General features: G+C 40.6%; 1 long non-coding RNA gene across 1 annotated transcript; it reads right to left on the minus strand.

The window, feature by feature from the left end:
- Positions 1 to 27876: 27876 nt before the first annotated feature.
- Positions 27877 to 94442, minus strand: LOC147917547 (uncharacterized). Its single transcript, XR_015550487.1, has 3 exons — positions 94238 to 94442; positions 50462 to 50741; positions 27877 to 30185 (listed from the first exon to the last, which is right to left on the minus strand). It is a non-coding gene; the product is annotated as an uncharacterized LOC147917547 (long non-coding RNA).
- Between the last annotated feature and the right edge of the window lie 49737 nt (positions 94443 to 144179).

Here is a 144179-nt window from a genome sequence, read left to right on the forward strand (position 1 = left end):
CCTTGTGGCCAGGGCCTCCTATTCAATGACTGCCTGAAATTTAGATCTCTGACATTATCTCCAAATAAAGTTATTTATATACGAAATTACAGAGATGAACCAACAGGGTTGGAAGAAGATGACGTTCATCAAATAATTTTAAACTTTTGTCCCATTATCAGATTACAATGTTTATAGGTGACAATAATTTAAATTTTAAAATAAATCCTCTAATTATGTTTGGAACAGCACAATTTTATTAAATTCTATCTTCTATGTTGAAAGTTAAGAAATTTAATATCTTAAATGCAAATGTTTAAACTGCATCAGCTTTTTAAAATTTTCTTAAGGCATTTGTTTTTATTTTATAATACACCAAGAGCCCCCCTCCCCCCAAACATAGAAGTGACCTGGACCTCTCTCAACGTCTGTGGAGGAGGCATCTTAGGAAAGCAGAAAATAAAAGATAAACTTTCAAACATGTTGCTTGGTAGGATTTTAAATATGCACCACTAGTCTAGAGTCATTTATTTTGTCTCCGAGTCCCAGGCTTAGCATGGCTGAATTCCTTCCCAATTGTACCATAGTACAATAGGAATTTATCTGCATTAAGATGAGAAAAATAACTTTTCACTCCCAAAAACTGAACCAGAAGAAAGGCCTTTCTCTAGTGATCACTAAGCTGAGCCATCCCTGGACAGATTGCAATAAAACATTCATTCACAGTTAGAAGCTCCAGAACATTTACTGACTCTTACTGGATGTTTACCATCTATTTATGTTCTCTCTCTCTCTCTCTCTCTCTCGATCACACACATGTGTGCATGCACATACACAAACAAACACACACACACACACCCCTACACCCTGTCATGACAGCTAGTCCTTCAATTGATATAACTGGTGCATCAGTGGTTTCAGCCATTTCCTGCTTCTTATTTCATGACTTATGGAGTTCTGGTGGGGAACTCATTTCGCTCTCTGTTTCCTTACCAAATTCTACAGAGGGATGCCCACGGTGGATATTTAGCAGAGCTGTACAGTCAATGGTCTGCTGGGCAATTTTGTCAAACTAGTTGTTTTCTGGTGACTTATCTGCAGTACTGAGGGAGCTACACAATGCTATCTGTTTGTAAATAATTGGAAATCCTTCTTGAGCTGCAGGGGGAAATGCTTTATGGCTAAATGGAGTTGATTCCCCTGGTAATTTTGCTTTCTTACATAAATCTCCCTACTGACCTCAAACCAATATCTACCTTTTCTCACCTTTTTTCTCCCTGGAGAAGGAAAAACAAATAAACAAAACCAGACTTGGTAGAATACAATAGTTTGTTAAGAGTGAGCTAGATTAGTTGGTGATTAGAGTTGTTTTAATTAAATAGGATACAAAGATGGAGCCCATGGGAGGTTATTTACCTTCGGAGGAAATAAATTTCGAGAGAGAGATTAGTCCTGGGCTCCTACAAGGGGAGGGTGTTGTGTTTTGTAGTTTGAGGATCGCTACTTTTCAGAATTTCACTCAATCTGGAGACCAAGGACATTTAGACAATTTTTAAACATTTAATTCCTCTGTGTCAATTAAAATAATACTTTACACTTGTGCTGTGTTTTACAATTTAGAAAATGCCCTGAGATAGTTAAATTTCTCTTTCTCAATACCCTATCTTAAAGCATCAAACTGGGTGGCCTTTATCCTGTCCATAGCAAATACATCAAATAATAGTCTCTCATTGAAATCTTAAAGTTCCTTTAAATCAGTTTCAATAGAGAATGGTAATCTTGAAAAATATTTTAAATTTTTAATTAAAATTCTCTCTTTATGTTGGTGTATGTTTTCCATTGTGCGATTAAAAAAATATCTGCCACCTGAAAACTATATCTGCCTATGTTCTGGGCACAACCCGGTGGAGATAGAAATTTAAGACAACCTTTTCAGAAGCACTCTGCTTCCTAATGGCTCTGAGGAGCAGGCAGTTGGAAACCGGGGGACACTGGTAATTTTCAATCAGGAAGAAGGGGTTGATATTAGAACATGCATCTATTACCCATCAAATGGACTTGACTCACAGTGTCAGATAACAGCAAAAGGGGCCTCTTGCAATGGCCCCAGACTTCGAAGGACTGACCTGTGTGTGTCTGTGTGTCACAGCTGTCTTCCCCATGGAGGCCATCCGAGGATTCCACCATCCTATGCTGTTGGGGAGAGGAGGGAAGCAAAGCAGTGGCTCACTGGCTTCTCTTGCCTTGAAGGAAGGCTGGGACCCCAATCAGCAGCTTGTTTTCCATAAAAGAGAGTATTTTAGAGAAAAATGAGAATTAATGAAAGGCTTTTTAAAAACTCAAAATAGGCCAGAAGAAGCAAATGAGCTAGACTGGGTTCACAGAAGGAGAAACTAGGCCTAGAAATAAGTGTATTTTACTGAGGTCATCCAGGTAGTAAATGTTCTCTCTTCAGAGAAAATTAACTTTAAAATCACAATATCAAGAACTCATCAAAATCCATTTCCCAGCACCCTCCCATGTTTCTCTGCCTCGTTCTGGTACCAGAGGTTGGCAGTCAACCCAAGGCCGACAGTCATGGTGGCAGACACATTCCAGATGGAAAGATCATTTTGTTTCTAGATATAGTAACGAAAGACTTGGCAGTTGGTGCGTAACTCTCCTGCTGGGAGCAGGTGTCTCCCCTTTGACAAGACTGCAGTTTACACAGAAGAGCTTGAAATGTACTGTAACTGGTAGCAAGTTGTACAAGTTGGGGTTTTTGAAAAAGGTTGGCTAACTAGCTTCAGGTGAGGAGCTACATGGGAAATGGGAAATGGGAAATGAATTATCTGTTTACCAATGTCACAATAATTCAGCCATTCATTTTGACTGGAATATTCAGCGTTAGGCTCCCTACTGCCCACCTGTGGTTCTAGCCCACTGAAAGGCTCAATGAAAACTGCTGGTTAGGAGGACAGTAAGTTAAAACACACACACACACTCACAAAAAACATATACTAGATTTTGGAAAATAATTCCACAGTGTGAGCTAGTATTTTCCTTCAGTGGAATATACGACACTTCTAAAAAGTGTTTATTACCTTTGAGTTAATGTTTTGTGCACATAATTTAACACAATAGAAAATCTTCAGGATAACTACCCAAACACCCCAAAAGAGTAAAACGGTTAAACAAATTGTGATATGGTTGCACGATGGATGAACAATTACAAATACATGGAACAATATGGATGATTCTCACAAGCACAAGATTGAGAAAAAGATGTCAGGCCGCAAAAAGGACATACCGCATCATTCCATTTATAAGTACAAAACAGGAGATACTAGTGTATGTGGGTAGAAGGCAGGAGTGTTGTTACTCTGGGGGGGTTGTTAGTGACTGAAAGGGGGCTGCGGAGGATGCTGGTAACGTGCTGTTTCTTGATCTAGGTGTTGTTTAGATGAATGTGTTCAGTTCGTGACGATTCATCAAACCAAACACTTATATGTACTTGCCTGTAGATTTTACCTTAATTCAAAGCTAAAACATTAAATTCCTCTATTACATAAGATGTTCTGATAAATAAGATCTGATTTATACATTTTTTAAAAAATTGGGATAACAATTTACTGAACTGCTGTAGAAAAATAAATTAGGCTTCAGATTTTATTCTTGACAAGTGATGGGTGTGTCCATGGCTGAGAGAATCCTGAATCATGAACAGACTTGAGACACCAGGCATCTGAAACAAGCAATGAGTGTCTCATGGGCAACTTCAAACACATGTTTTCTATTCCCTTCCCAATAAGATTCTAATCATGACCTACCTTGGGTAAACCGTAAATTGGAAATGCACTCTACTTCTCTCTCATGTTGAATGTCAAATTGTGCCTGGTATATAAAAATAAATTATTTGAAAAAACTATATATGTGAGCTTGGGGGACAAAGTTTAATTGAACCTTTTTTCCCCTAGATTATTCTACTTCCTCTTACATGGATATTCATCTACCAAAACTATTTCCCACTCAGTGGATTGAAAGTTGCTACTATAACGTGATTTTTGTTAAGTGGTGAGTTGTATCACAGGGCATGGGGTGATAATGAACTCAAATAAGTATTAGGAATGTTGAAGTCTAATCCCAGCTTTTCCACTCTCTCACACTGGAATCTTAGGTAAATCACTTCCTCTCTCAGAGGCCTCAGTTTCTTCATCTGTAGAATGAGCCAGCTGAGCTGGACAATCTCTTAAAGATTTATAAATCAACACAAATAAATAGACAAAGGTCTGACAAAAATGGATATAATACAGTGCAAATATCCCACCAGAAGGGCTTCTGAGATTCTTCTACTGAGTGATTTTTTAGAGGGTGAGGGGAAGAAAACCCCTAAGATTGATTGGATTATGGCAAAGAGTTTTCTCACCTATCCTAGAATAGAAATTATTTTAAATTGCATTGGGATGGCAGTGGAAGGGTCAGAAGCTATACAAGATTTTTCCTGGACCTTAATTCTACCTTTATCCCTGGTTATAACTCATTGTTGTTCTCACTTAAAACACTGCAGTTCTAATAAAGAGAGAGGAAAATGGCCCCCCAGAATGGAATATGTCAAACCAGAGTGATCTTTGTCCTTCAAAGTCAAGGAAGTAAGTCTTAACCTGAAGCTCGGGAACCCTGTAATTATAGTAAATCCACCCCATCAGCTTGTAACTGGGATTATAGTATCAGGTTGGGTCATAGTCCCATCCCCTAGAGGAGATGTGGTTTATGAAGGACTGCCATATTTGAGGTTAAGGGAATGCTCTCAACCTGAGTAGGTATTGAACTGAGCAATACTATTGTCACAAAGGGGCCATTTCCATCACTGTAAATTTTCCTTATTTCTTCTAAAACTTAGAGTTGGTGTAAGGTACAAGACTATCACAGGAGAAGACTTAAGTCCTTCTGGGCATATAATTCAGGCTCAACATGAAAGATGTCAAGGCTCAGGATGTGAGAAGAGCTGCCATGTCAAATTGGTTCAGTCTTATTTCCACCTGGCAACTTTGACAATTGGCTGTTGCTTGTCATCTATTCATGGAGAACTGGAAACAAACAAACAAAAACAGACTTTCTGGATTAAATGTCTCAAGCTTGGGACCATTTTAATGAGAAAAGCTACCTTTCATCATGCTGGAGTTTCATCCTCCGAGGCAATTTCAGGGTATTCCATTCAGCCTGTTTACTACAGTTAAAAAGAAAAAAGTGAGGGTGACTGGCTCTGATGTTTCTCAAAGTGATAGCACATCCATGAGATTTTGCCTTTTCATTTGCTTAAAGTTGTCCTCTCAGAATTAGAATTATCTCCAGAAGAATTTCCCATGAGACCCTTGGAATTGACCCAGAATCCTGTCTGCTGCAGGACCTCACAGAATCTCCTTAATGCATCTTTCTTGATAGGTGAAGGGGAAACAACTGAAAATATGTTTTGACTGCCCTGGGGTGTTGTGGCTGTTTTTTTTTTTTTTTTTTTTTTTAACTATTGTCAGATTAGGACCATGAAGTGCCTGCTAATGAAATTTACAAGGCATGAAAAGGAGAAGGTGTTTTACCTTGGCCAAGTTACAATAACTCACTCAGAGTTTGGCTGTTATTGGTTTATATCAGGCAAGTAAGTCAATTCCCCCACTCCACTGTTATAATATGGACCTTGTGTGCAAAAGATGGTTGCAACATTGGACTTGAGATTGGAATTTGTTTTCAATGGGTGTTACTCCTAAAGTACTTAGTTTCCCCCTAAGAGTGGGTAATGTGCACTCAGTGACATATTTAAGTCAGTACAAGTGTTTAAAGTGTTGGGTGGTAATTTCAGCTTTACATCTGTACATGGCTTATTCATTCTTTTAAAGATTGCTAATCTCATTAAATGAACTCCTTTTGTAAATGATGTCTATATTTGACTTTTACATGATTTCACTTGGGCTCTGCTTCGATTATAGCTAGACTCTCTTGCATTGTTCAACAGACTTGTACATTTTAAATGCAAAAGGAGATGCTGTCTGGCCCTCAGAACATATTCTTCCCTTATAATAATAATCTTCAAAGTGAGTTATGCATGTGAACTTTGCTATCTGAACTAATCTCATCTCATCTAACATCTGAACTAATTCAGTTATAGAGTCCAATGTTACCCTTGTAGATATGGTTTGATTCTAAAATAAAGAGTATAAACGGTACATTACTGAAAAGATAGAATGTATGTGAGAGAAGAGGTGGTATAACCAGGGCCTTTATTTTTGGTTAGAGGAAAAAACACTTTCATTTAAGGAAAACTAAACAGTATAGGAGTCCTGTAAGTATGCATACATATTCAGAGGGCTGTATGTGCCACTGGGGACTACCCATTATTAAAATACTGAAATATTTCCTCCTTACCAACTAAAAAACAGCCTCTCCCTACAGCCCTGAAGTGGCTGTCCCAGCTCTTCCCTATGGATCCCAGAACTTCCCCATGATCCAGCAGTTAAGAGGATTTAACCAGCACAGCAACAGGCCTCCAGGAGATAGTGGAGCATTATCACCTTAATCAGCCTACCTGGTTGAATTTGGGATCACTGATCAGCAAGGGCCAGCATGAATGTATAAATGTGCTATCAATTAATAGCACGGGCCTTGAGCCATCATTCTGGCTCCTCCAATTACTAGCTGGATAACCTTGGGCAAGTAACTTAAACTTTCTGTGCCCAGTTTCCTTATCTGTAAAATGAGTATAATAATAGTATCTACCTCATGGGGTTGTTGATACAATTAAATTGAGTTTGTGTATGTAAAATGCTTAGGACAGGCTCTGTATAAATGTTGGGGATGATGATGATGATAAAGTTGATGAAAATGATGACTAGGCTAGACATGAGCAAGGCCACCTGATCATGAAGTGAATCTCTGATTAAGTGGGGTGTTTGATACTGAATGGTGAAAACTAACCTGATCATATCCTCTCTCTTGGGAATTATGATTACTGATTTGCATAGAGTCAATGCATTCTGAGTTTGAGCAATACTCCAAACAATGGGGAGCTACCATTCTTACTCTCCATGAGGCAGGTGAATATGCCACAGGGATTGTGATAAACCCCCATTATCAAAGTTATTCTGGGTTTGTGTCCTCCATGCTGCCTAAAAGACCATAAATGATACAACTAATCAAAGGAAAGTTCTGATCAGTGAATCACATATCTATGCAAAATGCTAGATATATGGAACCTTTCGAGATAACATAAACCTAGAGCAGTGGTTCTCACCCTTTAGAATAACGTCTGCTGGTCTCCTAGAGTTCTCCAGACTGCCCGCAGACCAGTATAGTGTGGCATTTTTGGGTCTGGGTGAAGTCCATGGCCAGTCTAAGGTTTGAAAAAGAAGAGAGAAAAAAAAAGAAAAGAAAAGAAAGAGATTATGTACCTTGTGTGTCTAGAGCAACTTCTTCCCAATAGCGCATGAGTGCTCTGGATAGATTCAAAGTGATGTTGTTGCTATTATTACTGGTTTAAATGGAAAGTGCACCATAAGGTCTTTTGAGATTAAGGCAAGGAATACTGTCCACAGGTTAGAGTAAGGAGAATGCAAAAGTGTAGATGAAAGAAAGTACATCTGACAGGCTAGCCTAGGCCCACCCTATACTTCCTTCCCATTCTCTAGTGCTCCCCTCCCCCGCATCCCAATTTCCTTCTCAGAGCACCACCAGGAGGCACAAGCCGAAATCGAAATCACAGGGCATGACCTCAATAACCATGATTGGAGCAGATCAGAGGACACTACCCTTGGGATTGGAGACTAATGAAATCACCTGCCCCATGACTGCTCCTGTGCTCCTGGTCCATTTCCTCTCCTGTAACAAGCTGGTTCACAAAAGAATGCAGGAACTTCATCTCAGAGAATTCCACATAGTCCAAAAACTGGAGAAAGACTATTCTAGAAAAATAAAAGTGCATTTTATGGCTCTGCACCATCATGGAGAGCCGGATAGGGAAAACCCCATAGGGAATAAAAGACAAGCGTGTGACATTCAGACATTTTACCTACACTGCTTTCCCTTCTCGAGTCATATTCTTCATACGCGGTAAAATTATATCTGAAAGATGGAAAACTGGAGTCTCAATGCACTTGGAATATTAATAGCATTTTTTCCTTTGCTCTGCACCTCTATCAGCACAAGAGTTCTTTGCCAGATTGTCGGGGAGCACGTGACTCGGCCACCTATCTTGCTTATGTCTTTAAGATTTCTTAACCCACAGCACTACAAAAAGAAAATAAGTTGACTTTTGGTGTGAACAAGAATTATATTTACTAAATAGTCTAAAAGTACAAGTTTAAATGCGAGAAAAATGCAGGTACACTAGAGGAACTCTGATCAAGAGAATCTTGTTGCAGCACACAGCTCTCCTCATTTATCAGAGCAGAGTAAGCAAGTTGATCTTTTTTATTTTCCTAAATGCCAAAACACGCAAGGGCAGAGAGCCCACCTTACCTCTGATTTGTGCAGAAAATGCTGACAGGAACAGGGCATCATGAGTGGGAAAGGAAATACAGTTAGCAAATTTTCTCCAATTCAATATGCAGACTTGAAAACTCCGAACAGGTTATTGAATGTTGGTCACCATGCTCAGAGCTCTGAAAAGCTGTAGAGCTGAGGGATCCTTACCCCTGAATGTTTTGTCCACAGCGGAACCTTTGCTTTAGCAAGGGGCTAGGGAATGAGGCGAAGTTGTCAAGAGGGCATAAAGATTACCCCCAATTGCTGACAGCAGATGGTGGCTAATCGCAAGTGTTTTTAACAAAGCTTTATTGTTCCAGGTTGAGGCATTAACATGTCTCTGCGGGGGTTTCCTGGCTTTATTTATTTTCTATTTTAAAAAGTTACTTTGTAAAAGGACAGTGTGACATGCATTGTGATTTTTGCCTACACAAATATGGCTCCCATGCCATATTTGTCATCTCATTTTCCTGATGAGGCGGTGGCATTTGGGATCCAACCAAAGGCAAGTTTGTATTATTTCAAGCCTTGACAATTAATAAGGAAAGCATACATTTTTCCACATCAGAGCAAGGAATTGTTCCCCATTTTGTGAGCCAGTGCACGAGCTTTGAAATCAAGGTAAACACGGCCTGTTTCCACATGCGAGGTGGGTTTTACATCACTCAATGCAAACAGCCCCAAACCTGTTTGTGCCAGCTACAACTGTTCGGTAGCCTTAGAAGAAAAAGCTCTTAACACTTTTTTTTTTTTCCTAACAAACCAGCTTCAGTCACTGCAGATTTAAATGTGATGTCTGGGTGATTATCTTTTTGTTTGATTTCTAAATCCCAAGTATTTTTTTGGACTCCAGCAAGTTGTGACTGAAGCACAGGGCAGTTGATGAATGCAGACATAAACCACAGCTGGAAACAGAGAAAGAGTCCAAGCCCCTTTTTTACACTTTCCTCTCCATCCGAGTCCATCCCAATGATCAATAGAGGAAAATCGTAACAGGTGAGACACTAGCCTTCCTCCCACCTCCTTTGCTCCAGTCCAGGGACCTCCGGAGTCTCTCAGACTCAGCAGCCCAGCTGAGATGTGAACAGCAGTGGAAAGTTAGGGGACAGTGGTGTGAGTAAGGGATAATCTGAAATATATTGCTAGAGTCTAGAATATTTCTTCCCCACTCCCTCCTTGCAAAAAAAATTAAGACATGTCTTCACGTCTTGGTAAAACTAGATAGAGTTGAGATAACAAGGTACATTGGGATCCAACTTGCAACCAGCCTTCTGTGGTTGTTATTAAACTGGTTGGAGAGGGGAGCAGGAAGGAAGGATGGGTCTCTGTTGCTCTTGGGGCATTTTTCTATTTTGGTACAAACATTCAGATCACGGCCTTCCTAGGAAGGAAATTCTGGAGCAAGTCCTTCAGTCTCATGTAGATATCTCCCCTGCTGTATTGGAATTCAGGCCAGCCCTGAAGACCTGCCTTAGTGTGTCCATGATAGCTCACAGCTGGAAGCCTGAGATCCTTGGCCACCAGCTGTTTCCAATTTTAAGAGAAAATAACAAACAAGCAAACAAAACAACAGATCAGATTCTTGGCGGTTATCAGCTGCTTAGAACTGTTGTATTTACTCAGGAAAAGTTGTAGAAAGTCTCTCGCCCTTTTTCAGTTGCAAAACAAGAAGCTCATCCTCTGAGACTCCAGTATTGCCAACGAGGGAAGGTGCCAAATAAACAGGTTTTCCACGTCCTTCCTTCCTCCCTGCAGTGTCAAGCATCTTGGACAGCGTACATCAGGAGAAAAGAAAAAAATAGAGAATTTTGTACTTTTGATGCAGGCAAAACAGCCTTTACTAATTAAACCACAGCAGCCTGAATATCGAATCATCAGCTAGTGGGTACCTCCAGCAGCCTTAGAAGGTTCTGTTGAAATGTGTCATGGAGTTTTTGTGCCTCAGATAGAATTCTAGAAATAGTCTTGATGTCACACCCTACAGCCTCCTCGTTTCACATCTATCATTCCTACCCCCACTAGGCTGTCTGGAAAGTTAGATCTCTCAAATCGTTTCTTCCCCCGGCCTCCAAATCTTACACGGTCCAGTTGAGTGGTGATTTTAAGGCAAGACTCTTCAAGATTGCTATTGGATCAATTAGAATGACCTGGGCTGTAAAAAGCAGAAAATCCTACCTCACCTGGCTTAAACAGTAAGGACAATTATGACTTATATAACAAGAAGTCCTAGCATAGGTGGGTCTAGGGTGGCTCAATAAGGCAACTCAAGGACATCAAGACCTTAGTTCATCTTTCTGCTACACCAGCCTCAGCATATTGGCCTTGGCCTTGACTAGCTCCCCTCAGACTTGCAAGATGACTTCTAAAACTGCGAACATCATCGGCAAACAACAATGTGCAACAAATGAGAGAGTTGTTTATCATTTTTCTTTTTTTAAGAAGGATATTTTGCTAGAAACCTCCTGCAAGATCTTCTCTTAATCCTCATTGGCTGGGTCATACACCCACCACCATACCCAATTACTGGTCAGGAAAATGGAACTGCGGTGGTTAAGATGAATCAGGATTTTCACCAGAGCCACATGGGGAAAAGGCAGAAACCTGAATGAAATCAAGAATTTGTAGGGCCGGCCCTGTGGCTTAGCGGTTAAGTGCTTGTGCTCCGCTGCTGGCGGCCTGGGTTCGGATCCCAGGCGCGCACCAACACACTGCTTCTCCAGCCATGCTGAGGCCGCGTCCCACATGCAGCAAGTAGAAGGATGTGCAGCTATGACATACAACTATCCACTGGGGCTTTGGGGAGAAAATAAACAAATAAAATCTAAAAATAAAAAGAATTTGTGAGCAAAGGAGAGTCAATGGCTGTTGGGTATGTAACCAACATACCTGGCCCAGCTTCAAAAGCCAAATAACCTCCTGAATGCCATTTATCCAGAATTCCATGATATCTTTTAGGAGTAAAATCCTCTCTGCCAAGGGTAGCGATAAAAGTAAGAAATGCTCACTTATTTGCATTATCTGGCTCCAGTGCTCAAAAATTCAAGACATAAGAATATGTAGGATGATCAAGACTGGAACAAAAATACATACATACTATTTATTTCTCAAGGTTTATTTTTTTTCACACTGAAAACTTTGGGGTTTCAGAGAAATTATTTTAGAGAGATTATCTTATTTTCAAGATATTTTTTCTCTTCTTCAAAATTTCTGGAAAAGCAATATGCTCCTTTTTCCACTGAATAACTCTAGTTCTTTTGTGAATGGGAGCTGCCAAGTTTTCCTAAACTAGGATGTGTTGGTCTTGCCCAGCAGAGGGACTTGTCTACACCACTAAGATTCACAGACTGTGCATCCACCTTTTTCTCTAGGGGTCACCTTTGCCTGAACCAGCGATTCAAGATGGGGCACAGTGTTGACACAGCCACAGGCCATTCTCATAGTGATGGGAAACAAAATAAACCTGAGCTGGAGAGCTGATCAATGTCAGTGTTTTTAATAAACAAATCCCATAGTTATACATCCCGTACCACACACACTATCTGGATGATTTTTCTTGACCCCAAGACCATAAGGAAGAATTTCTTGTGTCTGTTTCACTAGACAATAATTGTATTTTTTATTGCACAACATAGTTTTAGAAATAATTTATAGAAATAGTGAATCATGCTGTGATGGTTAATTTTGTATGTCAACTTGACTACGCTAAGTGATGCCCAGATGGCAGGTAAAACATTATTTCCGGGTGTGTCTGTGAGGGTATTTCCAAAAGAGAATAGCATTTGAATTGGTAGAATGAGTTAAAAAGATGGTCCTCACCATGTGGGTAGGCGGCATCCAATTTGTTGGGGTCCTGAATAGAAAAAAAAGGACAGGAGAAGGGTAAATTTGCTTCCTTTGCTTGAGCTGGGACATCCATCTTCTCCTTCCCTTGGACAAGCTCTTGGGCCTTTGGACTCTGACCAGGACTTACACCATTGGTCCCCCGATTCTCAGGCCTTCGGACTCGGACTGAATTATACCACCGGCTTTCTGGTTCTCCAGCTTACAGACAGCAGACTGTGGGGCTTTCTTGGCCTCCATAATTATGTGAGCCAATTCCTATAATAAATCTCTCATATATATCTATATATATCCTATTGGTTCTGTTTCTCTGGAGAACCCTCATTAATAGTCACAAATTATCCAGTGTCTGTTGTTTGGTAAACCCATGTGTTCCATCAAATTGACTCATTTAGAGCTTTCTGTATTTTGTGAACTTTATAGGCTATGTTGCTGCAGGACCAGGCAGGCTGGTAAAAACTTGTTGTGGGAGGAGTTCTGGTCTTAGCAAGATGGCAGATGAAGATATTATGACAATCCTCCAGCTATAAAGACTTAGAAAATGCTGCAAAAATATAATAAAATAAAATGTTTAAATGCATAATGAACTCACAAGTAAGAAGAGGAACACTCAAGTTGCCTAAAATAAAGGTGGAAATAGAATAAGAGTTAAAAGCACATGAGCTAATGGATCAAGAGTGCCAGAGTGAGGCTGGGGTGGGGGCATCCTAATACTCTCTGTGGGTATGGGAGACAGGGCCTTTGAACCAAATGAGAGGGGAATAGGAGACAAAATTCTGGAATAAAACCAGTAGCTTTCAAGGGTGGCAGCCTCATTGGAAGGATGGATGTGAAAATATTATTCTTGTCAGGGGCATGATATAGAAGCTTGCCTGTCTCTGCCTGAGATTTGGGGTGGGAAAAAAATTCTTCCCTGAGGGAAAAAAATTGAAAGTAGACCTGTACTTAGGGTGATCAATTGTCACAGTTTGCCTGAAACTGTCCTGGTTTAAAATCTGACAGTCTTGGATCCTGGGAACCCCCTGAGGCTTGGGCAAACCAGGACTGTCATCATTCCACCTGCACCTCGCATTGTCCGGGCATCCAAATTCACACTAGCCCATTTCCAGGAACTCCCACACCAAGAAATTAACATAATATGGTCTCAAATTTGGTGATAACCTCCGAGGTACTTGGCAGAAACGAATCCACATCCTCTCAGGTCTCAGGGCCCAAGCTACAGGGATTCCCGGGATGGAGTAGGAGGTGGGAAGAGAGTGTCTATCACAGATGAGCCTACAATGAAAATCATTATAAATACACAAGGAGTCAATCCACCATGTGCACGAGTCAGTGGATAAAGCAGGATTAAAGCCCCAGCACCCGGAATGACAGGACAAGATATGGAAGAGAATATGCAGTGAGAATGTTAGAAACCAATAAAGATGTACACGTATGTGCGCCTGCGTGTGCACGCATACCCTAAGAAAATCCCTAGGCACTAAGTAAAAGCACTGGCAGATTTGAAAAGGAACCAGTAAAGTTGTCTATTTGTCTTTTTCTCCTTGTAATTCTGTCCATTTTCTTTTGTATATTTTGATGTCACTTTGGGAATGCACATTAGTAATTGTTATCTATAATCCTGGTAAATATTTCCTTTTATCATTAAATTATGATCTAGTTAGTCTCAGTAATGCTATGAGCCTGGCAGCTTTTGGCTAACAGTAATATAGTTATAGCAGGTCTGGGTTTCTTGTTTGATTTTTTTTTTTATGTTTGCTTTTTCGGGGGAAGGAGAGTAGTGTGCAAGTTCAGGCCCTCCATGCCTGAAAATGGCATTACACATGCAAGAAATTTATTTTTTGGAGAGAAAATATTGGAGGAACTGGGAGAGGCTGAGAGAGCCACCGTGATGCCAGCCTGACCCTGAGTGAAGGAGAGAGGAAGGAAGGAAGGTTGGGTGGAAACACCTTAGATTGTGGTCCAGCCTAAAGCAAGTGCGACAAGGCCATTAGAGAGTCCTCAAGCCAGAGTCACCTGTCAGAGGAGTCCCGTGTCTCCCAGGAATCAGTCTGTTGAAGTATTCCTGCCACATGGAGCCAACGGCTGGGAGTAGCCCATGGGAAGCATGGATCCAGAATACAGCCACTGGGGCCCTTAATCAACTAAGCCCCCTACAGTTGGAGATCTGAGAGGTGCGTTCTCATGACTGCCACAGTTAGTGTTGGACTAGTATTCTTTAAATTGTTCCTCTACTTTTAATTTTTCATATTGTTTGAAATGTATCAGTTATAAACAGTTTATCACTGGACTTTTATGTTTCTAATCTGAGTCTCTTAACTTGTAACTGATGAGTTTAGTTCATTTACAATAATTATGATTACTGATATAATTGACTTTTATAATATTTGTTCTTCTAATTTACCATATTTTTTCTTTGCCTCTTTTTCCTCCTTCACTGCATTCTAATGATGAGTTGTAGGGTCTACAAAATAAAGGTGCTAGTATAGTAGTAAACACAATAACATGTACAAAGATAATATATGATTCTAAAGACATCAATTTACTAGATTGTATTTTCTTTATTTCCTTTTTTCTTTGAACTGGTTTGGAAGTCATATATTCAATTTCTATTTTTTTAGTGGTTACTCTTTGAACTTTAGATTGTATACTTATCGCAACAAAGTCTAAAGTTAATCAATTTTCTCCAAATTAATCTAAATTCAACACAATTACAATAAAAACAACAGTAGGCTTTTTCTGGAACTAAATAAGTGTGCATGAACAAGTGTGACTTGATTCTAAAATATATATGGAATAGCAAAAGACCATGACTAGCCTGGATAATTTTGAAGGCAAAGAAGAAAGCGGAAGGGAAAGAGGAAGAAATGCACCTTTTCCGATAATAAGACTTACTATAAAGCTAAAGTAAATGTGCTATTAGCACGGTGATAGGCAAACAGAGCAGAATAGACAGCCCAGAAATGATCTCTCCCTTCCCCTACTCCCCTTCCTTTCCCTCTCTCTCCCTCCTCCGCTACACACACACACACACACACACACACACACAATATTGGTGTACAACAAAAATGGCATTTCAAGGCAATGAGGAAAGAATAGTCTGTTTAATATACAATGCTGGGACAATTTAATCTAAATAGATAACTTTATAGAAAAAGGTGAAATTAGATATCTAAATAGATAACTTGATAGAAAAAAGTGAAATTAGATTTTTAACTCATTCCATGAAAACACACATACACACACAATTCCAGAGGAATTAAAGACTTAAATATGAAAAAAGCAAAACCTAGCATTTCAGAAGAACATACAGAAGACTAACAAGATTGTGATAGGAAAGAATTTTTAAACTAAGATACAAAATAAATAATTATAAAGGAAAATACAGGTTGTTATTAAAAATTAAAACCAATGTATGATAAAAAGCATTTTAAAAGTTGGGAAACATTTGCGACAACATCGATGGTCCTTGAGGGCATTACGCTAAGTGAAATATGTCAGACACAGAAAGACAAATACTGTATGATATCACTTATATGTGAAACCTAAAAAAGCTGAACTCATAGAAACAGAGATTAGAACAGAGATTGCCAGGGGCTGGGAGAGTTAGGGAAATGGTTAGGTGTTGTCCAAAGGGTACAAACTTCCAATTATAAGGCGATTCTAGTTAACAATGCTGTGTTATATACTTGAAAGTTGCTAAGAGAGTGGATCTTAGATGTTCTCACCACTCACACAAAAAATGGTAATTATGTGAGGTGATGAATGTATTAACTAATCCTATTGTGGCAAGTATTTTGCAACATATGAGTGTATCAAATCACCACGTTGTACACCTTCAACAGACACAATGTTGTATGTCAATTATATCTCAGCAAAGCTGGGAAAAATTTTTTTGAATTTTTAAAAGTTGGGAAAAATTCTTTAGACCAGGAGAAGATATTTGCAATCTTTTTTTTAACAGATATAAAATTGATGTCTAAAAGGGATCTTACAAATTAATAAGAGAAAAACTACAACCCAGTAGAAAACAGATAAAAACTATGCAAAAGAAATTTACTGCAGAGGAAATGAGAATGACCAATAAACATGAAAATGTCCTCAACATCACTAATAACCAGAGAAATGCATATTGAGGCAAACTAACGAAACATCCATTCATGCCCACCACATTGGCAAAAATAGTTGTCAGATAACACTGAGTTGTGGGAAAACATGAGGAAATAAGAATGTTTGTATCTTGCTGGTGAATGTGAACACGTTTGCAGCAATGTTGGTGAGCAGTTTCGCAATAACAAGAAAGACTCAAGATGTGCCCACCCTCCACCTGGGGAGGCATCCCTTGGGAACTCCCCATTTATGCACAAGGAGTCACACAAATGACATCACTGCAGCGCTGTGAGCAGAAGATGAAAAGAATAAACCACCAACTTGTCCACTGGCAGGAGAAGAGAGAAATCGAAAAATGAGGCTTATTAATACAATGCAGCATCATACAGCAGTTACAATAGATTAGATCTACATGTATCAAAAACCAATGCTGTATCCTGGGAATATACCCAACAAAAATGAAAACATCTCTTCACACAACATGTACGTGAATGTTTATAGCATTTATTGTTTGTAATAGCCAAAAGGTGGAAACAACCCATATGTCCATCAACTGATGAATGGATAAACAAACTGTTGGATGTCCGTTTAATAGAATATTACAACACGGACAAACCTTGAAAACATCATGCTAAGTGAAAGTAGCCAGTCACAAATGACCACAATATATGGTTCAGTTTATGTGAAATGCCCAGAATAGGCAAATCTATAGAGACAAGAAAGTAGATTAGTGGTTGCTTATGACTTGGAGGGGAGCAATTGATGGAAGAATAGGGGGTGGGTTTCTTTTTGAGGTGATTAAAATGTTATAAAATTGACTGTGGCGATGGTTGCAAATATCTGTGAATACACTAAAAGCCGTTAAATTGCAGACTTTAAATGGATGAATTATATGTTATGTGAATTATACCTCAATAAAGTTGTTTTAAAAAAGTAGAAAGCCAGCCCCGGTGGCCTACTGGTTAAGTTCGGCATGCTCTGCTTTGGCAGCCCGCGCTTCACAGGTTCGGTTCCTGGGTGTGGACCTACACCACTGGGACCTACGTGGACAGACACCACACCATGCTGTGGTGGCAACCCACATACCAAACAGAGGAAGACTGGCGACACATATTAGCTCAGGGCGAATCTTCCTCAGCAAAAAAAAAAAAAAAAAAAAAGAAGTAGACTAGTATAACATTTAGGTAAGAAAACAAAAGTAGATATTGTTTGGGGACATACATACATATTTAGTAAAGCTTTAAAATATACATTGCATTAATGCACATCAAATTTGGAAGAGAGGTTGTCTTTGTAGAGGGAAGGAGGGGGACAAATGAGAAGGGGCATGAGTGTACCTATAACACAGTATTTCTTTTTACAAAGCATATCAGAAGAAATATAGAAGAATGTTAATATAAGTTTACTCTTGATAATTCATAAATAGATATTATTGTATTATTATCTATGTTTGAAATCTTTCATAATTAATATTTTTAATTTAGGGCCGGCCCGGTGGCTTAGCGGTTAAGTGCGCGCGCTCCGCTGCTGGCGGCCCGGGTTCGGATCCCGGGCGCGCACCGATGCACCGCTTCTCCGGCCATGCTGGGGCCGCGTCCCACATACAGCAACTGGAGGGATGTGCAGCTATGACATACAACTATCTACTGGGGCTTTGGGGGAAAAATAAATAAATAAAATCTTCAAAAAAAAAAAATATTTTTAATTTAAAACAAAAAAAAATTCTTAGAGCCTGTTAAATTCATTGAAATGAAACTTTAACCTTCAAAGATGAAATAAAATATTTTATTCCCTTGCTCTGATCTTGTAGACAATAAATCCATCCTCTTTTTCTCCCTTCGACTATGTTTCATAATTGTAGAGGGTGGTCTCAGGTGATAGCTATTTGAGTCCATAAAATGAGTTTTGCATGAATCACACACCTTTCCAATGAATGTGGTATAATTCTAGCAACAGAGAACTACAAAATGGTGCTTTTTGTCATTTCAGAACAGATTTTTGTTATCCCTTCAGGAATGATATAAATTACATCTTTCTTCTGCCTTGATAACACGATAGCACATTTTAGCTTCAGCTTAGAAACGGATCACATAGGTTTGTTTTCCCAAAATGTCGATTATTAGATGGCAGTGGTGGTAAGAAGAAAGCCAGGCATTTGGACATTTTTGAAAATTGAAAAAGAGTTGGGAGTCTCTTTACATTCAATCTGTCAAAACGGGAACTTGTTGATTGTGAAAAATGTAAATATTTTGTCGCCCAACTTAATCCAACTTTGAGATGTGAAAGGCACATAAAAATCAGTATCGTGTTCCCGTCTCAGAAAGGACCTCTTTTATTACAAACTGTAAAACAGATTCAGCTACTCTAGTTCTTCTGAAATGGCATATTAAACTGACATCTACAATGTTCTGAGGATATCGTGAATACAGTAAAGTAAATGATATAAACCTGCATAATAAAAGGAAACTAATTGCAAAATGTACGCCATTCTGTGATTATTTTTGTCAAAAAGTAGTAGGAGTCACCGTGTACATCTTGCTTGGAGAAGTATTTACGGCCGCACTCCCTGGAGTGTCTGAAATCACTGATATAGGATGCTGGCAAAATCCACTCTGCTTACTGGCTTAGCTGACCATCACACCCAAGAGGAAAGATTTTTATGGAGAAAAGTCTTTTAAATATGTGGCTGACTGCTAATAGATGAAACCAATTGCCCAAGAAATTAAAATGAATAGATGGTTAGTCGTCACTGCTTGGATTACTGTAATAGCCTGTTTGTGACTAGAACTTCTTCCTGCATAGACAATGATATCCCCTCTGAGGATGAATACCCAAATTCTCAAGATTATTGATAACTCATAATTTCTTTCACTGGAAATTACCCTTGCTGGACCCTTCTGCACCTCTGTAATCCACCAAGATTGTGGTTTTTAATGAACTTTAGCATGTAATGAACTGGTTGAATCAACCAGTATGAACTCTATTCTTTTTTCCTGAACTATTTTCAAAAGAAGTTTTTGGGCAATCAGCTTGGCCATAAAATCAATCTGATGTGTTCTTAAAATAGCCTAAAACGTTGGATCAAGTATATTTGGAGCTAATGTTTACATTACATAAACATTCTCCTGACCAACTAATTAATAGAGCAGTCTCAAGAGCTTGAATAATTCATTTCAGATGCAGTATATGAAAGCAATGGATTCATTCCTGCTTTTATGATCAACATATTATGTCAATGAAAAAGCTGAGAGGAATGGAATTTTTTAATGCATGTGGGAAGTTTCTGAAAATGTACTCTAAGTTGGCAACTTGAAAAGTAGAATCCAGTATCCTTTTAAAATAACTATTAGTTAAAATTCAGATATTATTTAGACCATCGTTTTCCAAAATGTGTTCAATCTCATACAAGTCCCAGGAGATGCTACTAAAATGGAGAGAGGGCAAAGGAGAGGGGCTCTGTGATCAAATTTTTCAAGAAACAGTCTCTTTCTGGAGAGTCCCAGTGTATATTTGCATATTAAGGACTCTCAGGTGTCCTACAATAAAGAAAACTAATGCTAACTCAGCATTATCCATATTTACTTGACCAGTGAATCCTATTTTTGCCTAACATTTATTCCACACAATACACTTTGGAAAACACTAATAGAAACGAATCTCTCCCTTATAGATAAAGGCTTAGAAAGTTTAAACTGCTTACCCCAGATCACATGAGCACTTAATTGAAGTGTCAGGAGTCCTGGCTCCCAATCAGGGCTACTTCCTGGGATGAATCCAACCAAGGGTAAGGTTATCTAAATGACACGCCCAAAGTATACAAATTTCTTAAATAATAAGACAGAGTAATTTACAAATTATCAAGAAACTAAAAATATCCAGGCATTGTTCTCTCTGGTTTAGGAATAGCTTGATAATGGGTAGGACAAATCAGGTAGAGATTCTATACTATACAGCAGCTCACTCTGATTTAAAAGCAAAAGTCCGGGCCGGCCCCGTGGCTTAGCGGTTGCGTGCGTGCGCTCCGCTGCTGGCGGCCCGGGTTCGGATCCCGGGAGCGCACCGACGCACCGCTTCTCCGGCCATGCTGAGGCCGCGTCCCACATGCAGCAACTGGAAGGATGTGCATCTATGAAATACAACTATCTACTGGGGCTTTGGGGGAAAAAAATAAATAAATAAAATCTTTAAAAAAAAAAAAAAAAAAAAAAGCAAAAGTCCCTCTCTGCTTTCCTCTACTTTCTCATTATCTGTATTAATACTTCAGCTCCAAGCCCAGCTCTCAACTGAAAAAAAATTTTTTTAAATAAAAGAGTGGCTCAGATCACAGAAACAGTGACGGGACTGAGACCTTGATAACCCAGAGGACCAAGAATGGCTCTGGTTCTCTTCTTTACATCATGCTTCCAATTATACTTCAGCACTTGTGGAGACCCTCAGGAAAATCCCCGTCTGTGCCTGAGACCCTCTGACTTCACCATGTAACCATTTTTCCTTCCCGTCAGAAGCAGATGGAATTAACAGACTGTGACAATTGTCTATTGTTCTAAGTAAGTTATGCCATGATCTGGATGCCTTTTTCCCAGAAGATGGACGGCAGAGTGCAACGAGGAATGAGAATGTGTAATGTCTGCAGCTTTCTTGTTAAAAGTCCCTCTTTGTTTGGAAATTATGCTAGGCTGACTCTCTGTGTTCTATTAGATAATATAAGAATCTTGATCCTCAGTGTCCCTGATGAAATTAGACTTGTGATTGGGTGTCACCAAGGTCTCATGGTTTTCTGCCTTGAGGAAGAATTAAACAGGGGTCAGAATGTCTCCTCCCTTGGAAAGGAAGTTCTTCAGGCCTGCGGACACCCCACTACAGAGCCAGGCACCCCATTTGTCATCTGTTCAGCCATCACAGAGAGAACCAAGTTAGCCGGGGCTCAGAATCATTCAGATAATTGAAGAACTCGCTTCAGGCAGAGGGCTAGAAACTGTGTGGGTAATATCTGACTTTTCTTACCTCAGTCTTTGATTTCTTCATCTTTGATGGGGAATAAAGGTGGATGAGGTCCTCTGCCGTTGCGTTTCTCTGAAATCTTGATCTCATTTTAGACTGCCTGGACTCAAAAGGACGTCATCACCAATTCATGCGGTTTCTAAACCAATATGATTATACTTTTTCACAGTGACTGGTTGTATCGTTCATGCTTCTGTTTTAATAAATAATGCATTTTTTATGGGGAAAAATCTGATTTGTGGTTATCTGCTAATATCGGTTATTAATGCTTGCTTACCCCTTGCACTTAACAAAAATTGCCTGCCTAGAGCTCCAGAAGGAACCTAGGAAGGTGGAATAAAATAAACTGATATTTATTTAGCATCTACTGTGTGTCAGGCACTGTGCTAGGTCTTCTACATATTATTATTAAATGTAATTTTTAATCTGACCTTGGAAAAGTAGCCTCCATGCCATCACTACTATACATGATAAAACTAAGAGTCAGGAAGGATTATTTAGTCTATTCAATCAGCATATATTACCTACTAAGTTGAAGAGGGAGTAGGAAGAGAAGGAGAAATTAAGGTAGCAGAGAAGCTAAGATAATCTACACCCTTGCGCCTCAGAGTGTGGCGCACGTCATTACCTAGATGTCTGTTAGAAATGCAGATTCTTGGGCCACCCCTGATCTACTGTCAGAATCTGTTTTAACAAGATCCCAGGTGACTCAAGTGCACTTTAAAGTCTGAGATGCAGTGTGTACCCAATTAAAACCTGACCCAGAGGGGAGGGTGGGGAGAGGAAGAAGAAAGTCTCTATGGGCAAGACGGAGAGAGACAGAGTGGAGAGAAATGTGAGAAAGATCTTGAAGGCTGCTGTGTTGTGTCTTAGGGACTGAGAGGGTGGTTGGGAAAGTAGCATTTTAATATTTTTTCTGTGGCTTTTACATTAGATTCCCTTTTAATGTATTTCAGGAGGATACAGTATAATTTTGAATTTTATAGTCAATTATTCTTCATTTTTGGTCTGACTCTGGCGTTTCATGGAGCCACGAAGCCGCCCAACTTTCAAATAGGTTGCCACTTAACCGAGCTTGTCAAGCTTCATTGAATTGAGGACCAGATGAGATGCGCTGATTCTGCTAGAGGAGAACTGGCTTACTGTGACCATGCCTTCCCCTCACTTCTCTCAGTTTATTAGATGGAATATTTGGCCCTAACAGGCATTATTTTACCTAGAAAACCACACAGGAGTCCAATTTGGGGCAACAAATCGGGGTCCATGAATTGCTCAGTCTAGGGAGCCGTGTCACTTAGCCTGTCCTCCTGCTGCCACGGGTCCCAGAGCACCTTGCTACTTCAACGTGTGAGTCAAGGGATAGGCAGCACTGGCACCACCTCGGAACTTGTTAGAAACGCAGCATCTAAGCCTCTTTGTTAGACCTAATCAGAATATTCATTTTACCAAGATAGTCAGGTAATTTGTGTGCACTTCAAAGTCTGACAACACTGCCTTAGCAGTGTTCATATTATTTTTTATAATTTCTTCCCTCAAATTGATCTCCCCTGCTGTCTTAGTCTGTCCAAGTTGCTGTAACAAAATACCGTAGACTGGGTGGCTTATAAACAACCGAAATTTATTCCTCACAGTTCTAGAGGCTGGAAGTCTGAAATCAGGGTGCAACCCAGCCGGGAGTGGGGGGCGCCTCTTTTGGGTCTCAGACTTCTCATTGTGTCCTAACTTGGTGGGAGGGAGAGGGAGCTCTCTGGGGTCTCTTTTATAAGAGCACTAATCCCATTCATGAGAGCTCCACCCTCATGACCTAAGCACCCCCCCAAGGCTGCACCTCCTAATACTGTCACATTGGGGGTTACGTTTCAACATGTGAATGGAGAGGGGTACGTTTAGACCACAGCACCTCCCAAAACTCTCTGTCTCAAACCTGTCCTCGGCACACACACAAGGACACAGTTAATTTTTGGCATATTTTTCTACAAATATTTCCCAGGCCAGACCTCTCAAAGTGCCTCAGGAGGGAATATGATTCTGAGCAGATGCCATATGCAATTTTTGGCAGAGGTATAACGAAAATCCTGGATTATCTACTCTAACTATGCTGGAGGACAGAGGGATGTTACCTTTTCTGGGTTTTGTTTACTTAATTATAAATTCATTTATGCCATGGCTGTTCCAGCAAATCTGACTCCAAGTTTTGAATCTGGATATAAAATATTTCACAACTGTCTAATTTGGAGCCCTAGGGAGTTTCATATTTAATGTCTAGTTTGGTTTTAGTGATACTGACAGCAAGGTCTTCTTTTTGTAGGTATGCAGAAAAATGACTGGCTTCACCACACGACCCAGCAATTACACTCCTAGGTGTATACCCAAGAAAAACAATAACATATATCCACACAAAACTTTGTACCTGAATGTTCATAACAGCGTTATTCCCAACAGCCCCAAAATGGAAACAATCCAAATGTCCATCAACTGACAAATGGATAAATTAAATGTGGTATATCCATACAATGGAATGTTATTTAGCCACAAAAAGGAATGAAATTCTGATAAGTGCTAAGACGTGGATGAATCTTGAAAACATCATGCTGAGTAAAATAAGCCAGACGTGAAGGACAAATATTGCATGATTCCATTTCTATGAAATGTCCAGAATAGGCAAATCCACGGAGACAGAAGGCAGATTAGTGGTTGCCAGGGGCTGAAGCGGGGGAGGACTGGAGAATGACTGCTAATTGGTACAGGATTTCTTGCAGGGGTGTTGAAAAATTGACTACAGTGATGATTGCACAACTCTGAATATACTAAAAAAACCACTGAGTTGTACACTTTAAAAGGATGAATTTTATAGTATGTGAATTATCTCACGATAAAGCTGTTTTTAAAAATGGCAACGAAACAAGAGCAGCTCCACATTGGAGGTGGAAGTCTGCTGGAGGGTAGTGTGCAGCCCTGCCCAGGACAAGGGACCCAGACAGGTGCCACCCTCATGGCCGTCAGCTTTCGTCTTACAGGCCCGGCCTGGGCAGCTGAACATGGGAGATGCTTCCTAGCACCTAAGATCCCAGAAATGGAGGCATTCTTGGTGTAACTCCCTTCTCCCTGACTGAGGCAGATGTTTCTGACGCTGATCACTTTCTTTGTCCCTGAAATGAACCTCACTTAGTTTTTCACTAAGTCACTTTGCCAGGACATAGGTGTCTAATGTGGTAACAGTAAAGAAGATCATCATTACTGCAAATGTACCATTAATTCTCCTCAGTTCTAAGTTTAGCTTAAGCCCCCTGTGGGGAGTTACTAGACCCTGTGGAGAAGTTGCTCCCCAAGTGAATCAGCGCTACATTATGAGGCTGGGCCCGTTACAGACTAACGATAGGACCCTGAGGGTCCTAGCGCAAAATGAAAACGCAGGCTCCCTTGTTCATAAATTACTAAGAATTTCAAAACAGTGAAAGCACAGCAGGCACGGAGGCCTTCTAAGTGTGAGGCCCTGTGTGATCGCACAAGTCACACCCGTGAGGCTGGCCCTGATAGACAGAGAGATGAGACAGAGAGAACTTCCTAGTCTTATGTACTTGAAAATAGTTTATCACCTTTATTGGGCATGCTATTTCCTGTTAATAAAAGCTACTTTGAAATGGTATGTTTCTAGGGAGTGCCTAGAGGAAAGAGTACGAAATATAATCTGATTTTTAAGGAACTCTCCCAGCATTTCATTAAAATAGTCATTTCAAAGGCTTTAATTTGCAAATTATTTTATTTTACCTCCCAACATTATTGTGATATTGAGAGAGACAAAATTTTAGCATCCGTTTTACATATAGAGAAATTGTCACGTGAAGCATCTTAGGAGGATATGCAAAGGCAAGGGGCATGGTGAGAAAGGCAGCATTTTACATTTCTCACATCTCTTTTTATAGTAAGCTACCACATCTGTGATAGTAGTATGGAGAGATTGCATATTAATTCATAATACTGATACATGATGTGTTAATAAAAATAACTAACATGTTATCAAATGTTTACAATGCACCAGGCATTGTGATAATCTCTTTATATATCTTATAGTGTTTGATTGGCACTCCAAAACCCTTGCCCAAATTGATCATTTGTGCACTGAGAGGTAAGTACTTATCCGTGTCGGATTGTGTGTGTGTCTGCATGTATGCATGCTTGTTGACAGAGTACAGTTAGCAGTAATTCTGTTTTAACAGAAATATTTTATGTAAACAGTTCCAAAAATATCCCGAAAGTTGACCACTGATTATGTTGTGGCCTCCTGCTTCAGATAGGCAGCATAGCATGATGGTGAAAAATGTAGACTCAGGGGTCAGAACGTCTGGGTTTCGATCTCAGCTGTCTGTACACTAGCTGTGTGACCTTGAGCAAGTCAACTACTTTCTCTGTGACTTCGTTTCCCTAGTTATAAAATGGAGATCAGCATAGTACTCACCATAGGGTTATTGTGAGGACCAAATGAGTGTCTATCTTTCTAAAGTATTGTATTATACCAGTGCTAACTGTTGTTTTTGTTATTATTGTTATTATTCTTACATAGAAAATCAGATCTTAACATCACAGGTTATCAGTCGAGATTGTCCACCAGCATTGTTCCTATGTACACAGCATGGCTTGACATTTGATTAAATTGTATTTAAGTACAATCAATGCAGGATGGTTCTCCAAGAAGCAACATAACCAACTACCAGGGCAAAACGAGTGATGGGAAAATGATGGGGCTGCAGAGGTTGAACAGGTAAAGAGCAGTGCTGAGCTCTTCTAAGTAGTGTTCAAACCTGCATCAATCTCAGACATGATTCAAATGGCTTTCAACTGAGGCTCCCAATCAGGCCAACAAGGGACATTGACCCAAAATCCAGATAGCAGAGTGCTAGGGAGACAGATAATCATCCTACAAAGCTCTCTCTGGGAAGTAGTATCCCAGCCGCTGGGCTGGGGTCAGGGGTAAAAATTTGCCATCCCACAGAGGAGGAAAGATCATCAAGAGTAGGTCAGAGGGGCTGGCCTGGTGGCATAGCAGTTAAGTTCCTGCACTCTGCTTCGGTGACGCCAGAGTTCACAGATTCAGATCCCGGGCGTGGACCTACGCACCGCTTATCAAAGCCATGCTGTGGTGTGTCCCATATAAAGTAGAGGAAGATGGGCACGGATGTTAGCCCAGGGCCAATCTTCCGTAGCAAAAAAGAGGAGGATTGGCAACAGATGTTAGCTCAGGGCTAATCTTCCTCAAAAAAAAAAAAAAAGAAAGAAAGAAAGAAAGAAAAAAAGAGTAGATAAATCCCTGAGTCCAGGGACCTGGAAAAAGCAGGGCTCTAGTCCTAGAAGGGCAGGAGCTGGGCAGGAGGTAAGCTGTATCTTGGAGGGATCTGACTGCTGGCATTGCTCCAGGGGCACCAGTCAGTCTGGATCTGATCAGTGGATAAAGAACAATGTTGAGACCTGCAGGTGTGGCTGGGCCATTGACCCCAGGGCTGTAATGGTGATGTGACTGTAAATCAGTGTGCAAGGCCTGGTGGAGAAAGAAGGTATGGCTGTGGACATACTTTCAGTCTCCCTCAGGATTGGCAAAGAACACAACCAAGAGGGGAGACTACAAGTGGGGGGAAGTCAGTGGTCCAGCTGTGAGAAAATGGGAATCCAGAGGCAGAGGAAAGAAGATGGAGGCAGCACTGCCAGCCCATGTCTACCCGACCTCTAGTCTCCAGTCAGACACCTGTGACTCTGTGAGGCCTGTGTGTTGTGGTCCCCTGGACAAGAATGACCTCTCTATTCTTCTCCACTAAGAACCGCACTTGCTTTCAAGGCCAACCTGAGACTTCACACACATCATGCGCTGACCTTCCTTGCTTCTCCTCCTCTTTGAGGGAGCGCTACTGAGTACCTGGCAGTGACTTAGAAAGGATGCAGGTGAGGGAACAGCTGGTGGCTCCACAGCAGATGCCAAACACTCTTGAGTTTATTGATCATCCTGGAACCTCCCTTTCTTTATTCCGCCATAAAACCCAGAGCAACATGTTCAATAATGTGAGTCAGTCCTCCTCCATCTTCACATTCTTTGCAATCTGTAGGTTGTCTTTATGCTACTTTTTGTACATTTCAAGCTAGAAGTTAATTTTAGCCTAATAGTACCTGTGTAAAAATATTGGGGAGAGGAGGGTACAATTGGAAGAACACATAATGTCATTTGCCTTGGACTTGAATCTCGGAAACGGCCTTAGCTAGATCTTTGTACATCAGGCACATGGTAGGAACTCCAAAATCCTTGTTATTGAGTAGATGGATAAAAGAATTCTTGTTAATATTCTGAGTTTGTAGTGGGCTGTCTAATGTCTAAGGGCTCTGTTGAACATGAGAAGAATCAGTGTATTAGGATAATACATTTACATAATGAGATTTAAAAAATGCTTAGTACATCTTCAAGCAAAAATCATCTTTTTCTTGGATGCTGTGTCATTGTCCCCATGCTTCAACATAAAGGAAGAAGCAGAAGGGAAAAGATTCAAGGCTCTGACCTGGAATGGAATCAGGAGAATGGGAGCCCTTAGGTGAGGCACATTGGAAGCATCAAAATGTATATTTTTAATTTCCCAAATCCTTAGACAGTTTGCCACATGTATCATGCCAGCTTATGTAAAGCTCATGTCCCGTACCACAAAGGGCAGATGATGCTGAGCACATCCGCTAACTTCACAGTGACAAAAATGAAAAGTGACGGCAGCTTCCTGAGAGCTTTGTGAACTGACACATTAAAACCTGTCTATTGGCAACAACTGAAGTGGGGGTGGCGGTAAGCAATCTGAGTGTGATGTTTTGCGAGCAGCAGTTTTAGCAGCCTGCTTCTCAAAAGCAGAATGTGCTAAAAATGCCCATGCCTGAGGTTTACCTCAAAGAGTCAAACCTGAGGTCATGAAGACAAACTTTCAAAAAAGTTAGATAACTTCTGCAATATCAGCAATTTAACCTTCTAGCCTTAGAACTATCAATGAACACTTGGGGTTCAATAAAGTGATGACATAAAGAAAAACACATCTATTGTTTTTAATGAACTATGGTCAGCCTGGGGTGGATATCTGTCAGTCAACAGGTCAGAAATGATATTGGCTCCTGCTCTCCAAGGGAAAGATTTGAGAATTTTATGAGATACAGAGATGCTGTTTGATGCATAATGAATTCAGATGGGAATTAAACCAGGGTATGAGTTGAAATCTGTTGTTTAAGCCTAGCTGGACTCTCTTTTGCTGATTCTCATAATTATGGTCCTAATGGTTTCTGTTTTCTTTTCACCTCCTAAAGTACAGATTTATTGGCATGTTCCATTACTGTCAGAGGTGAGGGCTTTGAGTTAACCAATATCGTTGCCTTCCACACATGCTGCTGAGATTTGGGGAGTTACATAGAAATGAACTATTCATGATTTCCCCCTAAGTCTTTTTATGTATGTGCTCTAATTTAGTGTGGTTTTCCAGAAATAATAGTTTAGAATCATTTTTGTGTTCCAGAAGGGTAATGATGTACCCTAATGAAAGACTCCAATGTCTCCCATGAAATTACTAAATCATTGACAATGGAAATATTTGTGCCTGAGAATACATAATATGTTAATTAATCTAGTCAATAAATATCTAGTCATTAAGACAGGCATAATGAAATCTCCATGTTTTAAATCCCTAGGCACATCTGTGCAAAACCAGAATATATAAACATCATCTTAAATGCTCGTCAGCAAACACCAAACACCCACATATGTGAAGGCAAGGTGAATCAAGTTCCATTAGTGAGCAAAGACGTCAACAACAAAAAGTCTACAAAAAGTGTTTGTGGAAGTAGAGTAGTTAAGCCAAAGAATAGCCTAATTTCCCTGATCCAGGCAATTCCAGGTGGATTCATCTTGACCTTCGCTGAGAAAATTCCAGCTAATACCAGCAGTCACATTTTCATCATCTTTTTTTGCAGCAGCCATTGGTCATGCTTATTAATCAATGACATTGGGCTTGGCCAGAGCTGCTGGTGTGGAAATCCCTCTCTTATGTGAGACACAGTAAGCACTCACAAGACTTGCAACATGATTTGAAGAAGATCATTGGTCTTCCACTCTCTTGTTACCCTTCAATCTCACAGCTTCTTGCTTCTCTCTCGAAAATATTCCGAATGAATCAGGATAGTCCTATATGCAAGTGTACACTAAGGCATAGAGCATCACAATCTCCTGGTAGTGTTGTAAAAAAGAAACAGATCCAAGTAAATTTCCAGGCTAATAGTACTTTGACCCTTGTCTTCTGCAAGCAGTCCACATCTGGATCACTTGTAGCTGGACCTGGGCAGCCAGCTGTGAATGGAAGAGGCTTAGAAATTCACTCTAAATCTGCCTTCTTGAGGGGGTGTATTAATGTAATCTCTTATCTTAGCCATGGGATCCTTTCATTGCACAAAACAGAACTCCACTCAAAATAGGTTATGCCAAGCAGGCAATTTCATTGACAGCAGCCTCTCCCAGGGACTGAGAGGTGAAGGTCTAGAACTGAGGCTGCTTGTCTGTCTCTAAATGGATCCCATGGACTTTGACTTCTCCACTCTTCTCTTTGTAGACTGAGAAGCTTCTCTGCTTCTCCAAACCTTCAGCTTGCAGGAGATTTTGCTTGGCCCCAAGTCCACATGACTTCAGTCCATATTTCCTCCATTACATAACTCTGAGCTCCTCTAGTTGTGTCCACACACCAGTCTGTGAAAAGATTTTTACCACTCTGTAAAAGAAAAAGTACAGAAATTGAGAGTAAATGTTTAGAAACTTTCATAGCAATTTGATCTAGCCCCACCATCCAAGTGGGGCGTGATGAGTGGACCTGTCTTTTTGAATAGAATAGAGACCAGTGTGGTTGTTACTAAATTCAGGTGGTGAGTTGCATGAGACACATATCATATACAGCAAGGCTGTGGTACAATATGTGATAGTTTAAGGTTATTTTGTCAACTGTCACCCCAAAATGTATAAAATCCAGAATTTATTTCATTCACCAAAAGAAAATTTAAATTTCGTTGTAACTTTATAGGTTAAAGTTTTTGGAACCAGCTATTGAATCAAATTGATGATAAATTTTGGATATACATTACCACCTACTCCACTTTGGATAAAAGTTAATATCCTGAGCTCGTGGAAATTGCCTTAAAATATCTTCTTCCATTTCCATCAATCTACTTCTGTAAGGTTAGTTTCTCTACTGTAAGTGATTTTAAAAGAAAACACAGAAGCAGTTTAGACACTTGTTATCCTCCTTAAGTAGTCATCATCAGTACAACGTAGATTAGTCAACAAGCAAGAAGTAAGCTCTTTGCTGCATTAAAAACTTTAAATGTTGATATACATCATGTTCATTCAAAACAGGTATGCACTAGGGAAAATTACTATTACAACCGTAACTTTTTGTTTAGCTATGATTATGGAACAACTAGAAGTTACAAGTGTAATAGTGATTCTGTATATTAATTACCTATACATATACTTCCTTTTTTTTTTTTTTTTTTGAGGAAGATCAGCCCTGAGCTAACATTCATGGTAATCCTCCTCTTTTTGCTGAGGAAGACCGGCTCTGAGCTAACATCTATTGCCAATCCTCCTCCTTTTTTTCCCTCAAAGCCCCAGTAGATAGTTGTATGTCATAGTTGCACATCCTTCTAGTTGCTGTATGTGGGACGCGGCCTCAGCATGGCCGGACAAACGGTGCGTCTGTGCGCGCCCGGGATGCGAACCTGGGCCGCCAGTAGCGGAGCGCGCACACTTAACCGCTAAGCCACGGGGCCGGCCCTACATATACTTCCAATGAACAATATGCACAGTTTTTATGATTCTTTTCTTTTTTCCCATAGGTCCTGTCTGTTATGTTTAAATTTATTGAAAAGTAATTTTATGTCTGCTAAATCTAATAATACAGATTTAGATCTTATAGTTTGTATATCCTTTCATCAATTCAATTTTTTGAAAATTCATTTTTACTGTATTTTACAGCAATATTGGTCCATGGAGCTTTGGAAATTAAGGAAAATGATGTGATCCTTCCCCATAAACGGCCTGAAAGGCACTGCTCTAACTCAGTTTCTCAGGGCACCAATTCAAGATCCTTGGGAGTGGACCTTAATTCACCTTGGACAAAGTGTTCCCCATGAGCTCGAAATGCTGTGGTAAGGAGCGGGAGGCAGTGGCCATCGAGTTGACACAGGGCTACGCTTTCCAGAGGCTGGTGTCAACTTGGTGGGCAAGTCCATAGCTATATTCTTGATCTATTTTATTAACTTCACTCTCTCATTATTCTTATTTAACATGATGAAACAAAATTATCAATAGGCTGACCACCAATTTCAAAACCGTGGTCCCTGTAGCTTGGCTTCCCTTGGCCTGATTACTGGGAAGGATATCTTCAGCTCTACAGAAAAGTGCAAACGCAAGCACGTGTAGAATGGATGGAAGAAATGGTGTAAGTGATCTCTGAAGATGTCTAGAGAGCTTAAAAAGTGTATATATATTATCCCCCCTGCCATACATAAAGAATGTGAGGGTAGATCTCAATAAGAAGGGACAGTGCTCAAAAAGCAAGTTAATCACTTAGGAAACATGTATTTAATACCTATTATGTACCATGCTTGGTGCTATGTTCTGTGTGTTTTTAAAAAAAAAATTGAAAAAGAAAAAATAATGGTTTTGCTTTCTTGAAGGAGCTCAAAATCTACTTAGAGAGAAAATAACGTGGCATGATGAATGCCTAAGGTAGACACGCAGATGCATCACCTAGTTCCCCTTCAAGCAAAGACTTGTTGCCCGGCTGCAATAGGGTCAGCCTCAGCTGCAAAGACCTGCCTTGCCCAAAGTTACACCCTTCCAGAGGCACCCACATCTGGTGGTTGAGTCCGCCTTATAAAATCCCAGCCATTTGGGCCCAATACTGGACACTCTGATGGGCAATACCCTCTCCAGAGTTCCCCACTGAGTTGGCCAAGGCTTTATCAGATCTGTATCACACAGCTTGATTTCTTCCTCTACCCAATCCAACTTCCTCCATCTTCCAGTCACAAATGTTAACCCTGAATAAATATGTTGTGCCCCAAACTCTGCGTCAGCGTCTGCTTCCCGAGAATCGAACATGCACAGAACCATTTTAGCCTGACACATAGGGTGTGTAACCAAACGCAAACCAGGGCTTCTCAGAAAAGACTCTCCAGGAAGGAATGACATTTCAGTTGAATCTGGGAGAATGAAGACAAAATTGAGGGAGGGAGCAGAGTAAGGTGACCACATTCCTCCAGGTGCAGGAAATGGACTGTGCAAAACCAAGGAGACATATTCTCAGCATAGTGGGCTCTTGCCATTTGAGTCTAAGCTCAACCATCACCTCCACCAGAAGACTTCTCTGACCTTCTAATTTAGAGTAGCCATTGTTATCCCTTCTAATTTAGAGAGTCACTTTCACATCCTTTGGAAATGTTAAGTAGTGCATCTGGAATTGTAGACAGGGAGTAGACCAGAAAGGGCTGAGTAAGTCAGGACTTAATTCTGAGGACCACAGGAAAGCCTTTGGGAGATTGGAATTGCACTTCCTGTACCATCTGAGTTGTGCCTTAGAAATGCATTTGGCAGTTGCATGAAGACATAAATAAAGCGACATGAGGATCAGCTCAGACTCTTTTGCAATGATATAGATTTAAAACGTAGAGCCCAAAGGAAGGTGTGACAGACCATGTAAAGCAATGGTTCTCAAATATTAAAGTGCATTTGAATCACCTGGGGATCTTGTTAAAATGCACATTGTGATACAGGAGGTCTGGGGTGGGATTCAAGACTCTACATTTCCAATAAGGCTCCTAATGATGATAACGCTGCTGGTCTACAGGGACGTTAAGAATCTCTTTGGAAGCTATTAGCCAGTAGGTGATGTGTACTGACCTAACATGGAGAGGCCTACAGACGTTCATAATTTTGTAAGGCATAGCCACCCTCTCTGATACCAAGTGACCGGGATAGATACCCATAATTCTTTGATGCATAGGTAGTTGGAGACTTACCAGTCAAAGGGATGGATGTTTTATCGCAAATGACTGTAGACCTCTCCAAGTCTGGTATTTGGGTACGTGGTTCATTTAACTGTGGCTTTATGTTGCCTGCTATTGACCAGGAATTAGATTGTTTAACTACAAATAGATTGAGTCAGCTTTTGGCTTCTATTAGAGCCCTAGATTCATCACAATTTCAGCTGTTGTTAGTTCATGCAAAATGTAGTTTTCACAGGAAAAAACCACAGCTAGCCAAATTCTTCTCTTGGTTACTATTATGCAACATTATTATTAAAGCCAATTATCAAATAGACCTTCAACTGGCAATTTTGGATGGGTGCATCTGAGCACTTAATGATCCCATTGAAGTCAGCTATAAAACGCACTTTTATTACGGTCACACATGAGTACCTGGACACCAGCCTTATGCAGCATTGCCCAATCTTAGACTAGATGGTTGGTGTCTTTTCCTCTCCCCCTCCTTCACCTTGCCTCACCTCCCTCTGCCCCCATATCCATTAGATATTTGTCACGCAGCAGAGTATGGAATTCCTGGCACCTAACATTGAACCTCAATTATTTTGAAATTGAGTTTTTTTCTTCTGTGTTTTTAAATCTAGTTAGAGAAAACTTGGAAAGGCTTCAAATTGTTAATAAATTTTAATCTGGTATAATTTCCTCCTGCATATTTATATATTGCTGCCAAATAAAATGGACATTACCTTTCATACTGATCATCTATAAAATTGCATGGTGCTTTAAAAATTCTTCATTCTATACACACATGCGTGTGTTCACATGTACAGATATGGCTACAATAGAACTTTGATTCACACACAGCAAAATATTTTAACTTTAAAAATAAGATTTTTTAAACTGGGGATTTTTGGGGGAGGATCAATATATTTATATGCAATTATGCAGTTATCATTTAGATTTAATTTTTTGATTGTTTCTTTGGAAAAAATGAAAAGTACTGTCTTGCTGTTCTCAGTTCACATATGGTTACACACAATCTGTGAAGAATAAATACTTGCAAATACTGTGATGTGCCACTGGGACTGTCAATTTCACACAGGGAGCAGGAAGGACAAGAAATATTAATTATAAGGTTGTGATTCAATTTGGAAGACTCTAAGGGTATTGTCTAAATTTAGAATGAATGTGCCATAGAGGGTTAGTAATCTGCCCCTCACTGCTAGTCATTTCCGCTTGTATCCTGAACTTGGTTTAATTAAGATTGAAACCTGTGAACTGAACAACACGTAACATTGTTAAAAGAGCAAATTGGAAGGATCACAGGGTTTTAGAATGAAATTAGAAATTCTATATAAGGCTGATAGGTATTTCTGAGGCAGAAATAATAGTACAAATGGATAAATGTGTACGAAACTGCCTTGAAAAGTATAAAGTACTATAAATGTAGGGGATTATTACTACTATTATTTAAAAGAATGCTGTGAGAGGGAGAGAGACCTCTTGGTGGGAGAATTATAAATCTCCAGGCTGGGAAAATAAAATAAGTGCATAGCTCTGGCAGAGGAAACAATACAAATGTGGAAGGCAAACAGCAGCCAAGGAAAACTCGCTCGCATATCCGTTGCTGGGGTGTTTTCGCGTACACCAGTTGGATGTCATAGGCCTCTGGAGCTCAGCCGTGCTGTGGTTATCACCAGGGGATTTTTCATTCTCACAAAGTATTTCCAGAAGACCCATGAACAAGGGCCCAGAGTGCTCTAATAACATTATTGCAATCATCTGGGAGTTGCATACTGTAACTAGTGGTGGACTTAGTATGGGGTTAATAAAGCTGAAGTTTCAAGTCCCCTCACTTGCATGGGCCCCCATGAATGCTGGGAGTTGTGGGAGCTATAGAATGTTCTAGGTGGCAAGTGGAAGGCAGGTGGCATTCAGGAACCACTTCTGGGTAAGCATTTCTGGTAAATTGCCTGAAGAGATCACGGAAGAAAGGGTCCTAAACTGCCAGAGCTCCAGGCGTTTGTTGTGATTTCTCTTCTGGCTCTAAACAGATACGTACATCCATACTTATTTTCATATTTGAAACAAAGATGAGGCATCTGACTTGACTTCTTTCCTTTGATTCATATATTTCCACATAACATGAAATTTAGCAAAAGCTGACCTGTTTCAGCTTTTCAATAGAAACACTAAAATGCCCACAAGTGTAATTTATCAATCAGTCAACAAATCCTTATAGAGTAAACTCAATAGTCAATAGACCATTTAGGATGGTCTAGACGTTTAGCTCACAGACATGGTACAATATCCTAGGCAGCACATCACTCTGACGTCACTGCAGGGCTTGCCTTGTTTGCCACACGCTCAGTGAAGGTGTGCTCATTTCTCTCCATTTCTCTTCACATATTAAACATCTACCTATTTTCAAAGCCATGCTATCAGTGTGTTGTAGATATTATTTTATGACAACCCTAAAAGATAGGTATTAATACCACCCTCATTTTAGAGAATTCAAAGGAAGCCACACAAGTGGTAAGTGGTTTGGTCTGGATTCAAGACAGGAGGTCTGCCTCCAGAGCCAGAACACTTAACCACTGGTTGCACGGCCTCAGTGAATCAAAACCCTCATCACCTCCTGCTGGCTTCCTTTCTCCAGTGCATCTGCTTCAATCCATCTGTTAAACCAGTGGTTCTCAACTAGGGTCAATTTTTTACTCCACCAGACATTTAGCAATGTTGGAGACATTTTTGATAGTCATGGTTGGGGTGATGACACTGCATCTAGAGGGTAGACGCCAGGGATGCTGCTAACCATCCTACAATGCACAAGACAAGCCCCCATGAGGAAGAATTATCCAGCCCCAAATATCAATAGTAGCAGTGCTGAGAAACCCTGTGTTAAATCAATACCAAATAATCCACCTCAAACACATCATCTCTCTTTAGTGACTCATTCCTTTCAAGATCAAATTCATAAGTTCTGGACTTGAATTCTCTGCCTTCCATAAGATGTCTTTTTTTATTTTTCCACTTTTATATTTTTAATTCTACTACCACCATCTCCACCCCAACATAACCTGTAGTAGTTACACTGAACTGAGAGACCGAAAATGTGGGCTTTGCTCCTGGTTCTATTATGAATCGGCTCTGTAACCACTGGCACATCATATAGCCTCTCTAGGCCTCAGTCTCCTCGTCTGTGGAATGACGGGATTGGGCTATCTGATCCCGTGGACCCCTTCCAACAGAGCCACTTGCTCTGCTTTCCCTCAACAGGAAGAGGCATTCCAAGCAGGAAGGCCCATCTCTGCCTAGTGCCTGATTGATAACTAGGCTTGTTACTAGGGCAACTGGAAACAGAAGTACACCAGAGGCAGAGACTAAGGCTGCAGGCAGGACAGGAGGCAAGGGATCGAGAGCCACAGGGATGAGGAGAATGTGAACTAAAGCAAGACAAAAAATTTCACAGTGTAGGTCATGAGCAAAGAAGGAATGAGTAAAATAGGAACGATGGAGGCTCATTGTCATCAGGTGTTAGACACCTGCACTGCCTGACATGTGTCAGGATGGTAAGTGGACTCCGTGGGGTCTGCGCTGCACCTGGAACTGTCCAAGTTGACAAGGATGGGGGAGCCAGTTCTCAGATGTACTGGGATGTGATGAGTAACAATGACAGGAAGTTGGTTTAGTGATCAAAACACTCACTGACACCTCCATCAGAGGCCGACTCAGTGGGCCTACGCAGCTGTAAACCCTGGCCCCACTCACTGTCCAGTTCTATGATGTCTTATCCTGTCAGAGACTCCCTTATGAGCCCCCATGAATGGGAGCCTCCACGTTGGCTTCTGGCCACTTCCCTTCTACTACTCAAGGATGAAGAAATTCTTCTCTTTTCCTCTTTGAGCAACTAGATTGTAATACTCTGAACAACTAGGGTTTTTTTTGTCTGCTTTTCTGTGTGAGTGAAACAATGCCAAATGTATAGAAAGATTGCAAGAACAGTACAAGAATGTTTTTTCTGAACCATTGAAGAGTAACTTGTTAACATGATGCCCCATCACTCCTAAATGCTTTGGTGTATAATTCCTACAAACAAGGACTTTCTCCTGTATAACTCAATACAACCATCAAAACTGGGAAAGTACCATTGATACGGTGTTACCGTCTAATTCTCAGATCCATTCAAGTCTCACCTGCTGTCACAATGATGTCCTTTATAGCAAAATAAACCAGTCTGAAATCACAAGTTGCATTTCATTATCATGTTTCTTTAGTGTGCTTTAATTTGAAAGAACTTTACAGTCTTTCATGACCTAGACATTTTTTAATTACAGACCAGTTATATTGTAGACTGTCCCTCAGTTTGGGGTTGTCAGATGATTCTGCATGATTAGGTTCTGATTATGCATCTTTGGCAGAAATGCCACTGAAGTAATGCTGTGTTCTTTTCACTGCATCCTATTACGTGGCACATGGGTTCAATTTGTCCCATCACTGGTGATGTTAACTTTGATCAGTTAAGGTGGTGCCTGCCAGCTTCTCCACTGTAAAATTATCCTTTTTTCCTTTGTAAATGATAGGTTTTTTTTTTTTTTTGTGAGGAAGATCAGCCCTATGCTAACATCCATGCTAATCCTCCTCATTTTGCTGAGGAAGACCGGCTCTGAGCTAACATCTATGGCCAATCCTGCTCCTTTTTTTTTTCCCCCAAAGCCCCAGTAGATAGTTGTATGTCATAGTTGCACATCCTTCTAGCTGCTGTATGTGGGACATGGCCTCAGCACGGCTGGAGAAGCGGTGCGTCGGTGCCCGCCCGGGATCCGAACCTGGGCCGGCAGTAGCAGAGCGCGGGCACTTAACTGCTAAGCCACGGGGCCGGCCCTAATAGGTGTTTTGTAGGGAGGTAATTTGAGACTTGATAAATAGTCCATTCCTTATCAGATTTTCAATCTATTCATTTGCTTATTAACATCAGCATGGACTCATAGGTTCCTATTCTATTCAATGGCTTCCAATCCATTACAATCATTATTTATTTTGATGCTCACATTGTCCCAGATTTGGTCATTGGGAGCCCTTCAGACTAGTTTCTGTGACTTTGACATGTCCCATCATGCATTGGGCACATCATTACTTTCTGGCACAATGCAATGTTCCAGGGTTACTTGTATTTCCTCTGCCCCATCTCTGGGGCTTCTCCAGGGATCCTTCTGAGTGGAGAATGGCATTTAGTTACCAAGATCTAGACATGTGATGTGTTTATTGCTATTGGGGTGTCACTGCTCCAAGACTTTCTCCATGGATAGAGCTGGAGAATATATGCATGTCACACAGACATTTACATCCATATTTGTTTATCCGTCTATCTTTTCTACCTACCTACCTATCAAAAACTATGACTTCACATCAATATCTCCAATTCCAATCTAATGCCATAGAGTTCATTCTAGTTTTCTCCCTTTTCATATTTGTAAATCCCTTCCCTGACAATGAGAAATCTTGCTCCCATTATTTTAAAAAATTTACTTATTTGCTCGATACCCCTGTATGTATCCAATATCCTGTTGCTGCTGGGTTTATTCTCCCCTGCTGCATGGGTACCCTCTTTATCCCATTCAGGGTCTGACACTACACGCTAGGCTGCCCACCTTCTCCCTGCACAGACACCTACACTCAGACAGATGTCCTCCTCATCTATCTCAGGCTCCAACAACCCCACATCAGGCCACTGCCATCACCGCTGCCCTGCATGGATGCTCTTCTCACTCTGTTTGGGCTCCAACACCCTGCACTGCCCCCTCCTGTCCCAGCCCCACACACACAGGGACAACGTCCTCACCCACCTCAGGCTCTGGCATCCTCTGCCACACACCTCCCATCTGTATGCCTTCCTCACCACACTGAGGCTCTGATACCCTGGGCAGGCATCTCCCTAGACCGACACACTCTTTATCCTGCTGTGGCTTTGATGGCTTGCACCAGACTAGTGCTGCCACTACCCTCCCATTAGATGCCCTCCTCATCCCATGGGGCTCTAATGCCACACGAGGGGCCCTCATATCCTGTGGATGCTTATCTTGCTCTGCCCACATAATGGCTTTTGGACTGAATTGTTTGGGAAGGGAAGGGATGTGCAGGGAAAAGGCAGAGAGAAAAAAGGAAGGGAGGCAAAGAGGAAGTGAATCACTGCTCCTTTTATTAGCTATAAAAAGGGTTTCTATATGCACTCCTGGGTCAGTCACTGTTCAGGGTAAAAAGCAAACCACTCTAAGAATTTTCAGCAGTAGGCATTTACTTTAGGTCAGTGGAAGCTTACATGTTCACTGGAGGAAGAAGCAGCAGGTTCTAGCCTGAGTCTTTGGGAATGACTTCTGGAAAAATGCAGGACTAAGGCTGCTGGTAGAACCATGCTGGTTGGAGCCCAGAACTGCAGCCCCTTCCACAGCAGCCTCTGGACACCTTAAAACCAAGAAAGGACACCTAAATGTGTTACCCCCGTATCAGGGAGTCCAAGTGAGAGAGCTGCTGCTGCCACTACTGTTTCTCTACGTCCAGGAAGCTGGAGAATAAATTCCAGAAATTGCCGCAGAAAAACTACAATCTTCATAACCAGTGGCAACAACCTGAAGCTGATCTCACTTCTGTTTTCTAAGTCGTGTTTCTCACTTCTGTTTTCTAAGTCGCACAAGTGCATCTCATTGGAGGAAACTGATTCATCCAGGGCTCTAGCTTCAAAAGGTTCTAGTAGATGTTTTTGGTTCTTGTGGATGTGTTGTGTTTTTTCCTTAGAGTTTGTTTTTTAGAATTCCAGTCTCTGCAGATAGAAGGCGGGTGAAATGGAGATCGAGTGGCCAACTCCAGGAGCTCCCCTTGCCCTGGCCTTCCTTCCTGTGGTTATATAGGGTCATTTATCATGTTAGGGGATCTAGGTTATGCAGTAAACCTAATGAAATATTAGCATTTTAATACACAAAATATTCAAATCTTTTCATGGATGTTCCCAATATACACATTATTTAATTTCTTAAGTCAATATCTATATTTTCTTTTAAAGTCAAACAGAAAATATTACCTGTGAGAAACTCCAAACCCAGACGTGGCCACCATGGTATAGCCTGTGCCCATTCCAGTTCTCCATACCTGGAACTCCTAGCCACCCAGCCTCCTAATACATCTCCCAACCAGTGGCCTTCAGTTCCCACTTCTTTTCTTATCATCAGGTTTTCCTTTTCTTTTTTTCTTTCCACCCTCTTAGACTCTTCTTCCATTGATTTTCTTTTATATTTTCAAAGTACACACCCACAGATATGAACGAGATTTTACTTTATTGCTTCTTCTCCACCTTTTATGACTCACTGTTGTTATGAAAGCATGGGTCCATTTACATTTAACAAGCTGAGATTGACTTTGCTGAAGGCAGTCAAGTGAATTGTTATCCACAACAACATTTAGTCTCAGCAGGCCTGGGGTGGAAGATGCTGTCAGTGCTCGCCCCTGATATCATCAGATCCCTCTACCATTCTGTGCCTTCCAGTGGGTTTTTACTTCCAGTAGCCAACACCTGCATCTTTTTGTCAGACGCCTGCCCTTAGGCTGCAGAAACCCACTTTGCCTGTAGGCGTGGCTGGTGGAGAGTCAGCAGTGCCTGGAAAAGTGCCTGAGCACCTTAAATAATGACTGAGGATGTGGAGGAGTAAATAAATACTCCAGTTCCCTAGACCCCTGATGGGGTGACTTCAAGGTATGATTCCAGAGCAATCCTGCAAGTCTATGCCATAGTTACCTTCCATTTGACTTTGCTTGATACCTCACACTTGCTTTGTCTCTTTCCCATCCCAGGCCCACTTTCTTGCTGTTCTGGTGTATTTTTTTTTCCTGAGGAAGAATCACCCTGTGCTAACATCCTCTGCCAATCTTCGCCTTTTTTTTTTTTTCACTGAGGAAGATTGGCTCTTGGCTAACATCTGTGCCCATCTTCTTCCATTTTATATGGGATGCCACCACAACACGGTTTGATGAGCAATGCGTAGCTCCACACCCAGGATCTGAACCCATGAACCCCTGGCCACTGAAGCAGAGCACGTGAACCCAACCAGTACACCACCGGGCTGGCCCCCCCAATCTTCCTCTTTTTGTATGTGAGCCACCACCACAGCATGGCCACTGACAGATGAGTGGTGTAGGTCTGTGCCCAGAAACCAAACCCAGGCCTCCAAAGCAGAGCGTACCTAACTTAACCACTAGGCCACCAGGGCTGGCCTTCTGCTGTCTTTTCTTGGAAACACTTCCTAATAAATCACTTCCTCATGAATCCTCAGGGGCTGATTCTGGGGAACCCAACCCAAGACACATGGAGAGATTGAATCCAGTCTTTTGGGTCCCTTCTAAAAAGGGCATAAAGCATAAATACTTCTGCTAATGCCTCTACTCCTATCAGCACAGGCTTATTTAAGTTACTATTTCTATTTGGAGGACCTTTTTATCGTCCATTGAAACTATTATCAACACTTGAAAAATGATAAGAGAGGCTAACAAGATTCTCAATTTGCACATGATTTTCTAAAAGAAAAAAAAATCTTAGTTTCTAACTAGCCGATAAAGATGAAAAACCTTCAGTTTCTCTAGAAATAAAACAAGACAAGCCATTTCTTACTTATCCAATTAGGAAAGATTTTTAAAACTATCTTATTCAGTCCTGGCAAAAGTGAGGTAAGATATATTCATATGCTGCTGGTGGGTGTGTAAATTGGTACCACCCTCTGGAAAAGCAATTTGTCAAAATATGTCAAGAGTCTTACAAATGTTCCAGCCCTTTGGCTCAGTTCACACACCCTCAGGAATCCATCCTAAGGAAAATAATTCGAAATTTTGGATAAAGATTTATGCACAAAGATGCTTATCATCCTGTGGTGGAAATAAGTTAAGTGTTCCAGAAAGTGCAGTGATTGAATAAAGGAATGAATAGTTATTTGATGGAAGAATTTTATGCAGCTGTTAAAAGTTATGAGGAACTTTTAATAATATGATAGATTTTAACAATACCACCGCCCCCAGGGAGCGGCTCTAGCTCGGTCCCAGAGGGGAGGTCTCACCCACCAAATACAATGGCTGGTGCAACCTAGGAGCAGATGGTGGCTGAGCTCCAAGTCTGGGCAAACCAAATGAGCTCCCAGCTGCTGTGAATGCCCATAGTACTGCTGCAGCCACAAAGGGGGGAGCACAACTCTGAGGGACTGTGGGAGCAGGCAGCAGCAGCCCTGATCCCCCCTTGTGACTGCTTCCCCATTTGATGGGAGACCCCACAGGGCCACTGCAATCCCAAGGAGTGGCCCAGGCTTGGACAGACACAGCTGACAGGGATCGCAGCAGCGGGCTCAGAATATACAGCTCCTGCCTCACCTCCCCCCAAGTGGCGGCAGGTGGAACCTGTGTCCAGATACTGTCACTATGCACTGGCACAAATCCACTCCATCCAATGGTATAAAGAAATATATTAATACTCCAGACCAAAAAGAAAATGACAAATGCCCAGAAATCAATCCTGAAGACATGGAAATCTACAACCTAAATGACAGAGAATTCAAGACAGCCATCATATGAAAACTCAACAAGTTACAAGAGAATTCTGAAGATAGTTCAATGAAATCAGGAACCAAATTACTGAATAGTGGGAATTCTTCACAAAAGATAGAAACTATAAAGAAGAACCAATCAGAACTGTTGGAGATGAAAAACACAATGGATGAGATAAAGAAAAATCTAGAGTCTTTAAATAACAGAGCTGACAATATGGAGGGTAGAATTAGCAATCTAGAGGTTAGGAATACAGAATTGCTTCAGATGAAGGAGAGAGAACTTAAACTAAAAAGAAATGAAGAAATTCTACTAGAAATATCTGACTCAATTAGAAAATGCAAAATAAGGATTATAGATATTCCAGAGGGAGAACAGAGGGAAAAAGGAGCAGAGAACTCGTTCAAAGAAATAATAACAGAACTTCTGAAACGTAGAGAAGGAGCTGGAATTACATGTAAAAGAAGCCAACATCAATGTAAAAACGCCTTCTCCAAGGCATATATTAGTAAAGCTGGCAAAAGTCAATGACAAAGAAAAAATATCAAGGGCAGCAAGACACAAGAAAATAACCTACAAAGAAACTGCAATCAGGCTTTCAGTGGATTTCTCAGCAGAAACCTTACAGGCTAGGAGAGAGTGAAATGATATATTCAAAACTTTTAAAGACAAAAACTTTCAGCCAAGGATAACATATCCAGTGAAAATATCTTTCAGATATGATAGAGAAATAAAAACTTTCCAAGATAAATAAAAGCTGAAGGAGTTCATTGCCACAAGACCCCCTCCTACGAGATTTGATCAAGAAGGCCCTCATACCTGGAAAAAAAGAAGAAAGCATTTACAAAGCCTTGAGCAAGGAGATAAATAGGCAGACAAAATCAGAAAATTGCAACTCTCTATCAGAACAGATTAGCAAACACTTAATTATAATTCTAAATATAAAGGGAAGGAAAACATTGAAAATAAATATCATCACTTCATTTTGACCACAAATTCACAACACATAACAGAATAAGCTGTGATAACAACGCCTTAGAAGGGGAAGAGGAAAGAGATGAAACCTGCTTAGACTAGGAGAACAAGAGGCTATCAAGGAGTGGACTATCTCATTTATGAGATCTTTTATACATACCTCACAGTAACCACTAAACAAAAGATCAAAACAAAGACACAAATGATAAATAAAGAGACAACTGATAAAACCATCATAGAGAGCCACCAAACCGAATTGGCAGTCCAAAATATATGGGACAAGAAACAAGAGAAATAAATAACAACCGAAAAACAAGTGAAAAAATGGCAGCATTAAGCCCTCATATATCAATAATCACTCTAAATGTAAATGGATTGAATTGTCCAATCAAAAGACACAGAGTGGCTGGATGGATTAAAAAAAACCCAACAATTTGCTGCCTCTAGGAAACACATCTCAACTTTAAAGACAAACACAGGCTTGGAGTGAAGGGATGGAAGATGATACTCCAAGTTAATGGCAAACAAAAGAAAGCAAGTGTTGTCATACTTATGTCAGACAAAGTATACTTCAAGATAAAAAAAACAATGAGAGACATAGAGGGGCAGTATATAATGATAAAAGGGACACTCCACCAAGAGGACATAACACTTATAAATATATATGCACCTAACACAAGAGCACCAAAGTACATAAAGCAACTATTAATTGACCTAAAAGGAGACATTAACAGCAACACAATAATAGTAGGAGACCTTAACACCCCACTGTCATTAATAGATAGATCAACCAGACTGAAAGTCAACAAGGAAATAGTGGAACTAAGTGAAAAACTAGACCAAATGGACTTAATAGATATATGTAGAACCACTCCATCCAAAATCAACAGAATACACATTCTTCTCAAGTGCACGTGGAACATTCTCAAAGATAGACCATATGTTGGGAAACAAGGCAAGCCTCAATAAATTTGAGAAGACTGAAATCATAACAAGCATCTTTTCTGAACATAATGCTATGAAACTAGAAATCAACTACAAGAAAAAAGCTGGGAAAGTGACAAACACTTGGAAACTAAACAACATGCTACTGAACAACCAATGGATCATTGAAGAAATTAAAGGAGAAATCAAAGAATATCTGGAGACAAACGAAAACGAAAACACACCATACCATCTCATATAGGATGCAGCAAAAGAGGTCCTAAGAGGGCAATTCATAGCAATACAGGCTGACAAATGTTAACAAACAAGAAAAATCTCAAATAAGCAATCTTAAACTACACTTAACAGAACTAGAAAAAGAAGAACAAACAAAGCCCAAAGTCCACAGAATGAGGGAAATAATAAAAATTAGAGCAGAAATAAATGAAATTGAAATCAAACAGTAGAAAAGATCAATGAAACTAAGAGTTGGTTCTTTGAGAAGATAAAAAAACCTGACAAACCCTTAGCCAGACTCACTAAGAAAAAAAGGGAGAAGGCTCAAATAAAATTAGAAATGAAAGAGAAGAAATTACAATGGATACCATAGAAATACAAAAGATTATAAGAGAATGCTATGAAATACTATTTGCCAACAAATTGGACAATCCAGAAGAAATGGATAAATTCTTAGACTCATACAACCTCCCAAAACTGAACCAAGAAGAAAGAGATTCTGAATAGACCAATCACAAGTAAAGAGATTGAAACAGTAATCAAAAACCTTCCCCAAAATGAAAGTTCAGGACCAGATGGCTTCTCTGGAGAATTCTACCAAACATTCAAAGATTTAGTACCTACCCTCCTCAAACTATTCAGAAAAATTGAAGAAGACGGAACACTACTTAACACATTTTACAAGGCCAACATCACCCTGATCCCAAAACCAGACAAGAACAACACAAAGTAGGAAAACTACAGGTCAATATCACTGATGAACATAGATGCAAAAATCCTCAACAAAATATTGGCAAACCAAATACAGCAATACATCAAAAGGATCATATACCACGATCAAGTGGGATTTATATCAGGGACACAGGGACGGTTCAACATCCACAAATCAATCGACATGATACACCATATTAACAAAATGAAGAATAAAAACCACATAATTATCTCAATAGATGCTGAGAAAGCATTTGACAAGATCCAGCATCCATTTATGATAAAAACTCTCAATAAAATGGGTATAGAAGGAAAGTATGTCAACACAATAAAGGCCATATATGACAAACCCACAGCCAACATCATACTCAACAGGGAAAAACTGAAAGCCATCCCTCTGAGAACAGGAACAAGACAAGGGCGCCCACTTTCACCGCTCTTATTCAACATAGTACTGGAGGTTTGGGCCAGAGAAATTAGGAAAGAAAAAGAAATAAAAGGTATCCAAACAGGCAAGGAAGAAGTGAAATTCTCACTGTTTGCAGATGATATGATTTTACTTATAGCAAACCCTAAAGAATCCATTTGAAAACTATTAGAAATAGTCAATAGTTACAGCAAAGTTGCAGGGCACAAAATCAACTTACAAAAATCAATTGCATTTCTATACTCGAACAACGAACTAAAAGAAAGAGAACTCAAGAATACAGTTCCATTTACAATCGCAACAAAAAGAATAAAATATCTAGGAATAAATTTAACCAAGGAGGTGAAAGACCTATTCAATGAAAACTATAAGAAATTATTGAAAGAAATTGATGATGACATAAAGAAATGGAAAGATATTCCCTGCACATGGATTGGAAGAATAAACATACTTAAAGCGTCCATACTACCTAGAGCAATCTACAGATTCAATGCAATCCCAATCAGACTCTCAATGACATTCTCCACAAAAATAGAACAAGGAATCCTAAAATTCATACGGGCAACAAAAGACCCTGAATAGCTAAAGCAATCTTGAGAAAAAAGAACAAAGCTGGAGGCATCACAATCCCTGACTTCAAAATATACTACAAAGCTATAGTAATCATAACAGATGGTACTGGCACAAAAACAGACACACAGATCAATGGAATAGAATTGAAAGCCCAGAAATAAAACCATACATCTACAGACAGCTAATCTTCAACAAAGGAGCCACAAACATACAATGGAGAAAGGAAATTCTCTTCAATAAATGGTGTTGGGAAAACTGGACAGCCACAAGCAAAAGATTGAAAGTAGACCATTATCTTTCACCATACACAAAAATTAACTCAAAATGGATTAAAGACTTGAAGGTAAGATGTGAAACCGTAAAACTCCTAGAAGAAAATATAGGTAGTACACTCTTTGACATCAGTCTTAGAAGGATTTTTTCGAATGCTGTATCCACTTGGGCAAGGGAAACAAAAGAAAAACTAAACAAATGGGACTTAATTAGACTAGAGAGCTTCTGCAAGGCAAAAGAAACTATGAACAAAATGAAAAGACAACCCACCAACTGGGAGAAAATATTTGAAAATCATATATCCTACAAGGGGTTAATCTCCAAAATATGTAAAGAACTCATACAACTCAACAAAAAAACGAATGACCCAATCAAAAAATGGGCAGAGATATGAACAGACATTTTTTCAAAGAAGATATACAGATGGACAACAGGCACATGAAAAGGTGTTCAACATCACTAATCATCAGGGAAATGCAAACCAAAACTACAATGAGATATCACCTTACGCCTATTAAAATGGCTCTAATTACCAGGACAAAAAACAACAAATATTGGAGAGGATGTGGAGAAAAAGGAACCCTCATACACTGCTGGTGGGAATGCAAACTAGTGCAGCCACTATGGAAAAGAATATGGAGATTTCTCAAAAAACTAAAAGTCAAAATACCATATGACCCCGCTTTCCACTACTGGGTATTTATCCAAAGAACTTGAAATCAACAATTCAAAGAGACTTACACACCCCTATGTTCATTGCAGCATTATTGACATTGGAAGCAACCCAAGTGCCCATCGACTGATAAATGGATAAAGAAGTTGTGGTATATATATACGATGGAATACTGCTCAGCCATAAAAAAAGACAAAATCATCCCATTCATAACAACATGGACAGAACTTGAGGGTATTATGTTAAGTGAGATAAGCCAGTCAGAGAAAGACAAACACCGTATGATTTCATTCATATGTGGAAGATTAAAAAATACATGGACAAAGAGAACAGATTAGTGGTTACCAGAGGAGTAGCGGGTTGGGGGGTGGTCATAAGGGGTAAAGGGGCACATATATACAGTGACTGACAAATAAGAGTGTACAACTGAAATTTCACAATGTTATAAACTATTACGACACCAATAAAAATAAATAAATAAAAAGTTAAAAGAAAAGAAAAAAATAATACAATAGGTTTTAAAAAACAGGTTAATAAGTTACATATACCATCTAGAAACAGTACTTCAACTATGCAAAAATTCACCCTTAGGAAGGAGATATAGCAAAATCCAAAATGAAAACAGCACATATTTCTGTCTGCTTCTAGGGAAGTGCAGATTCTGGATGATTATTTTATTTCTTTTTTCTGTAGTCTTAACATTTTCTGCAATAGGCATATATCTGTTTTCTAATGAAAAAGATTTAAATTATCACAAGTTTTTCACCCTCCAGATGTCTCCAGGACACATACTTTTGAACCATCTTGGTTTCATATTTTTTTCTTCATCCTCAAAAGACCACTTTTAAGGTCTACTTTAAGAGGAAGCTTTCTTGTAAACAATTCATTGAAAGGCAGGTGATATTCTATATTAAGCTGTAAAGAAATAACTTAGATGTGACTCTGGGTACACAGCCCTCTTTGTATATGAGTCTCTCTTGCTCTTCCTTCATTGTACATTTATGTGGAAAAAAAGTTTGTGGAATTTTAAAAGTATTCCTCCATTCTTAGTGCCTATCCTGTCACAAAAACCATAGGAGATATTATATAAGTCACGCAATCCACTGATTATGGCCTCTCAACCTTCATATCTGCCAGGAAGGAAATTAGGGAGGCAAGACGATGAACCAAAAAACACAAACCTTAAGTGAAAAGCAAAGTAATGAAACAATAAACATGGATAATATAATATATGCAAAATAAAATCAGAATCCTATTCCATTATGGAGTCCATAAAATTTTCTTATGGAGTATGAACACTGTAAGGAAATCTGTGGTTTGTTCCTATTTAACGTTACTAATCATCAATTAAATTGTATCTGTCTATAAGGGAAAACAGACTTTTTTGTATTATAATTTCAAGGCTTCTAATCTAAATAAGTCCCCTGTTCTCACGCCCTCCCAAGCCACCTCAGAAAAGAAGCAAATAGTACAATACAGACCGAAAAAACAAAAAAAGATTATAATGAAAATTGTCATCTTCTCTAATTCTTTATTCGTTGGAAATATACTCTGGTTCTCTTGGTAGACAGAAACAGTTGACTTTAAAGGCTTTAGACATGATAATAGATGTGGTGTGTCATCAGTGATTGAGGCAAGAGGACAATGAGCGAGGAAATAGCAACCGGATCCACTGGGGTAATGAGTCCCTGAAGGGGGAGAGATGCCTAAAAGAAAGAGGATCGGGAAAAGGATGAGATAAACGCAGGAAAATGAGCTGCAGTGGGTGGCCAGGAAGTCAGCAGCTGGCGTTTAAGAGTGGCCAAGAGAGCAAAGAGAAGAGAAAGGACTGAAGAGGGACGTGAGAGGCTGAGGGGGCCTAGCAAGAGAAGTGTGTTCAAAAGGCTCTGGGAAGTAATCCAAGGAACAAAACTCCAGCTTCACAAGGCCCAGTGGTTGCTAAGAGCACGGATTTGGCTCAGAGTTGAGGGTTGGGCTTGGAACCCTATAGAAAAGAACGAATATTCCCAATAAAGGCCAGTGTAAGACTCAGTTGTCTGACCCAAAGGAGAGAGAGAAAAGAACGAGAGAGAGAGAGAGATGGTTCCTTGTGAGTCTAATCTGAATCAGGCTGGGTCCATGTGGTTTGCCTTTTCTCTAGGTGCCTTTGATGGTCAATATTTCTTTGTCCTCCTTTGGTTTGGGGGAATCTTCGAACAATAGGTGATGCACGAGGAGAAGTAGAAGTGATTGTGAAGTTTTCTGGAACTCTGAAGCCCAACATGAGAGAGAGTGATGGGCTTTCTTGTGCAACATCCTGGGAAGGTGGCCAGCAGCTGTATAAATTACTGCTTTCAGCCTGCGGTGTTAGGAGGCAGGAAGGGGCCTTGAGGAACCGGGTGTGTGATGATGCTCAGTGCTGCCTCAGCTGCCTTTCCCAGGCCACACAAGGGGCCTTGTCTATAAGCTGGAAACGATTTTATCCTGATGGGAACATCGAAGCCAAGACTTTTTATTCTTCTGGATATAATGAGAAAAGAAGAAAATGCTCTATGCCCTTGAGTAATTCCTGTTTGAGAGTGCCTTACCTTTCACAGAGTCCTACACCCCAGGAGGAGGGAAGCAGAACTTAGAGCTGTGAGCAGAGATGGACCCACCTTCAGCTCGAACCTGGCTTCATTGTCAGCATACTTAGATGAGAATTGATAGCTGGTCCTCTATCTCCTTGATCAGATCGCTCAATAGTCTTCCTGCTTTTTCCATCAATCAAAGGGAATTAAGAACGTTTGCCCTAGGGACAGGGCATGGGCAGAAATTCATTCCAGCCTTTGCAACTAAAGTGTGACTCCGTGGAGCTTGATGCTGGTGCCTAGCCGTGGTGTGCCAAATGGAGGTGTCAGGCTGTGCAGAGATGAAAAGATATAGGCCCTGGGAGACCTGTGAAGAGAGTGAGAAAACACTGAAGTTGAGATTCTTCTATTTTTACCTGGTAGTCAGGCGAGGCATCCTGGGGCAAGCTCCTAGGCAGGCAGAGGCTGAGGCGGCTCCTCAAGAATCCCGTTTGCAGCTTCCTGGTATCATTATCTATTTGCAGATGGTGAGGGTGCCTTGCTGAAAGGCCGGCTCCGGGGTTAACTTTGTATGGGAGTCAAGAAAGGGAGAGAGCTGCATTGACATCTTCTCTCTGAATCTAGGTCTAGCTTCTTCCACAAATTTCAAGGCTAAATTGTGTAGTAAAGCAAATTTGCCATCGGAATTTTCCTATTTCTCCTTTTTGTCTCCTTATCCTGCACCGTCCACATCGCCCAGAACTCCCAAGCTGGCTCAGCTGCCCAGGAATTCTTTCTGCACCTAATATAACCCAAGCATTTTGGCCAATCACTAGTTATATGGAGCTGAATAAGAAGCAACCCATGCCATTTGGGAACTCAGAGTCTTGTACAGAGATAAACGTAGAGATAAATAAGTGTGCTGGGCTATACATCCTAGAATAAAAGTATAGACACATTATGGGACCACGAGGAAGGGGAGCCAAAGTTTGCATGCCTGAGAGACGGGGTCTAGGGTTGAGGAGTAAAGAGTCCAGGTGAGTCTTTTCAAAGGAGATGTCATTTCCGTCAGGGAAGGAACAGAGCCAGGGAACAGCATGAGCAAAGGTCTAGAGTGAGGACCGTGTACAGGGTACTCTGGGAAGACAGAGGCAGCCAGGGAGGGGAAAGGTCAGGGATAAATGAGGCTGGGAGGAGGGGCAGAGTCGCCAGGAGGAAGCCTAACTGGGAGGTTTGAGTGTTTTGAAGGCCATATTAAGTTTGAGCTTTCTACACAGTGGTGGGTCCCTGAATACTTTAAAGCAAGAGAATGGTATTTTCTTAGAAAGAGCATTGTGATAGCAGGATGGAAGATGAATAGTAGGAGGAGAAATCCGGTTAGAAGACTAAGTAGATAGATGACGTGGAGCGATGAGAATATGAAATGGGGAAGTGGCAGTGAAGAGAAGAGAGAAGAGGGGCTGTTTGCAGAGAGAGTTTGGAAAGAATTAACAAGATTGGTTCATCATGAAACATGAGTATTGAAAGAGATTGGAATGCAAGATAACTGAAGTTTCTGACTTGGGCAGCGGCTACAGTGGTACGTCCATGGACTGAGACTGGGGTTTGATGGAAATGCACACAGGAACTGATGAGCTCAGATGGGACCTGCTGAGTTGCAGGTGCCTCTAAGATGGCCAGATGAGTTGAGGTCTAAGCTCAAGGGAGGGCCAGGGCTGTAGACATCAGTTAGAGAATCATGAATCCATGGTTGAAGTACATGAAAGGAATAGAGAAAATCAACCAGGGAGGGCCTTTTAGTCTTACTTTTGGCAGTGCCTTATGTTTCAAAATTACTTATATCTTCCGTGAATTAAAACTTTCAATCCTTCCGTGCAAATCTCAAAACACTCGCAAAAAAAAAGTGGATGTCTATGTTATTTCTATCTAAAGGGTAAATGATTGATTGCTAGCTTGTTGAAGAGAACTTGGCTTTGAGGTCAGATCTAAAATCCCATGTATAAGGGTAAAGAGAGGTGCAGAAAGAAGAATAATATAATGTGCATACTACTTGAACTGATAGCACCACCATGTAATTCTATAAAACTCTTGAGACTCAGCTGGAACTGATATTATTAGTTTTATTACATAGATGAGCAATCTAAGGTTTAGAGTAATTTTATGACAATCTAAGTTTAGAATAATTTAATGCCTTGTCTGAGTTTACATACGACAGAGGTGAGATTTGGACTCTGTTTTCCTGAATCCTAGTCCAGTGGTTTCTCCCTTACACTAGTCTGCTTTCCAAAAACAATAGGGAGAAAAGTCAGTCTTCTTGAATGCTGTTGGGAATTCAGAATAACTTTTCTTCCTTATCATGAAGGGGAAGAGGGAGGTCGGTGGAAAGTTTATAGTGGCAAAAATGCCCAGGAAGCCACGCTTTGGGAGTATTTCTCCAGATTTGCTTTCTCATAGGATTTCAAAGGTAGATGCGTGCTTGCCCAAATGCATGCATTTCTACTGTTGGGTTGTGACAATGATGGGGCTCCTCAGGTCACAACACCCAGGTGCCCACTCTGTAGCTTTCCCTCTAAGATCTGCCCTTTCAATTCTCAAATGAGCTACAATATATTTATGCATATTTTCAACCAAAATCACCCAAATATCAATGCTAAAATGAAAGACTAGCACTTTTAGAGATATGTGTGTTATCAAGATTCCTTAGTTTTCAATCCCAGAATAAGGAGCATAATCTTAATAGTTTTTCATTTTAATGCCCTCTTGTTTACCCAACCTGAATGGAAAAAGAGAAAGAGAAAGACTGTGACCTTTGTCGTTTTTTTAAAGTGTACTTTATAGTCTGCATAATAAGGCAGTGGTTGTTTCAGCTATATTTTGTTCTGTAATCGATATTAGAGATGGCTTGACCAAAGACTCGCAATGGAATTTTTATTTGATTTACATTTTTTACATTTATAATAAAATTTTCTCTGGCATGTTATTTTTCTTGTAAGTTGCACTAAAACATGATGTAAATAAGTAGATTACATTGCTAAATAAAGAACATAAAAAATATTAAAAATAAACTAGAATCAAAGAATTAAATTTTTTTAAAGACTGAGTCAGTATACACATTTGATTATGTTTAGAAACTGGAAAAGTTAAAAAGATATAAAATACTAATAATTCTGAAATGGCTTTATAAACTGGTAAGACATAACAGTGGAAAATGTAATTTGAGGATGTACATCAGTTTCACCATAACTTCATTGGCCTTTGTGAATTCAACACATACTTATTAAAAATTTTGTAAGTTACAATCACATGACTGGGTGCTCAAGATAAAGTAGTCAATCACACAGAAACAGTTTTATCCCTCATGGACCTTTTATAACCTAGCAGAAGAGACAGAGAGTGAGAGCCTGTGTATGTATATACGAACATATATACATGTATATACATAGTTACACATGTATTCTACTAACAGACTAATTTATCGGGGAGATTACATCATTGCAATTTTAGCTGACATGTGATTTCTAGTGAGTTTGAATATTCTTTCATGATTTTTGCTAGTTATATTTCTTCCAAAAAATTGGCTATTCATATCTGTTACTTACTTTTGGCTTAGTGATTTTCTTATCAATTTGAATGATATATAATCAGGCCGTATTTGCTGAAAATGTTTCCCAGCTTCATATGCATATCTATGAAATTTCAGTCTATATGAACATAGAGAAGTTATTATATAATCAATCCTATCAATCTTTTCCTTTCTGATCTGTGTTCTTATTTTCAAACTTAGAAAGTCTCATCCATCATCCCTACTTTCCCTCTTTCCACCAACTTGAGTCCAATAAAGGAGAAGGGAAAGAAACATTTTGAGACTCTGCCTTTACATAAACTGACTTATATGTATGTGCTACTTCCCATGTATTATTTCATAGACAATGAAAATGGGATCATAATATGTCTACTATCTTGTAACCTGGGATTTTTACCTTTCTTAAAATAATAGACATTTTCACACGTCAATAACTACATAGCTAATCATGTTTGTTGACTATATATATATAATTTATATACCCTCCAATTAATGAATATTTAGATTTGTTTCAAATTAAAATTAAGGTTGAGATGGATATCTTTGCATATTTTTTTTTTCAGATTCTTTCCTTAAAACATATTTTTATAAATAGAACTTCGGGGTCAAAAATTTTTTTTAATTTCTTTATTTATGTTGACAAAATGCTATCCAAAAAGGTTATGCAACTGGTGAGAGATAAGAATCTATAGAAACTGAGAGACTGTGAGGTCAAGGACTCTAAGGTGGAGCAAGTTGGCAGGTGGTGGCTGAAGCTGAGTCAGGTGACAGATATTGGAGTTCAAGAGACCCAGGCAAAGCAGGGAATGGGCCAGCTAGATATATGTAGAATTCACTGAGGAGGATTCAATCATTCACTTATTTATTTGTTTGTTCAATAAATATAAGAGGGCTTACCATGAGCTAGGCACTGTTTTAAAGAAACAAAACAGACAAAAATTACTGTCTTCATGGTGCTTATTTATATTCTAATGGAGGAAACAGAAAATAAGCAAATATATAGGATAAAATATGTACCGTGTCAGATGGAAGTAGAGCTTTGAAAAAAATAAAACATGGAAAAGATATAAGGAATGCTAAGTTGGAAGGCTTATAATTTAAAAAAGGATGTCAGGGAAGACCACATTGAGAAGATGGAAGTTAAATGAGAGCCATATGGAAATCTGGAGGGAGAGTGATTCAGGAAGAAGGACTAGCATAAGCAAAGGCCCTGAGGCAGTTTGCCTGGTGCCTTGGAAAAGTGGCAAGAAGATCAGTCACCAGTGAAGGAAGGTGAGAGACCTGGAGGATGATAGAGAATAATAATGAGAGTGGTGAGGCCAGAAGGAGTGAGTTTCAAAGGAGAAGGATATTTTATATATGAATGGTAAAGCCATAGTTTGAAAGCAACAATGACAAAGTGAAAGAATGCTAGTTATTCCCTCTCTATCATGAAGTACACAGAATGTGAAAAAGAGCTAGAATAGAGTGGCATCTTCAGAGGGAAGCCAGATTTCAGCTAGCAGTGAAAGAAAAAGGAGACTTGTGTGACATTGAGAATGAAGAGAAGATTCTAAAACATAAAAAAAAGACAAAGGTCATTAGTGAAGCCACAGAGCATCTATGTAGCTTGCTTGCTGATGGTGGAAAAAATGGGGTGGTGGAGGGTTAAGAACTATAAGGGAATGGTAGTTTGAAAGTTATTATGTGATGGTGGGAGAGGGAAAATGAAGAATGAAAAGGACTGGCCAGTGAGCTAGCCAGTTAAGTAGGATGAACACTTACCTCAGTGGTTTCCAAGAAGCAAAGTTTGGTTTCAGGAAGCCATGAGAGCGAAAAAAAGCATTTTAAGAAGCACGGAGTAATCAACTGTGGCAAATGAGGTTGAGAGGTTGAGTAATTCAAGTGCTGAGAACTGACCATTGGATTTGGCAAGATGTAAGCTGCTAGTGGTCTTGACACGATAGTTTTAGTGGTATGTTGGGACTGAAAATCTGAACAGGTAAGAGGAGATAAGGATGAATTGACATCGAGTTAGAGCAAATTTCTTGAGGCGTTTGGCTTTAACGGAGGGCATTTCTAACTATAGGGTGAGAGATGGAGAATGACAAATTCCAAGGAATATTTTTTGAGATAGGAGATGTTGGGGTTTCAGAGAACCCAAGAAAAAATATCCCCTTTATATCTGCCCAAATTTAAATCTACTGAGAGATAGGAAACAAGCAGTTGAAGGCCAAAATATTACTTTCATTACTGACAAAACTGTTAGGGTAGGTGGATTTAAGTCAATTAGCCAAATGCAATTGATAATATTTTGCAGAGAATTAGGCTGACTTGCCTGCCCAGTTCCTGGAAGCGATGAATAATTGTAGACCTTCTTTATTGGGATCTGCCCTTGTGAAACTTATAATTTTAAGAAAAAGAATAGAATATGAGCTTTATTCAGGTGGAGCCCAGAGAGGAAAAAGAGAGGAAGAAGGAGTTGAGCCGAGCTCCTCTATTCACCAATTAGGTAATTTACTCCTCCTTCTCTGGAGGATGAATGAGGAGTTCTCCCCTAACAAGAGATAGCCCACCGTGTCTGTTTGTTGATGGAAATGACCCAGTAGAAAGGGGGAAACATGATTCAGGAGAGAAGGGGAAGACCAGAGTCCTTGAGTAGGCTACAGAAGATGAGATCTAGCATTTGAAATGAACTAGGAAAGTTTATCCCATTTACCAGGAGAGAAGGCAGGAGAGAGGGGGACATAGCTAGATTGACAAATTTGGTGTTGGAAGATACATTTTTCTTTTCTGATTGTTCTTATTTCTCAGAGAAATAGGAAGTGAGATCATCAGTTATGAGTGAGAAGGGGAGGACAGGTTCAAAGGGACAGAAGGTGTGAAATAATATTCTCGAAGAGTGGGAAAGGAAATTGACTGGATAGATGAAGGAGGTTGGCTGAGCAGTGCTGAGGGTCCACTCAGGCTTTGTGGTTGTAAATTTAGAGTGAGTCCATGCAGCATGGTAATAGATGTCACTCTCCTGGCCATACGCTGCTCAGATGCAGGAAAAGAGGAGGCAGAGATTTTCATTTAACCAGGGTTGTGGTTTTACCAGGTGACCCTTATAGAGAGAGAAAGGGGACAGGATATTTAGTTTGTATGCAAGGAAGCGATAGAGCATGGAACTTAGTTTAGTTAAAGAGGATAGAAATGAGAAGAGAGGTATGATATAAAGGAAAAAGAGTCATGGGCAAGGAACTGAAGTTCCCAATGGGGTCAGAGAGACGTTGTGGTTACGGTACTGGGATAAAGACGTCGGAAAGTTAGGAGTGATTGTCAAAGAATGAAATGCTTGACATTGAGATTTGGAGTTGTTAAAGGTAATGATGAGGTCTGAAGTTTAACTGAGAGTAAGTGACTGGGATGGATTGGTTGAAGACACCATTGCAAATAAAGGGGTCAAGGCTCTGAGAGGACAAATTGATGAATGGATGGACCACCTACATAATTGTTGAAGTCACTAAGAATGATGACAGGAAGAGTGACAGAGATAGACTGTGAGCCAAGTGCTAGAAGCTTCAGTGAGTTATAAGACTGAGGGATCAGGGAATGATTGCAAGAAGGAAGAGTGGAGAGTAGTTTTGCCTAAAGGCATGTGCTTCAAAACAGTTGGAGTTTTTGAGAGAAGATTAAAGAGAAAAGATCTGGGAAAACAATGAGAAATAAAGAGGGCACCAATCATCATCTCTTGGGTCCACCATATGGGCACTGTGTGAGAAAAAGCAGATACCACTGGAGAGGGTTTCCAACTACTTTCCTTGACCTTTTTAGATAAATCATAAGATGAAAAGGAGAATCAGGTTTCAGACAGATCATAAGATAAATGGATGAATGTCAGAGGAGAGATTGGGGATGTGGAAGATTATGCCAAAGAGAGAACATAAGTGAACAGGGAGCAGAGTGAAAAGATTTCAATCACTAGGGAATGCAGGTCCATATATATGGAGATATTTCTGTGTGTTCTTTGATGACTTGGGTTCTTGGATTGCTGGAAGAGATTGAGGTATATTTGGCACAATGGCATTAGCCCTGATGGTGTCTTAGGGGAAGGTGGGTCATCGATTCCATTTACAGCCTGCTTGGTTATAATAAAGAAGTGGGCAGTGTGTGATGGTGAGAGTGGTGGTCTCACCACGGACCTATAGAAATCTGGAAAGTTCCTTAAATCCAGCTGATGATAGTATTACAGTATATTGAACTATCCACTTTACTCATTTCTTTCCATAGTTTTCCTTAATATGTTCATCTGTTTATTCTATTGTATGTAATGTAACATTATGTTGCAAATTTCCCCCCTAAAAAATCCCTCTGGACTTTTGATGTTGATTAATTCTTAAGAGTGATTTGGAGCTTAGTAGAAAAATATCAGAATCCTCCTCTTCCTTCTACTCAAAAATAAATTCTCTCCCTTCTCTGAATTTCCCATAACCCTTTACCTGAATCTTGTAACATTTTATCATAATTATTTTTGCGCATGTTTTATATATATGATTTATACAACTTTCTATTACACTACAGTGCCCAACACTGTACATTACACATAGTGGGTCTTAAATAAATATATGTGGAATGTATAAATAAAAAAAGCACTGAGAATGAAAGGCTGAGGGGAGAAGTCAAGATGGCGGTGTAGGCAGACTCTGAACTCACCTCCTCCTGCGGACACAGCCAATTTACAACTACTCGTGGAAAAATTACCCCTGAGACAGAACTGAAAACTGGATAAGAGGAACTCCTGCAACAAAGGACAATCCTAATTGAGGTGTGAGGCAGAAACTGACTTCTGGAGAGAAAAAACGTCGCCTTCAAAGCCGCAGCACCTCACAGCCGGCGGGGAGCAGCCCAAAGGTCCATAGCCCTCCCTGGAGGTGTGGGGCTCTGAGCTGGGGAGGGCCCCCGCTGTGGGCATTTTGTGGACCCAGCACAATCGAGATGAGTGGCATAATATCTGACTTTGCCTGCTACTAAAACATTGGGGAGTACCCCCAGAAAAGCTAGTTCACAAAGAAATTAAAACTGGCTCTTAAAGGGCCCACGCACAAACTCACCTGTTTCAGAAAGCAACCTAAAATCACCAGAAAGAAAGGTACACAGTGCTTTGGTGAAAAGAAACTCACCCGATAGGCTCTGAGTGCATCTCGGTGAGGGGTGAGACCTCTCCAGGGACTGGGACATTGATGGCGGCCATTGTTGTGGCCTGGTGTGGGTGTGCTGACACAGACGCCATTGGAGTTCTCCCTGGGGCCTGCTAGCCCAGGTCTGCCCCACCCACTAGAGCACCCATTTAATCCAGCTCAGCCTGGGCAGGCAGCCCAACCTAGAGACTGGCCCCACCCAACAACAAGCCCTCGGGCACCTTGTGGCCCTGCATAGATTGGTGACTGGATTCTCGGCAGCCTGGCAACTGACCCCACATCAGTGGGGCAGGGCGTGCACAAGGAGTGGGTGGAGAGTGTGGGGCGGTGGTGGAGTGTGTGTGGCTCCCGCTGTGGGGAGACTGGGTCCACTTCAGGAGGTCAGAGCACACACATGGGGCAGGACTGTGTTGACTGTGTGTGGACCTGTGGGTGGCGGGGCTTGTTAGCTGCAGAAGACTTGTGCTTCTCAAAGACCCACATAGGGGGTTTGCCCCACCTTCCAAAGCCTGAAACAATTGGGTGCTCCCGTGCCTGAGGCCAGCCCCATCCAGCTGCAATCCTCAGAGAGCTGACAAGAGACCTAAAGGCTGGAGGCTTATAGCAATTGTAAGCCCCTGAGCCTAACAACCTACCACGCTGGGGGCCTACTCACTTAAAAGAAATAATGCAACACAAATGTGGTATTAGAACTTGCAGCCAACAGTGTTGGGGCTCCCCATGCCTGACAAAGAGACTGAAGGGCCCACAACAACTTCAAGCAGCTGATCATTACAACAGCTGGCCAGGAGCATAACTCGACCTCCCTGGGCACCTACAGGGAGAGAAAACAGGCCACAACAGAAGGAAACACGTAGCCCACATACGGGTCACCCCTGGAACACTGAGAACTGAGGGAAGCACACTGCAGACCTCCTAAGGCATCACTTATATAAGGTCACCTATCCAAGAGCAGGAGACGTAGCTGACCTACCTAATACGTAGACACAAGCACAGGGGAAGAGGCAAAATGAGGAGGCAAAGAATACATTCCAAGTAAGAGAACAGGACAAAACCCCAGAAAAGGAACTAAGTGAAAGAGAAATGAGCAACCTACCTGACAGAGAGTTTAAACAAAGAGTGTTAAGGATGTTCACTGATCTGGGGAGAAGAATGGATGAACTCAGTGAGAATGTCAACAAAGAAATGGAAGATATAAAAAAGAACCAATCAGAAATGAAGAATACAATACTGGAAATGAAAAATTCACTAGAGGGACTCAAAAGCAGAGTAGAGGATACAGAAGAATGAATCTGTGAGCTGGACAAAAGACTAGAAGAAATTACCCAAGCTGAACAGGTAAAAGAGAAAAGAATTAAAAAGAGTGAGGACAGTCTAAGGGACCTCTGGGACGACACCAAGCGCACTAACATCCATGTTATAGGTGTCCCAGAAGGACAAGAGCGAAACAAAGGGGCAGAGAATCTATTTCAAGAAATAATAGATGAAAACTTCCCTAACCTAAGGAAGGAAACAGACATCCAGGTACAGGAAGCACAGAGAGCCCCAAACAAGATAAACCCAAAGAGGCCCACACCAAGACACATCGTAATCAAAATGTCCAGAATTAAAGATAAAGAGAGAATCCTAAAAGCCTCAAGAGAAAGACAAGTTGCATACAAAGGAAACCCCATAAGGCTAACAGCTGACCTCTCAGCAGAAACCTTACAGGCTAGAAGAGAGTGGCACGATATATTTAAAGTGCTAAAAGGAAAAAACTTACAGCCAAGAATACTCTACCCAGCAAGGTTATCATTCAAAATGGAAGGAGAGATCAAACATTTCCCAGACAAGCAAAAATTAAAGGAGTTTGTCACCAAGAAACCAGTGCTACAAGAAATGTTAAAGGGACTGATTTAAGGGGAAAAGAGAAGACCACAAATAGGAAAAATTATCTATTTCCATGATAAGAGGGTAATGGATATTAATGCACAAAAAAGAGGTTAGATATGATATCAAAAACATAAAATGAGGGAGGAGGGGAGTTAAAGAGTAGAGCTTTCAGACAGAGGTCAAACTAAAGAGACCATCAATTCTGTATAGAAGGAGAAAGGAACAGAGAAGGACTACTAAAACACTGAGAAAAAGAAAAGTTAAAAAATGACAGTAGTACATACTTATCAATAGCTACATTAAACGTCAATGGACTAAATGCTCCAATTAAAAGGCATAGGGTGGTTGATTGGATAAAACAACAAGACCCATATATATGCTGCATACAAGAGACACACTTCAGACCTAAAGACACTCACAAACTGAAAGTGAAGGGATGGAAAAAGATACTCCATGCAAATGGCAATGAGAAGAAAGCTGGGGTAGCAGTACTCATATCACACAAAATAGACTTTAAAACAAAAACTAAAAATAGACAAAGAAGGGCATTACATAATGATCAAGGGAACAATCCAACAAGAGGATATAACACTTGTAAATATCTACGCACCCAATGTAGGTGCACCTAAATATATAAAGCAATTATTAACAGACGTAAAAAGAGAAATAGACAGTAACACAATAATTGTGGGGGACTTTAACACTCCGCTTACATCAACGGGTAGATCATCCAAACAGAAGATCAATAAGGAAACATTGGCCTTAAACGACACACTAGAACAGATGGACCTAGTAGATATATACAGAGCATTCCATCCAAAAGCCGAAGAATACACGTTCTTTTCAAATGCACATGGAACAGTCTCCAGGATTGATCACATATTAGGCCACAAAACAAGTCTCCATAAATTTAAGAAGATTGAAATAATACCAAGCATCTTTTCTGAACACAACCATATGGAACTAGAAATCAACTATAGGAAGAAAATCAGAAAAGCCACAAATACGTGGAGATTAAACAAAATGCTACTGAACTATGACTGGGTCAATGGAGAAATCAAAGAAGAAATCAAAAAACACCTGGAGACAAATGAAAATGAAAATACGACATGCCAGAATTTATGGGATACAGCAAAAGTGGTTCTAAAAGGGAAATTTATAGCAATACAGACCTATCACAACAAACAAGAAAAATCTCAAATAAACAATCTAACAATGCACCTAAAGGAACTGGAAAAACAAGAACAAACAAAGCCCAAAATCAGTAAAAGAAGGGAAAGAAGAAAAAACAAAGCAGAAATAAATGAAATAGAGACTAAAGAAAAACAGAAAAAATTAATAAAACCAAGAGCTGGTTCTTTGAAAAGATAAGCAAAATTGACAAACCTTTAGCTAGACTCACCAAGAAAAAAAGAGAGAAGGCACAAATAAGTAAAATCAGAAATGAAAGAGGAGAAATTACAACAGACACCTCAGAAATACAAAAGATTATAAGAGAATACTATGAAAAGCTATATGCCAACCAATTCGACAATCTGGAAGAAATGGATAATTTCTTAGAATCATACAACCTTCCAAAACTAGATCAAGAAGAAGTAGAGAATTTGAATAGACCAATTGCCAGTAAGGAGATCGAAACAGTAATCAAAAACCTCACCCAAAATAAAAGTCCAGAACCAGACAGCTTTACTGGTGAATTCTACCAAACATTCAAAGAAGACTTAATACCTATCCTTCTCAAGCTCTTCCAAAAAATTGAGGAAGGGGGGAAGCCCCTTAACTCATTCTACAAAGCCGACATTACCCTGATACCAAAACCAGACAAGGACAACACAAAAAAAGAAAATTACAGGTCAATATCACTGAAGAACATCGATGCAAAAATCCTCAACAAAATACTAGCAAATCGCATACAACAATATATTACAAAGATTATACACCACGATCAAGTGGGATTTATTCCAGGTATGCAGGGATGGTTCAACATTCGCAAATCAATCAATGTAATACACCACATTAACAAAATGAAGAATAAAAATCACATGATCATCTCAATAGATGGAGAGAAATAATTTCACAAGATACAGCATCTATTTATGATAAAAACTCTGAATAAAATGGGGATAGAAGGAAAGTACCTCAACATAACAAAGGCTATATATGACAAACCCACAGCTAATATCATCCTCAATGGTGAAAGACTGAAAGCTATCCCTCCAAGAACAGGAACCAGACAAGGATGCCCACTGTCACCACTCCTATTTAACATAGTACTAGAAGTCCTAGCCAGAGCAATCAGGCAAGAAAAAGAAATAAAAGGGATCCAAATTGGAAAGGAAGAAGTGAAACCCTCACTATTTGCAGATGACATGATTTTATATACAGAAATCCCTAAAGAAATCACCAGAAAACTTTTAGAAGTAATAAACGAATATGGTAAAGTTGCAGGATACAAAATCAACATACAAAAATCAGTTGCATTTCTATACACTAACAACGAAGTAGCAGAAATAGAAATTAAGAATACAATCCCATTTACAATTGCAACAAAAAGAATAAAATACCTAGGAATAAACTTAACCAAAGAGGTGAAAGATCTGTACATGGAAAACTATAAAACATTGCTGAAAGAAATCGAAGAAGACACAAAGAAATGGAAAGATAATCCATGCTCTTGGATTGGAAGAATTAACATAGTTAAGATGTTCATACTTCCTAAAGCCATCTATAGATTCAATGCAATCCTTATCAAAGTTCCAACAACATTTTTCACAGAAATAGAACAAAGAATCCTAAAATTTATATGGAACAACAAAAGACCCTGAATAGCTAAAGGAATCCTGAGAAAAAAGAACAAAGCTGGAGGTGTCACACTCCCTGATTTCAAAATATACTACAAAACTATAGTAACCAAAACAGCATGGTACTGGCACAAAAACAGACACACAGATCAATGGAATAGAATCGAAAGCCCAGAAATAAACCCACACATCTATGGACAGCTAATCTTTGACATTGAAGCCAAGAACATACAATGGAGAAACGAAAGTCTCTTCAACAAATGGTGTTGGGAAAACTGGATAGCCACATGCAAAAAAATGAAAGTAGACCCTTACCTTACACCATACACAAAAATTAACTCAAAATGGATTAAAGAGTTGAATGTAAGACCTGAAACTACGAAACTTCTAGAAGAAAACATAGGCAATACACTCTTCGACATCGGTCTTAGCAACATATTTTCAAGCACCATGTCTGACGGGACAAGGGAAACAATAGAAAAAATAAACAAATGGGACTACATCAAACTAAAAAGCTTCTGCACAGCAAAGGAAACCATCAACAAAACAAAAAGACAACCTAACAACTGGGAGAAGATATTTGCAAACCATACATCTGATAAGGGGTTAATCTCCAAAATATATAAAGAACACATGCATCTCAACAACAAAAAAACTACCAACCCAATTAAAAAACGGGCAAAAGACCTGAACAGACATTTCTCCAAAGAAGATATACTAATGGCCAACAGACACATGAAAAGATGTTCAAAATCATTAACTATCAGGGAAACGCAAATCAAAACTACAATGAGATATCACCTCACGCCCGTCAGAATGGCTATAATTAACAAGACAGGAAACAACATGTGTTGGAGAGGATGTGGAGAGAAGGGAACTCTCATACACTGCTGGTGGGAGTGCAAACTGGGGCAGCCATTATGGAAAACAGTATGGAGATTCCTCAAAAAATCAAGGATAGAACTACCATATGATCCAGCTATTCCACTGCTGAGTGTTTATCCAAAGAACTTGAAAATACCAATGTGTAAAGATGAATGCACCCCTGTGTTCATTGCAGCGTTATTCACAATAGCCAAGACTTGGAAGCAACATAAGTGCCCATCAAGGGACGAACGGATAAAGAAGATGTGGTATATATACACAATGGAATACTATTCAGCCATAAGAAACGATGAAATCCAGCCATTTGTGACAACATGGATGGACATTGAGGGTATTATGCAAAGTGAAATAAGTCAGAGGGAGAAGGTCTAATACCGTATGATCTCCCTCATTAAGTAGTAGATAATAACAACAATAAACAAACACATAGAGACAGAGATTGGATTGGTGGTTACCAGAGGGAAGAGGGGAGGGAGGAGGGTGAAAGGGATAATTCGGCACATGTGTGTGGTGATGGGTTGTTATTAGTATTTGGGTGGTGAACATGATGTAATCTATGCAGAAATAGAACTATAATGATGTAGACCTGAAATTTATACAATGTTACTGCAATAAACAAAACATTAAAAAAAAAAAAAAGCACTGAACAAGCTGGGAGTCAGAAAATCTGCGGTAGAGAATCATTCTGCCTCTCACTATGTACATAACCTTGAGCAGGTTATTTAACTTCTCATGTTTGCATCTCTAGGGTGGGAATAATAATGGTCCTGTCTACCTGACAGGTCGCTGAAGCTATAAGAAGTGTGAAAACTGGACACAGCATTTGAAAATACTTTGAAAATTGATTCCAAGCAAGCTTTTTCAAAACTGACATTCAAAAAAATATTATCATTTATTACAAGACAATTTGATACTTTGTAGAAAGCAATCCATTATATGTTTGACAATTAGTTTTGGCTCAAACATATCTGGAAATAAAAAGCCTGGATAGGACTCAGATGATAATTAGACTCTCATTCTGCCATCTTTAGCAGAGAAGTACTGCTGAGGCTAGCAGCCATGAACTGACGGTAGCTTTCAACTCCAAAGTCAACAAAAATTTTTTATGGCTTCATACTATACCTGAAATCCCAACATTACTAATTTATTCCCTGGAGTTAAACATCGTCTTTATTATTTGAGTTCTATTTCAAAGAAAATAGAGTAATAGCACGGTACATGTGGCTTGGATTTGAATTCCAGTTTTGCGATTTAGTGGCTCTATGACTTTCACAGATTTTCCTAATTTGTAAAATAGATGTAACGATAGTATCTTCTTCCTAAAGTTATCATGAGGACAAAATAAGATAATGTATAAGATATGTATGTAAGCATTTCAGTATGATACCCGGCCAATGCCAATCTCTCAATAAATGTTAGATATTTTTTAAGTCATTATAAAATCCCTAATAACATAGTGAGGAGGATAGATGAAATAGAAAACAAAGATATAATACAGAGAATCAACAATTCCAAAAGACTGTTCTTGGAAAAAGATTAATAAAATAACCAAACCTATGGGGAAATCAATCAAGAAAAAATAGAGGAAGAACACACAAGAAATGCTAGAAATAAAAGAGGGATATAACAGCAGATACAGCATAGATTAAAATTTAATAAGAAAATATTATTAATACTTAATGCCAATAAGTTTGAAAACTTAGAAAAAATAGATACATATCCAGAGAAAAGTTATAAGTTGCCAATCCTGGGAGGAAGAAGAAAGTTAGACTATTCCTATAATCATTAAAAAAACTGAATCAGTAATTTCAAATCTTCTCATAACAGGTTCAGATAATTTTATAATGAGTTATACCAAAGTTTCAGGGAACACATAATACCCATCCTATTCGACCTAGAGAATAGAAAAAGAGGTAATACTCCCCAAACACATTTTGATATCAGAACCAGCAAGAGGAATATGAGAAAATAAAGTTGCAGGTTAAGCTCACTAATAAACATAGATTAACTAATCCTTCCTAAACCAAAATTTGGAAAACCAAGTCCATCAAAATAAAAAAATACAATATATAGGAATATGTATAAAATATATGTTTATCCAAGAAATAAAAGGTTGAAACATTTTCAATCTATTGATGTAATTTAATAAATTAAAGAAGACAAATCAGATGGTCATCTCAAAAGATGCAGATAAAGCAGTTAATAAAATTTGACAACTTTAGCAAAATAGGAATTGAAGGTATTTTCCTTAACTTGATAAAGCATGTCTACTAAAAATCATGGTAATGGTGAAAAATTAGAAGCGTTCCATTTAACTTCAGGAATAAAGTGAGGATATCTACTGTTACTACTTTTACTCAACAATGTACGAGTGATCTTAGCTGGAACAGTAAGGCAAGATAAAAGAAGATGGAAATATACGGAAAGGAAGTGTATTAGTCTGCTCGGGCTGCTGTAACAAAATATCATAAACTGGGTGGTATAAACAACAGACATTTATTTCTCACAGTTCTGGAGGCTGAGAAGTCCAAGATCAAGGTGCTAGCCAATTCGGTTCCTGCTGAGGACTCGTTTCCTGGACTGCAAATGGCCATCTGTGTCCTCCCACGGTAGAAAGAGAGAGAGCAAGCTCTCTAGTCTCTTCTTATAAGAGTACTAATCCCATCATGAGGACCCCCCTTAATAACCTCATCTAAACCAAATTGCCTCCCAAAGACCCCATCCCCAAATACCATCACATTGGGAGTTAGAGCTTCAACATACATGTTTGGTGGGGGAGGGGGACACAGCACAGTCCATAGCAAGAAGATATCAAAACATCTGCAAATGGTAGATTTTCTACATAGAAAACCAAAATGGATCTACAGACAAATACTGTTGACAACTGTGATTAGCAAAATGGCAGTCACATTTTATTCCACCAGAAACAAAATGACAATAAATATTTTGAAATATGGAATTTGCAATAGCAAAATAGAATAAATCTTAGAAAGTATGTGTAAGAATTCATAAATAAAATTAGAAAACTTTATTAAATAACATTAAGGAAGGTCTACATAAATAGAGAAAAGACAAATGGACCAACTGCACAGAATAGGGAGCCCAGAAACAGACCCACGTGTATAAAAGAACATTACATATATGACAAAGTGGCATCATAAATCAATGGGGAGAGAACATATTACTTAGTAGATGGTGCTGGGAAAACTAATTTAGTGTAGGAAAGAAAATAAATGTGGATTCCTATATAACACTACTTACTATAGATGGATTAGAACTACAGGTAAACTATAGATGGATTAAAAATCTAACTGTGAAAGTTACACTATAAAATTCTTAAAAAGAAACACAGAAAAATGAATTTGTGACTTAGTAGTTTAGTTTTCTATTGATGCTGTAACAAATTTAGTGGCTTACACAACACAAATTTATAGTCAGAAGTCTTAAAAAAGGTGCCGGCAGGGCTGTGTTCCTTCTGGAGCCTCTAGGGTAGAATCCCTTTCCTTGCCTTTTCCAGCTTCTAGAGGCCACCTGCATTCCTTGGCTTGTGGTGCCTTCTTCCAACATCAAAGACAACAGCATAGCATCCTTCAAATCTCGCTCTCTCTCAGCTCTGCTTCTGTCATTACATCTCCTTCCTTGACTCTCACTCTCCTGCTTCCTTCTTTCCTTATAAAGACCCTTGTGATTACGTTGTGCTAAGCCAGATAATTGAGGATAATCTCCCCATCTCAAGATCCTTAACTTAATCACATCTGAAAAGTTGTTTGCCATGTGAGGTAACATATTCATATGTTCTGGGAATTAGGATATAGACATCTTTGGGGACCATTATTCTATCTACCACACTTAGGAACAGGAAAGGGCTTCCTGGACCATATTTCAAAAAGTCAAATCTTAAGGAAAAAAGAGAATTGATTTGATTACATCAAAATAAAGAACTTCTGAAAGAAGTTGAAGAAGACAAAAATAAATGGAAGGATATTCCATGATCATAGATTGGAAGAATTAACATTGTTAAAATGTCCACCCTACTCAAAACAATCTACAGATTCAATGCAATCTCTATCAAAATTCCAATCACATTTTTCAAAGAAATAGAGAAAACAATCCTAAACTTTGTATAGAACCACAAAAGACCCTGAAGAGCCAGAGCAATCTTGAGAAAGAAGAATAAAGCTGGAGACATCATACTTCCTGATTTCAAACTGTGTTACAAAGCTCTAGTAATCAAAACAGTATGGTATTGGCATAAAAACAGACACATAGACCAATAGAATAGAATAGAGAGCCCAGAAATAAGCCCATGTATATATGGTCAATTAATTTATAACAAAGGAGCCAAGAATATACAATAGGAAAATGATAGTCTCTTCAGCAAATTGTGTTGGGAACATTGGACAGCCACATGCAAAAGAATTAAACTAGACCCCTATCTTACACTATACACTAAAAACAACTCAAAACAGATTAAAGACTTGAATGTAAGATCAGAAACCATAAAACTCCTACAAGAAAACGTAGCGGGTAATCTTCTTGACATCAGTCTTGGCGATGACTTTTTGGATTTGACCACAAAAGCAAAAATAAACAAGCAGGACTATATCAAACTATAAAGCTCTACACAGCAAAGGAAACCATCGACAAAGTTACAAGGCAACCTACTGAATAGGAGAAAATATTTGCAAGTCAAATATCTGATAAGGGGTTAATATCCAATATATACAAGGAACCCATACAACTCACTTAAAAAAACAATTTGATTAAAAAATAGGCAAAGGAACTGAATAGACATTTTTCCAATGAAGACATGCAAATGGCTAACAGGTACATGAGAACATGCTCAACATCACTAATCCCCAGGGAAATGCAAATCAAAATCATGATGAGATATCACCAGACACCTGATAGAATGGCTACCATCAAAAAGCCAAGAGATAACTGTTGGCAAGGATGTGGAGAAAAAGGAAACCTTGTGCACTGTTGGTGGACATGTAAATTGGTACAACCACTATGGAACAATGTAGAGGTTCCTCAAAAAATTCAAAATAGAACTACGATAAGATCCAGCAATTCCACTTCTGGGTATATATCTGAAGGAAACAAAATCACTATCTCAAAGAGATATTTGCACCCCCATGTTCATTACAGCATTATTTACAATAACCAAGACATGGAAACAACTTAAGTGTCCACTTACAGATGAATGGACAAATAAAATGTGGTGGATATATACAATGGAATATTATTCAGTCATAAAAAAGAGCAAAATCCTGCCATTTGCAACATGGATGACTCTTTAGGGCATGATACTAAATAAAATAAGTCAGATAGAGAAAGACAAATACTGTATGATCTCACTTATATATGGAATCAAAAAAACTGAACTCATGGAAACAGAAAACAGATTGGTGCTTGCCAGAGCTGGGGGGTGATGGTTGGGGGAAATGAGTGAAGAGGGTTAAAAGGTACAAACTTCTAGTTATAAGATAAATAAGTTCTAAAGATGTAATGTACAGCATGGTGACTATAGTTATAATACTGTATTGTATATTTGAAAGTTGCTAAGAGAGAAGATCTTACTTCTCATCACAAGGAAAAATATTGTAACTATGTGAGGTGATGGATGTTAACTAAACTTACTGTGGTGATCATTTCACAATATATACATATATCAAAAGGATTATGTTGTACACCTAAAACTAATACAAAGTTATATGTCAATTATATCTCAATAAGACTGGAAAGTAAATAAAGAACTTTTGTTCAGCAAAGGACACTGTGGAGAAAGTTGGTAGACATAAGATAGAAAAGAAGACATTTGCAGTGTTTAAAACTGACAAGGGATTAATATCTAGAATATATAAGAATGTCTTATAAATCAATAAGAAAAAAACAGCACCCTAAGGGGAAAATGTTTACCACATTGGAGCAGGAAATTGACACAAAAGAAAACCCAAAAGGCAAATAAGTATGTCTAGAGACTCGTAAAGCATTAGTGATCAGGAAAAGCATATTAAATAAAGTAATATCCTCTTATACCTATAGGATTGGAAAGTTAGTTAATGCAACAGAATGATACGGATTGGAAACTCATGCACTGCAGCCATTCTGGAGAAAAATCTGTCAGAATGCAGTCATGTTAAGCATATGCATATTCTATGACATGACATTTCTGCGGCTGAGTGAATGGCCCCCAAAGAAATTCACCTACACACACTTGTACGAGATTGTTTATGGAACCATTGTTTGTGTGTGTGTAAGGGAGGTGGAGTGAGTTGAAGGTAATCTGGGTACTCATAACTAGAGGAGTGAATAGGTAAAATAAGGTGGCTTCACATGTTGGAGTTCTATGCAGCAGTTAGCAAGAACTGACTAGAGGGGACGGCCCAGTGGTGCAAGCAGTTAAGTGCGTGCACTCTGCTGCAGCAGCCCAGGGTTCAAAGGTTCGGATCCCGGGCACACACTGTTGCACTGCTTGGCAAGCCATGCTTTGGCGGCATCCCATATAAAGCAGAGGAAGATGGGCATAGATGTTAGCCCAGGGCCAGTCTTCCTCAGCAAAAAAAGAGGCGGATTGGCAGATGTTAGCACAGGGCTGATCTTCCTCACACACACACAAAAAGAACTGACTAGACATGTATATAAGCACTTAAAAGTATCTGAAAAACAGGACTGAGAAGAAAAGAGTATGAAATGATATTATACAACAACATTTACAAAAATTACAATACATGCAAAGTATATGTTACAAAAACACATATGGACCAAAAGATTCACATCAACCAAATTAGAATGTTTGTCTATGAGGGGGGAATGAGGGAGGAGGGGAGGGAGGAAGGGATGAGGGAAGGAAAGAATAAAGGAAGGAAGGAGGGAAGGAAGGAAGGAAGGAAGGAAGGAAGGAAGGAAGGAAGGAAGGAAGGAAGGAAAAGAGAGAGAGGGAGAGGGATAGAGGAATGAAGGAAGCATGTTCAAGGATCCAAACACTCAATATTGTAAATACGTCCATTCTCTCCAAATTGATTTACGGAGTCGATAAAATTCTAATAGAAATTCTTACAGGGTTCTTAGTGACTCGACAAATTGATCCTAAAATTTATGTAGAAGAACAAAAGGTTAAGAATAGTCACTATACTCCTAGGAAGAATAACAAGGCAAGGAGACTACAAAAGTCATGACTTATTGCAAAGCTTTAATAGTTCAGAACGTCATCTTGGCACGTGTAGCAAACAGACCCATGGAATATAATGTAGAACCCAGAGTGGAATATAACATATCACGTCACATATATGGAAACCTGATATACGACGGGAGTGTGGGGCAGTCTACTCAATAGACAGTAAAGAAGGAAGGCACTTGATTATCCATTTGAAAAAAATATGGATTCCTTCCTGTGCCACATATAAAAACCAATTATAGGTGTATTAAAGACTTAAGTGTGAAAACAAAACTTGAAAAATTTTATGAGACAAAATAGAATATTTTGATGATCTTGATGTTGGGCATGATTCCTTAAATAAGACGAAAAAGGTAACTATAACAAAAAAAATTGGTAATTTTGATTGCATTAAAATTTAAAACTTCTGTTTATCAAAGGGCTTCATAAAGAAAATAAAAAGACATTTATCACAGGTAAAAACAACAAAGTGTTAGTATCCGGAATATAGTTTAAAGGAAAAAAAAGATCTTATATCAATGAGCAGAAGACAAAAATTCCAGAGGAAGACTAACCAAAAGGCGTGAATTCAAAAAAGGAAATATGAATGGCCAATAAACATATGAAAAGGTGTTCAGGCTCATTAGTACCCAGAGAAGCACAAATTAAAATCCTAACGATGTACTATTTCATGCACATCAGATTGGCACACGTTCTAAAGTCTGGTAACACCAAATGTTGGCGAGCATGTAGGACAGCCTGATCTTTCATATATTTGTGATGGGAATGTACATTCGTACAACCACTTTGGAAAGCAATTTGGCATTAGGAAGTAAAATCGACGGTGGGCTTACCCCATGACCCTACCCTTTCACACATATTTTGTGCCCTAGAGAAATTTTGGCATGTGTACGCCAAGAGTCAGGTAGGAGAAATGCTCTCAGAACCACAGCTCATGCTAGCAGAGAAACCAGAAAGGGTTCAGTGTCCATAAACAGTAGAATGGGTGATAAGCTGGGAAGCAGCCATTGCGTAAAAGGCTCTACAGTCACACTACGTTCAAATACATTCATAATGTATACCACATAGATTAGCATGGAAGAATCTTAAAATCATACTGAGTGGAAAAAGCAAGATGCAGACAATCACATTACTATTTTATTTATGTAAATTGTAAAAACATAGATGTAACAATGCTTGTTCAGAGATACTTACATATGTAACAAAGTGTACAACAAAATAAAAGACAATTATACACATCAGAAAGAAGGGAGAATACTTCAACTGGGGATGTGGAAAAGATATGGAGAGCCTTCTATTTTTTTTTCTCTTTTATTTCTTAAGCTGCATGCTATGTAGATGGATGTGCATTTATTTTTCTTTATGCTGTATATAATAAACATATATACACATATACACACACATAAGAATGCATATATAAATATATGTTATGTTCATTCACATATTATATTCATTACATTCATTCTTTTGTATATATGTAATATTTCATAGTAAAACTAAAAGAAAGAAAAAAGGGAAGCTTCCAGTTACCACATGAAAGGTTTCCAATATGAGCTATGACAGTTGATGCTCCAACCCTTTATTTCTTCCCCAAGACTAGAATTCACCCTACCCTGTGGCTTTATGCAAAAATAATTCCAAAAGGGCTGTGGTTGGGAATACACACATTTACACAGTTTCACAAAGACACACACAAACACAAAAACACACAGCTTGCAACCACAGTGGTCACCCTACTTTCCCTTTCTCTATCTCCACTGCTGAGACTTGCAAATGAGCAGGCCTCCATCATTGATGGAGTGGGGACCGTGGGGAACAAAGCCAGCCAAAATGCTAAACCATTTCAATCTCCTTCTAGTCTTGGAGGAGGAGAGGGCTCAGGCACTGCCAGGGGAAACTTGGCAGAGCTTGTGGGGTTTTCATGCAGGAAGGAGCTGTTTAAGATCCCTAGGGAATGCTGGTCTGTGGAGAAGGCATGTGTGGAGCTGACCTTCTGAGAGTGGTATCAGGCGTGTCAAATGCACTCACTGTTCTGAGATTCCTTCTTCCCTCTGACGTTGCTAAAAATGGAATCAGCTGAAAACAGTATGTGATCATGTACGGTAATTTGCATAAAGCTTGTCAAGTGTAACATTTAGCCAGAAACATGGTATGGGCTGGGATCAAAATATTATTTTTAAGATGAAATGGAGGAGCATTTTGGCAAGCCAGTACAACCTCAGAAGACTATCTAACCCTTTTAAAACTTTGCTTTCTGCCAAGATACCTCTCCAAGCCCTCGCAGTGGCTCAGCAGATCTTTCCAGTAGCTTACCTGCTGGAGGTGAAAACTCATCACTCACTCAGCTGCAGGCAGTCTCTGGGGACCCCCTCCTACTAACAGGACGCTGTCAGTCCTGAAGCAGAGTCCAGTGAAATCCAGGAGTGCCGGGGAGATTTGTAGAGTGATTCCAGCTTATGAAATCACCATGTTCTTTCTACAATCTCTTTTCTTATGAATTGAGACCACATGGCAATAGAACAAGTTACATTTAGGCCTCTTACTAAAATATAATTTTTGACATGATTTTTCTGCCTTTGGTTCACAGTTAAGTCTACCTCTGCTAACAAATACTCTTAACTTTAGATGTTTTGAATTACAGGAACTGGAAAACCTAGGAGTCCCACCCATCAGCTATAATAAATTTGTATTAATTCTAGCAACTGGGAAGCTTTTAAGGAAAGAAGAGCTCTTGGGTTTTCACCTAGTCATACATGTGTGTCACCAGATGTGATAAAATTATACCTCATTGTGTTTTATCTTCTCACCATAAATGCTGACCTTGAGGAACATGCCATGACATGCCTAAGTAATGGAATTAGTTTGAGTAGAGTCTGTGTTTAATGCAAACCTGGTAAGTGGTTATCATGGCTACATCTCTGGCTAGCTTGATGTCCATTCTGTTTGGGCTGCTATAACAAAATACCATAGACTGCATAGCTTATAAATAGCATAAATTTATTTCTTACAGTTTTGAAGACTGGAAGTCCAAGATCAGGGTGCTGACATGGTCGGGTGAGGGCCCTCTTCTGGGTCGCAAACCTCTCATTAGTTGTCTTCTCACATGGTAGAAGAGGGATGAGCCAGCTCTCTGAGGCCTCTTTTATGAGATGAGAACACTAATCCCATTCTTATAACCTAAACCTACTCTTGTGACCTAATCACCTCCCAAGAGGCCCCACCTCCTAATACCATCACGTTGGGCATTAGCTTTTCAACATATGAATTTGGGGGTGACACAAACACTCACCATAGCCCTCAGATTACTCCCCCAACCTCTTAATTGGTCCCCCTAGATGCAGAGCACATATTTGGGAATATTTCAAAAGTAAGGAAAAGGAGAAATTAAAAATGGAACATAAAAAGGAAGGAAAGAGCAAGAAGAGAAGGAAGAAAGATGGAGAGAAAAGAGGATGAAGATGAAATGAAGAATGGTAAGTATGAAAGAGGAAAAAAGGAGATGAGAGAAGCAGGAGAGGCAAAAACAGGTGAAAGACCCATTTAACACCCTGAACTGAGCAAGTTCCCACGAGTCACAAGGAGGCTCCCGGTGACACGGCCTCCTCCCTTTGGTAGAAGCATCGAGTCAAGGGTTTCACTGCAGATTATTTTTACTTTCCTTTTCCCTAAGAGAAAGTACTCTGTTAGATTAACAAGTAATTCGAGCTTGGGCCTGCCTGGACTGGTCTAATTACGACTTACTTCCCCACTAGGTGAAGGGTGCGGTGTGTCCTGAGCCCCTGTGCTCCTGCTTGACCCTGTGACTGTCGAGCACTGCTCAGGATGGAACAAAACAGACAGCTCACAACTGAGGTCTGCAGAAACAGAATTCATCTGGAAGGTGTATGATTTTTTTTTGCCCACTGAGTTTCATTTGTTTAACTTAAACATTGCACATGCACATGTGGGCACACATGCACAGACACACACACACGAAGTGCTTGAATTTAAGGCTTTTCAAGTAATTAGGCAGAGGCATGTTGGAGATCGTTGTGTCTTTCTGAGGCACAGTGACATACCCGTGTTTTCAGACCAGTGGTGACATCCCCTCAATGGCTCCTGTAACAGGACCATCCCTCCACATAATCACTGGCTGGTTGACTTTGGTGCCCCATCTTTGCTTCGTGTCAGCAGCCCTGAATGACAATGTTACTCTTTCTTATGGTTCTGAGGACACTCAGATGGGGAGCTTGTTATTTACTTGCTTAACAAAAAGAAGAGCTCATTTCAAAAGCACACGGTGAACGGAAGTTGGGCCTTACCAACTAAATCCTACTTTTGTATTTGGTGAGGTTTCTGGAGGGTTTGCATACTTGGTGAGGAAAACAGACACTCAGTCTGTTCCATGTTGTTATTTCACATCCTATCACTGCCTGTCTTTTGTCCTGTTGTAATACTTGGAATGTTCCTCCAAATTTTTAAAGTTTTGTCATTCCCATAGGGGAACAATATTAGCAATGTCACCAGAATGAAAGTGTGAGAGACAGATGATGTCCTTTGCAAATGACATTAGAAAGGAGAAAAAAAAAATCCATGCTTCCATAGCTAAGAATCTAACATTTAATTACTATTAGATTATTTACCATTAGCTTATGAGAACATTAATAGAGTATTATTTCAGGGAGATAACAAAGGTTACACACAGAGTACAGCACTATGTCTCCCATAATCATATTGTCCATCACTGTACTCCACATCTCTGCACAGGATCTCTTTCAGTCTTCACCACAAACCCGAGAGGCAACTATCATTACACCCATTTCATAGATGAATAACCTGAAGCTTAAAGAAGTGAAGTGACTTACGAAGGTCATTGGCTATGCGGAAGAGCAGGGATTCACACCCTGGCTGAGGAACTCTAAAACAATGACCCTTATCTTTGGCTACCCGAAGTCCTGAGTTAGACTATCTGGGTTCTAATCCCGGCTCAGCTCTGCTGTATGTATGTACTACTGATGTATGACCATGAGCTGGTCACTAAACCTCATTGCACTCGGTTGCTTATCATAAAATGCAAATAGTGATAGGAGCCTCCATCAGAGAGTTATTGAGAGAATTAAATGAAATGATACAAGTTAAGTGCTTAGAACAGTGCACTTAACCATGTGCACAATAAGCTCCCATAAATGTAGCTATTGTTAAAAATGTTTGTAATTAACAGATATAATTGCCTTCCATTGTATGACACTTGTTCCTTTATTCTGGTTCTAACAGACCTATTGTACCTGTGTCTTTTATTGAAAGCCTACTCAAATGTGTTTTGAAAGCAAAAATGAGTATAAGTAACAAATGCTTGAATTAGTTTCATATTTTGCTCCACTGAAATTGCAGAAATGTTTCCCCTGTCCCCTTTGACTGGACCTGAGCAAGAACTGTCCATCTACATGAGGACACCATCTGGTGACATGGAAATAGCGCCCTCACTGCATCTCATCACCAGGGAGACAGGCAACAGATGATTGGTGAAAATAAAATTTTAGCTGGAAACTATTTGGGAATGGTTCTACTTTCACATATGGACGCAGCCCGACTGAAACTGGGGAGATCTTCCGTTTTTGGTTTCTTTTCAAGGTCTTGAGAGGAGATCTAAAAAACATCTCAGGCCATCTGGCCTATTTTTTCATAATTGTGACTCCTAAAAGTAAAAGTGGTCAGAGAAGATATTTGGAACAAAAGAAATTAACAAAATTCTTGTAATTTCCTGGGGTTGGCCTGAGTCTCAGTCACCTATTTATTCATTTTTTTCTTTTATTCTCCCAATCATCAGTTCTGAAGCATCTATTATGTACAAAGAAGTATGCTGGTGTGGGAAATTCAAAGATGAATATCTTATTAGTGACCGTTTATTGAATCTCTGTTTGTTTAGCACACTATGAGGAACAGAAAACCCTACTCAAACTAATTTAAGCAAAATAAGATATTCATTGGAACATGTAAATAAAACATCCAGGGCTAGACCCAGCCTTAAGCAGGGCTTGATCCAGGGCCTCAAGTGATATCAGCAGTATCGATCTCTCTCTCTGCCTCTCAGCTCTGTTTCCCTCTGTGATGGCTCTGGACTGGGATGGCCTCCGGTTTGCTCGCTCATAGTTTCAAGGCTGTGGTAGAGAGGGTACTCCTCTTGGCCAATTACTTCAGCCAAGTCTCAGGATTCCTTCTAATTTGGTGTGTTTGGCCTAAGATCATACACCCGTCTCTGACTGGCTGGACCTGGAACATTTGTCCTCCCCTGGAGTCTGGAATAAGCTTCACCTGAACCTCATGGAGTGTAAGATGGACAAGGTTGGCGCCCAGAGGAAGAACAAGGTATTGTAACTGGAAAAAGGGAGATGCAGGAAAAAACAATAGATGTTCATTATGATTGAATGGCAGAGAAAGCTCCCCGAATCCACTCTCCTCTGATTTTCAGTTGGGCTCAAGGCCACATAAAATAAAGAAACAAGCTCCAACTTGCCTTGAAACTGGGTCGGCCATAGGACTAAGTTCTGGTATGTGAGCAGAAGGGTAGGTGGAAGTTTCCAGGCATCTTCCTTGAAAGACAGCAGGTGCTTGCCCTTTGCACCTTTCCTCTTCATCCCTCCTCCTTTACTGTCTGGCTGCGTTCTGAACAAGAGGCAGATGGCCGTACCCTAGGGCCAATTAAAAGAAGCCAAAAAATGCCAAGGCCAGAATTCAAGCAGAGATCGGTTTGACTCTCTAAGTCCAATGCTCTTTTCACCGAGCCATATTATCAAGGACTTGTATACAAAAGTTTACTCGGTAAAAGACATAAGACAAGTGTGCCAAGAGACGTCAGAGTGAAGTCTGAGCAAGGTCACAGCTCAGTATGGACTTCGTGGACTTTGGAGTGAGAAGCCCCCCTACTTACTAAGTGCAATCATGTGCAAGTACATAAACCTTTCCAAGCCTCAGTTTCCACATCTGTAAGGTGAATAAAGATATTGCAAAGATTGAATGAAATAATCAACGTAAAGTGCCCACCACAGTCCCTGGTACAAAAATTGTAGCCATCCACCCCCGTCTCTTCCTTCTCCAAGTAAGAACGTGATAAGTACCAGAAGAAAAGCACTAAATGTTTTAAATAGAGAAGTTAGTGTGAGCTGAGTCCTAAGAATAATGGCATTTCAGTTTTTTAGGTAATCGAGTCTCATCCTTAGAAATTCTAGGGCTAGGGCTAGAAATCTGCATTTTTCTTTTTTGTAAGGAAGATCAGCCCTGAGCTAACATCCATGCCAATCCTCCTCTTTTTGCTGAGGAAGACTGGCCCTGAGCTAACATCTGTGCCCATCTTCCTCCACTTTATGTGGGACGCCGCCACAGCATGGCCTGACAAGGAGTGCGTCCGTGCACACCTGGGATCCAAACCCGGGCCGCCAGCAGCGGAGTGCGCGCAATTAACCGCTAAGCCACGGGCCGGCCCCAGAAATCTGCATTCGAAATAGTATCTTCGTTGATTCTTCTTCAGATGAACCATGCACCACACTTTGAGAAATACTCAGTTAGGAGATAACATTGGAGAAACAGGTGGAAGGAAGGACAAAGAAAGAGGAAAAAAATACAGGCTGAAGGTGAATATTGGAAAACTCTAAATACTGAGCTACAAAATTTGAACTCCATAGTTAATGGAGCCATTTCATGTTTTTGAATAGAGTTTTTAATCCAACTTTTAATTTAGAAAAATGATTTTGGTGATCATATGTTGGAAGATTTGAAGGAAGATAATGGAATTAGGCACCTCGTGTATGTGTTGTTGTAAGGCTAGGTAACAGAAAGAACTAATAGAAATTTGAAAGTTTCAAAAAATGTTGTTTGCATGGTAAGCAAACTCATAGTTATGGAGAACAGATTGGTGGTTACCAGAGGGGAGGGGAGAGGGTAAAAGGAGGTAAAGGGGGACCTCTGTACAGTGACAGACGGAAACTAGACTTTTGGGGGTGAACAAAATCTAGTGTATACAGAAGTTGAAATATAATGATGTACACCTAAAATTTATATAATGTTATAAATCAATGTTACCTCAATTAAAAAAATGCTATTTGGGAGGGTAATGATGGTGAAATTGGACTTGAATGTGTTTTATTTAAGATGCCATCAGGCTACATAGCAGCCAGCTAAAAGGCAGATCTATAGTTGTTAAAGGAGAGGTCAATAAAATCTATGTCATTCTCCACGTTTGGAAACATTTTCTTTTAAAAATAATAATAACAATAACAGCAGTAATGGCAACTATAATAATTTGGGCAAAAAGTGACTATGATTATTTCCACTTAGCTCATTCAACTTCGTTGGGGTCATACGGTTGGTTTGAACTGTCATCACTATCAGTTAGCAAGTAACTGAGCTGCCTTCAAACAGTTAAAGAGCAGACCAAAGTGGAATGTATGTAACCCAATCCCACCAGTGGAGCCAACCCACAGAGCGCATACAGTTGCCTATAGCTGAGGACACATGCCCAAGCCTGTAACTCAATAATCTTGTCAAAGTAATTGGCCACAGGTGGTCCACACAGCTGGGTGAACAGCTGAGCCTGTTCACTATTTTTGAGGCTGTCTTAACAAGTTGCTTGAAGTTGGGTGTGTATGATCTCTCTGCTCCAGTGGTTCTCACCCAGGAGTGATTCTGCCCCTGAGAGAACATTCGGCAATATCTGAAGATATTTTTTATTGCCATGACTGGGGGAGGCGTTGCTGCTGGCATCTATATGGTAGAGGCTGGGGTTGCTGCTAAACAACCTATAATGCTCAGGACAGCTCCCATATAACAAATAATTACTCAGCCCAAAATATCCTTAGAGCCAAAGTGGAGAAACCATGCTCTATTAAGACACAGACATGGGCTCTGTGTCTTCCTCTAATAATTTATTTTGCTTAGAAGAATGCAATGGCTGTGTGATGATCAGGAATCAAAATGAAGAAGACTTATCTCAGGCCTGAACTTGGAAAAGGTATTAACAGGTTCTGAACTTGACAATGGAAAAATGTGTTGAACCTCATCTGTGTGTGTGTGTGTCTGTGTGCATCTGTGTGTATGGGGTAGGAGTTGGAGAGAAGAGAAGGAGTCATAGTGAAAAATAGTTTGTGAGCAGAGACAGCAATCCAAATCTGAACAAATAAAATCATTTAATGCTAAGCCCCGACAGCGCATGCATAGCAATGCCAGGATAGTGAATGAGTGGGATGAATCTGACCCAATAACCTCCAATAAAATGCACACGAATTGTGTGCAAAAGGCAGAATCCTCCCTCCTCCCCAACAATGAACAACAAAAAGTAAGTTATGCAAATTCAGTCCTCCACAAAAATTCATTCTGTAATTTTCTGCAGATTGGCAGTAATCACAGGAGTAGCATAACAAGAATATTGAACAGGCAGAGGAGAAATGGCTTTCCCAAAACAATCAGCATTGGCAGCACTTGGCCTCCGAGATGGGCACTGGGAATTTCCTGATGGGTTGTATATTATCTGCTCAGTGGGTGGTCCTGCAGTAGCCAAGTAGGGAGGGCTCAGCAGGACACAAAATGATAATAGGAGCAGTAGTCTGTAGCACAATTCCTGTTCTAGTCTAACCCCCAGGAAATTTGTAGTTATGAAAGCTTTGGAACCATGGTTTGGAAAGAGCAGAAAGATAAGCAAGTTTGGAGGCAACGTGATTGGATTACGTAGGAAAAAAACATCCTTTTCCACTTTACATTGTTCCCACCCCACCAAACTTACCCCTTAACGCAGTGTCAAGAAAATGACCCTAGCCTCCTTCAAAATTGGTTAGACTATTCCTGAGAAAAGACTGTATAAGGAATCAGCTGTCGAATCTGTCACCTTGGGATTGGTGACTCGAGTGAGGAACATGTTCTTAAGAAATTCAGATGGAAGTTGCCAGTGAACTTTCCTTTTCAAAAGAAACCTGGGCTTCTCCTAGGACATTTTCTGCTCTTCTAATTGCTGTGATTTTGGGGTACCTTCCTGTCCCCCTGCCTTGGCATCTGCCGGAACAAATTACGACAAACTTAGTGGCTTGAAATGACACAAATTCATTATCTTACAGTTCTAGAGGTCTTAAGTCCAGCATGGGTCTCACTGAGCTAAGATCAAGGTGTCAGCAGGACTACTTTCCTCCCAGAGGATTTATGGGAGAATCCATTTCTTGGCCGTTTCCGGGTTCTAGAGGTCACTTGTATTCTTTGGCTAGTGCCCTCTTCCTTCTTCAGAGCCAGCAAGGCCAGCTGAGTCTTTCTCACACGACATCACTCCCGCACTGACTCTTCCACCTCCCTCTTCCATCCTTTCAGAACACTTGTGATTACATGGAGCCCACGCAGATTATCCATGATGATATTCCTATTTTAAGGTCAGCTGATCAGCAATCTAAATTCCATCTGTAGACCTTAATATCCCCCTTGCCTTGAAACATAACATATACAGTTTCTGGGGATTAAGACGCAGACATCTTTGGAGGGGCCATTATTCTATCTACCACAGCTTCCCTGTTTGATCTCCCCTCCACAATTTCTGGTTAGCAGCTCCCTGAGGGCACAAGCAGAGCCAATAAGTGTTTATAAATAAATATTTGCTGAATGAATGAATGAGTGGGTGAGGCAGTGAAGTGTTAATATCCAGCTTCCTGACTCAATTTTATAAACCCTGAAAATAAGTGTAATTACTAGAGCCTCTGAACTTTCACCCAGACAACTGATAAAAACCCTTCAGAAACCATGTGCTCCATCCTGTGGACAACTTAGCCGTGTTTCCAACTTCACTTCTGACTCTGGTGACTCTGCCTCTTGGCCTTTTCAGGATTTAGTAGTTCAAGACCGGAATGGGCAAGAGCTCCGTCCCATCTTCCCCACATAATCCAGACACTCAATTATGCAAACCTTGTCCTCTCACAGCTCTACCCTATATCTGTTTGTGTTGTTTTAATCACCTCCATTCAAGATGTTTCTTTAAAAAAAAAAATCCCATGAATTTATTCCAACTAATTAACCTCTTGCCCATTCACTCTAGGGTTTGGCTCAGGAGTAGTGACCTGAATAAGGTTAGTCAGTCACTGTAGAGTTTTTATTTACTGGACTTCTCTGGAAAGCATTGAGCTATTCTGGACTCAGATTTATTTTCCTATTAGGTTGTGTGAAATTCTGACAGCTGCAAAAATAATGATGATGCTAAAATAGAACATAAATACATGCGTAGAGCAAAATCATTTTATCCTTCTTCAATTAAAAGGAATGATTTGCCCTTTCATACTAGAGGCTATTAAAGACACATTTAACTCTCTGTGTTCTGCAGGAGACAATTTAATCAATGGAGGTTTTGCTAGAAGCGTGCACTCCCATGCTAAATTCCCTCAACCAGCCACCTTTGTCCAAAAACTACCTCATTTAGATAACTGGTTTATGGATGTTAATTTTTAATATTAGCCTAGTCAAAATAGACTCCCAAAATATTATACTTATTTGCCTAATTCTATCATTCAACTCCTTTCCTCTGATATGTTTGTTCTAAAACAGAAGGAATTATGTCAACATCTGGCTACCAGCTGTGACAGTCATTAATCTTAATAAGTTTTGCACCCCCATTCATTAAGGAACAGCATTTGACCCAAAGTTACCCAACAATCAGTGACAAAGTTAATTGGAAGATACATCTTCTCACAAAGCCCCTTCCTTAGATTGCGACAAACGTGTTTATCAGCATCACCCTACTTCCGGCAGTGACACTGACTGTGGGTGGTAAAGGGTCCCACTGACTGAAAGGAGATCAAGCCCTCTGCGAGACCTTGAATATATTTTCACTTAATTCCCTACAATCATAGGAGTTATGTACTATCGTTCCCATTTCATAGATAAGGAGACTAGAGTTTAGACACATTAAGCAATTTGCCCCGTCATACCACTAAAAAGTAGCAGAGCTAGAAACTTAATTTTTTAGAGCTAAATGACCCTAAAACCCTGATTCTTAACCTTTTATCTGACTCTTAAAGACATGTTTACTATGCTAAAATGAAAAGAAGGAAGTGAATAAAAATTATAGTAGGGATTTTTTTCATAGTGGAATGGGAAAATATATCTTTGGGATAAAATTTTTAAACATTATTTTTAAATATCCTTTGTATAATTCCTTGCTTTGTGTTGTCTATAGTTTTTTTGCTGTTAGAACGGCTAGTTAGGACATGCCCCATGTGGTTGGCCTTCATCTTGGACTTCCCAACTCGATGCCCTCACATCACAATGTTCTTCTGTGCTGATTAAACCCGCACTTTCATTACTGGGGGATGGGGCTCCCCATACGTTTTTAGCGGTCCTCATCTATCACTGTGGCAGCGGTCAGTTCTGGCTCTCTGCTCTCTGGCCTGCCCCACACGTACTTCCTGGGTATTCTCTGCTTCTTGCTGACCTGTGCCCTCTCTCCAGCCCCCTCTGCCACTCCATTCTCTCTTACATTTCCCTTCCATTTGTCTCCTTGCATCCCATCTTTCGTGGCCAAGTCCCAGCCAGCTGTTACTCTCTACTCTCTTTTGCCTGAATTCAGCATCCATTAAGGGCCTGTTAAGTCTGCAACTCTATGTTCCAGTCTCTCTTCTTGTTCTCCTTTTCCCACTTTTCTGTCACCGCATCATTCTTTTTCTATCACGCTCCAATAAATAGCAAGTAGGGGTGACGAGCCAGGTCCATGAGTGTATGTATGTGTGTGTGGAGGGGGGAGCAGGAACTGTGGTTCAGGACTGCCTGGGCATTCACATGGCTTGTGGGTCACTCAAGGGCCCTCTCTATCACTCTGTTCTTTCTCCCTCAAGTCCATAGTATATCTTTCAGAATAAGGTTCTGGATTATTGCCAACAACACTTATCTCCACCCAGGACACCAACCCACAATAATGTTCTCACAGACAACATCATCATCATCACTTAGAATCAAAGATGTTAATATGGGCGGGAAATCTAAAGATAATGTAAGGAGTAGGTTTTCTTCTTTCAAACAAAAAAATCCATAGTATCTCATAAGGTAGAACAAATTTTATATAACTCCACTCAGACCTTTCTTTCACAAATTTCAATAGTACCTCTTCATAACTTGTTCAGGGATTGCATTATTTTGTAGAAGAATTGAATTTTTTTTAAAAAAATATTACTCTTTCATAAAAATATGAGAGTTCTAAATGAGATGCTCTATCTACTCATCTATCCAACAGATATTTATTACACCTCTTTTATGTACAAGACAAGGTGTTAGGTGTTACAGATAATTCAGGGAATACAGACTACCCTGCCCCTGCCCTAAAAGACTTTACAACAGGGGTGATAGGGAAAGAAATACACAAAACAAAAATATATATCGCAACCTAGGCATTCTGATGCAAACAAGATCTTGGGTGGGGTCTCCCCACAATGTAGGATTTTTTTAAACTGAGTTCTCTGCAAAGGGCCACAGTCATTTTTAGGGTTCGTCAAAGGGTATGATCAAGTAGAGGTATGTAGGTTGGGTTTTTTGGTCACTTCAGGCCTCACATCAATGTGACATTCGACAAGGCCTTGCCCCTATGGCTATGAACAGCAGTAAACAGAGTTTGGGCACAAGGGCCTTCAGGTCCTTGCTTGTGGCTCTGTAGGAGGTCTTTTCTGCTTCCACCCTACTCAGGTTCATTCTATTATCCAAGTGCTGGGAGCAGTGGCATCCTCTGCTAAGAGCCTAGATGCTGAGGAGGGTATTAAAAAGGAGAAACAAATGTTCCCGGCAGGGCTGCCCAAGTTAGCATGACCAAGAAAGCCATATATTGAGAGGAGGAACACTCTACCTTCTCCTTGTACTTCTGTCAGGTGCAGTAGTTAATTGGGACTTCTTTCTCAGGAGCCCAGAGCTGCCCCTGGCCATTTTGTTGCTCAGACTTGTGGCCAGGCTGATGTTACTGAAGAAAGGAGCCTCATCCTCCCCTTCCCTTTGTAAAATGTTGATTTCTATTAAAATGCAAGTATCCCATGAAGTTAACTCTTGAAGTTGTAATGATAATTTACCAATACATGTGAATCTTTTATGCAAAAATTCTTCTGTGACAGAGACACAAAGCCAAGGGGTGCTTAATTTGTGGGTGGAAGGAAGCCATTTAGTGGCGGGAAAGCCCAGGAATGAAACTCCAGAAACACATGCCACCTATTTCTCTATTTTGCTTCGAAGCAGCTCTGCTTGTAAAACCCACTAAAAGGTAGGTAATCTAAGTATTTGCCCAGTATTACTGTAGATACTCCATTTCTTTCCTGGCTAGTCCTTTCTTCTTCACATTTACCCTTTGGTTCAGAGTAATCTAAGTGGGCAGCTAATACTGGAGCGTGACTCTACTCCCATAAAGTGACTTTCTCCCTAGAGTAGATTATGGTTTAGGAGAGAGGGGATAGTAATACCTGTTCCTTTTCTTAGGGCCCCAAATTACGGCTCTGTTATTTTTTCCAAGGGTAGTGACTAATACAAAGCTTTCCTGGCTCCTCACAAAACTGGCCCATAAAAGAAATGAAAGATGACTGAGCTTGACTGGGCCCTTGAGGGTGTTCTCCAAGGTAAAAGCAGGCACCATTTCAGAAAAGTCAAAAAGGTGCTAACAATGCAGGAAGAAGACTAAATGGAGGTAGAATAGGATGGAATACAGGTACTCCACAAATCATTTGAAAGCATTCTTTCTCTCCTGAGTGGCCCACTAAGGGAACACTTGAGCTTATAACAACCACAGAAGGGAAACTACTGACTCCAAGTCGCAGGCGCAGGCCCTCTCTGCTCCCGTGGGCCAAGACTTCTAGGAAAAGATAGGAAGCCCTTCTCCTCAAACCTTCAGCTTCTTCAGTGGCAACCACTATTGCTACAGCAATTCTGAAAGCCAGAAACAGCTCCCTTCTCACCTCAGCTCGAGCACAGCCCCCTGTTCTGACCTCTCCATTCTGCAGCGATCTTTCTTTATCTTGAAACTCTTCAGCACTCATAACCCACCACTCACTAATAAACAATTAAAAATGGCCTTACTTATCATCTCAAATCCTTTTTGGGAATAAGTCAGGATATTATCTAATGTTTCGTATTGTCCGTTGTTTCACATGTGATAATCTTGTTTCTCCAGATCAGTAACTCTTTGAAGGCAGGACAAATATAAATCTCAAAAGCTGATGGGGATCTTATTTCCCAAACTAAAACTCAGCTCATACAAGTCTACAAGTACGAGACCATGTATGAGAATAATAGGGCAAGATATTCTAAACTCGAAATGTTTCTGAACATCCATATGGTCACTATGCTCATGTTTCCCAGGGTCCTATTCTCACACTAGAGCCAGCACACTGCTGGGGCCTACAATGGCCTGTTGGGAGATGCAAAGCATCTAAAAAAATATCTTCCAAGGAACTTGTGGTTTCACATGTAAGGGGCTTAGAAGTCACCAGTCCATCCTAACAACAAATAACAAACTGAACAAAGTGAAAAATTAACAACCCCTCTTGAATCTGTAAGAGAGAGGAGGACACAGAGCAACCACTGCTCCCAAGATTGGAGTGACAGACAGGTAAATACAGGGAGTCACGGTTTATCAAAGCAAAGACATGAGCGGAAACCCCGCAGGAGCCAGTGCTGGGGTACGAAAACCTGAACTATAATTGATGAATTGCAGGAGGCTTAGTATGAACAACTCAGAGTTAAAAACTCCAAAGGGACCCAGTCTTTTGTGAGTTTTATCTCCAGAAGCCCAACCAGGTTCTCACAATAAATATTGGAGAAAACCCTCTCCCCTTTCGGAAAGGGTAAGGGGAATATGCCTCACTCTTTTAAATATGCCAGAGCACTCTGTTCTTCTTAACAAGGCCTGCCCTCAGGAGAAACTAGTTAACTGGAGCCTAACCTGCTACAATATTATCAGAGCGTAACTGATCGGGGGAAGGGAAATACACAACACCAGTCAGCTAGCTGTGGTCCACTCCAGCCATCCTGTCCCACCTAAAGGAGGAGGAAAAAAACCTGAGAAACACTTAGGAAGTTCACAGTCCAATGGCTTACTAAAAGAATTAGACCTAATCATTGGACAATAGAATGCTTCCTCTCTCCACCCCCACCCACTCCTCAACCTCAACCCCCCCACCCCCTCACCCACCCCTGACTACCCCATTACTAAAGGCCCATGTAAGCAGTTCCTTTTACCCAATATATCATGTCCAGCCATCAAGAAAAAATTACAAGGCATACTAAAAGACAAATAGCACAATTTGAAGAGACAGAGCAGATATCAGACATGGCAGGGATGTTGGAATTATCAAACAGGGAATTTAAAACAACTATGATTAATGTGCTAAGGGCTCTAATGGATAAAGTAGATCTCATGCAAGAACACATGGGCAATGTAAGCAGAGAGATAGCAATCTTAAGAAAGAACCAACAAGACATGCTAGAGATCAAAAACACTGTAACAGAAATGAAGAATGCCTTTGACGGACTTATTAGTAGCCTGGACACAGCTGAGGGAAGAATCTCTGATCTGAAGCATATATCAATAGAAACCTCCAAAACTGAAAAGCAAAGAGAACAAAGACTGAAAAAAACATAGAACAGAATATCTAAGGACTGCAGGACAACCACAAAAGATGTAACACATGTAATGGGAATACCAGAAGGAGAAGAAAGAGAGAAAAGGAGAAAAGAAACATTGGAAACAACAATAACTGATAATTTCCCTCAAATTAGTGCCAGATACCAACCACAGATCCAGGAAGCTCAAGGAACACCAAGCAGGATAAATGCCAAAAAAATTACATGTAGGCATATCATTTTCAAACTACAGAAAATGACTTTATCTCAGAAACCATGCAAGCAAGAATATAGTGGAATAAAATATTTAATGAGTTGAGAGAAAAAAAACACCAACCCAAGTTCTGTGCCCTATAAAATTATTCTCCAAAAGTGAAGAAGAAATAAAGATTTTCTCAGACAAACAAAAATTGAAGAAACTTTTTGCAATTAGACTTGCCTTGCAAGAAACGCTAAAAGAAGTTTAACATTTAAAGAGAAGAAAAATGATATAGGTCAGAAACTTGGATCTACATAAAGAAAGGAAGAACATCAAGAATGAATAAGCAAAGGTAAAACAGAAAGATTTATTTTTCTTATTCTTTTTTTTAATTTAATTTAATTTTTTTTTGTGAGGAAGATCAGCCCTGAGCTAACATCCGATGCCAATCCTCCTCTTTTTGCTGAGGAAGACTGGCCCTGAGCTAACATCTGTGCCCATCTTCCTTCACTTTATACGGGACGCTGCCACTGCCCGGCCTGACAAGCAGTGTGTCGGTGCGCGCCTGGGATCCGAACCCCAGGCCGCCGCAGCGGAACGCGCGCACTTAACTGCTACACCACCTAGCCGGCCCCTATTTCTCTTATTCTTAATTGATCTGACCTATAACAGTTTGTCAAAATAAGAATAGCAACAATGTATTTGATTATGTATGCTTATATATGCATATACTTATGTATTTTTATATATAGGTGAAAGTAATGACAGCAATGATATCAGGGATGGCAGGGATTAGGATTACTTTGTTATTGTAAGGTGCTCACACTACACACTAAGTGGCGTAGTATTATTTGAAAGTGGACTTGGATTAGTTGTAAATGTATATTGCAAGCCCTAGGGCAACCACTAAAAAAGTAGTAAAAAGGAGTAGAAGTGATATACTAAGAGAGAAAGTGGAATCATATAAAATGCTCAATTAAAACCACAAAAAGCAGGAAAAAAGTGGAAGGCAAAAATAGGAATACAAAAACAAGGGCAACAAGTAGAACACAGTAAAAAATATGGTAGATATTAATCCAACTATATTAATAATCACTGTGAATGTCAGTGGTCTAACGGCACCAATTAAAAGACAGATTGTAAGAGTGGAGCAAAAAGCAAGACCCAGCTGTATGTTGTCTACAAGAAATACACTTCAAATATAAAGACACATATAGATTAAAAGTAAATGGATGGAGAAAAATATATCATGCTAACCACTAATCAAAAGAAAGCAGGAGAAGCTACATTAATTTCAGACAAAATAAACTTCAGAGCAAAGAAAGTTATCAGAGATAAAGAAGGGTGTTACATAGTCATAAAAGGATCAATTCTCCAAGAAGACATAACAAGCTTTAACATGTATGTACCTAACAACAGACAAACTATATGAGACAAAAACTGATAGAAGTGCAAGGAGAAATTAATGAACCTACCATCATAGCTGGAGACTTCAACCCCTCTGTATCAGAAATGGATAGATCCAGCAGGCAGAAAATCAGTAAGGACATAGTTGAACTCAACGACATTATCAATCAACTGGATATAATGGACACCTATAGAAGGCTTTACCCAATGATAGCAGAATACATTCTTCTCAAGCTCACGTGGAACATTTACCAAGACTCACACTCTGGGCCATAAAACACACCTTAACAAATTTTTAAAAGAATAGAAATCATATAGTGTCTGCTCTTAGACCACAATGGAATTAAACTATAAATCAATAACAGAAAAATAACTGGAAAATCCCAAAATAGACTGAGATTAAACAATACAGTTCTAAATAATACACAGGTCAAAGAAGAAATCTCAAGAGAAATTTAAAAACATTTTTAACTAAATGCAAATGAAAACACAACTTATCAAAATTTGTAGGATGTAGAGAAAGCAGTGCTTAGAGAGAAATTCATAGCATTGAATGCATATATTATGAAAGAAGAAAGATCTAAAATCAATAATCTAAGTTTCCACCCTAGGAAATTAAAAAAAGAAGAGCAAATTAAATCCAAAGTAAGCAGACAAACAGAATTAATAATAATTAGAGCAGAAATTAATGAAATTGAAAACAGGAAATCAATAGAGAAAATCAACAAAACCAAAAGCTGGTTCTTTGAAAAGATTGATAAAATCTATAAGATGCTAGCCAGGCTGTCGTAGTCTATTCAGGCTGCTATAACAAAATGCCACAGTCTGGGTAGCTTATAAACAACAGAAATTTATTTCTCACATTTCTGGAGGCTGGGAAGTTCAAGATCAAGGCACCAACATGGTTGCATTATGGTGAGAACCCTCTTCCTGGTTCATAGCCAGTGCCTTGTCACTGTGTCCACACATGATGGAAAGGGGACGAGATCTCTGTAGGTTTCTTTTATAGGAACACTAATCCCATTCATGAAGGCTCCACTCTCATGATATAAGCACTTCCCAAAAGTCCCACCTCCTAATACCATAACCATAGCACAGGCTAATTAAGAAAAAAAGAAAGAGGACACAAATGACTAATATCAGAAATGAAAGCAGGACATCACTTTAGATCTCATGGACATTAAAAGGATAATAAATGTAGGCTATGAACAACTATATGCCCACAAATTTGATAACCTGGTTGAAATGGACCAATTCCTTGAAAGACAAAATCTGCCAAGATTCACACAAGAAGAAATAGACAATCTGAACAAAGGCCTATATCTATTAAAGAAACTGAATCAATAATTAATAACCTTCCAAGACATACAGCACTAAGCCAAATGGATTCATAGGTGAATTCTATCAAACACTTACAGAATAAATTATACTAATTTTCTACAATCTCTTTCAGAGAATAGAAACAGAGGGAATGCTTCCTAACTCATTCCATGATGACAGCAAGGATGTTCCCTCTCACTATTCTTTTTCACCATTATACTGGAAGTCCTTGCTAATGCAATAAACCAAGAAAAGGAAAGAAAAGTATACCGATTGAGAAGGAAGAAATAAAACTGTCTTTGTTCACAGATTACATGACTATCTATGTAGAACATTCAAAAGAATTGACAAAAAAAACTCCTGGAAATAATAAGTGATTATGGTAAGGGTATAGGGTTAACATATAAAAGTCAATCATTTTTCTATATACCATAAATGAACAAGTGAAATTTGAAATTCAAAACATAGTACCATTTACATTGGCACCCCAAAATTAAATACTTAGGTATAAATCTAATATGATATGTACAAGATCCATATGAGGAAAACTACAAAACTCTGATGAACAAAATAAAGAACTAAATAAATGGAGAGATATTCCATGGTCATGGATAGGAGGACTCAACATTATCAAGATGCCAGTTCTTCCCAAATTGATCTATAGATTCAATGCAATTCCAATCAAAATCGCAGCAAGTTATTTTGTGGATATTGACAAATTGATTCTAAAGTTTGTGTGGAGAAGCAAAAAACCCAGAATAACCAACTCAATATTGAAGGAGAAAAACAAAGTTGGGGGACTGACACTACCCAATTTCAAGACTTACTATGAAGCTACAGTAATCAAGACAGTGTGGTATTGGTGAATGAATAGACAGATCAACAGAATTGAATAGAGAGCTCAGAGACAGACTTACACAAATATAGTCAATTGATCTTTGGTAAAGGAGCAAAGGCAACACAATGCAGTAAAGACATTCTTTTCAACAAATGGTGCTGGGACAATTGGACACCCATAAGCAAAAAAATTAATTAACACAGACAAAATTAACTTTTCACAAAAATTAACTCAAAATGGATCATAGACCTAAATGGAAAATGCAAAGCTATGAAACTCCTAGAAGATAATAACATAAGAGAAAACTTAAATGACCTTGTGTATGGCAATGACATGTTAGATATAACACCAAAGGCACAATCCATGAAGGAAATAATTGGTAAGCTGCACTTCATTAAAATTAAAAACTTCTCTGCAAAAGGCACTTTCAAGAAAATGAGAAGACAAGCCACAGAAGGAATGAAAATATTTACAAAATGTATATCTGATAGAGGACTCATCCATAATATACAAAGAACTCTTAAAACTCAACAGTAAGAAAACAAACAACCAGATTGAAAAATGGGCCAAAGACTTTAACAGACACCTCACAAAAGAAGAGCTAAAGATGAAAAGTAAGCATATGAAAAGACGCTCCACATTATATGCGATCAAGGAAATGCAAATTAAAACAACAATGAGATACCACTACACACCATAATCCAGAACACTGACAACATCTAATGTTGGAACTCTCATTCATGGCAGGAATGCAAAATACACTTTGGAAGGCAGTTTGGCAATTTCTTAAAAAACTAAACATTTTTACTATATGATGTAGCAATTGCACTCCTTGATATTTACCCAACTGAGTTGAAAACTTATGTCCACACAAAACCTGCACATGGATGTTCATAGCAGCTTTATTCATAATTGCCAAAACTTGGAAGCAACCAAGAGGTCCTTCAGTAGGTGAATGGATAAATAAACTGGGGTACATCAAGACAATGGAATATTATTTAGCACTAAAAAGAAATGAGCTATCAAGCCATGAAAAGACATGGAGAAGATTTAAATGTATATTCCTAAGTGAAAGAAGCCAATCTGAAAAGGCTACACACTGTATGATTCCAACTATATGACATTCTGGAAAAGGGAAAACTATAGAGACAGTGTAAAGATCAGCGGTTGTCAGAGATTAGTGGAGAAGGCAAGGGATGAATAGGGGGAGCATACAGGATATTTAGGGCAGTGAGATATTCTGTTTGATACTATAATGTTGGATACATATCATTATACATTTGTCCAAGCCCATAGAATAACCAAGAGTGAACTCTAAGGTAAACTATGGACTTAGGGTGATGATGTTATGTCAATATAGATTCATCAATTGTTACAAATGTATCACATTGGTGGAGGATATTGATAATCAGGGAGGTTACGCTTGTGTGGGAAGAGAGTGTATATGGAAAATCTCCTTACCTTCCCCTTAATTTTGCTGCAAACCTGAAAATGCTCTAAAAGAAAAAAAACAAATCTTTTAAATAAATAAATAGAAAAAAATATCTGGGGGGCGGAGTCAAGATGGCGGCGTAGGCAGACTCTGAACTCACCTCCTCCCGTGGACACAGCCAATTTACAACTACTCGTGGAAAAATTACCCCTGAGACAGAACTGAAAACTGGATAAGAGGAACTCCTGCAACAACGGACAATCCTAACTGGGGTAGAAGAGGCAGAGACTCCCTTCTGGAGAGGAAAAACGCCACCTTCACAAGCCACCAGCTTCACGGCCGCCGGGAGCAGCTCACAGGTACGCAGCCTCCCTGGAGGCGCGGGGCCCTGAGCCGGGGAGCGCCCCCGCTGTGGGCATTTTGTGGACCCAGCACAATTGAGACCAGCAGCATAATATCTGACTGTGCCTGCTACTAAAGCATTGGGTAGCACCCCCAGAAAACCCGGTTCACAAAGAAACTAAAACTGGCTCTTAAAGGGCCCGCGCACAAACTCACCCGTTCCAGAAAGCATCCTAAAATCACCAGAAAGAAAGGTGCACAGTGCTTTGGTGACAAGAGACTCACCTAATAGGCCCTGAGTGCATCTCGGTGAGGGGTGAGACCTCTCCAGGGACTGGGACATTGGCGGCGGCCATTGTTGTGGCCTGGTGTGAGCGTGCTGACACAGACGCCATTGGAGTTCTCCCTGAGACCTGCTAGCCTAGGGTCTGCTCCACCCGCTAGAGCACCGATTTAATCCAGCTCAGCCAGGGCAGGCAGCCCACCCTAGAGACTGGCCCCACCCAACAACAAGCCCTCAGGCAACGTGTGGGCCTGCATAGATTGGTGACTGGATTCTCTGCAGCCTGGCAACTGAGCTGACTTGAGCGGGGCAGGGTGTGCACAAGGAGCGGGTGGAGAGTGTGGGGCAGTGGCAGAGTGTGTGGGGCTCCCGCCGTGGAGAGACTGGGTCCACTTGGGGAGGTCGGGGCGCTCACACGGGGCAGGACTGTGTTGACTGTGTGTGTGGACCTGTGGGCGGCAGGGCTTCTCAGCCACAGAAGACTTGTACTTCTCAAAGACCCACATAGGAGGTTTGCTCCACCTTCCAAAACCTGAAACAATTGGGTGCTCCTGTGCCTGAGGCCAGCCCCACCCAGCTGCAATCCTCAGAGAGCTGACAAGAGACCTAATAGGCTAGAGGTTTACAGCAATTCTAAGGCCCTGAGCCTAACAACCTGCCACGCTGGGGGCCTACTCACTTAAAAGAAATACTGCAACACAAAGGTGGTATTAGAACTTGCAGCCAACTGTGCTGGGGCTCCCCACAGCTGATAAAGAGACTGAAGGGCCCACAACAACTACAAGCAGCTGAGCATTACAACAGCTGGCCAGGAGCATAACTCAGCCTCCCTGGGCGCCTACAGGGAGAGCAAACAGGCCACAGCAGAAGGATACACGTAGCCCACATAGGGGTCACCCCTGGAACATTGAGAACTGAGGGAAGCACACTGGAAGCCTCCTAAGCCATCACTTACATAAGGTCACCTATCCAAGAGCAGGAGACGTAGCTGACCTACCTAATACGTAGACACAAGCACAGGGAAAGAGGCAAAATGAAGAGGCAAAAGAATACATTCCAAGTAAGGGAACAGGACAAAACCCCAGAAAAGGAACTTAGTGAAACAGAAATGAGCAACCTACCCGACAGAGAGTTAAAACTAAGAGTGTTAAGGATGCTCACTGATCTGGGGAGAAGAATAGATGGACTCAGTGAGAATGTCAACAAAGAAATGGAAGATATAAAAAAGAACCAATCAGAAATGAAGAATACAATACTGGAAATGAAAAACTCATTAGAGGGACTCAAAAGCAGAGTAGAGGATACAGAAGAACGGATCTGTGAGCTGGAAGAAAGACTAGAAGAAATTACCCAAGGTGAACAGGTAAAAGAGAAAAGAATTAAAAAGAGTGAGGACAGTCTAAGGGACCTCTGGGACAACATCAAGCGCACTAACATCCGTGTTATAGGTGTCCCGGAAGGAGAAGAGCGAGACAAGGGGGCAGAGAATCTATTTCAAGAAATAATAGATGAAAACTTCCCTAACCTAAGGAAGGAAACAGACATCCAGGTACAGGAGGCACAGAGAGCCCCAAACAAGATAAACCCAAAGAGGCCCACACCAAGACACATCATAATCAAAAGGTCCAGAATTAAAGATAAAGAGAGAATCCTAAAAGCCGCAAGAGAATGTCAAGTTACATACAAAGGAAACCCCATAAGGCTATCAGCTGACTTCTCAGCAGAAACCTTACAGGCTAGAAGAGAATGGCATGATATATTTAAAGTGCTAAAAGGAAAAAACTTACAGCCAAGAATACTCTACCCAGCAAGGTTATCGCTCAAAATGGAAGGAGAGATCAAAATTTTCCCAGATAAGCAAAAATTAAAGGAGTTTGTCACCAAGAAACCAGTGTTACAAGAAATGTTAAAGGGACTGATTTAAGGGGAAAAGAGAAGACCACAAATAGGAAAAATTATCTATTTCCACGATTAGAACGTAATGGATACAAATGCACAAAAAAGAGGTTGGATATGATATCAAAAACATAAAAGGAGGGAGGAGGGTAGTTAAAGAGTACAGCTTTCAGACAGAGGTCAAACTAAAGTGACCATCAATTCTGTATAGAAGAAGTAAGGAACAGAGAAGGACTACTAAAACACTGAGGAAAAAAAAAAAAAGTTAAAAAATGGCAGTAAGTACATACTTATCAATAACTACGTTAAACGTCAATGGACTAAATGCTCCAATTAAAAGGCATAGGGTGGCTGACTGGATAAAACAACAAGACCCATATATATGCTGCATACAAGAGACACACTTCAGACCTAAAGACACTCACAAACTGAAAGTGAAGGGATGGAAAAAGATACTCCACGCAAATGGCAATGAAAAGAAAGCTGGGGTAGCAGTACTCATATCAGACAAAATAGACTTTAAAACAAAAACTGTAAAACGAGACAAAGATGGGCATTACATAATGATCAAGGGAACAATCCAACAAGAGGATATAACACTTGTAAATATCTACGCACCCAATGTAGGTGCACCTAAATATATAAAGCAATTATTAACAGACATAAAAACAGAAATAGACAGTAACACAATAATAGTAGGGGACTTTAACACTCCACTTACACCAACGGATAGATCATCCAAACAGAAGATCAATAAGGAAACATTGGCCTTAAACGACACACTAGAACAGATGGACCTAGTAGATATATACAGAGCATTCCATCCAAAAACCGAAGAATACACGTTCTTTTCAAATGCACATGGAACGTTCTCCAGGATTGATCACATATTAGGCCACAAAACAAGTCTCCATAAATTTAAGAAGATTGAAATAATACCAAGCATCTTTTCTGACCACAAAGGTATGAAACTAGAAATCAACTATAGGAAGAAAATCAGAAAAGCCACAAATACATGGAGATTAAACAAAATGCTACTGAACAACGACTGGGTTAATGAAGAAATCAAAGAAGAAATCAAAAAATACCTGGAGACAAATGAAAATGAAAATACAACATGCCAGAATTTATGGGATACAGCAAAAGCGGTTCTAAGAGGGAAGTTTATAGCAATACAGGCCTATCTCAACAAACAAGAAAAATCTCAAATAAACAATCTAACAATGCACCTAAAGGAACTGGAAAAACAAGAACAAACAAAGCCCAAAATCAGTAGAAGAAGGGAAATAATAAAAATCAGAGCAGAAATAAATGAAATAGAGACCAAAAAAACAATAGAAAAATTAATAAAACCAAGAGCTGGTTCTTTGAAAAGATCAACAAAATAGACAAACCTTTAGCTAGACTCACCAAGAAAAAAAGAGAGAAGGCACAAATAAGTAAAATCAGAAATGAAAGAGGAGAGGTTACAACAGACACCTCAGAAATACAAAAGATTATAAGAGAATACTATGAAAAACTATATGCCAACCAATTCGACAATCTGGAAGAAATGGATAAATTCTTAGAATCATACAACCTTCCAAAACTGGATCAAGAAGAAGTAGAGAATTTGAATAGACCAATCACCAGTAAGGAGATCGAAACAGTAATCAAAAACCTCCCCAAAAATAAAAGTCCAGGACCAGACGGCTTCCCTGGTGAATTCTACCAAACATTCAAAGAAGACTTAATACCTATCCTTCTCAAACTCTTCCAAAAAATTGAGGAGCGGGGGAAGCTCCCTAACTCATTCTACGAAGCTGACATTACCCTGATACCAAAACCAGACAAGGACAACACAAAAAAAGAAAATTACAGGCCAATATCACTGATGAACATCGATGCGAAAATCCTCAACAAAATACTAGCAAATCACATACAACAATACGTTAAAAAGATTATACACCATGATCAAGTGGGATTTATTCCAGGTATGCAGGGATGGTTTAACATTCGCAAATCAATCAACGTGATACACCACATTAATAAAATGAAGAACAAAAATCACATGATCATCTCAATAGATGCAGAGAAAGCATTTGACAAGATCCAGCATCCATTTATGATAAAAACTCTGAATAAAATGGGTATAGAAGGAAAGTACCTCAACATAATAAAGACCATATATGAGAAACCCACAGCTAATATCATCCTCAATGGTGAAAAACTGAAAGCTATCCCTCTAAGAACAGGAACCAGACAAGGATGCCCACTGTCACCACTCCTATTTAACATAGTATTGGAAGTCCTAGCCAGAGCAATCAGGCAAGAGAAAGAAATAAAAGGGATCCAAATTGGAAAGGAAGAAGTGAAACTGTCACTATTTGCAGATGACATGATTTTATATATAGAAAACCCTAAAGAATCCACCAGAAAACTTTTAGAAGTAATAAACGAGTATGGTAAAGTTGCAGGATACAAAATCAACATACAAAAATCAGTTGCATTTCTGTACACTAACAACGAAGTAGCAGAAAGAGAAATTAAGAATACGATCCCATTTAAAATTGCAACAAAAAGAATAAAATACCTAGGAATAAACTTAACCAAAGAGGTGAAAGATCTGTACACCGAAAACTATAAAACATTTCTGAAAGAAATTGAAGAAGACACAAAGAAATGGAAAGATATTCCGTGCTCTTGGATTGGAAGAATTAACATAGTTAAGATGTCCATACTTCCTAAAGCCATCTATAGATTCAATGCAATCCCTATCAAAGTTCCAACAACATTTTTCACAGAAATAGAACAAAGAATCCTAAAATTTATATGGAACAACAAAAGACCCCGAATAGCTAAAGGAATCCTGAGAAAAAAGAACAAAGCTGGAGGTATCACACTCCCTGATTTCAAAATATACTACAAAGCTATAGTAACCAAAACAGCATGGTACTGGCACAAAAACAGACACACAGATCAATGGAATAGAATCGAAAGCCCAGAAATAAACCCACACATCTATGGACAGCTAATCTTTGACAAAGGAGCCAAGAACATACAATGGGGAAAAGAAAGTCTCTTCAACAAATGGTGTTGGGAAAACTGGATAGCCATATGCAAAAATGAAAGTAGACCCTTACCTTACACCATACACAAAAATTAACTCCAAATGGATTAAAGACTTGAATGTAAGACCTGAAACTGTGAAACTTCTAGAAGAAAACATAGGCAGTACGCTCTTCGACATCAGTCTTAGCAACATCTTTTCAAACACCACATCTGACCGGGCAAGAGAAACAATAGAAAAATAAACAAATGGGACTACATCAAACTAAAAAGCTTCTGCACAGCAAAGGAAACCATCAACAAAACGAAAAGACAACCTAACAATTGGGAGAAGATATTTGCAAACCATACATCTGATAAGGGCTTAATCTCCAAAATATATAAAGAACTCATGCATCTCAACAACAAAAAACTACCAACCCAATTAAAAATGGGCAAAAGACCTGAACAGACATTTCTCCAAAGAAGATATACAGATGGCCAACAGACACATGAAAAGATGTTCAAAATCACTAACTATCAGGGAAATGCAAATCAAAACTACAATGAGATATCACCTCACGCCCGTCAGAATGGCTATAATTAACAAGACAGGAAACAACATGTGTTGGAGAGGTTGTGGAGAGAAGGGAACTCTCATACACTGCTGGTGGGAGTGCAAACTGGTGCAGCCACTATGGAAAACAGTATGGAGATTCCTCAAAAATCAACGATAGAACTACCATATGATCCAGCTATTCCACTGTTGGGTATTTATCCAAAGAACTTGAAAACACCAATTTGCAAAGGTACATGCACCCCTGTGTTCATTGCAGCCTTATTCACGATAGCCAAGACTTGGAAGCAACCTAAGTGCCCATCAAGGGACGAATGGATAAAAAAGCTGTGGTATATATACACAATGGAATACTACTCAGCCATAAGAAACGATGAAATCCAGCCATTTGTGACAACATGGATGGACATTGAGGGCATGATGCAAAGTGAAATAAGTCAGAGGGAGAAGGTCAAATACCGTATGATTTCCTTCATTAAGTAGTACATAATAACAACAATAAACAAACACATAGGGACAGAGATTGGATTGATGGTTACCAGAGGGGAAGGGGGGCGGGAGGAGGGTGAAAGGGATAATTGGGTACATGTGTGTGGTGATGGGTTGTAATTAGTATTTTGGTGGTGAACATGATGTAATCTATGCAGAAATAGAAGTACAATGATGTACACCTGAAATTTTTACAATGTTATAAACCAATGTTACTGCAATAAACAAAAAATTAAAAAAAAAAAAAAAGAAAAAAATATCTTCCAGGAGCATTGGTTTTATTCCATGGTAAATAATCTAAACATTATTTATACATGAACACAAACAGATATTTTAAAGAGTAGAATGGAAAAATCACTATTTTCTAAGATGAAACTCGATTTGAATGAAATTTTATCTCTGCAGCAGACCTCTCAGGCTACACCCACATCCCTCTCCCAAGCCTGCACCAAGCTCTTCCTGGAGTCAAGTTCACACTTCTGCTTTTAGCGATACTTGTATTCATGTTTGAGAAACTCTGCTCTTCCACTTCTATGACGTCACAGAAGAGAGTAAACACTTGGTAAATATTTATTGATAAATTGATTCATTGTTTCTTCAAAATTCAGAGCAGCTACATGGAGTCGAAACCAAATCCTTCAGGGGAAAGTGGAAAGGACAAAATGGCGCTGGAGAAGCGTTCTACTAGAGAAGTGTTCTACTTGGCTACCATATGATGGTTTCCTCATCAATGAAATGGTGATAAGAACAAGAACATGGCCCAAGGGAAGAAGAAATCTTGGAGGAGTGGAAGAGGAGGAGACAAGGCATGTATGACAGAAAGGAACAAGGGCAGGGAAAATCAGAGCTCAGAGAGACAAGTGATGTAAGAAGCAAATCCGCTCAAGCAAAGGAACAGGCGAGTCTTGTTTTCCCTCCAAATTTAAATCTCCAAGAAATAAACAGCTGGATTTTGTTTTCTTTGGGCTTTGTTTTTGTTTTGCTTTTGTGCTTCAGAAAGGACTAGAAAAATACAGTGACTCAGGTGAAACCTTTATGTCCGCAGGAAAGACAAAATCCAGATTAACCACCTTGGCAGTTCTCCCCTCAGTGGCTCCCAACCACAGACCAAGCACCCTCTCTTGTTTCGAGAAATCCCAGCCAAAACCAAAATTGCTTAGCCAACTTTGCCAAGTGGAACCTGAGTTAACACAATTTTTTTTAAACCTCATAATTCGATAATTTGCGAGTTACCGCGACTTCCCCCATAAAATTGGGCCCCATGACTAAAAGGCTTCGCTTCAGTTGTAGTATGAAGAGAGACGTGTTGCTGGGCACCTATTTGTGCAACGTAAGCCCTGGGCTCCCTACATCGTCTCTAAGTGGGATTATCATGTCTTGGGAAAGGGGTGTAGCCCATCCACGTGCTCCATATTGACAGCCAAGGATGCCCAGTGGAGCTGTCTCCTCAGATGTGGCATCCCAGCTGTGTTAGTACTTCCAACGGCTGTGGAATTCACCCAAATTGTCAACTTGCCTGGCAGAAATTGGTCCTTCAAGGAACAGTGGTAGAACTCCTCTAAGCTTCCAGGCCTCCGTTTCAGAAATAGGTGGCAGATGGCTGTGAAGAGGGACTGCAGTAGCCCAAGAAGCACCAGGGTGGGATGGGCATGGGTGGAGTGAGGCAGCAGCCATCCCTGTCTGCGCTCTGCTTGCACACTGGGGCATTTAACAGTCACACCCTGGGAGGATCTTAGGGTCATCTAGTCCCGGACTCTATTATATAGAGGTGATATCCCTGAGTCTCAAAGAGGTTGAATGACACCCCGAAGGTTAGACAACAGCTACTTGTGGGGAGTAGGGTACAAAATAGCCTTGCTTTTGCTTTTGAAGAGGAATACTCTCGAAATGCCAGGCTCTTTTCTAGATGCTTTGCATAATCTTTTTAAACTTCACAAACCTATATGGTAGGTAATCTCACCTTTTTATGGCCCTATTTTATAAAGAAGGATACAGGTTCTGAGAGGTAAGTAAAATGTGAATCCACATCTGTCTGCAAAGCCGATGCTTTTTTCTTTATGCACCTAATGCCCATCCCCAACTCAGCAGAATCCATGATACATTCCCCAGAAACTAACCCAAGGGCAGAAGACTGGGCTCGTGCTGCTGTGTAGAAGGTGGTGTGTAGAGGATGGCTGTTCCTAGGGTTGCAAGTTGCTCCTAAGAATATATTCAGGCATAGAAATAATAATGCAAATTGATGTTTAGGTTTGCACTGTGATGACTAGAACCATCATGGGTTAAATAACATTTTCAACTCTGTTTGAGCGTGAAGACATGCTCTTATGTCCTAATTACTGATTTCCTTTTATGTGCCTACTGGAGATGTTATTAAAAGGGAGATTCACATTCAGTAGATCTGAAGTAAGGTCAGAGATTCTGCATTTCTACAAGCTCCCAGGTAACGCTGATACTGCTGGTCCATGGACCATATTTTGAGTAGCAAGACTTAGGACCAAATCCAATTCATGAATACGGGAATCACTCTAAATCAAAAGTTGCTAAAGAGGGGGCCAGCCCGGTGGCGCAAGCGGTTAAGTGCGCACGTTCCGCTGCGGCGGCCCAGGGTTCGCCGGTTTGGATCCCGGGTGCGCACCGACGCACCACTTGTTAAGCCATGCTGTGGCGGCGTCCCATATAAAGTGGAGGAAGATGGGCATGGATGTTAGCCCAGGGCCAGTCTTCCTCAGCAATAAAGAGGAGGATTGGCATTGGATGTTAGCTCAGGAAGTTGCTAAAGAGGCTGGAATGTCTTTTTTTTTTTTTAATGGAACTGACCCCTAAGCAAGTTCTAACCACATGTTTGGAAATATTTTCCGTTTCCAGCGTGGTAAGCCACTGCCCACACCTAGTATTCCACCTTCTCCAGGACACATCTAGGCTCTGCAAAATAATTATCTTCAAAACTCAACAAGAAAATACCATTCCTGTGCTGTCAGGCACACATGTGCCAGCTGGCAGCAATCCTTCCGTTTTTTTCCAAGAAACAAACCAGAGTTTAACAAATCCATCATCAAAGTCTCAGTGACCAGTGCATCCCCTTCTGGAAACCTCTCCCTTCTCCTACAGGATGAGGGCCCTTCAGCCCCACCTTATCAAGTAACCCTTCAGTTGAAAATTCCACAGCAACCACCCTCCTTTCAACTTGTTTCTGCCTCACACATTTGGCCTATCAGATCCTTTTACTGAGTCATCTTTCTTGTTTGTGTGTCTTGTCTTCTCAACCAAACTCAAAGCTTCCTGAGGGCAGAGGCGCCATCTAATGTCTCTTTGCATCTTCCCACTACGCTTAGTCCAGTGTTTGCTCAAATTATAGGCTAAATAATTATCTCTTAGTCTCCTGAAAGTTTTTTTATTTCCGTAAGAATGTAAATTCCCATTGGGCCTGCAAAGAGTTTCTGTAAAGATCACAGGATGGAATCTTCTGTTATTAATGAGTCAATAAATTAACTTCTTACCTATGGTAGTCATGGGATTGTATAAATTCACGCCAGAATTCACATCAATGGTATGCAAAGGATCACATGCGACAGTGCATGCGAAAGATTTGATAAAGTAGAAAGCCTTCTGCAAACATAAGGTATCATCCTGTTGTTACTATTATTTAGGGCAGATGTTTCTACCAGAAGTGAACAACCACAAGGTCACCAGGAAATGGTAGACAGGCTTTAACTAAACCCCAAACCCACTTCGTCTGAGGAGGACTTTTTTTTCATTCATTCATCCTTGAATAATAAGTCAATAAACTAAGACTCTCTCCTGGGCCAGGAAATAGAGGAAAATGTTGGGATGGATCTGCAAACCTAATGCTAGGATCACATGGCAACTCCCATTTCCTGAGGTTCAAGAGTAGCCAGGTACAATTTAATATGATCAGGGGAGCTATTTCATGGGCTGAAAGAGGCAGTAAGAATGAATGTCATTCCCAGCAGGACAGTATAATAGCATCCATGTGTTTGTCTGAATATACACAGGCACTCCATATGCCTGACTCTTTTGCCTTATTGAATATGTCAGGCTACCTCTTGCTTTCCTCCTGCCTTCCCAGACTCTCTTCCACCCCTGCCCCTACTTTCCTCCTCCCTACAGTTTCTTTATTAACAAAGACTTGGAGTGATCCTGGGCCCTGTGTCCTACGCACCCTTCCTCTGGAACCTCACCTTCCCTCCCTTTGAAGACTCATATCCCAGAAGGACTTCCTGTTTGGGTCTATCTGGCTGTTATAATCAACACTCCACCCCGGATTCACCACTGTTCCCTTCAACTCAGCATGCCTTAGACACCATCTTTCCTGCCATGCCTTCTCCCCCACTAGCATTCCTTATCTCAAAGAACGGCACCACCAGCCACCCAGGGAACTGTGAGTGACCAAGACAGACCAACACTGATGGCCCTTCAAAGCAGCATTTGTTAAATGTTTATTTGACATTTTTAGAAGAGTCCTTAAGAGCTGCCTGTGGGAAAAGTGAAGGAGGACAGCTTGTGGCTGTGCTTCCCACTCCCTACCGTCCTGAGCAATTTAGCTCTGGCCTCACACCTACAAGCTGCAGTTAAGTCAACCCACTCTCTTAGGGTGACCAACTTATCCCAGTTTACCAGGACTTCCTTGATTTTATCATTGAGAACCCTGTGCCTCAAGAAACACCTCAGTCTGGGGCAAATCTGGACGGTTGGTCACTCTATGTCTCCTTAGAAGGCAGTTTAGAGACCATCTGTGGTTACTTGGTGTGTTAGATTTCTAGGGCTGCTGTAACAAACTGCCACCAACTGGCTTAAACAGAAATCGATTGTCTTACAGTTTTGGAGGCTGGAAGTCCAAAATCAAGACGTTGGCGGGTTTTTTCCTTCTGGGGACTGAGAGAAAGAATCTGTTCCATGTCTCTCCCCTCGCTTCTGGTGGTTTGCTGGCAATCTGTGGCATTTCTTGGCTTGTGGAAACATCACCCTAATCTCTGCCTTCGTCTTTACATGGCATTGTTCCTGGGTGTGTGTCTGTGTCCAAATTTCCCCTTTTATAAAGCAAAATCATATTGGATTAGATGACTACCCTCCTCCAGTAGGATCTTATCCTAATTTAATTATATCTGCAATGACCCTATTTCCAAACAAGGTCACATTCTGAGGTACTGGGGGATTAGTACTTCAACAGAGGAATTTTGAAGGGACACAATTCAACCCATAACACTTGATGTTGGTTACTTGGGAATCTCCACCTCCCAGCCCCATTTCAATCAGCTCCTATAGTACATGGAGATCGTGTGCCATCAACTATAGTCAAGAATCTCCTGGTGAAATTGGTCAATATGATTTTAACCATCTCATTTCATTCTCATTTCATTCATTCTGTGTTGTTTTGTTGACCTTTCTAGATTGTTTCCCAGGCAGCTGACTAACCAGGCCCCAGGCTTTGCCTGGGAGTCTCCTAGACTCTCCCATTCGCTTCTACCGTTCTGTGATTTTCTCTTTTAAATATCTCTCAAATTAATCTCTACCACCAGCGTCTTAACTCAGCCTCTAATCACATCTGGCCTTGATCACAATAGCCTAACTTACTTTTCTCTTTAGTTCTAGTCCAGGAGGACCCCTTCTAGTCTTCCCTGCTGCCAGGAACATCTTTCTAAAATGCACATTCAAACAAGCCACCACACTTAAAGCCCTCAGTGGCTCCCCTAAGAGCAGATGTGTGTGGTGATGGGTTGTAATTAGTATTTGGGTGGTGAACATGATGTAATCTGTGCAGAAATAGAAGTATAATGATGTACACCTGAAATTTATACAATGTTATAAACCAATGTTACTGCAATAAACAAAAAAGTAAAAAAAAAAAAAAAATTCAAATGCCTTCGCTTAACCCCCAGGCCCTGCGTGACCTGACTCCAACCTGCCTTCACAGCTTCACTCATCTCCTGCCTTGCCCTCAAGCATCACAAACCCCAGCAACACTCAACTCTGTGATTCAACAGATCACGTTATTGTCTCTGTTCCTGCCTTTGCACATGCTCTTCCCTTTCCCCTCAATGCCCTTCTCCCCACTGCTTTCAATCTGTGTTCCTACTAATCCTTTCAACTCCACTAGAGTATGACTCCCTTATCCTGCAGAATGATTCATGCTGTTCCCATAGAACTTCTCATTGCACTTAGCACAAATCAGCATATTTCTTGTCTGTCTCTTCCTCTTGCTCAGAGGACAAGAAGTTCACAAACCATCTAAAACCGTACCAAAAATGCAATGGAACCTCTTCCCCTCATTATGAGATATATACCTTGGGACAAGTTATTTAACCTTATTTAGCCCAGGGGTTCTCCACTGAAGTATGTAGATAATGAAAGTACTCTCTCATGATGTCATTAGTATTAAATGAGAAAATTAACGTAGAGAGCTTAGCACAGTGCCTGGCATGTGGCATTGATTCGCAAAAACTCTTGCTGTTGTTACCTTGTTCTTGTTGTTGTTGGTTTCAGAAACACTTTATTTATGGATAAAAAATGTGGGCTCTAGATTGTACTACCTGGGAGTGAATTCTGGTTCCCACCATTTATTAGCCATGTGTCCTCATGCTCGAGTCTCTGTTTCCTCTCTATATATACAGATAATAACAACTACTTCATAGATATTTGAGGATAAAATAAGCTACTTTTGAAGCATTTGGAACAGAACCTGCCATGTACTAAGTGCCTAATAAATACTGGCCTCTAATATAATGGGCTTTCATGAGATTCCCAAAGGGTTCCATGACTGCAGAAAAGATTGAGAATCAATGCTCTAGTCCGTGAACTCCTCGAGGGAGGGATTGTCTATTAATCTTTGTATTCCAAGCATATAGTATAGCACTGGGCATGCAGTAGATGCTCAATAATTTCTTTTAATGAATGGGTGAATTGTGAATTGAACAACAAACACCAAGTTAAATAATGTCACTTTTCAAGAGGTCACAAACTGAGCAACTTCATCCCTTGAGAACATGGTTGGGAATCAGGAAATGGGGAAAGTGGATGTTCCCAAAATGGTGCATAAAAGCTCACATATTTTATTCAGAGGAATCACAAAATGTTGGAGCTGGACTGGACCTTAGCAATGATCTATTACAGCTCCCTCATTTTGTAGATGAGGAAAAGGAGCCGACTCAAAACCGATTTCCTCTCCCTTAATAGATGATTCTAAGAAGGTTCATTATCTGGCTTCCTGGCCAAAGCACATTAAGGAGAGCAAATTTGGAGAGGAAAAGGGAAAGTGAGAGCTATGTCTGCCATAAGTATCAAGAAGTGAAAGCTGGGCTGAGGACAGGAAACTATGCAAAAAGCAGCCGCAAAAACTGAAAAATCACCAGAGCCTGCAGCATTGGTGTGGGGGTCAAGACGCTCCCTCTTCAACAGACCCTCAGGAACTGAACTGACTGTCAGCCAGTCCCAACCACAGAACAGATTGCATGAGGCTTCACAAAAGTAAGCTTTTCAAGAAATTTAACTTTCTTTAGTTCACAATCATTCAATTGAGGGTCCCTATCCCACTGAGCAGACTAGGAAACCAAAGCTCAAGCTTTCATAATACCTCTACCCCGCTCTGAGGTTGTAGCAAAGATTCCAAGAGATGTCAATAATGTGTAACCATTGGTTAGGTGGCGAGCTGGTCACTGGGTCCCTGAGTCATGCGCACAAACAGGTGAGATCTCTTGTCAGTATGCCTATTCCCACTCCAGCCTTGGCTCACTGCTGCTTCTGATCCAGTCCTGGAGAGTAAAGCTCTTCCTGCAAAGCTGTGACTGGCCCTTCTCCCTGATGCACCACTCAGCCATTCCTTTCTAGGTTCCGGGTGTCTGTGTCTCTGTCTCTTTACCTCTCTCCTCTCCTCTCCTGCTCTTCCTCCTGCTCTCCTCTTCGCTCCCCATTTTCTCTTCTGTTCTCCTGTCTCCTCCCTCTGCCCAAGGGTGTTTAGTCCAAAGGGTTATCCTTCTCCTTCCATGTTTCTATATCCCAAATCTTTTTTCTTTCACCCCGTCTGCAAAACCTCCAAGTTGTTCTAAGAGCTTGGGCCTTTGGAACACAAAAGTCAGAAAGATGTACAGGCTACCTCTGCCTTCCACCCTGTCGTATTCCTTCTCTGAGACAAAAGCAAAGAAGGCTGCTTGGATGAGGGAAAGGAAAAAAAACAAATGCAGGGAGGAAAAAAAACAAATGCAGGGAGGAAAAAACAAAGTGAATATCTCAAAATGTTATCCTGTTGTATATGTAAGATGTTCCAGAAACAGTGTTGCCCAAATGGTATGCAAAAGAGAGTTAATTTTCAGTTATCTGGAAAATCCATAGCTGTGCAGTAGCTCATTCTCATGGGTGCTAAGTGAGTAAATACTATATTACACTATGCCTATAACAGCACCGAAGCATTTCCTAAAATCTTTTGTGTTGAATACTTAGTACCCTCATTTTGGCCCAGGAGGAAAGTCTTCTGTAATCAAAAGAGTTTTTAAAAGGCCACCCTTCTTGGAGATCTAGGAAACATGTTAGCATGTTAAAGACTCTGAGAAGTTCGAATGTGATCCTGGGTTATCTGACCGTGGAAACCTGATTTGATTGATCCCCTGTGGAATGAGAGTTATGTGGAACACACTTTGGAAGGATTTGGCAGATATTTGGTGCGATGACCAATTTACGGTGAGGAAAGGCAGAAGTTTCCCGTGCTGTGTGTGCTGAGGACAGAGATGGGATTGGGTAAGTCATTGCTTCCAGGGAGGGGGATGGATGAGCAATAACCTCTGGAGCAAGGAGCCCTTATTTTCATGCTCAGCCTGAAGGGTTTTGCAGCCTAAGGCTGTACCTGCCCAAGCTGTCAGTTCTACTGTTCAGTGAGTGACGTGGGGATGCTGAGGTGCAGAGCACGGGCCCCTGGCTTCACACCGCCCTCTCCCACCCAGCATGATAGCGATTTGGATCTTTAAAGTCATTACTGCACACACCCATTTGGATGCAAAAGAAATCAAGAGAAAAAGAATTATTTCAGAATTGGTGCCTCTCACATTATTTCCAAACAGAACAAGCAGTTACTTGGATTACCTCCTCTTCCCTCTGCGCGGGGAGGAGAAGACTCAAACTAGACAAGAAATGGCAGAATTGTTCTCAGAAAAGATGGAGGGCACAGAAACTATGTAGTAATAGGTCAAGAAAGGTGCTAAAATACCTTGGCTGCTAAAACAATGAGTTCATCAGAAAGTTACAAGTACTGGTCAGGAACCTCCTGACTCACATTCCATATACTTGTAAAGTCATTTCTGTTCGAGAAAGATTATTTGGATCATAAGTGTTATCGCTTTGCCAGGCACTATATAGATCATAAAATGTAAAATTCAAACACTTTCACTTATCACATAAGGCTCTTTACGATACAGCCACTGTCTAAAGAACTTGGAGCCATATCTCCAGCCTTCCCCCTTTATAGCCTACATTCCAGGCTAAGAAGTATTTTTGCAGTTCCTTTTCATCATATTTTTTCACCATTCTATGTCCTGGTGGTTCTGTCAGGGATTCTTTCTTCCTCTGCTCACTGTCAGTCCACTGGGCAAATGTCTATTCCTCCTCCAAGACACGGATCAAGTATTAGCTCCATCATGTAGCCTTTGCAGGATGACCAACATCTCTCAGATATTTAGCTTGTCTGTCCTCTGTGTTCCCATATCATCTTACAGATAAGTCTGCGCTAGGAAGTATAATAGAATTAAAATGGAAAATAGGCTTGGAGCTCCTATCCTCACATTTAGCTGTATAATCCTGGGTGAGCTCCCCCACCTCTCTCTATGCTTCAGCTGGCTCATCTTTAAATTCTGGGTAATGCCTCCTTCACATGAAGTTTAAACAATGTAAGAATGGGTTTTGCACAATGCCTGTTACACATGGGTGTTCCACCAAAACATTGGTTATTGTATTACAATTAGTGCTTTTCTACTTTTCATCTATGCAAGCCTCAATTTCAAGGGCTGCCATATTTGTTTGGTGTTCTTAATTCTTAGCACAGTTCCTGATACACAGTAGGCACTCGATAAACAACTCTGATGAAATCATTAATTCACTGATTAATCGATGGAGAGATGAATGGGTTCTGTTTCTAAGGGAGCATAATCATCTTTAGGAGATGAGGCAGGAATAAGTTAATCAGCATGCTGGGACAGTAGGTCCCTGAAGGCCAAGAAGAGTGGGTACAGCACAGGGGCCCCAGGAGCCCAGAGTCATGAGATACAAGGCAGGCCATGGAGCTCAGAGAAGGCACCTGGAGGAGGTCGCAATGAGCACGTGAAGAGAGGACATGACTTAGAGAAGTAGAGACAAGCAGGTATAGCATTCTAGGCTCACTATACGTGAGGGCACAGAGCTTTCTCAGGATAAGGGAGACTAGTGCGTATGTGAAGACTTTGGAAGGAAAGATCTACCGGGGAGGGAGATTTGAAGATCCTGGTGATGAGCAGTGAGTGAATGAGAGTCCTCAGAGAGAGCTGGGGCCCAGGACACAGCAAGAGGGCCTACCCAGTGTGATAGGTAACCACCATATTCTGAGACTGAAATCAAAGGGAGAGAATGGTTTTCGAGACCAAAAAACATAATATGAAAGGAGACAGTGTGTATATGGACTTGATTTTCTCCGTGATGTAGGAAGCAAAATTGTCTACTGAGAGAGTGGGAATGGGAATATAAAGATGTGATCCAGCAGAGTGGTCAAGATACAGACTCTAAATCACCCAGCATCAAATTCTGGCACCACTACTGACCCCCTGGATGGTCCTGGGAACATTCCTTAAACTCCTTGTGCCTCAGGTTTCTCATCTGCAAAATGGGAAAGATAATAATACCTACCTATCTTATAGGGTTACTAGGAGTATTCAAGGACTTAATAATTGCTAAGCACTTATAGAATAGCCTGACATATAATAAGTATTACAGTAGTATTTGCTAGTATTATTGTTACTATTATTATTATTATTAGAGGAGCGTTACGGATATTAGAACATGTTTGGAATAGCCATTATGGGAAGTTCCCTGGAAAAATCAATGGGAAATTGATATTGTACAGCAAGCACATGGATTGCAGCGGGCATAGCCAGTGTGCTCCTGTGTCTTTTTTCAGCAAGCAGGGTGTAGAGGCAGGGAGCAGAGAAAGTGGGAATTAGCCCCTGGGGTTGGGAGGGCAAAGCAAAGTGACAAGACACAAAGTTAAGATGACAAGATTCTAGAGTAGTGATGAGGGCAACATTAAAATTGCCAAATACTGAGGCCCAGCCAGGCAAGGAGTCAAATGAAGCTGGGCATGGGCTAATGGACTGAATATGGGTCCAGGAAGTGAACTTTATCCATTTATTAAGGCTAGAGTTAATGGCTTTCAAGCAGTAGTATAGTCATTCTCCACTGGAAGCGTCTATTAAATTTGGCAGCGAGACCCAGAAGGTTACTTGGCCTGCAGTAGGTGTGAGATATTCTGAGCAAAGGAACAGGTCTAGAAACATGACATAGTTACTCCAGACTTCCCTCCCATCATGCTCTGTTCCCTCCTTCTCGGCTACACTACCCTACACGCACAGATAAACACCCAAAGCAAGAGAAGACCATTCAGGGGAGTGGAAGACCCAGAAATGCTGAAGGACAAGTTCAGTCCCTGATGGGGTGGAGAGAGGGCCAGCCAGGAGGCTCCATGGGGAGGAAGGAGAGATCAAGTCTGAGATCTCACTGTCACCTAAATTTCATTTGGCTGGCTTTTAAATGTCAATTTCTTACATGAAATAGTATTTCCTTGTCACTTTATTTTGCATTTCTTTGCTTGCTAGTGAAATTGAGCGTTTACTCATATGTGAATTATCTTCATATTTTTTTAACCAATTTTCCAATGGAGGTCTTAGAGTTTTTTATATTGATTTAGAAAAGCTCTTTATACATTTATGATATCAGTCCCCTGTCATATTTATTGCAAGTTCCTCCAATTTGACATTTACCATTTAATAGTGTTTATAATCTATTCTGACAAACTGAATTTTTAAACTATTATGTAGTCAAATTTACTTTTTTCCTTCCTATCTTCTTTCATTGTTTTAGAGAGGCTTTTCTGGCCTGGAATAAATAAACATTTATCTATATTCTCATATTTTAAGGATTTGGTGTTTTTCTCTTTACATTTAAGTGTTACACTAGAATAGAAATTATTTTGGCTAGTGAAGTTACTGAGGAAGAATTATATTGTTTTCCAAACATTCAAATAATTCTGAGTAATCTTTTCTTTTCTTTTTTTTGCCTTGTCTCTTACTAAAGACTTGTAACTAAAGACTTCAGGAGACAAGGTATCTTAACCCTCAAAAAACCTTCACATGCAATTTCAGGTTCTGTGATTAGTAGTGGGTTAGACTTCATTTTTTTGAAGGGGATAGGAGGAGGTGGGCAGGGAAGATTTCTCGGCATTTCTCAGATCATCCCAAGCAAGCTCTAAATAAGCTTCTTTAGGTTGGACACTCACTTCATCATTATTCTTGCATTTGAGATCAAACATCATAAAGGAGAACAGACGTATGAGTTGTCATACCCTAAAGTAGAGTCCTTACACATCTGAGGGTCCAGAGCATGTTGGTTTGGTTCAGGAAAGTGCATGTGGATCATCCATAAATAAATAATCAATCAATCAATTCTGTGTCCATAGGAATGTAAGCTCCCCAAAGACAGAGACTCTCTCTTCCATTTCCACCCTCCAGCTTCTCTTACACAGTTCCCCCCACGCCCCAAACCTGCCCTCTTGACTGGCTGAAGGTTCAGGGAACTGGTGACCAAATCTGAATGCTGCTCCTTGGCTCCAGACCCACCTGGCCTCAATCTCTCGTCTCGATCCCTCACCATTTCTTTGTTCCCTTGAGTCCGGTCGCTCACGTCCTCCCTCCATCTGGAAGAAGGAGGTGCGTTTGTGAGCACTTATCTTTCTAGGCACGGCCTCTAAGGCTCAGATGAGGGAGTGAGTGGGCAGAGGAAAGAACAGCTAAGCCTGTGGGTTGAGTAGCCAGGGGGCGGCTGCAAGGATGAGAGCCCAGCTCTGACCTCATCAGGGCAAGATGGCCGCTGCTGGTGTTGTGGCTGCCAGCAAAGAACAAAGCAGAGGACAAAGCTGGCTTCTCCCCAGTCGTTTTCCTGGGTGGCAGTTATGATTTCTTAGAGCTGAAAGTATGTCAGACATCAATGATCTGAAGTAGCTATTTAAAGCCCTGCCTTTCGCAGTGAAGAACTGGGTTTGGGGTATGATAGAAGGGTTTAGGGTAGCGGGAAGGGAGAAAGAGTGGCCAGGAGCCAGTGCTGGGTGCCTGAAGCTAAGGTCCTTATTTGCTGCCTAGGAGGGAGCCCGTGTGTGGAGGCTTCGCTGCCTCTCTGGGCCGGGGGCCTGCTATGCCCTAGCTCACCCGCACAGAGTGATGGGTGCTTACTCTCTCCGGGGACCAGAGAACCAGGCCCAGCTGACCAGAGTTGCCATTCAGACCAGGACTCCAGGATCCCCAAAGAAGAATAGGAGACAGAGCCAGACATCATGTTCTATCACAGGCCAGAGGGTTCTGAGGATGGAGGCAGGTGTGTTTGATGGATGCATCACAGACGTTGACTCTTCACAGGAGGGGCGCCTCTTCCAGCACCCACTCAGAGTTTTGCCTGTGCCCTCAGGTGCACTTCATTTCCCAGCTTCAGCCTGTGTACCTCCTCAGAGAGAGACCACACTCCCACTTGGGAGAGAAACAGGAGTGGAACGAAGCCATCCAAGGAGCCCTAAGAAATGCCCTCCCCTCCATCCTTTCTTTTTTGGCAGCTTGAAAGCAGGACTGTGGCTGAGGGCGTTGTTCCCATGGCAACAGGGCCAGCCCAACAGAAGGGGCAGGCTCCAGAGAAGGGTCAGACTAGGGGTATCAGGAGGGTATCAGAAAAACTTCCACTGATTCTATCCAAGTTTCTAAAGTTATATTTCTCTTCAGTTAAGCCAGTGGAAGCCCCAGTTAAATTTTAACTAAATGGCCTTCTGTATTCACCATGATCATCTGGAAAATCTTAGAATTGATTCATCAGATCAAAACAATTTTTTACAAACATTTACTTGTTTGTAAAACTTTACTTACTTTTTAAAGTTTATAAAACTTTACTTGTTTGGAAGACTGTCTTTGTAATATACAAAAACATATAAGATCCAGACTTTAACTTCAAAGTGCTTTTGTAGCAGGGGAGCCAAGACACCTAGTCATAAAGGGCTGAATATAAGTTCTAAATGACAATGGAAGACAGCAATAGAAAAACAGTAATAAAGCAACGAATGATTAGTTGTCAATGGATGGTATAAACAATAACTTACCGAGGGATTCATACTAGGGAAATCTTGGAAGGCTTTACAAAGTAGGCAGGATTTGAGCTGGGCTCAAGGTGGGTAGGACTTGCTTGGCAGGAAGAATGGAAGAGAAAGGGCAGTCCGGGAGGAAGCTAAAGCACAGAGCAGAAAGCAGAAGGTGTGCTCAGGGAACAATGAGTAAACCCTTCTGGCTGAAGGCAGGGCTTCAGGTGGGGCCTATGTGGGAGATGAGTTTATTGCAATAGCTCTAGTCTGAAGGGATAGATGTGGAATGGAACAGGTTTGATAGCAGGAAGGGGTGTGAGCATGGAAATTAGAGTAAGGGTGATGAGGACCATTTGGGAGAAGCATACAGGCACTGGGTCCCCAAGGGATGGGGGACCAAAAGAGTCAGTGAGCCCTGAAGATAAATTTACCTGATTTTGTAGCTTTGCTGCAGACCACCCCTGGGGATAAGAAGCTAGTCACATACTCATTCCAGAGCAAGCTGATCAGCATGTAGGAAGGAATTGCTTCTGACTGTCTTGGGAGCCTAATTGGTGCTTAGCGAAGCCTAAATGTTGCCTTTAATAATATTACAAGCACAAAGCATGTGACTTGTCTACAAAAAAGCACAGGAAATACCCTGACTGGTAATCAGATCATATGTAAGAGGGCATGTACACATAAGTGTTACATGGATGCATGAGCTATCTTAATTTCCATATGTATGTGCATAAGTAATATTGAGCTCTAACAATAACTTAACACCATTGTTTCTTGGTTAAGTACCCTCACACTTTTTTTTTGGAAGCCATTCCAAGCATCTTGAAATGCATGAATCCACAGAATCTTACAAGACACAAACCACATTTTTCTCCAGTGAGAGACCAGCCTGCCTGAGCCTGCTTTGCCTCCTTACCAACAGTGGAAGGAATGTCAAGTTGAATTCTCTTCCATCTTTCACGGCCATGAAACCTTCTTCCATGCTCTGGCCCACAGTGATGTTTCCAATTTTCCATATATTTGGATACTTGATATCTGGTTTTTCCCAATCTCTGCCTTTAACATGTATGACTTTTGTGCTGTCAGGATCTTGTCACCTGCAAGATCAGCATCCCTTAGGGGGTTGCTGGAAATGCAGAATCTCTTTCTTGGGAAAGTCTTTGCCCAGTTTCGCCCAAGATTCATTTTCTTTTCCTGCTCCAGTGCTCCAGCACTCTGATCTGCCCCCTGCAGTGCTCCAGCCTCCCCTCTCCCAGCTCCTCCACATCCATGGACACTCCAATTCCTAACCTGTGCCCCATATTCCCCTCTGCTTGCAGTGGCTCTACTTCCCTGACCAAACCCAGATTGAGCAAATGTTCATGGTGCCCTGGTTGGGAGTTGACTTGATTCCAAGTGTTCTGATTGTTTCTCGAAGTCTGGATTTCTGCAGGTAACCTAATCAACAGAAGCTTGTGTGTTTTTTCCTCCTCAAAGATCTGGATGCCTAATTAATAACACTCCAATCGAAAAAGTAGTTTCAATAAACACGTGCTATAATGATACATTTAAAAAAAGAAGAAGAAAGAAATACAGAATCTCGGGCTCCACTCCAAACAAGCTGAATCAGACTCTGCCACTTAACAAGACCCTGGGAGATTTGTGTGTACATTAATGTTTGAGAGGCATTTCTCTAGGAGACAGGGACCTTTTTTGTATTTCACTTGTATTCACATCCCTTTGTAATTACATGAAACCATGGTGGCCATGAAATAGACTGAACGTATTCTTACTGAATTTAGTTGAAACCGTTCTCAATGGCCAACCACTCTTACCAAGGAGAAGGTGCCCTCCCCATTATATCTATTCAGCCACACAGCAAGACAGGCAAACACTTTTTCATTCTCATTTTACAGATACGGAAGTGGAGGCTCTGAAGGGCTTCATATTTTTTAAGCTCAAACAACTGAAATTTAGAAAATACTAAGGACTTTCAAAGGAAATTGACTAGAGTGGTAATTAAAGGTAGATGGTGACTAGCAAAGGGGAAGAAAGGAAAATTTGGAAATAAATAGGAAATATATTAACATTTAAGAAAAATTTTACTCCAGTTTATCTTTTAATTTTAATTTCAAACTTTTGATCTCCTTTGCATGCTGTTCACACTCAAAAGAATGCTGAAGAAATAATGTGGAATCTCCTAATAGTATCTTGGAGTAGATATACTCCTTGGCCCTGGACTGCACAGGCAAATATTTGTTGAACCCATGGCATATGCGAAATTATCTTTGGTCAAGTATGGACTAGAAAGATTTATAACCTCTGTTAATATTTCTAACTGCCTTGCCCCAAAATAACCTTTCCTAAAAAGTAAAACGTCCTTTACTCAAGGTATCTTTTAGGAAGGGAAAGGAGGACCTAAAATTTTTCTCATCTTGGTTTTCTTCAGGATGAATGGAGCCTATTTCCAAAACAAGGATGTATAGTTGTTTCTAACCCACTTTTTAAAAACATAGCACTGGAAACAATTGTGATATTTACTAGAGAAAAATACAATAGATTTTTCCAAAGGGTTGATAATAATGTTTTAGAAAAATAAACATAGCAATCAACTGCATTCTTTTAGACTCATGACAAATAGCTAGAGACACAATAAAAAAGCTTCTATTAAAATTGAAACCATTAAATGCATATTTATTTAATTCAGGACATAAATGATTTAATTATTCAAATAAAATTTAAAACTCCTAATTGGAGAAATAAAAGATGAGAGGAATAATTGAAGAGATATATATTGCTTCTTATTGGAAAGACCAAATACAGTAGTAATGACAATAATTTCTAAGCAAATATTTATATATTTTATGCAAAACCAAGATCCCAAATGAATACGTTATAGATTCTGATAACTCACAGTTGTAATTCATCTAGAAGAATGAGCTATCGAGAATATTGAAGTGTTCTTTTAAAAAAGATAACTATAATGGCTTGCGATATCAGATTTTAAAACATGCTTTATAGCAACAACTACTAAAACAATCAGTTATTGTGTTAAAAATAAGAAAAGTTGACCAGTGGCTTGGAATAGTGATTCTAAACTAAATACTTAATATCCAAATTACCAAAGCAACAGGCATAACTTATACTGAATTTATTGTCAACTAAGACTTCAAATCTTTTTCACATATGGTATTATTTACCCAAGTTTTTCCCATTTGCTGTTTTGTTAAAGGATAACTTTTAATATAAGGTAAAATCACGATTCTCATATGAATATAACATGAACACACATTAAAGATTTTGTGTAACTCGTTATCTAATGAGGGAACCAAGCAGATGTTACTATCCATTCAAATGAGAATCCAAAGAACAGACACATTTATAGATAAGGAATACTGAAATGAATAGACGCAAACTGGCCAATCCACAGTGTCAATTGAACTTCCACCAGACAAAGTTTTTTTGCAAGTCTATGGACAATAATTATTTTGCACTGCTATAGATCGACTACAATTTACATAATTGTAAAAAAGGCAATGAAAGGTGCAGAATCTCCGTAGAATCAGAATCAGATAATCCAGAAGGGCATGCCTTACAGAATGCATAGTTTGCCATTGAAGCACAAATTTTTGTCTACAATTTGCACTGTTGTTTCTTTTTTGTACCCAACTGAAGAGTTTTACATTTGTGTTTATTAAATCCCATATTGATAGATTCAGCCTATCATAATCCCCATCCCCTTCAGCTTCATGCATATGCATATTCAATCAGGATGCTATCAATGCCATTGTCCAAAGCATTGATTTTTTTTAAAACAAGCTGAACAGGACAGAAATCAAAGCGTATATATCTCAACCATAGAGATGAGAAATCTTTCTTTAAATTGAAAAAGTAGAGGTGATCATCTGAGATAATGTAGTTAGAGAAGTATTGTCCTTTCAAACAGTAAAATGAGATAAAAAACATAGAGAACAGAAAGAAGAAGGATGAGTAAAATAGAAGTACTATTTCATTTATGTAACAAGCATTTTTTTTTGGGAATCATTGGGTGCTGGGCACTGTGCTAGGTGCTGAGGCACTATGATAAATGAAAGAGAAACCCCTGTACTCATGGAGATTTATAGTCTGGGTGGAGTGGGGGAAACAGACGTTAAACAAACAATTTGTACATCGGAATAACGGTAAGTGATGTACATAATGTGGTATGTGATATCAGGGAGAATTACAGGCTGTTAAGCAAGTGTAGAAAGGGTAGATATGAATGTATTAATCATCATCATTCATTTTAACCTTGTAACTATTAGGTCTCTATCTTCTATTTTCTGTCTTTGGAGGATGTAAGGATGTTTCAAGTGGAGACAAAAAGAAAGAGCTGAGAGTTGAGAGATAACTGCTACTTAGCAGCAAAATGAGACTGGTCAATGGCTTACTCGATTTTCTTCTCTTTCAGAACAACCAAGAGTACCAATCAAGTGTTTCCTTTAGGCGGGATGTGTGTGATGCAGACAAAGCCTTAGCTGTTCAGATTCTATTGTAACCAACTCTATAAAACACTGTTGTTACAAGCCAGACACTAGGATATAAAATAGCTTTGTTATACTGCAATGGGAATTTACTTTTTCCATGCAAATAGAGCTATCTGTTCATATGCATTTGATAAATGTTGAAAATATTCGCATAATTTTATAAAGAAATTAAAATTTAACTCACAACTAGTAGAAGACATTTGCCACACATTGTAATTGACAAAGAATTAATATAGTGGATATTTAAATATTCTGTAAAATTAACAACCTCATAAAAATTGGGCATTTCTTGGAAGAAGAAATACTTAGGGCCAGTAAGCATATGAAAATTTGTTCAGCCTCATCAAAAGAGAGAGTGTGAGTTAAAACCACAGCTATTTTGTTCCCATCAGACTGGTAAAAATGTAGAAGTCTGGCAATAGCATTTGTTGCCACCTAGTCAAATGGAAAATGTGAGTTTCCTACTACATAACTATTCAGATCTTGGGAGACACTTGCACATGTGCTCCAGGAAATATGGACAAGAATGTTCACATCAGCATTTTGGGGATTGTCATACCTGGAAAGAGCCTAAATGTCCATTGACAAGAGTCTGGATAAATAAACTGTGGAGTATTCTTATTATGAAATACCACACAGCAGTAAAACAGAATTCTCAAAGCACAAAGATAAGAGAGGACAGTTTTAAGAGAATATATGTACAGTATTGTCTTGCACTTGTATAAAGTTCAAAACTAAACAGTTTAGCGATACAAATGTGGTAAAAAGTGTAAAGAAAAGTCAGAGAATAATCAACACAAAATTCAAGATAGTAGTTAGCTCTCAGAGGCAGGCAGAGGGATCAGAGCATGATGAGCATATAGGGGCAGCAGATGTATTTCTTAATCTTGTTGGATCCACTGGTGTTCATTTCATTATTACTCTTTAACTTTACATATAAATGATATCTATTCTTTTGTATATATGTTATATTTAATAAAAATGTGGATATATGTGTATATATGATATATATTTATATACAATTATATATATCATACATTTATATATAAACATCACATATTTATATATATCAAATATCATAAATATTTGATATACATATCAAAGATTTGTCAGTGCAGTTACCAATGCTTAGAGGTCAGCCTTCAAAGAATGTGGGGTTTGTTTGTTGGTTTATTTGATGGTTTTTAATTGTTTCTCTCGCTCTATGTATTTTGGTTACTATTTGTTACTTCATAGATGTGCAAAGCTGAAATTCTCCAGGTTTATTTTACTCCAACATGAAAATGTTTCTGCAAAATAATTGCTATAAAATGCCTTCTCTTCTGCATTGCTATGGTGGAAAGGTGTTATAAATTATCTTAACTTTTGGATGAAATGAAAATAATTTCTAACATGAGAGCTATCTGGAAAGCTCTTTCTGCACAGTCTGAAGTTCTTTGTGGTGATTTCTTGCATCACACTATCAAACATACCACCTGGCTGCAGCAGCTGTGGATAAAACCTGTCCACTTACATTCTCACGGGGTTTGTGCTGTTTAATATTGTAATTCCTACTTTAGATGGGTCTTACTAGGAGAAGTCATGTCCGTGGGTCCTGGGTCTCTCCCTGAGCAGAGATTTCCTCTCTCCCTCTCTCCCTAGTCTGGAATGCTCATCTTCTAGCCTGACCAAATCCTGCAGGCTGCCTCATGGTGTTCACTGCTCCCTTAGAGTCTCCATCTGGAATTTTTAGAGGAAATTAATCTCCTAATTTCCCAAACAATCAGAGTCTCTGCTTGCATGTGAAATACCAGAGCAATGGGCTCTTTATTTAAAGATTTTTTTTTTAATTTTTACATCACTTATTTCCACACGTCTAGCAGCACTAACCACAGTAAGAGGGCATGTCAGGCTCTGTCAGTCGTCACTGATTCTCTAAGTTGGATTACCAAGCCCATGTTATGACACTTTTCCAGCTTTCTTGGCATGGGGCTGGACAGCCCTTTCCTAAAGGATGGCCTTCTGTTTAACCCAGTGTTCTCCCATTTCATCCCCATTATCACAGGAAACACAAAGAAGTGTCACTGGGGATTATCAAGGATATGTGTTCCTGGGGATCATAAGAGATTTTCCAGCACATTCTCAGTTATACATGTCTTTGGCCCCATGTTCTGCCACATACATGTGACATAATGGAAGAATTGACCACTCTTACTCTTACAAATTGATGCCAAATGTATGCAGAGCTAAATTTCTTACATTAGAACGTAGGGCATGTTCAAAAAGTTCATTTATAGGTCAGTTGCTGAAATGTGAAACTCGTTTTCTTCTAAAAACAGTGTTTGTAGTGTTGGGGCTGACCACAGATTTGGCCCCAATACCCTATCTAACCCACAAAGTATCAGAAATAGCATACCATTGCGATGAAAATAAGAATACAACATTGTTTCAAAACTAGTAATAAAATATAACATACAACAGTCCCAAATAAGAAATCATTTTTATTTGTTTGAATTCTGATGCTTGAAGAAAGTCAATTCATCTAGCAGAGACAAAAAGGTAGGCGACAACTTCTGTGACTATTCTGAAGGGGAATTCAGGAAACTTTCCAGGATTTGGAGATAGTGAGGAGGCTGTTTTTTCAGTAGTACTCGTGGAAGAAGCGTCATCATTATTCAAGCTTTTCACTTCAACATTTCTGTCTTTTCGTTGATATAGCCCTACCACTTGTAGAACTCAAGTTATTTATTGGTTCACAATGAAATAATAGAAAATAGGGCAAAGGTTGAAATTGAGAAAAAAGGGGTTTTCCTGAGTAAACAAAAGTAAGAAGCATCTTGGATAGGATTCACTGATTAAAAACCCACACGTATTTATTTAGCATCCACAATCTACCCGGCTGTATGCTAGATCTTAGGGAGACGAAAAGAATAAGACAGTCACTACCACCCTGGCGCCGACCTATTGCAGTGCAGGTGGAACACAATGAGGCGGGGGGCTGGGAGCAAGAACAGACAAGAAACATGTAAATTATACCATAATGTGCTAAAAGCTGTATTAAAAAAGGAGAAAGGTGCTGTTTGGGAGAGTCTGGAAATGCTTCCCCAAAATGATAATCTTCAAAAATGAATACGAATTTTTCAGAACGAACAAAATGTACAAAAGCACAGGCATAAAATCATTTTGGAAATGATGCAAGGTTCAGAGTAAATACAGGAAAGGGTGGGAGGAAATGGAGGGAGAAGAGGCTGACGAAATAAGGTGGAAACTAACCCTACGTCCTTGACTGTCAAAGGAGAGTTTAAACTCAGTTCTTTAGGTACCTTGGAGATGTTTCCATTTGTAATAGAATGTTGGAACAACTAAGAAAATTAACTGAGATGCAATTAATTGATCTTTGCATGACTTAAAAGAGAAGAGAGCATTAGGAAATCATGGTTCCCTCCACAGAGACAGAAAGAAGGGGATGGTCAAAAGGCATCAGATCAGAGTGTTTCTCTGCTCAGGCAGCAGCTGAGACAGTTCAGTGGTTTTTGAAGGGAAATGAAGTTGGGAAAGGGACCGGCCTTGGGGTCTTTGGGAGGCAGAGTACACAAGTATGCCGTGCTGGACGTTAGCCAGTGCACACCTCAGCCTCTTACGATATGGTTTTATCTTAAGATTGAACGTAGCGTACAGTTTGTATCTTCGTGGTAACGACTGCTGACCAATAGAAATCATGTACTAACAAGTCGTCCGCAAGTCCTGGGTCATATGGAAATGGGGATCCAAGTTTAGTCATTGACTGTAGCTAACGAACAATCACTTCCTTGTTTGACCCTCCCTTCGGCATTTCTGCAATGTAGTTCCTAGAATCATACTTTTCTTTTTCTTCCCTCCCACCCCCGACTGTCACCAATAAAAGAGTGCTTTGGCGGCTGTAAACCTCTCCAGTGAAGAATGTTCTATTACAGTAAATTCATAGCATTTCGATAGTTCCATTTCTCTACATCTCTGGTTTCTGGCCTTTCACAGATCTTAAGTTTTAGAGCCTTGTGCAAAGAATAAGAATGTAACTAGTTAAACAAGAAAATGAGAAAATAAGAACATTAAAAATGGAAAAAAACCTCACGTATTAATCAGGGACAATACAGTTCTCAGAAGGCTAAGCCCTGTTATCTGATTCCGCCGTCCCTGGACGAGCTGTCCTGGGCCAGGGTAGATGGCCTAATTCCTCATATCATATGCATTGCAGCCTTCTCGGCTCCTCAGGAAACAAACCGGTCGGGCATCTAGCTGTGTGTAGAGAAGGAAGGCACTGCCACCTACAGGTTGTAAAATTAGGAACATCATAAATTCATATTTAATTTCTAGAAAAAATTATTTTATTAATGTAACATTTTCATAGCCTTAAAAGCCTCAGAGTTAGCTAGTTTATCCTCCTGCCTTCAGGCAGATCTGTTCCTAAATATGCAAGAACTTTCACTGAGGTTAGAGAAGCTCCGCTCTCAGACAATTAAAATCTAACCGAAGTCAGGCTCTCCCGGCAGGAACTGGGAATTAGGCTGGACTCAGCACAGGGTGAGCAGTGACCAGGTGGTGGGAAATTGCCTTCTAATGCACTGTTTAAACTCAGAACTCTCTAGGCCTCAGTTTCCTCATTTGGAAACTGAGATAATGGATTAGATCTTTGGTTCTCAAAGTGAGGTACCCGGACCAGTATCACCAGCATCACCTGGGACTTGTTAAACATGCAAGTTTCTCTGGATCTGCCCCAGTCCCCACACTTACTGAGTTGGAAACTCTGGGTAGGACCTAGCAATCTGATTTAACAAGCCCTCCAAGCAACTGTGTTGTACACAAAATTGGGAGAATCACTGGATTAGATGATCCAGAAATATCCGACGTGAAATTCCACACCACTAGTGTGATGTCACCTGAAGTTCAGCTACCTGTCTGTGGAGGAGCTGAATCCCAGGGAAGACTGACCTTGGGGGAGGAGAGGGGAATTGGGGAAAAGTTGGAGCTGAAGAAGCAAGTTCGCTTCTCCACTGAATGGCCACGTGGCCGTTGATGGACTACCTCAATGGTCAACTGAATGTCTAAAAACTATTGTTCTAACAAAAAGTTTTTTTACCCTAGCCCATCAACACACAAATGCACCAGGCCATCACTCTGCTTTGCCTGTCTTTGTCTAAATTAATGCCTCCCCACTGGCTAAACTCCAACTACCAAATACTATCCTTCAAGACCCAGGTTTTCCTTCCTCCTCCACGACGACTTTAGTGAACAGCAATGAGTCCATACTTTTCTCTTATTATCTGAGTCCCTTTGACCCCTGAAGTCCGTAGCAGAGAACTTAGTACTTAATGACACATCATCTTGGCGTATTCTCAAATCGTTTCCCACAATTATCTCATCTTGCTCACAAGATCTCCCCAAGGATTTTTGCTTCTATGGCTCATATACTCACCCCTATGCTTCTGGCAATTTCCCAGCATGGCTCTGGCACAAATTGGTGTTTAAAAAATTGTTGGTGATTGATTTTTTATGGTTCTCTGAAAATACAAATTTGAGTCTTTGAATAGATTTTAAGCCTTTACAATTTTCCTCCTCCTTCCTCCATTGAGCTCCTGAAAGATTCTGTGAAAGGGTCATGTTGATTTCAAAAATAACTAAAACCCACAAAAAGAAGCAGAAGCTGAGGTGGTGGGGGCTTCTAAGCATTGTGTTAGACACACAGTATAGATCAATGGAATAATCACAACTCAAACCTCCTCTGTTATGGGACATTTATTTGGGCAGTTAAAAAAGTAAAATCTAAACCACACTGAATAAAAATTTGAATCATCTTTTTGAAACAAAAACTTAACAAAAGTTATGCTTGGATGGAGTTAGCACTAGGAAAGAAACCCAAATGCCAATAGTCATTCCTGGTATTGCGACTATAAGGTCATTTACACAATATTATTGAAAACCTCCCTGTATTTATTCTGTTTTCCTTTCAATAGTAAGAAGGAAACTGAGGACAGACTGAGATGGCCTTTGACTGCCAGAGCTGCTCTAGTTGGGTGCTCTGCTGAGAAAGTCCCATCTGTTGCGAAAAAGAAGAGGCAGGGGTCTGAAATTACCCCAAGCCCTTTCCTTTTACACAGAGAGTGTGAACATCTGAATGTGCTTGACTCTGAGGCCAGAAATTGTCCAATTCAGATTAGTCTCCCAGCTCCTAGGCAGCTCTGACACATAGCAAACACTCCACTGAACTGAATTAGGCAAAACATACTAATATCCATAGTTATTTGGGGACAAGACCAAGTAAAGTTTATTCTACCACTCTCAAATTTTATTTATACAACTCCCATTTTAAGAAGCCTAATAGTTTATAGTAAAGAGGCCACTTTGAATAGGACAAAAATGGACAGGGTCAAAGTTTGGGTCTTCATTGCAAAACAAACCAACATCATTTTAATGGATTCAGTCTAGTTTTCTTAGGATTGATTGGGAGATTGGTTTGGGTTTGTTGGGTAAATTTTACAAAAACCCAGACTTTCTCTATAACTTGCAGGCCTTGGAGCTGTCCTCCTCAACTCTCATCAGTGTATGACATTCTCAATGACCTAGAATTGAGAGATGTTTTCTGCACAGCCCAGAACAGCTGTCTGGCAGCTGCACAGTGGAGGTGGTGGCATTTCAACAGGGCCGGTCCATGAAAGATCCTTTATTGTCTGGTGGCAGAGGACCAGGCTGTAAAGTGTACTGTGTGTTTGGGAATCATTTGAGATGAAAGGTGCAGAAGACGGAGAATGGACTCTATTCAGCTTCGTGGAGGGCAGAACAGAGACTGTCTTCATGGGGTCAGATTCTATGCTTCGGGTAGAAGAAGGCACTGGCAGCAGTGCCTCATGGGTGCAGAGGGGTGAGGGACCCTCTTGTAGCTCCTCTGAGTGGCTCCGAGTACAGGCCTACAAAAGCACTGCTAAAGAATCACTGGCCTGTTTCAAGAAGCTTACGTGGTCCTCCTGAAAGATATTTTCTGTGCTCCCGCAGAAGAGGGGCTCCTGTGTGGGAGAGGAGCAGCAAAGTTCTCCCTGAGGGGCAGAGCAATGGGGACCACCCAGCTGGAGGAATCGTGCAGAATGCCCAGCCCTTCACCTTTGCACAGCACTTCCCAGGTGACAGGTTACTTTCACAGGCAGACCTCATGTAAGCCTTGCAACATCTCCAGGAAACGTGCAGGGCAGGCATTAATACTTTCATTTGGTAGATGAGGAAAATGAGGTCCAAGAGTTTAAGTGGCTTGTCCAAACTTATGTAGCAAATCAACCAGGAGATATGGGACCAGAACCCGCATCTTCCCATCCTAGTCAGATGTTCTTCCTCCACCACCAGGCAGTTTCTCAGAGCCTGCCTCTCAGGGACAACCTAGAACAAGAAGCCACATGGCCCCATGGTCTGGGGAGGGCTGCCTTCCCACCAGCCTTGGCTTCCTGCCCACTCTTGGTCCTGTCTGCTCTCTGGGTCAAAGATGCACTTATCAAGGTACACTCTTGCGGGGTGGGGAGGTAGGGAGGGGGTATGATATGGCGGCCACCGTGGCAGTAGCGAAAGCATACTAACGTCCTCAAAGGGCTGGTTGCCCTACCTCTTAAAGTAGAGCCCCCAGCCCCTAACTCCAACCTCTGGGGCCTTGTGGCGCCTCTCAAATTTCAAGCAAAGGCAAACAAGAAGTCAGACTCAGGTCATCGAACTCCTTTGGAAGGGGCTGGAGATGCATTAGCTCCATTGAGTCATATTAAAAAGGAACTTTACAAATAAAGCAAAAAGTAGTCCGAGATTTTCCACATCTCCAGTCGCTCCAACAGGCCTCCAAAAAGACTATAGAACCTCAGAATGCATGAGAGAAAATAACCTTATGGGTGGGGACATGTCTCTTCTCTGATAAGACCTTACAGAATTTCTGCACTGGAAGCTTCCTGAAAACACAAAACTCAAATCACCCTGACTCCTGGGGCTCAAACAGCTGTGTGGTTGGAGAGAGTTTCCTTGTCCATTAAGATGGAGAATAGAGGTTGGACACCCGCTCCATCTGCTTCACAATGGTGTGTGTGGACGTGTCATAGGAAAAGGGAACACTACTTGCAAAAGTGCTCTTTAAAATATAGAGAACTTGACTTTTTTCCCTCATTGGGTATAGCACAGAAATACAATGGCCATCAAGAAAATCTATATTACCATCACCTAGAAAGGGAGGCCAAAGGAGATTTGTTTCATTTCCGTTTAAGTTTTTAAAAATGACATGGGGCACTGATTCTCAAACCTTGGCTGGCATCAGAAACTCCTGGGGGGCTCGTGAAAACACAGACTGCTGGGCCCCACCCCAAGAGTTTCTGATTCAGTAGGTCTGGGGCAGGACCCGGGAATTTTACATTTCAGACAAGTTCCCAGGTGATGCTGAGGCTACTGGTCTGGGGGTCATGCTTTGAGAACCACAGACATAGGGATTTAAAAAAAAACAACAACTGAAAAAGGGGCCTTGTTTAGAAAGTTACTCCATTTAAGGGCCTGAAAGTTCAGCCAGAGTGGCCTGGTATTGTTGGAGCCCACTTTAACTCTGGGTGACTTTGAGATGGAACAAGGCAGTTGCCACCTTCTCAATGACACTGCCTACAGCACTGCAATCTGTTTCCCATTTAAAGGAAGAAGGCAAGTGCTCTGCACACGCGGAGCTCAATAAACCCTCAATAAACCTGTTGTCGACAGGCAGCTCTGCACCTGGGGCTGAGCCGGCACGATGCCTCCAGGTTTCAGAGAACTCCATGAAGACTGTTACTACTGCCTCTACCTTGTGAGGGAATTTGTCATGAGTCACTATTCTAAACACCTCTCAAAAGCCAGCTCTAGGCAAAGTTATGAGTCAGAACTTCATTATTCTTCCACCTCTTCAATGCCTCATCTCCTGGCCTTCTAGAAAACTGATCTCTCTCTCTCTCCTGCCTTCAGGGAGTGCTTCTCAAAACGTAAAGATCCCCCAAATTACCTGGGGATCTTATTAAAATGCAGATTCTGGTTTAGTAGTTTTAATTTAGTGGGGCCTGGGACTCTGCATTTCTACCAAGCTCACAAGGGACGCTGATGCTACTGGTTCCCAGACTACAGTCTTGGTAGCAAGACATTAAACGAGTGGAGGCCTCTTATCTATAAATCCTATCTTTCATTCTCTAGGTGCCCTTCTGTTGGATGAGATTAGATGCTAATGGAAAATCATATCTGCTACTGTTAGCTTGTGAGCTCAGCAACCATTACCTCTCCTGGTAAGGACACGCTAGAACGTGCAGGATTTCGGAGGCTCTCTTGGGAATGACAGAGTAAGGACTTCCAGTCCCTGGACGAGCCACTCAGGTGAAGTTTTGGAGTAAGGGCCAGTTCTTATCATTCTCCTTGTATGGGTCTGACCTCCATTTGCTGATGAAGGACTCAATCCCTAAGGTGGATGAAGTGACCTAATGATTTATTTATTTGCAATTTATATCCTGTCTCCTTCTAAAATGGATTTAAAGCAAGGAGATCTGATTAAGGGTCAGGCTATCCGACTAGTAAAGTCGGGTGTAAAATTTTCCCGTTTTCAATTGTCCTCTTTTTATGAAGGGTGAGGAGGAGGAGGGACAGCTGCATTTTTCCCCAGTTTCCCTATGGATATGCACTCAGCCATTCTTATACTTCTCAGAAAATTCTTTGTATCAGATCAAATTCTCAATTGTTCTCTTCCTGTTATTTTATCTGAGAAATGCCAGCTCAAATTAAAATAACCCAATGCCAAGAAGCAAATGAGAAAGATGATTTATCAATAATTTATGGAGTCTTCTTTGACCCTTCATTCTCCCCTGTCCCCTTTACCCCATCTGTCACAATGTCCTGTCTGTTCTGCCTTTCAAATCTCTCTCAAATTCCCTCTCCCTCCCTCACTTCCATGTCTACCAGCCCTCACGACCTCATGTCAGAATATCATTACTAATACCTAGCATTTATTGGCAACCTGGTTTGGACCAGCCACTCTGCTAAGAGTTCTGTATTCGTTAACTCTTCCATTTCTCACTGTATACCATAGGTGTTGTCATTACCCCCTTTTTTACAGATGACAAGTTTGAGGCTAGAGGTGAACTAACCTGCCTAAGTTTCCACTGCCAGCAAGTAATCTAATGATAGAATGGAGTTTCAAACTCAGGCTCCAGGGCCAAAGCACTCTCCCACAACTAGACAACACCACCTCCTGCACTCTGGATGCATCTGTCTGTCTGTGTATCTGTCCATGTGTTTATTGGTTTATCTATCCCAGCTTATTGCAAAAAACAATTGAGGCTGCATAGAATTTATTATCCATATTAGACTAGAGTTCTCTTGCCTTAGTGAGACATGATGATAAGGTCGTCAGATCTACTGCTCTAAAATTATGAGCTCAGGACATTATTCCTACACCACTCCCCAGGAAGACCCTCTGGTTTATGTCTCTTACAGTCTATGCTGCAAACTCTGTGTCTTAGTCAGCTTGGGCTGCTATACAAGATACCATAGACTGAGTAGTTAAACAGCAGACACCTATTTCCTGCAGTTCTGGAGGTTGGAAAGTCCAAGAGCAAGGTGCTGGCAGATTCAGTTCTTGGTGACGGCCTTCTTGATGGTTTGCAGATGGCCATCTTTTGGTTGTATCTTCACATGAAGAGCAGAGAGAGAGGAGAAGCAAGCTCTCTCCTGTCTCTTCTTACAAGGGCACTAATCCCATCATGTGCCAGGGCCTCCTGTGGCCACCATCCCTCATACTTGGAGCCTTAGACGCCTCCCCCCAACTCTACCACCCAGCAGAGAGGCTGGGGAACTAATGAGTGAGAGAACCTGACAAAATGTGCCATTCACAGTGCCTGCCCTGCCACAGCCCCTGCTGAAGGACACCCCTGTGCTAACCACATGGGCCTGAGCCTCCTCTCCTCTCCCACCGAGACCACAGCTGTGATTCAGTGGCACACAACCCATGGAAGCCAATCCATTGGCTCACAAGTGACCCATACTTTCATTGTGGTGACAGTTTCATGGGTGTTTGCGTATGTCCAAATTCATCAAATTATACACATTAAATATGTGCAGTTCTTTGTATACCAATTACATCTCAATAAAGCTGTTTAAAATTTTAAAAAGTAAAATGGCTTGGTACAAAATAAAATGAGCTGGTCCAATCCGATTTTCTCTTTTGGGAGCTGAAATTGGGAAAAATAAATAAATAAAAAAAGATACAAGCAGCAATTTGCAATAAGAAAGAAAGTAGAACTGCCGTGTTATAAGACAAGACCAGTGGCCATTGTGGGCTCTGAGGAAGTCAAGTTATGAGGAAGCAGAAACCCTGAGTGAGCAGAGCAATCGGCCGAGGAAGCATGAGGGAGGTACCTCGTAGAGAGAGAAGAGAGACAGCGCTGGGAATGTGGCAGAGCCCCATTAGTGGGGGAGACTAGAGTGAAGATCCCAGAACTGCAACAAGGCTGGTGGTCATCCTGGGTCTGGAAGACCACTCCGTCCTGCTCCTCCTCTGCCAGGGTGCTGGCTTTCCTTAGGTCTCCATGCACAGATGTCCTACCAGGCAACATCCAGGACTTGATGTCACTCGAGGTCAGCTATGTTCTTTAGATCAAAACAGCCTATGGACATACATTCTGTCAAGACAAGCCTCTGCTTCCTAGGCATGCTGACTTCAGAGATGGCTTCTTCCTCCCAAAGCACAGAAAGAACCCAGTGGTTGGCCATTCTAAATGACACTCAGTCACAGAGAAGCATAAACATGGCAGTGTGAAAGTAGGGGATGCTCCTTTCTGGGAAAACGATATTGGTGAGAAAAAATTAGCACTGTTAAAAAATATCACAGCATCACATCTATAGCTCCTCACATCTATAGCTCCTCACATCTATAGCTTCATTTTGTTAATTACTTCGGTTTTACTTCCTTTCCTTGACCCTGTACAATGGTCTGGCGACTTTGCCCTCAGTCTTTGTGTGTACGTGACTGTTGGGACACTGAAGCGCAGCAATGGCTGTGACTAAATGCAGGTTTGGTCCATGCCCTCTGAACCATTGTTCATCCCTGGGCTTCTTGAGTCAAGTCTAAACTCTTCAGTTGCTTTTTCGGAGTACTTCCTAGCCAGGGCTACCCTTCCCATACAGCTTTATTTCCCTTGCCAATAATAACCCATTAACTCAGGCCCAAAATTCCATTTTTATAAAAGGGCTTGTGTAGATTTGCCACAAGCAGCAAATTTGTCATAACTTCTAAGCCCATTCTATCCCCAGGACAAGGCTAGAAAAATAATGTCTGGGCCCTTGAAGATATTTCTTTGCCTTGCTGTTGTCACAGCTAAATGGAGTGATTCATTAGCCCTTGTGAGAAATGCCTGACTGTCATCCTTAGAAGATATAACAGTTACTATGCAGTAGCAAGTCAATATTCAAAGAAAATGGAAATCTCTCCCTTCTCTGAACTCCCATAGACCTTTGAGTTTATAATTCTCACAGGCCTTATCACATGGAGCTTTGTACTGTGGCTATTTCTGCAGCACACAGCTCAGCCCCCTACTGGACTCCATTCCGTGATAGCTGGGACAGGTGTATCTCCCTGTCTCCAGCTGTGCCTGACACTATGAAGGTAAGCTATAATTATTTGTTTTTACTAAAATTAAACTATTCCTGAAACTTAGCTTTTATTTTTCTTTCTTAAAGAAACTATATTTATTGAACACCTTCCTTGTTCCAAATAAGGAGCTAAATGATCTATATATCCCATTGAATTATCCCCCAGAACAAACTTACAAGATAGGCACCATCATCCTGTCTGTGCTCTTGATTAACATGAGCACTCATTTGCTGGTAAACTCACCTCCTATTTTTTTGTTCTTTTAGTGGCTAAGACAGTAATTGAGGCCTTCAAAGTGAGAGAAAAACACAACTCAGCTTCGATAGCAAGCAATCTAAATTAACCTCTTCAACCCCCCTTCAAGTGTTTCTCCATGTGTGGTCCTCAGGAAACAGAGATTCACAGACATATTGGACCAAAATATTTGTGGGTGATTTAACATTAGTTAAAATGTAGAGTCCAGGGTCCCACTTCAGATCTACCTGATCAGAAGCTTTGCAGAGAGTTTTAAAGCACTTAAGCTGGTTTTGATGCACACATAAGTTTGAGAAACACTCTTAGACCAGGTCTGTGATTCAGTCACGATAAGCTAGTTGTGTTAACCACCAAAATCTCAGTGACTTAATGCAAGAGAAGTTAATATCTCATTCAAACAAGGTCTGCTGTGTGTATGAGTAACTCTCCAGGGAGTTGTCCTCCACGTGGTGACTCAGCAATCCAGGCTGTATTGACCTTGTGGTGCCTCCATTTGAACATGAGGCTCGACAGAGGATTCATTGTGTCAGAAGAAGGAAACTTATCTACAGAGGGAGCTGAAAAACCATATTCCACGCTCGTAATCTTAAGAAAAAAAGAGGAGCGCTGGAAATACTGGTGATTACCAGTAAAATCTACCTTAGGTGAGGTTGTGTTTAAGTCACCATGAGTACACTCCACCCTTCCAGGAAGTCCTAATTTTTTCTCTAGTTTAATGAAATCCTAGAATGACAAGTGAGAAGGGTATGAAAAGAAATATTTGCATCTTCCAGGTCCATTCCAGGAGCATTTCAGACCTCCAGAGAGGAGAGCCAGAGCAAAAGGCAATGGTCATTTGCCTCACTGTCTTCCTTTCTTTGTGTTTCTATGTCAACAAAATGACCTCGGGGTAGCATTTTCCTCATGTAATGTTCACAATGAGGGAAAGATGTAAATATTGCTAAGGAATTCCAGAGGCAGCCTCCTGATGCTGCATGCTTACCTGGAACCACTTCTAGACCCTGGAGATGACTCCAGGGTGGTTCCCTCACAGGACTCCGGGCTTGGACTATCCATTCACATCCTTTGCTATTTTCTCATTTTCCCCCCAGAGTTTTCCTGCCTCTTGGTTTACCATGGAACAGGCGATTGTACACAGTTTCTCCTTCTCTCCCACCTCCCTGAAGAATGCACAGAAGCCCTCTTGTTTGCTGGTTACAAAAGAGAAATAGCCACAGGTCAACATAATAATGAGGAGAAGAAGTATAAGAAAATTCCTGCCTTAGGACAAAGCCAAGTAAAGTGGAGGTCACATCAAGGCATATGTTGATCTGCCTGAGTTGTCTTCTCTCTCCTCTGAGAGGAAGGGACCACATGCCCTTTGGCTAAGCAGAGGCTGGATGGAGGAGGATCAGTGAACAGAAGACAGAGGCCGACTGTGTTTCCAATTACATCTCAGGAGGAAGCCGGAGACTCTAGAACACTGACTACAAGAACCTTGAAAGGACCTTGGCAAGCTCTGTAAGTTTGCTGTTTTTCTTCTCCCCAGATAAGAAATGGCATCCCATGCTGCAGCCAGACTTGGATGTATTATGTGTGTATGGATGTATGTGCATACTAGAACTTTCTATGAGAAAGGAAAGAGGGTACCAGGAACCAATGTGGCCTGAAAAGGGGGCCTTGGTATAACCCTGAGACAGGCTCAGTAGCAGCTCCAAAAGGAAGTTAGAAAGCAATATAATTTTATTTTTTAATTTCAAAAGTTTTCTGTGATAACCACCCAAAGTCTAAATTGAAATATAACTGATGCTAGATTCAACCCTAACCATGCTTTCTTCCTTCCCTGACATGCCTCTAATTTTTCTCTTGGGAATTGGAGTTGCCCAGGCCCTTTGTATTCACTGAATCTGAGGGCTGAAAGGAAACTTTGAGACTGAGTCCAGAAGCCTCATTTTATAGACAAGGAAACTGAGGCACAGAGCTATGGGAGAGTCTGAGATGAGATCAGAAGAAGCCAGGTCCTCCAGCCCAGGGCTGTTGTCCAACTAGCCACTTCCACTCAATCTCAGGGAGACTGCAAAAAAAAAATGTGGAATTTTAACACTCTACCCCCTCTATTCTCAGGGTGGGTTTATTCTCTTCACTGAGTGTATTTTATCCTTTTCTCTGTGATGGAGTGAAAAATAAGGTCTAATAGTAGCAACTAGATTGGTCACATCTCAGGCTCACGTCCCAGACTCAGGGTGCTCATGGAATATCTTTTGGTTTCTGGCAGGAAAGTGATCTGCACTGAGTCGCTGACAAAGAAGCACAATGAGAAGCCAGGCATAAGGTCCACATCCTCCTCCTAACAGTCTTTTTCCAATCCTTTTAGTGCAGCACCAGCCAGCTTAAGCCTGAGTGCATGGGGAAAATTAGGCCCAAACAGTCTCCTCTCCCTGTGGTTCCTCCTCTTTACAAGAAATAAGAGTACTCAATTCCATCCTGCTAAGGAAAAGGCTAAGTAGATAACCACCCACCTCCCTGTTTCCACATTGCCAAGATGAAGCAAGCTTATGACACCTGCAGAGTCTATTAAACCTGTTGTTTCACCCAAGGGGGAGCCCATGGTACCTTCAGCTTCTTGCATCCAGCCAGGCATGCCCCTCATGACCAGGGAAGACCCGCGCACCAATCAGCCTGGAAACACAAGAGACTTCTCTGAAAACAGAGCCTTTCTTCCTGGAGACCATTGCAACTGTTTGTAAACTTCCTGCATTTTCCACTCAGCTGCCAGAATCCCTTGCTTTTCACCCAAAATAGTTTAATATGTTGAAACTGATGCTGGTAGAGAAAATTATGCAGGAATGTAACAAATATAATATTCTTGGGATATTTTTTAGCACTAGAGTAATTAATCAACTCTTTACCCTAAGTCTGACACCAGATCACACCCAAGATTTTACTCTACCTTTACAGACATGTGGCTTAATGACTGCCATCACATACACTCCAAATTCCTTCATGCAGAAGCAAGGCTACTGACTAGACATGCTAGTCCTGGGTTCTGCCCTATCATAGCCTCTTCTAAGGAAAGCTGACCAACTCAGCCCCTGGTAGGAGGAAGTTCACCACATACTAGTTATGTGAACCTCTAAGACTTAGCTTCTTCATCTGTAAACTGAAGGTAATCATAGAACAACCTAATGGGTTGATTAAATGAATGTGACTGTGAAGTAAATGAGTATTGATGAAATGAATGTGATGATTAAATTAAATAATATATGTGAAATGCTCAGAACAGGGCTCAATAAATCTTAGCTACTGTTATTACATTGTCATATGACTGCTCCTTCCCCCAGGCATAGCCGATTGGACCAGTATTGTGTATGTGAACCTAGAGAGCAATTCAATTCGTAGATTGGACTGCGACCTATGCTATGGCCCATTAGGAAACATCTTCTGGTCCACTCAGCTCATCCTGGAAATCCGAAATCAGTCATGCTGAGACAAGGAAGTGGGTAGAAATGGAGGCAGAAGTGAAAAGAGAAGATAGAGAAAAGCTTGTTCTAGAAGAGGCCATGAGGGCTAAGGCAAATCGGAGTTACAAGGAGGTAGAAACAAGTATCAGTAGAAACCAAGAGAGACAAAAGGTATACAGGGTTCAAGGGAAAGGATAAGGCGCTGAGTGGTGGGATTATGGTGGCTTAGAACAGACATATGAAGCTACGGCAGTGGCTGAGCACCAGGGTGAAGATCCTTGAGTGCTGCTTGTTCTGGAGTTCTCGTTTACTGAGACCTGCTCTTCCTGGGGCCAGGCCTTTCAAAGGTTCCTGAGCACATGTATCCTTACAATAAGACATCTGTTTGTTGAAATACCTAGAGTGGATCTCTTTTTCTTGCAACTAAATTAGAGAAAAAAAAAAAAAAAGTGCGTAATCTGACTCCAGCCTACCTTTCCAAGCTCATCTTTCAGCTTCTTACTTCTTACCAGATATAAAGAAAAATAGCCACACCAGCCACCGTCTCATCTCTAAATATATCCTGTGTCCTATTCTTCAGAGCCTTTGTTCATGCTATAACTTATGCTTGGAATGCCCTTCCCACCCACCTCAAATCATCCTCACAGACCTCAGGCGGAGTGGACACTGCTGGTGCTTCACCCAGATTTCTATTACTATTTCTGCACACCTGGCCCCCACCTTTTGTGTGCTTTTGTTTCTAACGGCTCACATCTGTGACTCCCTTCAGAGGCCTACCTCTGGCTACACTGGAGCCAGTCTGCCGGTAAGTTCAAAGGCGAGAAGTGTCTGGGGGTCAACCTGTCCTCCCAACCCCACTCATCATGACCCTTAGCCAATGACCAACTAATGTGAGACTATGAAAGCCCAGTTCCTTTGTCTGGAAGACAGGGGCAAACTCTGAGGTGTCGCTCATCCCCCCACAGGATCAGGCTAACCTACTCACCATGGGACTTGACCAGAATCTCCTCCTTGCTTGATTCTTCTCCTGACCCTCTCTTCCTCTCTACACTCCCTTTCCAGGTTTTCCCAGGAGCACTTCCTTTAATAAATCACTTGCCCACTCACCTCAGGGTCAATTTCTGGGGAACCTAAGCTAAGATACAGGGTAAATATCATCTCCTTTCAAAGTTTCCCTTGGCGGTTCCCTTCTGCCCCTGTAATTCCACCACGACTTTAGTACAACTAATAATATACTTACTGGTTTCCATGTCTGTCTAGATATGAGTTCCGCAAACGGGAGGGGTTGTCTTGTTGATATTTATTTCCCCAGTGCTTAGCACAATCCTTGAAAAATATATTTAAAAAATGTTTTTGTTGTACCTCTATCTACAATAGCTCTAGAGCTATGGAAGGGAAAAGTTATATGAAGTCACTAACTTCAAAGAGCTTCTGGACTTTAGTTTCCTCGTGTTTGAGAAGAAAGTGATTATCTCTGTTTCCCCCAATCGATGATCTTATATTTAAGCAGGGTGATGACAATTTCTCATAGTCAGCCCTGCCAGTTAGTGTCCCATATGCAAGAAAGGCATGAAAACCTGAACAGTTATCTTTACCTCTAAATCAAGAGATCTGACTATTCAGGACCAACTTATAAATTCTCAATGTTATAAATGTCTATAAATGACTTGGACAGATGCAAAAATATTTTGAAAACCCTCACTCACAAATTCATTCATTAATTTATTATCCATCAAATGTTTATTGAGTGAGTACTCTGCCCAAGGCACTGTAAGCAACAGGGTGATAAAACAGACTTGGATGTTTTACAATTTAAATATGTCTAACAATATTCAGTTATGCTTTCACACACATTAACTCAACGCATAATAAACTGTGGGGTGATAAATATGATCCCCATTTTATCTAGGCCCCATGGCCGGGTGAAGTGGCTCACCCAAGATCATACAGTCAATAAATGGAGAGTTTGAGTGCTCTAAGTCTCTGGCTTCAAGCCTTCTGCCATTTCCTCTCCATCATGTTGCTTTCCTTTGTGAAACACCCACAGGAATCCACCCTTTACCACATTTTCTCACATATTTTAGCTCTGGAGCTAGAGGTCACCTTGAAATGTCTCAGAACAACACCCTCGAACACAGGCCTATTTTAAAGGATAAATGTTGAAAATATCTACTTGTAAGGTAAATACTGCTTATACTCATTTAAACGCTGCTAAGTCTTCACAAATAATGTGATTTTAGTCCTATGGAAAAATGACACATTCTTTGTTGGGCACATGTACCAATTGAATAGAAATGTAAAAGCTTATAATAGATCACACCTATAAATAAAGTTATGTTTTTATAGATGTATTCAGTTATAATAATAAGTCATACATAAGGATACCTTTAGTTACAGAAATCTAAACATGTGTTTATATGAGATGCCAACATATTTCTAGATAATGGTATCTGGCAAGAGTACAAAAAGTTTTACAGCACTTGTTATTTATTCCCAGGAAAACTGGATCAAGTTCAGGTCATTCAGAGAGAAAGTTCAGAAAAAATGGTATAAAACACAAAAAACACCAACACAATAAAAATAATCAATGAAGTAGCTAGAGTCAAGCAACTTACAATGAGAATTAGCACTGTCAGCCCCCATGAAGTAAATCCAAGTTTTAATCTATGTCAGAATAAAAATAAACAAACAAACCGAATATTTGGGAGACTGGGTGGAGAGTGGGACGGGGTATGCAGGGAGAAGAGGGCCAGCTTTGTAAAGGAAGTGGCCAAAATCTGTAAGGGAATAAGGACTAAGGCTTTTGCAATTAGAAGATAAAGAAATTCAAATATTAAATTTGCAAAGATGTCTCAACAGCAATCAAGCTGCTTGTTTGATAACAAAGAGATCTCCAATCTCAGCAACATCATAGTGTAAGGCTTTCTAGAGAGAGACACTTACCCACTGAAATGATGGCCTATGTGGGCCATCACGCGTAGCGCTTGTCCTCCATGGGCCACCTTATAGGATAATGCAGGTCTGATCTTCCATTGGAGGACACCCAACATGTCCAAATCTTTAGGTCTTTTCTCTTAGGTCAGTTTCCATTGAGAAGAATTTTCTAATCTTCTACCTGGGGTATTGGGTAGAAGCCTGGCTTCCAGAAATCTGAAAGCCAATCAGGAGAAAAAGGTTGGAGGGATCTTACCCTTCACTGTGCAAGCTTTAATTTAAGCCCCTGCTTCTACCAGTGTCTCTCCACAGGCTTTGACTGTCCCTGGCATGTCTGAATCCAGAGCTTTTCTGGTTCGCATTCAGCAGAGCATACTTTACTTAGATGGTCTGCTGAAGTTAGAGAGAAGGGGTCATATAGCTGAACTGGAAAGTGGAAAGGATCTAGAGGGCCTCACGGCTTCCTCCTATACTCAGTAGCACCTAGCACTTCTACCATTATTCTTTCTGAGATTCTGTAATGGGAATTGTTATGCATCTTATTGACTTCCGCCTGCCAACCCTGCACCCCACGCTACTCCCACCCTGCCTACCCCACCCCAAGAAATTTCTGTTTCAGATTTCTCTAGTATGTCAGGTCATTTATTCTTCATCCATCCCATTTCCATCTTCCAAATTGTGGTTGAGATCCTCACTCTCCTTTTCTTTGTCCTTGTAGTTTTATACTTCTTTATCCTTCTGCTTTTGTTTCTAGTGAGAAATAAGCACATGTCTGCAATTCACCATGTTAAATCAGAAGTACAACGATATGAGAAGGCTCAGCTGCAGATATGTGAGGAGAGATTTGCAAAGGCATGATCAAGTCAATCATGGCAAGATCATCAGCAGCAGCCACAGAAACAGCAGCAATTTGAGTTCAAGGATAGTTTTCATCATGACTATGCCAACTCACAGGACTCGAAAACAGAAGCTTGAGGTGGAAAGGTTTCACACTCAGCTTGTGGAAGGACATGCAGGGGGCACAGCAGGTATGGATGGATTCTGCCCCAGGCCCAGGCTCCTTACTAGCTGTGTGATGGTGAGCAAGTTGCTGACCCCTTCAGTTTCCTCTTTGGAAAATAGATTTAATGCACTCCTTCATTGGGTTATGAAGATTAATTGAGATGGTGCGTGTGAAGGTGCACAGCACAGTGCCAGGCACATAGTCACGTGGTCAACGACAGCTGAGGCTGATTCTCCCACAGTCCCTGGAATCAAGGGTGGACCTAGAGGGCATCCATTTGTCACTGCTTACTGTTCTTTGCCCCAGCAGAAAAGGGGTTATAAGTAAAGGAAAATAGAGCAATAACTCACAGGTGCTGTAACCTTCAAAGTTTGAATAACACTGCCCCAGGCCACTCCTGCACCTCCAGTGAAGTGTGCTGGGCTTCCTTTCTCACCCACCTCACAAGCGGCAGGCTGCCCGGCTCTGCGTGCTAGAGTGAAGAGTGGAACTTCAGGGAAAAAGGATGTTTTCTAAACCATTCAAGCGTGATCCCACCCCTGAGGATATGGGTCAAATGACCTCTGAGCAGAGGAGGAAGGGAAGGGAAAGGCCTTCCATATTCATGTGACTCTTGACCCACTTAAAGGTCACTCCCCAAACTACATCACCCCTTCTTGGGAACACTTAGCACCTGACCTGAGGGAGTGGTTGGCCTCTTCCTTATGATTTAATTAGTTACCCACAGGGTGGTTGGCTGAAAGCCCACATTCCGTACAATCTCATAACTGAAAGGACTCACCCATTCAGGGCTTAAATCTCCTCTATGACATCCTCAACAAGTGACCATTTGCCTTGCTTGAACCTCTCCAGTGATAGGAAAGTTATTATCTTTGGGGGGAAACTGTACTGTCTGTGGACAGCTCTGAGAGCTCCCAAGTGCTTATTTCAATCAGACCATTTCTTTACTGATTTTTTTTTACAACATAAAAGGTTAGGACCAGCAAAGAACACCAGAATCTATCCCTGCCATCAGAGAGCTGACGGGAGAGGAGATAGACATTGAGTCAAGGTTATCCATGGAGAGTGTTCCAGCAAAGGGAACTGCATCAATATAGAACCAGAGGCCATTCAGCATGGCCAGAGCCTGGAGAAGGAAGGCGATTTGGGAATTGGATTTATGACTCAGCCTGGTTCTACCCACAATAATCTCACAAGGCAAGTTCAGTCCTCTGTCCTCAGGAGGACCCTTCAAGTGCCTGAGGACAGCTGCGCTGGCCTTGCTGATGTTCTCTTCTCCAAACCCTTCAGTGTTTCTCCAACAGAGAGACCCTCCCAATCCGAGTTATATCTTTTTTGCCTATCCCCCTGATTTAGGCCATACTGACGGCCACGGCATCCCACCAGGTGTGAGATGATAGACACAGAGACATGTGAGCCTATCACGGCTTCCAGAGGTGCAGACTAGATCTCGAGGCTGTTTCCCTATGGGTGCTTTTGTGAGTGGAAGGAATCAGTCCTGTGGGCACATCAAGTTTGTCACACGTGTATGGAAAATGAACCCCAGCTGCAGCTGATCTTGAGTGTTCCTAGGCCTGGCCTGAAAAACTTGTCTAGAAAAGCTGTGCACGCAGAGTGCGCCAGCCAGATACAGGTCTTCCTACCTTTCTTCCACAGGTAGGAAGGAGGAAAGGGAGACAATGGAGAGAAGAGAGGGCTTTCTCCTAACACCAGGCCTGCCCTTCAGCCTTTCCAACCAAGGATACACACCCATCTGAAGCAACCACCTCCAGGCTGCACCTCTGCCAAATGCTTTGTCAACCCCTTCAGGGCCAGCATCTGCCAGACTCAAGGCAAGGCAGGTTAAGGCAGGACACAGGAGTAAGGTTGGGTCACAGAGGTAGGGAGTGGGGGTAGGAGAGTAGACTATCAAGAATAGATTTCTACTCTTGATGTGGAGGAAGCTGGGCCAAGGTCAGCCCTAGGGTGTAGGGACAGTAACATGCAGGGCTGCCTGTGACATACCCAGAACTTAGCAGTCACAGGGTGACTGTATGGGACAATCTCTGTTCACACTGATAGGTCTAACATTTAATTACATCTATGATCCGAGTTAGCTTACCAGTGGCCAATGTAGACTCATCATTGAAACCAGCAATTATTCTCTCTTCAACTATTTTGAGTTAAATGTGTTTTGCCTTTTTAAATTATTTTTTAAACTGTCAAGGGATAAAAGCTACTGGTGAGGATATGTGTTCTAAGTTTGAACTGATACATTCATTAATTACTTTTGAGTAGGCTCAGAAGGAGTAACAGTTCAGTAAGTCAATTTAACTCAACAAGCAAATACTAGTCACCTCCAATGTGTCAGGCGCTATGTTAGCTACTGAGAGGGATGAAGACAAACAGGAAGTCTATCCTCAAGGCAGAAATATCCCCTTGTGTACAATGGCTAAGGAAAAACCATAGAGGTACAAAGTGCTAAGGAACATGGAGGAAGGGGAATGTCACTCTGAGCGGGGATATCAAAGATGTCATAGAAAAGGCAGCAAGTGAGCTGGGCCTTGGAGGATGAGTAGGATTTTGACGTTGGAAGGGAATTTTATATGTGTATGAGGAAGGGAGGGAGCAAAGAAAGGGACAAAAATAGGAGAAAAAGATCCATTGTGGATAAAGAGGGCAGGCTTTCTTTACCCAGCCTGTTACGTTGACCTGACTTAAGCCAGGAGAGCTTCATCAAGGAGACCTTGTTATGTTTCCTTGGAGCAGAGACTGTGCCTCTCTCACTGTGGGCTCTGAAGCAGTCCTGGTGGTGACATCTGTTCCCTCACAAATCTCTAGGCTGATTGGGTTCATATGTCAGGTATTCTGGTTCCACTTTACCTTGCCTTGTGCAATCACGGGTAAAATAAAAAGCCTAGTTCTGTGATCCTCGCTCTGACTGGCCATCTGATTCACTGCAAGAACTTTTGAAAATGTATATGCTGGGGCATGTGCCAGACTTATTAAAACCCCAGGCTGTGGCCTAAGTAACTGCTTTTTAAGGAGCTTCCCAGATGTTTCTGATACCTTTCCAGGATTCAGAATCACTGGTCTGGTTGGAAGGCTAATGTCCACCGAAGACACCTGTTCACTCCTGGCGATTTTGTCCATCCCCACAGGGCCCAATCATAGTTGGCATTTTAAAAGTGGGGTTGAATAAACTCATTTGGGCCTACCTCGACATGGGGAGCAGACAAGGAGGCCGGTCTCCTATATGCTGGTCCTGTTTCTTACTTTTCTATATGAGCTTGGACAAACCCCTAAATTCTCTCTCCCTCAGTTTCCTCATCTGACAAATGGAGACTACAGTTGTTTGCCATACATAGTGTGAAAAAGGAATGGAATACTATTTCAAATAAGTACATTGAAAAGCAAAGGCATTCTATACATATTTTGTTATAATGTATTGTTATTAACTCAGCTGATTCTAGCTCTTTGTGGGCAAGGAGTGCTGTCTCATTCCTCTAGAAGGAGCCATCCAGTAGAGTTCTGCACACGAGTCCATGGTGGGCACTTCAACAAATGAAAATCCACTGAGCTAAGGCTGTCCTCTGCCAAGACACTAACATGTCCCCTTTGTCTGAGGGTGGTAACTGCAGTTACTGTTTAATTAAGAAAGACTTCCAAGGAAGAACAATCAATTTGCAAATTACGTTGGGTAAGAAGCAGTCAAGGAATTGCTCGGCATCATGGTAGTCGATGCATACTAAGTGAGGGGAGAGTCCTCTCACACAGGCTGCCTGCCCCCTCTCTGCCTTTGCAGATTTACAGCCTCCAGAGTTCATCCAAGTTGTCAGCTCAGGGAATTTTGATGCATCAGTATATTTCTTAGGTCAGGGGGCCAAACCCACTGGGTAGAACACTGTCCCTTTATCAGCAGGAGAAATGATCAATCTGGAAAAGAATATATAATTCATGATCAAATAGAGCAAAGCATTAAATCAGGAAGCTGACACCAGCCCTATTTATGACATGGCTTTACTAAATGTATTCCCCCCTGTGTCATCCAACAGCCACCTTGCTCTGAAAACACTTGCTTTGGAGAATGGGTCTCTCTCCAGCACTGGGGCAGAAAGCAAATCGTTTCAATCAGCAGCCATTTCTGTTGATGGAAAACCTGGTGGTCCTGTGCCAGCAACATATCAAAGTAAATAAAAATTGAAGTGCAGGTCTGAAAGAAATAGCGACACAGTATGGCTACATTAAAATATTTATGTCCTCAGACTTTTAGACATCCATTATCTACAGTATGTTAATAAGAATGCTAACCTGACCTTGGCTGGGACACAAAACTTCCAGTGCCCTGCAAAACAACTCTGTCCCCCACAAGCCTTCAGTTATGGAGAAATATGCAAGGGAGAAGGTGAACAGAGAAACTGACTTGGGAAAGTGCCCAGCCTGGGCTAGTGGGGCGACTTGTGACCTGGGAGCAGAAGGACTGTGCTTGCGTCCAATTCTGCCAATAATTAGTGGGGTGACATTGGGTAAATGGCTTCACCTCTCTAGGCCTCGATCTCTCCTTCTGTGTACTAGGAAAGGATCACAGATCTGAAAGTCCTGAATCTGGCTAATTGCATTCAAATTTGAAATAAAATATCAGAACATACAGATTGCCAGGCCCCACCCCAGAGTTAATCAGAATCAGGACTGGGTGGGCTGCCCCACTCCCACCTCCACGTTTCAGATAGTCAGAGAGTGAAGGGAATCTTGGCATCAATGCTCTCTGAACTGCCCTCCCACTCCAACAGTCTATGACTGAGTCCCACTCAGTGATATTTCTAGGTCACAAACCTACCCATGGTTCTACCGTGAGAAT

This window comes from Ceratotherium simum, chromosome 3 (assembly GCF_057802395.1).
Source record: "Ceratotherium simum simum isolate JZ-2026a chromosome 3, ASM5780239v1, whole genome shotgun sequence".
Taxonomy (NCBI): domain Eukaryota; kingdom Metazoa; phylum Chordata; class Mammalia; order Perissodactyla; family Rhinocerotidae; genus Ceratotherium; species Ceratotherium simum.